The sequence below is a fragment of the Canis lupus genome, chromosome 10 (assembly GCF_003254725.2).
Source record: "Canis lupus dingo isolate Sandy chromosome 10, ASM325472v2, whole genome shotgun sequence".
Classification (NCBI taxonomy): domain Eukaryota; kingdom Metazoa; phylum Chordata; class Mammalia; order Carnivora; family Canidae; genus Canis; species Canis lupus.
In genome coordinates, this window is record NC_064252.1 from 13,442,569 (window position 1) to 13,574,587 (window position 132,019).

At 39.3% G+C, this 132,019-nt stretch overlaps 3 protein-coding genes and 1 pseudogene across 3 annotated transcripts; 3 read left to right on the forward strand and 1 right to left on the reverse strand.

The window, feature by feature from the left end:
- Nucleotides 1–3,397: 3,397 nt before the first annotated feature.
- ZFC3H1 (zinc finger C3H1-type containing) lies at nucleotides 3,398–60,816 on the reverse strand. Its single transcript, XM_025476590.3, has 35 exons — nucleotides 60,064–60,816; nucleotides 53,738–54,154; nucleotides 45,756–45,820; nucleotides 41,977–42,175; nucleotides 41,514–41,737; nucleotides 39,642–39,765; nucleotides 37,150–37,247; nucleotides 35,513–35,722; nucleotides 35,160–35,324; nucleotides 33,698–33,835; nucleotides 32,542–32,663; nucleotides 31,834–31,983; nucleotides 28,805–28,979; nucleotides 28,422–28,553; nucleotides 27,304–27,846; nucleotides 27,109–27,218; nucleotides 25,782–25,913; nucleotides 25,554–25,675; nucleotides 24,489–24,590; nucleotides 24,031–24,150; nucleotides 22,310–22,493; nucleotides 20,607–20,793; nucleotides 17,723–17,911; nucleotides 16,861–17,098; nucleotides 13,891–13,996; nucleotides 13,606–13,804; nucleotides 12,948–13,042; nucleotides 9,119–9,229; nucleotides 8,753–8,857; nucleotides 8,465–8,630; nucleotides 7,303–7,403; nucleotides 5,411–5,512; nucleotides 4,726–4,765; nucleotides 4,417–4,479; nucleotides 3,398–4,287 (listed from the first exon to the last, which is right to left on the reverse strand). Exons 1-35 carry the CDS (start codon nucleotides 60,674–60,676, stop codon nucleotides 4,150–4,152), a joined length of 5,985 nt encoding a protein of 1,994 aa, XP_025332375.3. The 5' UTR covers nucleotides 60,677–60,816; the 3' UTR covers nucleotides 3,398–4,149.
- LOC112677849 (60S ribosomal protein L36-like) lies at nucleotides 43,657–44,742 on the forward strand (annotated as a pseudogene).
- Nucleotides 60,817–60,966: 150 nt separating the features above from the next.
- On the forward strand, nucleotides 60,967–74,999 carry THAP2 (THAP domain containing 2). Its single transcript, XM_025476589.3, is given in 4 exon segments — nucleotides 60,967–61,469; nucleotides 69,522–69,717; nucleotides 71,626–71,881; nucleotides 71,884–74,999. Coding segments are annotated over 4 exon segments (654 nt in total). The 5' UTR covers nucleotides 60,967–61,398; the 3' UTR covers nucleotides 72,015–74,999.
- A 2,853-nt stretch (nucleotides 75,000–77,852) lies between these two features.
- Nucleotides 77,853–99,290, forward strand: TMEM19 (transmembrane protein 19). The gene is made up of 6 exons (XM_025476588.3): nucleotides 77,853–78,218; nucleotides 79,443–79,556; nucleotides 92,334–92,471; nucleotides 92,855–93,109; nucleotides 93,614–93,823; nucleotides 95,165–99,290. Exons 1-6 carry the CDS (start codon nucleotides 78,089–78,091, stop codon nucleotides 95,326–95,328), a joined length of 1,011 nt encoding a protein of 336 aa, XP_025332373.1. The 5' UTR covers nucleotides 77,853–78,088; the 3' UTR covers nucleotides 95,329–99,290.
- The last annotated feature ends 32,729 nt before the right edge of the window (nucleotides 99,291–132,019 follow it).

Consider the following 132,019-nt stretch of genomic DNA (forward strand, 5'->3'; position numbering starts at 1 on the left):
GGACTTCCTGGTGGTAAATGGAACACAGCCCTAAGAAAATAAAACTTTTTTCAGGGGCACCTGGGTGGTTGAGTGTCTGTCTTTGGCTCAGGGCCTGACCTCGGGGTCCTGGGATCAAGTCACACATCAGGCTCCCTGCATGGAACCTGCTTCTCCCTCTGTCTGTATCTCTCATGAATAAATAAATCTTAAAAAAACAAAACAAAACTTTTTTCCAGCTCAGCTCTATCACCTACATTCAGTATCACAGATTGGAAAGACAAAGATAGACCCAATTGCAAAACTGTGAGGTTGAACAACAAAAGAAAGTCAAGAATGTTCCTTGGAAGTTGGCCTTTTCTTGAACAGTTCTTATTCCAAAATGCTCTGTATAATCGCTATTAATTTGTACTGAGGGGCAATGCTACATCTGCAGGCATGATACCCAAACCTAAAAGGTTACTGAAACTGTATTTCCCCATTCTTCCCTCACACTAATGTCAACGCACAGATATGAAAGCAGACTAAGGAAATTAGGACTTATCTGAGAACACACGACAGCTTTAAGCAAGAATTAAGCTTTGTATTATAGCCACATGCTCCTACTTTTCCAACAACCTTGAAAAATAAATATCTGAACTACAATCTTCAATAAAATCTCTCTACATTTGTTGTCAGTCTTAATCACCTCTTGCTTGTCCGCTTAGTGCCTTTAGCTCTTAGATGTTGCACCTGGAGATTCCTGCCTGCTTTATGATGGAGGTTTATATGCCCCTTTAATTGAAAGCAAACCGCCTTAGATAATCCAGTGACAAGTTACAAGGTCCACTTTCCGTTAAAAGGCAAATAGAAATATTAGGCTGTTCTCTAAAATGGAGAAAAACACATAAAAATAACCCCGCAATCTGCCACACCACTTCCTTTACCAGAGATAAAGCCCCGAAGCCTAAAATGCCCCTTTTGTATTTCCCCCGCGGTGGGAGCAGGGGAGAGCGAACAACTGCAGTTCTCAGGGACTAAGCTTTCCTCGCTGTTTGCTGTTTGCCGCTTCTCTGCCCAAAGACTTCAAGTCGTACAGCAGGTTAAATACCGTATTTATACTACCACAGTAACTTTATCAACTTTAATCCCAAGTTTTAATATTCTATGTTAAAAGCATTTAATTAAAAAACGGGTAAAAATATGGAAGGATGATCAAAACGCATACATACTCCTTACTTGTAAGCAGTGCGTTTTTGTTTTTTTTTTTGAGGTTAAAGTGGATTTGTAAAATGACAGGAAGAAGGGGTGACATAAGACAGTATCTTAAAGGTAATTTGTCAAAGAGCTTCTTCATTTTATTTACTTAAAATACTTTTTTTTTAAGTAAACCCCACCCACAATGTGGGGCTTGAACTTATAAACAAAAGATCAAGAGTTGCATGCTCTACTGACTGCTGAGCCAGCTGGGCATCCCAAGCTTCTTTATTTTATTTTAAGATTCTATTTATTTATTCATGAGAGACACAGAGAGAGAGGCAGAGACACAGGCAGAGGGAGCAGGCCCCATGCAGGGAGCCCCAAAGTGGGACTCGATCTGGGGACCCCAGGGTCACGCCCTGAGCCGAAGGCAGACGCTCAACCGCTAAGCCCCCCAGGCATCCCAAGCTTCTTGATTTTAAATAGCAGTATGACAACTGATCAAAGAGGAAAAGAGCTGCGTAACACACGCTAGGTCTTCTGCCTGCATGACTAAGCACAATACGTGATGGGGACCCCTGGAGTTGTTAATGTATAGCCTGCATGGCTGGACCTTGGAGTTGATGCACCAAAGCATTTTCTTCTTTTTTTTTTTTTTCTTCAGGGAGAGGGTATAGGGGGTGGGGGTCAGAGGGAGAGAATCTTAAGAATCTTAAGCAGGCTCTATGTCTAGTGTGAATGAAGCCTGATGCAGGGCTTGATCTCATGACCCTGAGATGATAACCTAAGCCAAAATCAAGAGTCAGACGCTCACCTGACTGAGCCACCCAGGTGCCCCAAAAGTATTCTTTTTTTTTTTTTTTTTTTTTTTTTTTTTTTAAAGAGAGAGAGAGAGAGACCACAAGCAGGGGGAAGTAACAGAGGGAGAGAGAAAAGCAGACTCCCTGCTGAGAGGGAGCCCGAAGTGGGGCTTGATCTCAGGACTCGGAGATCTTGACCTGAGACAAAGGCAGACACTTAACCAACTGAGCCACCCGGGCACCCCCAAAGTATTCTTTTTTAAAAAAGATTTAAAAGGTACTGCTGGGGCAGCCCGGGTGGCTCAGCAGTTTAGCGCCGCCTTCAGCCCAGGGCGTGATCCTGGAGATCCGGGATGGAGTCCCACATCAGGCTCCCTGCATGGAGCCTGCTTCTCCCTCCGCCTGTGTCTCTCTCTCATGAATAAATCTTTTTTTAAAAAAATTAATTAAATAAAAGGTACTGCTGATGAATTGTTAATTCAACAAATGTCAAGTTTAAGAATACACAAAAGTTCAAAATGTAGCACTGTCTCAAAAAAAAAAATCTATTGAGACATTTCAGTTAACAAAACCGTTATACTATGAGGGAATAGACTGAAAGAATTTTTTCTAAGGACCTAACATGGTGTTCAAAAAACAGCAGGAAAACCTTTAAGGTTAAACAGTTAAATGCATACAATGGAAGAATATGATCTTCCTCCCATATTTCTTTGATTTAAGGGAAAATCAATTAGCTTCTTTTTGATTTAATGAAAGACACTAGACAAGTAGGTTTCATTCTTTACATCACCAACAGCACTTGCTAGCCAAATATGCACCATCCAGTGCGCACACAGTGGGGCCTCAAAACATGGTTTTGTTTTGACTAAGAATTACATGAATGTACAGATGTACAAATGTGCCTACTACTTCAAGGGGGCTGCTGTTCTGCCTCCAACAGTTAGATTAAATTGTGGCTATAAAACCAGATTTGTGAAACTGTGTCTGTGTGATTAACCAATTTTCTACCAGGTGCAAATAACCGACTACAGACCGGGAAAAAAAACTGCAAGGTCTTCTTTATATTTGGTCATACTGATATTCAACATAAGCATGGCACTAAGCAAACTACAGTTGGGAGATACTTTCTAAACATCGGGTCGTCAGAATGAGGAATTTAATGGTAATGCAAACCTATGTGTTCGCTGCCTTGAAAACAAAAGAAAATCTACCTTGTGGTAAATTAAAAAAATCACTGGAAATTTTTTTATGGGAAAGCAGGTTAGGCTACAGTTACAGTGAAAAATCCGTATCTCCTACTTCAACCCTTTCCCACCACAGTGTGAAAAGTGAATAAAGACAGCAACATTTTTTAAAAAGTTAACTTATATTAAAAATATTTTGTTTATAAACAATTTTAATACTACAAAGTAGTATTTCAGTACAAAGCAGTTCAAATATTAACTGTTCTTTAAACTGTTAAACTTTATTATAAATTAAAATTTCTTTACAAAAAAATTGCACATAATATTTGACCACTCTTAGGTTCTGATGCACTGGCATTTGCAATAGTTTCTTTAATCTTCAAGTTAAACAGTCTCGGCAAGGAGTCCAGAACGTAGAAAGGGCAATAAACAACCCTGTTAGAGCATTCAAGTGCAACTAGCAGACTTGTGGCCATGGCAGTTACACTTTCCTTAAGGTGGACTGCTTAAGTTTTAAATCCTGAAATGAAGAATCTCAAAAGGTTTAAAGAAGAAGAACTAAAAGGGACTGCCTGCTTTTTACTGTAAACACAGCCCTGGAAATTAAATCCCAAACAAGAATCTCTCAGGCATCAGAGAGTGTCAAGTGAATCAGGAATAGCACAACATAAAGAAAGGGGGGGGGAGGGGAGTAAAAAATAAAAACAAAAACAAAGCAAAATTAAAATAAATGTCAGTCACTTTGAGGAACTATACTTACGTACATGATGTTATGAGAATCTGGCAGGGCCCAGAAGTAGGCCAAACAGGAAGTTCATTTATCCAACCGAAGAGGGTCATGTTCATTGCTTCCGGTTTTGAGGATAGATATTGTAGGGGACTTGATATGATCAGTAATGCTTGTCTGCCTTACGCAGACCTTAGCCAGGGATCAGCCTAATCTTGAAGGATCATTCAAATAATTTTGGCAATTATTATAAGGACTTAGAACTGACTGCACCCAGTGTTCAGTGATTCTTGCTTTCTGTTTTGTAACTGTTTAAATTTAAGAGCTCATTTAGGCTGACTCCAATCTCTTGGCACTTGGAAACTAGTTTTCTCAGGTTATCAGTTTTACCTCCTTCTGATGCTTCAAACAAGAGTTGCTGTAAAAGACAGGGAAGCACAGAAGTAAGACTTAGCTAGATTTTGAGCATCACCACATCAATGGATATGGCACATGCAGAAAATTTATAGGAAAACTTCAAGATGAAATAAAAGATAAAAAGCATTACATCTTTCCACAGTGATGCACAAAGAGGTAACTTCTGTAAGGCTCTCTGATATAAACGGTGGACCTATAAGATAGATATATACACAATTCCATCAGGAAACATGATGAAAAACACCTTCATAATCCTAGTTATTTCACTGGGACCTCATCATATACAAAATGGTTACATTGGGTTTTCAAGTTTCCCAACGTTTAGAGCTCTTAGCACGTGAATGTTTAGGTTTTAATCCTTTTAAACTGAGGACACAACAAAAGGGGCCGAACAGCTTAAAAACAAAGTGACCCATCTGATAAGTCAATCATAGCTTACCTCTCTCTGTCCCTTTAGAACAATCTCAGCAGCAATGGCTCTAAGGGAAAAAAAAGGAATATAGAAAAGGGAAAAGAAAAATTTATATATTTTTGAACGAGATGAGACACTACCACTGGCAGAAAGCTGACTGTGGGAATGAATCTGAGTACAAAACTTCCTGAAAGTAACAGGCTAAACTTCCAAGGAGGGTAACCTATAGTGAAAAGAAAAATTCAACAATTTTTATCAACTTTACAAGAATTAAGCAGACCAGTGTTTTGAACATAAATAACGTTCGTTAAAAATACTCGTAATTATAGTAGAAACACCTGGCACTAATAATACCTTTAAAAGAAAGACGACACCAGACTATAATACGGGGAAACCCCACGTTTAAAAAAAGATGGTCTTAAAATGTGTGTAACAGATTTGTTTTATAGCAGTACTGTTATTTAAATGTTCTGCTTCAAAAAAAAAAAAAAAAAATAGAACTCCATCTACTTTGCTTTTAGAAGCAATGGTTAATAAGAACTCCCTTACTCTCCGTAGAAAACCTCAGCAAGTGCCAAAATAAATCTAAATTAGAGCAGAGATCTGTCCAGGAAAAAAAAAAAAAAGATGTCATTTCAGATTTACCTGTCTGGAGCAAACCTTACAAATAAAAGCAATAGCTATAAAAACATGTACATGATTGCTGCATTACATTTTCCAGGTGGCCAGGCATGTTGGAATATTATATGTAAACATCTTGGCTTGAAGTTTCAGAATCTGAACATTGCTTTCTTCCCATTCATGTTGAAGTAGCCTGCAAAGTACATTCAGGAAAATGAACAAAAGCATTGCAAGTGTAGGGAACCCCAAATGTGCTCTATGAGCAGAATATTTGATGAGGTATAATTTTTGATTAGTTATAATCCCTCAAGGCTACTCAGCAAGTAACTATAGAATGTCTCTTACAAAAATTGCCCTGGAACAGGAATAGGCAAACTAGCAAGATGCCCAGTCAAGACCCCTACCATATTCAACAAACAAAATAGGCCTACGTAGTCCTAATAAAGCACTCACTCCACATGCTCCCTCCTCAAAATTTTTGAAAATGACTTGATATATTAATGTAATTTCCTTGTATTTTTTTAATTAAAGAGTAAATATAAATATGAATGTTTATTGGATTAAAATCTAAGTACAGTGACTAATTATTAAGTTCTCTATTTGGGGGAGGGGGGATAACTACAAGGAAATAACTACCAAAACAAGTGGAGCTTTAACCATTAAAACCAACAATTACCCTATCTGTATTCCTAGAAGCCTGTCCTAATAGAAACTAGTCAAAATATAACATTTTCTATTTTTCATGTTTTACCAAAGATAATGCTTTATTTTTTTTAAAAAAAGATTTTATTATATATACATATGAACAGGGTGAGGGGCGGGGGGACAGAAGTAGCAGGGAGTCAGACGAGGCACTCGATCCCACCACCCTGGGATCATGAACTGAGCCAAAGGTAGACACTTAACTAGACTGAGCCACCCAGGTGCCCCAAAGGTGATGTTTTATAATAGAAATTTCTGTATTAGTTTCCGTAGACTGGGACGCTTACTAAGAACTTTTATTATGAAACACTATTTTTGTCATAGCCTTAGGCCTTTACATTTTTTTCAATCTCATACCATTTTCCCACATACATGGTTAAGTGGAATATAAATAAACATAATATTTGGTATTTTAGGTACCTTATTGATCCACAAAACAAACTTAGAAACATAAGACAACTGATGCAGTGGGAGTGACTGCACACGAAGAAGCCAAAATATTACCATGGAGGGTACCATTCTGAATTAAAATGCACAATTCTTGGGGGTGAGAATAAGTTTACTCTGTTAGAGCAGGGAAACTACAAAGAAATGCTCAGAAATCTCCCTCTCATTCAAGGTATAAAATCCCTAGATAAATGTTTCTCAAATGTGATTTGAGGGCTCCAGCTCAGGAATCTGCATTTTATTTAGTATTTATTTTTAAAGTACTTATTTTAGTACTTATTTTTAAAGTAGGCTCTATGCCCAACTCACAACCCTGAGGATCAAGAGTCACATGCTCTACTGACTGAGCCAGCCAGGTGCCCCCAGGAATCTACATTTTAAATAAGCATCCCAGGAGACTCTGATGCATGCTATTACCTGAAAGCAACTGACCTATATGAAAACAAGTCATAGTAACCAAAATATATATAGTTGGCTGCTATCTCTGTTAACACTTTACAAACCTTTTAAGTAATATTCCTTTGCTGTGTAAAACATGCTTCTTGCTACTAATGCATGTGCTGAGGACAGATGGCATGTGCTGAGGGAACACAGATGAATTTTACTTGAATTGTATGCCTCTTATAACCTGTAGTTTTCTAAAGTGACCAGATTTTTACACTGACTTTTACATGAATAGCTGTATATTGCTTAACAATTCTGAAATTAAAGTAGTATGTATCAATGAGAAAATACTAAAGAAAAGACTATTCTTATCAAGTTTTTAAGAATAATTTTATATGAAGAGCTATATACTATTAAGCTGAGACCAAAAATAATTTTATTTTTTCTTACCTCAGTGCAAGTCCAGAATTAGTTGGCATAATTGAGCAAAACCGTTCCAAGGTTTTGGAATGCTGAGTCTTTGGAACACAGCTCAAATAAAAGAAAATAACCTGTAAAGGTTGAGGGGGGAAAATGAATGCAACAAAATGTGAAATCCAATTACCTATGTGTTTTAATGAGAAAACCAAAATGGTCTTTAAGACATGAATGTATAAATTATAATAATGTATGATGCTGTGAGTTACAGTTCCTACCATTAATTATATTAGTGACTTTCCAAATATGAATTAGGAAATATGATCTAGTGATGACAGCCATGGACTGAGAACACTGACAAGAAGCCAGGAGTCCGGGTTTACATTCCTGAGTCTACCTTTACTTGCTGTATAGCTGGGCAAGTCATAGGACTAATAATACCTGCCACATCTTGCTCATGGAATGCCCGTGTGTAAATGACTTAATGTCCATAAAGTGGTTTGAGATCCTGGGATAAAGAATGGCATAGAAGTACAAAGCATAATAATTGGTTATCCCGATTAGCAACAAAACCATCCCACCAAAAAATAAAATACATATATGTTTTAGTCTACATGGAGCTTTAATAGGAGCTTTTAGACTACATTGTACTGAATGAAAGGAGTCTCTGAAAAATAAACTAAAACAAACCTCTGCTTCCTTTCCTATAAGAAAATAACCTTATAAATATATTAGTCATTCTACTATTAAAATTCTAAACAGCATGTAATTTCAGCATTTTTATGCTCTACTTATAGCTAATATTCAATTGACAAATAGTAACTAAAAACAGTAGGTACACTGTATATTATGGTATTTTTCATTCAGTAAAATTTCCAACTAATCAAGCAAACATTACAGGTATCATTTTAATTACTTCTTTTAATCTTTCTTCTTTAATATGTATTAAACCTTAACATCTCTTCAATGTTAGATTTTCTTAAATATAACAATCAATATGCACATTTTATCTTAAAGGGCTCTGTTCCTAGATTTAAGACATAAGAAGGAAACATGGTCAAGAATAACAGTAAATGCTAGGAAAGTGATCCTAAGAAAAGCTCTACTGACATCAAACAAGAGATTTGCTGTCATTTTTTTAAGCCCCCTTCTTTTATACAAATAGCTAAAGAAAAAAAAGTTTTTAAGTTCTTACCCTATTATGAAATTCATAGTTGGACCAGTAATCAGCACTGCTAAAAGGAATGGGGTATCGGGCAGGGACTGTAACCAAACATCTATTCACTAAATCAGTAAAAAATTTGAATTCTTGGACTTTGTTTCTGGATCCAGCAGCTCTATTATTGGCAAAGACAAGATAACTGCCAAAAGAAAAATATTATAATTAAGGCAGTGTTTCTCTCACTGAGAAAACTGATCACCCCTTTCCCCACCATATCCCCTTATTCCAAATCCCATTCTTATTAAGATGAACTAAACTTACTCCATCCAAATCTTCTGCACTATATCAGATCTCATGGCCACCCCTAATGCTGCCTCATATGCCTCCACTGTCTCTTTAATACTTGATTGAAGAGGATGACAAAGGCTGTTTAAAAAATGAAGGAAAACATTGTATGTCTACAACTCAATTAGATTAGGTAAAGGAATGAAAAAGTATTATTTTAAACATTACAGATATTATTACAATGGAATCCTTCTTTTGATGTTTCTTCTTTAATAATGTATAAACCTTAGCATCCCTTCAATTTTGCTTCAATGACTTTAACACCAAATTAATTTTAATACAGTGTAATTCAGTAATAACAAAGGCAAGTCTAATATGCAATATTTCTCTCTAATGTCTCACCAGTAAATCAGCCATAAATAAGGAACTTGGTAGTTAAACATCTCATCATCAAAATTCCCTTTACATAAACGGGCTGGAATGTCAAGTGGTCCTGGGATATTTAAAAGATACCTGAAAAAAATAAGAAACCAACAAACCTCTGTTTGAAATTATGCCTATGCACACATGGATTACTAATACTCACGAAACCAAACCAAATCAAAACAAAACAAAAACACTTCTGCTTCAACTTAACTCTCTTTGAAGTATTTTTGTAGTCTTGAAACTTTATTTTCACATGTATACCATACTGGTTTGGTCACATCTCTAGAATTTACATAGTCTATTTTATACCCACATGAGTAACTCCTCTTTAAAATGAATTTATTCTAGCCCCCAAATTAATCATCTAATTAAATCTAATGAAAAACAGGACAAATGGGATTACCATGTCTCTAAAATCCTCCCACAAAATCTATACTTGTAAAGAAAAAAAATTCTTTTTTAAGAATTACAAAACTTGACATCTGAAAACAGTCTCTTTCTCATATACATACATACAAATAATGTACTATTGCAGGTTTCATTTTAGATAGGATATCATAGTGTATTCTGTAACAAATGGTCCATAAGGCACTGGTCAAAAGAGGTCTGAGGTCTGTGAGCAAATAAGACTGGGAAATACTGAAATTTACAGCCCTCTCTTAAAAAGCCACATTAGGATATTTAATAGGATATTAAAGGCTGTACTGAAGTCAATCAGTGAAGAATCTATTTGACTCACTAATTGAGGTTTCTCCCCCAATATATCTGAATCTGTGTGTACAACATTTACTAACATCTGCAGGGACAGTGTGTTTAAAGGAAACACACTGATCTCTTGGATCTAAAAATTATTTCAAGGAATTAGGTTTTAATGGATTAGAGAAGCTGTATGGTAGCAGAGGGCAGGAGGAACCATAAGCAAGAGAAGAAATGGGACATCTAGAAGTCAGGTTATCACCTTGCAGACTTGGCTATAACTAGCTATAGTACCATGAGATAATCACTTAACTTCTAAAGATGTTAGATTTGTCAACTGAAAGCTGATGTAAGAAGAGATCCCTTCAAATGTAATCTGTGTGAGACTCCATCCCTAGGTTAACTTCAGTAAAATGAAATCCCCAAGTTAACTTTTGTGGCTATGTACTAATCTTCAAATGGACTTGAAATGCATGAAAATTACCTTACCTAGTTCTTTCTTAAAAAAAAAAAAAAAATTTTTTTTATTTGAGAGAGAGTGGGAGGGGGGTGAGGGGGAGACAGCAGAGGGAAAAGGAGAGCAGCAGACTCCCCGCTGAGCACGGAGACCAATGCAGAGCCTGATCTCACAACCCTGAGAACATGAAGTGAGCTGAAATGAAGAGCCAGATGCTCAGCCACCTGAGCCCCCACACATGCCCTCTGTCTTTATAGTAAATGTTACATAGAAAGGGAAATGACAAGATCCAACTCTAGGTAAATATTATAATATATAGGATATTCTAAGCATTTTGCTTTACAGTTTCTACTCGTAAAGTGGAAAAAAAATATTGAACCTAGCAAGAGCACTGACTTATCCCATTGATGATCTGGCTACATTTATAAATTTAAATTCTCTCACCTACTGCCATTTTCCTAATAATTGACTTTAAAAAGATTTCTTAAATTAACAGAAAATGTATACTCTGTGTAAATAAGGTCTTCAGTTTAAATAAACTAAACACAAGATACTCTTTTCTTGTAACTCTTGGTATACTGTGAATTATGACTATTCCCATGGAAAATTTAAAAAAGCAAGGGGACTTAGTAAACACTGGGAAGATTATTTAGAGGCAGCCCATTTCAAAATGTTTATCGACAGTCTGCTTCATTAAAGCTGACATCAAGAAGATCTGAAGATCTTTGGTTAGCTACCACTAGAAACTGGCAACTAAACCAAGTACCTCCATGCCCAAGGGAAGACCAGAGCCAGCAAATCTGTAAAAAGTTCAGTTTAGGGTCTGTCCTACGCACAAATTTGAGACATTAAAAAACTCTAACTTAAACATGGACAAAGCGGGGATCCCCGGGTGGCTCAGCGGTTTAGCGCCTGCCTTTGGCCCAGGGTGCGATCCTGAAGTCCCGGGATTGAGTCCCGTATCGGGCTCCCTGCATGGAGCCTGCTTCTCCCTCCTCCTGTGTCTCTGCCTCTCTCTCTCTCTCTTTCTCTATGTCTATCATGAATAAATAAATCTTTAAAAAAAAAAAAAAAAGCATGGGAAAGCTGAACAATCTCTAAGTTCCTTATAGAATAGTTTAATTCTTCTCCATTAATTTGTATTTTAAATAATTCTTTTATAACTGTAAGGTATTATTCTAGATGTAACAGCAGAAAGAATTTCAGAAACTACTAAAATCACTATGTCAATAAACTGGTTACCATAAAGCAGACATACAGACTCAAGTCTAGGAAAGAATAGTGACCCCAACTTTTGCCAAATCTCAAATAAGACTGGAATGTTCACAAAATATTCTAGGGTAGACAGACCACCAAATTAACAAAACATGGGTTACTTTTTAAAAATATGGTTTTTAAAAAATATGTTTTTATATAATACTGCTACAGCTACACTGTAGGATAGGCAGAGAGCACCTAAGAAAAATATATGTAAGCATTAGACTTGCATATGTAAAACCAAAATCTTATCTGTGCTATTGTCTACAACAAAAAAATTTTAGGAGATTTTCACCTTACAGACCTTCCTTCCTTTCTTAAAATGTTTTTACTTTTTTAAGAATATTTAATTAATTTATTTGAGAGAGAAAGGGAGTGAGCGAGAGAGCGAACACAAGTTGGGGAGGAGTAGAGGGAGAAGCAGTAGGGAACCCGAAGCGGGGCTCAATCCTGGAACTCTGGGATCCGGACCGGAGCTGAAAGCAGATGCTTAACTGAATGAGCCACCCAGGTATCTTAGGCCTTCCTTCTCTCAGTTCTTCATAACAAAAAATAAAAGTATTTTCCTTTCATGCTGTTTTACTTGGGATCAGGAGATTATACCTACTTTTGTAAATTAGGTTTTATTAGAATACAGCCGTGCTCATTCATTTACATGTTGTCTATGACTACTTTTTCCCTAAAACAGCACAGGTGACGAGTAGTGATAGACCACATGACTTGCAAGCCTAAAACATTTACTATATGGCCCTTAAGTGAAAGTTTGCTGATCCCTAGAGAGAGATGAGGAGGAAGGAGGGAAGACAGGCCGGCCCCGCCCCTCCACCTCGCCAGGCCAAAATAATTCCTTATGATTTCCTGCAGCCTCTTGCAGTAAATACAGAGCTCTACATAAGTTACTGAGAAAGTGATGCTTGAGAAAAGACTTTAAAAACTTTTCACTCTGTACTTCAGAGGTTAGAGCAGTTCTCTTTAGACTTAAAGTAAAAGGTTTATTATTTATATCCATTTGAGATCACCAATCAAATAAATTAAAATTCATTTTTTCAAAACGTATGAGAATTATCTGAGGCAATCTCAGATAGTATTAAGTACTATAGTTGCTATAGTATTAAGTGCTAAGTTAACAATAACAATGAATTAAAAGCAAAATGAGTCACTATTAATATAAACCTTCCTTTGTTAGTCTTTCATCCAAAGAATGCAAAGTATATTACATCTTTTCTGTTTTTATTCAATTCTACTGCCCTCATAACAGTTATGTAAAAGTATTCAAGGATTTTTTTCAATTAGTCTAAAATGTAATTAACCCACAAAAAAAAAAAAAATCTGTCAACTTTCCACTAAATTATATTATCTTTTTCTTCTATAAAATCAAGGGTTCAACAAACTTACCGAAACAGATCCAAGTTATTATACTTCTCAAACCCAGGTTTAAAGAAGGATGCGATAAATTTCCCCAAAAATGGAAGAAGATTATCTCCTTGATTCTATTTTTAAAAGAGGAAGGAAGGATACACATTAGACTTAGAATGTTTAATTACATCTGTCAAGGAAGGAAAAAAAGCCCTTAACCGCCCCCACCGATTACATTAAGTTTTTTGAGTAGGTGGGGGTAGAGATAACTTCTATATTCTGATCTCCAATTAAATGCAACCAACCATTAAACAGCTTAACACCCAATATACCACGACTACCAACTGTCCAAAAAACTTCTATTGCATGTTTAGCACCGGTACTAAGTGTGTTGGGGGCTCTAAATCTGATTAAGACATGGTCCTTGCCCTCAAAGAGTCCTTAGTATAGTATATAAAGCAGCAAGAAACAAAACTACAAAGCAATATAATAAGTGCAATGATAGAACTATGCAGAGTATTTCTAGCAAAGAGAAAGAATACCTAACACAGTTTGCAAAGGGAAAAAGACCAGGAAAAGCTTCCTGGAGAGGCTGATCCCTAAAACATCTTAAAGAATAAGAAAATGTAAAAAAAAGTAAAAAAGAAAATGTGAAACACAAAAACACCTTTAAGAATTATGAGGCTTTTTTTCTTACTTGTAAGATGAAGAATTTGCACATATGATAAAAAACCTCTGCGTTCTGAGGATTTTTTTCAAATGCAGTAAGCCATACTCCCCTGGCTTTGTCATGCTGATCTGTTTGCAAATATAAAGCAACAAGGGCTTCCAACAATTGGCAGTTCATGGGACATGTTTCCAATAAACGTTTACAAAGCTCCACTGCAGCCTCATACCTTAATAAGAAAAAAACATGTCTAAACATATGAAAAAAATCAATTTTTAACACAAGGATAACTGCTGGTTGTCAATCAAGTTTTACCTCTCCAGAAGCTGGTGCAGAGCAATCATGTTTGTGTAAAGTGGAACACAGACCTCTACTCTCTCCTCAACCGTAAGGTTCTCATCTGTGCAAGCTTTCACGGCATCTATCCAAAAATATCACAGTAACAGAAATCAAACATAAAATGAATGGATTGTTATTTAAATTCTGAGAGGGATACCATCGAAACACAGCAGCTTACTCTTTTGTTGGACCATCGTCTTATCCTTTACTGAAATCCTGGCTTATTACTACCTAAAGGAGGTATTTTCAGATATCTCCAAACTCCATAAAACTCAATCTCTTACCTTCATATTCCTGGTAATAAAACAATTCGTTAGATACGAGCTCTCGCACATCTCAATGTTTTCACTTTAAAAACTATGTCTGCATTTATCTAAATTCCTTAAAACTGATCTAAAAAAAAAAAATCAAAGAACGAATTATCTTTTTTTTTAAATTATCTTTTCATCTTTCTTGACCCAATTCAACAGGCCCTGCTGCTCTCTGTTCTACAACCATTTAAATGTCTCCCCCTACACCAGATCCTTTCTTTACTCCTTCAAAACAGGTCTTTTCCCCTTGTAGTCCCCACTCTGTGTCTCAGAGAGTGGGTCACTGTTTCACTTTGCACAGCTGTCACCCATTTCCTCCTTGCTCAGTGGTAGCAAGAGATCCCGGATTTACAGTTTATAAGTGAATGTCATTCCGAAAATGCACTTCTGAAGTTCATTTATAAAAATCATCTAAATAAACATAAAAGCCGATCTCTCCATTTGTTTTATTTGATTAGCATTTGATAATGTTCTTCTTTTCAATTTCTTCTTTATTTACATGTCTTCTTGGTCTCATTCATGGACTATTCTTTCACTCCTTACTGCTATACTCTTTTTTTTTTTTTTTAAGATTTTATTTATTTATTCATGAGACAGGGGGGGGGGGGGCAGAGACACAGGCAGAGGGAGAAGCAGGCTCCATGCAGGGAGCCCTATGTGGGACTCAATCCCAGGTCTCCAGGATCACACCCCAGGCTGAAGGCAGCGCTTAACTGCTGAGCCACCCAGGCTGCCCCTGCTATACTTTTTTTTTTTTTTTAATTTTTATTTATTTATGATAGTCACAGAGAGAGAGAGGGAGAGAGAGAGGCAGAGACATAGGCAGAGAGAGAAGCAGGCTCCATGCACCGGGAGCCCGATGTGGGATTCAATCCCGGGTCTCCAGGATCACACCCTGGGCCAAAGGCAGGCACCAAACCACTGCGCCATCCAGGGAATCCCCCCTGCTATACTCTTAAATGTCCCATTTCCTCAGAGAAAATATCTCACTCCTTCAACTATGAAATAATTTACAGCAAAAGCACATTACAAACTGTAAAGCACTACAATAGCTCCTATGTTAATAACTTTCAAATCTATTTTTCTATCCATAATCATTCATTTAAGGTCCACTTCCTTATTTCCGTCTGCCAACAAGCATCTCCACTTGGACCACCAATTAATTACTCTTTTTTCAAAAAAGATTTTATTTATTTATTCGTGAGAGGCACAGAGAGACGCAGAGACACAGGCAGAGGGAGAAGCAGGCTCCATGCAGGGAGCCCAATATGGGGCTCAATCCCAGGACCCTAGGATCATGCCCTGGGCTGAAGGCAGGTGCTTAACCGCTGAGCCCCCCAAGTGTCCCACCAATTACCTACCATTCACAAATACTATTCCTACTACCAAAATCAGTCTTCCCAAATTTACCTGTTTTTAATCAATACATTTTCAATCATCTTGGACTATTTCTTCTCTTCTTCCCTGACATTTAATCTGTCCCCCACATCTCTATGTGAGTTCAAATGTTGCTAATTAATATTCCCTCTTTCCCAGGTTACTTTTTTTGTGCTTCACTTTTGGCCATCAGCTTCTCGTTATTTTTGTACCTTTGGGATCATTCCTCTGCAGCACATGCTTCCTTTCTTCAAGAACCACTGTCATCAACTCTACCACACTTACAAAGTACTTGAAAATGTGATATTATTCCACTTACCGAGCTTAATTCCTACTATTCTACAACATAAACCCTCGCTTTGATAAGGATCCTCCCTTCAAATCCATTGTTGCACCAATTGCTAGGTTGCTTTTTGTTTACTTAGCTCCCTTAACAGGAATATCCTCCTTTTCCTTCCTTTCTTCGCTGGTTTATTCAATAAATATTTAGTAAGTACTTAGTAAGCTGCCAGACATTATATGTCCTTGGGAAATACAGAGATAAGACAAGGGTCACATCTTTGAGGAAGCCAACTATGTCACATCAGAGTCAAGCTTCAAAGTCCAGCTCCAAGTCCTAATTCTTCTATGAAGACTTCTTTCATCATGCCAACCTACAATAATCTCTTTGCTTTGGGTTTATGACCTGTACAGTATAATTCTATAAATCACAGACCTTTGTCTCTTCTGTAAGCACAGAATTTAGACTACATACCAATACACAGTTACATGGCCTCATACATTTAATAATTATATCAAATGCATAGATTTTATCTTCTGATTATGCTATATACTTCCTACCAGGAGGAAATAGGCTTTTATATCTTACTGTTTTCCATAGTTACCTGAAAAAATACTCTCTTCTTTCACCTTGATGGACTACTTTAAAAAAATTACCTGGTTCTCTAATTCAGTCAACTCAATAAACCTATATAATCTCTATTATCTACATATTTAGCTGATCTCTTTTGCTATAATCAGAAAAATTATGTAATGTAGTTCCTGGCTTTCATATACGCCAAAGGTCTATCTTACGCGATTCAATTCCTAACCATCTTTTTTTTTTCAATGCGTAATCTTCTAAGCATTAATATAACAAAGTGTGAAACTATACATACATATTTGTGAAACATATACATACAAATTTGTTCCTATTAATTATGAAGACTTATAAAGGGATAAGCTGACGTTCTATATAACTTATAAACATTTATCTTACCTTCAAAAACTGCTAGTAACATGTCAGGATTAGTCTTTACATCTTGAACTGCTTGCCATGGCATTACAAATGATTCTGTGTTAACAATTCTTGAAGGATTGGCATTAGACGGATCATAAAATTTTGAAGGGAGGACGTTGAACTCAATAAGATGTATGTAGGCCAGCCATGCCAAACATCGATCGCCTGTTTTAAGGTATTCAGCTACTATTCCACCATTAGCTGATTTCAAAGCATTCTAGGTAAAATGAAAAAAATTATCTGTGTTTTTTAAAATAATAACTCCTATTCCTATTAAGATTCAAATGTAAAGGCAAAGAAGTATACAAGTGTCATATTTCTTTGGAGTAGTTCTTAAATACCTAAGTCAAAATATTGATAGTCACCAATTTTTTTTAATGAAAATAAAGCAAGATGTTAATACCAGATTTTTACTGTGCTAAGGTTTATAATTTATGAAAAAAGATTCAATTTATTTGTACATTTTAAGTGTCTTGACATTCAAGGTCTAGTAAGATAAAAAGAAAACTAAACAACAAAGAAACCCCACCATACCCATAGAGGAGATTTTCACTATGGACTAATTTCTTTCCTCCTTATTGTCTGAATATTGAAGTTTTATTCTGATAGGTACACAGCATACATTATTTTCATTTAAACCTCATTAGCACTCTTAAAAAGGCATTATCCCCATTAAGCAAATGAGGCAACAGTCATAACTTTACACAACTTACTGGTAAGTGGCAAAACCAGGATTCAAATCTAAAGTCTGTGTTCTTATGAAATAATGCTAACCTATAATGTTTTAGACCTTTAAAAAATTCTCTATAAAGTATAACTAAAAGCTGTAATAAATGTTTACCTGTAAAACTGCAAGTGCACTCTGGCATCTTCCAGTAAATATGTGCAGCTGAACTCTAAACAAGAGAGCCTCTAAGAGCTGAAAGGACAGAACATCTGATGCTTCCTGCTTGGCTGCTCCCATGAGGAACTCCACCATCCTTTCACATACATAATCCTTTTCTTCAAATGTGCTTTCTAGGTGCAGAAACTACCCAGAGAGGTTTCATATAATTACATTTTGTAAAACAAAACAAAACTGTAAAGCTACAGATTTTCTACATTTCATAAGATGTTATATTAAATCTTCAATTTCTGCAAAATGGATTAATTATAAATATATATAAACCCATCTTCCTGGGGCATCTGTCTGGCTCAGTCAGTAGACCTTGCAACTCCTCATCTTAGGATCCTGAGTTCAAACCCCACGTTGGGCACAGAGCTCACTTAAAATAAAACAAGAAAAAAACAGAACAGCACCCCCCAACTTCCAGTATTATAATCTAGATTTCCCTTTCTACAAGTTGCAAAGTGGAATCAAATGAAAACTAAAACAATACAGATGTACTCTTAGAATCACCACTGAATTAACTTCATCTCTCCTTTCCTTGAATCAACAAGTAAATGGCAGTAAGACCATGATAGATTACAAAAGTTCAAGCATTTGACAAAATACAGCATCCATTCCTGATCAAAACTCTTCAGAGCGTAGGGATAGAGGGAACATTCCTCGACATCTTAAAAGCCATCCACGAAAAGCCCACAGCAAATATCATTCTCAATGGGGAAGCACTGGGAGCCTTTCCCCTAAGATCAGGAACAAGACAGGGATGTCCACTCTCACCACTCCTATTCAACATAGTACTGGAAGTCCTAGCCTCAGCAATCAGACAACAAAAAGACATTAAAGGCATTCAAATTGGCAAAGAAGAAGTCAAACTCTCCCTCTTCGCCGATGACATGATACTCTACATAGAAAACCCAAAAGCCTCCACCCCAAGATTGCTAGAACTCATACAGCAATTTGGCAGCATGGCAGGATACAAAATCAATGCCCAGAAATCAATGGCATTTCTATACACTGAGACTGAAGAAAGAGAAATTAAGGAGTCAATCCCATTTACAATTGCACCCAAAAGCATAAGATACCTAGGAATAAACCTAACCAAAGAGGTAAAGGACCTATACCCTAAAAACTATAGAACACTTCTGAAAGAAATTGAGGAAGACACAAAGAGATGGAAAAATATTCCATGCTCATGGATTGGCAGAATTAATATTGTGAAAATGTCAATGTTACCCAGGGCAATTTACACGTTTAATGCAATCCCTATCAAAATACCATGGACTTTCTTCAGAGAGTTAGAACAAATTATTTTAAGATTTGTGTGGAATCAGAAAAGACCCCGAATAGCCAGGGAAATTTTAAAAAAGAAAACCATATCTGGGGGCATCACAATGCCAGATTTCAGGTTGTACTACAAAGCTGTGGTCATCAAGACAGTGTGGTACTGGCACAAAAACAGACACATAGATCAATGAACAGAATAGAGAACCCAGAAGTAGACCCTGAACTTTATGGTCAACTAATATTCGATAAAGGAGGAAAGACTATCTGAGGGGGGCACTTGACGGGATGAGCACTGGGTGTTATTCTGTATGTTGGCAAATTGAACACCAATAAAAAATAAATTTATTATTAAAAGAAAAAGTTTACAAAAGTTCAGGTCTTTGGTTACGTACAATGTGCTAAAGGTTTATGACTGTATACAAATTTTGAGAACAGGCATTCATTATCATACATATGTGGCGAAATAATTAAAAAGAAATTAAGAGGCCCTTTAAAGACCAAATAACTCTAAGGAAAAATATCACACCCTATAAAAATCTTATGATGATCAGTAGCATTAACTTTGGCACAAGACTCCAGGTCAAAAATCAAGCATCTTTCACTTCAGTACCTGAGTTAGGAGTAAGAGTGGCCAAGTTCATTCAGTAAGGAATACCATGTCATCCAGATGGATCTGTTCTGAATTTCAGTTAGCAAGTAAGTGACAGATCTGACAGTAACAGATTGCAAAATCTTATGACTGCTGAATCCAGCTGGCAAAAGTTCAGATATTAATGAATATTTTACAAGTGGATTCATTATAATTTTAAGCATGGGTAGGAAACATCTCATTGACTCAGAAAATAAAGAAACCATTTTCTCACTAAATCTTTGTATCTTGGCAAAGTTCAATATTACCATGAATTATAGATTAAGATTATTTTCGTAAGTAATGAGGATAATACAAATATCAAAATGTTTCTTGGCATTCATGAAAATGTTACATAAATAGAAGAAATTTTTTAAAATTGTTTTTCAGGTGCTTTGCAAAAAAAAAAAATTTTTTTTTTTTCACATAACTTTTGCCTAAAGTAAAACTGCCTATGAATAGCTAAGTGTAAATGTTTTAAAATGTGTGTATTTTGGGCAGCCCAGGTGGCTCAGCGGTTTAGCGCCACCTTCAGCCCAGGGCGTGATCCTGGAGACCCAGGATGGAGTCCCACATCAGGCTCCCTACATGAAGCCTGTTTCTCCCTCTGCCTGTCTATTTTTCTCATGAATAAATAAATAAAATATTAAGAAAAAAAAGTGTATATTTTTTCCTTACTGATTTAGTAAACAACAAGAAAATTTACTTCTTCACTAAATATTTTCCTCTTGTTTATTCTAAATTTAAACCTGACCCAGGAGTGGTTCTGAGGTTATGGGACAATAAAAAGTTATAATATCTACATGCAGATAAAGCATATTACTTTATTAAGCTACATATTAATTTTTAAGATGATCCAAAGAATTATCAACACACAGATACACACACACAGACACACACAGAGAACTATTATCTTTTTCTACTCACAGTCCAAAAACTCTGATAATCAGGAGCATATTCAACAGCTGTTTCACACATTTCCTGCACTTCTTCCTTGGTTCCTCTTTTGGAGAACAATCTGAGGTAATGGCACCAAATTTCTGGATTGTCTTTATTGTTTTCCAAAGCTCGAGCCAGAACATTTAAAGCAGAATCCAAGGACTCTGAACATAGCCTACGTGTTTAAAAGAAACAAGAAGTTGTTTTTTTTTTTAAATGCTTCAAAATACTCTTAAATCAGGCTCATCTAATGAGTCCATTTTAAAGTTCCAGGAACCTACTGAGAAGTTAGAATCACCTAAGAGAGTTACATTAGGATTTTAAATCACACCAGTCCAAAAAAGGTCCTAATTTCCCACAGACCTAACGATTCCTTTTTAAGTTGATATTCAGGGAGTATTTACCAGATAAAAATACAATGTTATAAAACCCCTATATTATCAACTTGAAATGTACTTTATGTCCATATTCAGCAATACCTTTTATGAGTTACAGTCTTCTGGGAATGGGAAAACAATTCCCCCTCAAGGCCAGCTACTGTCAGCACAAAATATCAAAGCTTTCAATGTAACAGTTCTTTTCAAAGGTCAAAGGCTTGCTATCTCTTGAAGAAGATAACTGTCTCTCATGATTCTATTCATAAAATAATGTACAGTTCTTTTGGCCTTCACTCAGTAAATGAGTCAGAAAAGAAAACACTGTAACTTATCCCATTAACATGGAGATGACACACAAGGCAAGTTAAATAAGCACCGTATTCAGGTATGTGTGATATATTAGCACTCTAATGCTGCCTTACTGAAAAAGCTTTTATGTCAAGTTGTTAGACGGACATTAATAGCTTTCTTAAAAAATTAAATTATAATGATTTAAAATTATAATAATAAAAGACCATTCCTGCTAATACTATCAAAAAGTAGGAATTAGAAAATACAATAGGTTAGTGAGAAAAATCACTTATTTACCTTATACAAAGACACATAACACCACCCATAGAAAAAATGTCAATTCATCAGAATTTAGGTGTTCCTATAGAAGCTTTAAATCTCTACATAAAAATTAACATAAAATTTAACTTGTTCTATTGTACCAACATAATTTTAAGACTATCACTACTGGGGATGCCTGGGTGGCAAAGTTGGTTGCACAGCTGACTCGGCTTTAGCTGAGGTCATGATCTTGGGGTTGTGAAAACAAGTCCTGCATGGCGCTCTGTGCTCAGTGCAGAGTCTGCTTGGGACTCTTTCTTTCTCTGCTCCTCTCCCAGGTGTACTAGTACATGCACAATTTCCCCCTCTACCTTTAAGAACAAATAAATCTTAAAAAAAAAAAAAAAAATGGTTCCTATCACCACATGCCTTAAAAACAATCAATCCTTATACCACTCAGAATTTACTGTATTAACTAATCCTACTCTGAAAAAAGAGCCTACCAACTAGAGTTAAAAACTGGGGCTAATTTATTACCTACACTGAGCCATGAACAGAACTCAAGATCTTATCTTGAAGTTTTTCTAATGGCTTTTATTTTTTTTCTCTCATAGCTTTTAAACAATAGAGTGCTTTTGGCTTTGTCAAAAACAAGACTTCATTGATACCATGATGGAAATATGATTACCATAGATGAAATAAACTTCAAACACAAAAATATAAATGTGCAACAGTTGACACAAAGATTAGAAGTGGACCTACCCATCATTCTGATTCAAGTACTTGTACGCAAGCTTGAGCCAAAGTTGTACATGAGAAGGATTTTCAAGCACACTTGCTTCTAAATTAGCAATGTCATCAGTTTCATTTGTAAAGTATCTGACGTCATCTGGGGTGACAACCGTATCTAAAGCCGGAACATTTATCCGGTTCTCTGGCTGGAAGGCTGGAAGGAAAAGTATCATGAGCTTTACACTTTCTCTTATCCACAGACCAAGAAAACAATTGGCCTCATCTTTAAAATAGTCTAAAAATCTAAAGATTCAAAATATATGCAGTAGCTCACTTTAAGGTAGAATGTCATATAATTTACAAACCAGGGGGATCCGTGGGTGGCTCGGGGATCCCTGGGTGGCTCAGCAGTTTAGCGCCTGCCTTTGACCCAGAGCGTGATCCTGGAGTCCCAGGATCAAGTCCCGCATCAGGCTCCTGGCATGGAGCCTGCTTCTCCCTCTGCCTGTGTCTGCCCCTCTAGATCTATCATGAATAAATAAATAAATAAAACCTTAAAAAAAAAATTTTACAAACCAGAACACTTCTAAAAGTGAAAGGGGTGTTATTAAAAACTACACCAGGATTAATAGGTATAAACTAGGATTCTGCTGGGCAAACCAGAAGTATGATCTCTACTTTAAAGGTAAGTGGCATAACTTGATAATTCACATTCACTAAATAGTAAAAAAAAAAAAAAAAGTTATTAATTATGAAGGTAATTTATCCTACATTTAGAGAAAAAGTACATTAGCGTAAATAAGCACATGAGAGCATGTACCTATTAGATATCTGCTAATCCACAAGTAGTAAACAAATTATGTAAACTTTAATAAGAATGCAAACTTAGTATGTGCTTGACAATATAGCACTTCTTCATATTTGCTTTTTTCATTCATTTATTTATTCTTTGTGTGAGCCTACTGCATGTAAGAAAGCACAGGCTCGAAAGCTAAACAAAATACTACACCTGCCCACAAGGACACAGACCAGGCAGTAGGCAATCCCACACAATGAAGAACTGTATTAAATGCTAAATGGCATCACTGTTCTAAAAAAATAAAATATAAAATAAAATAAAATAAAAAAATAAAATAAAATAAAATAAAATAAATAAATAAATAAAATAAATAAATAAAATAAAATAAAATAAAATAAAATAAAATAAAATAAAATAAAATAAAATAAAATAAAATAAAATAAAATAAAATAAAATAAAATAAAATAAAATAAAAAAGGGGATGCCTGGGTGGCTCAGTGGTTGAGCATCTGCCTTCAGCTCAGTGCATGACCTGGGGTCCTGGGATCAAGTCCCATATCGGGCTCCCTGCAGAAAGCCTGCTTCTCCTTCTGCCTGTGTCTCTGCCTCTCTCTGTGTGTCTCTCATGAATAAATAAATAATCCTAAAAAAAAAAAAATAGAAGAGGGATCCCTGGGTGGCACAGCGGTTTAGCGCCTGCCTTTGGCCCAGGGCGCGATCCTGGAGACCCGGGATCGAATCCCATGTCGGGCTCCCGGTGCATGGAGCCTGCTTCTCCCTCTGCCTATGTCTCTGCCTCTCTCTCAATCTCTCTGTGACCATCATAAAAAAAAAAAAAAAAAAATAGAAGAAACAAAAAGCCGAGCTACTAGATACACCAAACATAAGTAAAGTGTTAGAAAAAGATGGAACATCAGAATTTAATGATTCAGGGTCTTAAATTACTTCTTACCATACTTAATTGGTCCTGTAGACTGTTCCTCATCACTACTGAAGCTATTCTCTGAAACAGGTTTCCTCCAAAATTTTGGCTTCCACTTTCTTTTATCTTTGTAGGTTGTAAATGGTGGTGCTAAAGTAGACAGGAGAAGATTATTAGTTGATATAACTTGTTTTTTATAGTTTTAAAGGCTACCCAAACAGTATTCAGAAAGAGCTAAAATTATTGTTAGTCAGAAATGACATACATATGTATTTTCTACCCTAGAAAAAGATGTTTGTTCTACCCTATAAACATGTTACATACATATATACATATACATATGTATTTTAGAGAACATAATGCCATCCATATATATTTTGGAAAAATTTGCTCTCATAAACTACAAGGTCCTTGTGTGTGCATGTGTGTGTGTGTGTGTGTATGAGAGAGAGAGAGAGAGAGAGAGAGAGAGAGAGAGAGATACTCACTATGGCCTTTACTTTCATTGATATTGCTAACAAGGAGAACAGCCATCTGGTCCATTGACATTCGATCTTTATTTATTCCAAAAAGTTTCTCAACATATTTTTCTGAAATTAGAGGAATGTTATCCTCACTTACAAAAAGTATAAAAAACATGGATTACAGAGACAAGATTAATTGAAGAGTATATAGTGAAGAGTAATTTAAAAATTAAAAGAAAACATACATTACTAGTCAAAAACACATATGCCTCCTGGAAGGCAAGGCCTCCATTACCTTAACTACTATAGCAAATCTTACATCATGCACCCAAATTGGGTTCCAAAAACAAAGTATTTCTTGAAACAAACTATAAACAAGTGAAAATTAAAGTCCCAAACTGAGAATGATTACATAGATTCAGTGACTTTATAATTACCCTGTGTTGTGGTTAACACTAAGTTTAATAATCACCAATTCATTTACTTCCAAAACACTTGCAGTAAGGTTTAATATTTAGCAATAAATCTGGAGACAATCTTAATAATGTTTATTCACAATGTTTGACATTAATCTATGCTTCCTACAATATCAAAGTGTATAAAGCCCTTTTTATTTCTTTGTAGAATTTGAAACCACATTCATCTTAATTTCTAATCCTCCTCTATTTTTAAAATAATAAATAAAAACAGGTCTGTCTTAAAATCATTAATAAAATTGCTATACAAATATGTTAACATATTCTTCTAAATAAATTGAACCTATAGATAAGCTCTGTCCAAAGCACTTCCCGCAATGATGGAATGTGTGCAATATCCTATCGGTAGGTACTTAACACCAATGAGCTATTGAGCTCAAAAGTAGCTATCAAACACTTGAAATGTGGCTACTGCAACTCAGGAAGAAATTTTAATTAATTTATACTTGAATAGGAGGATATGGCTAATGACTACAATATTAGAGCAAATCTGGATAAAATGCTATAGGTGAATGTGAATTACTGCAACTAAAGACATCAACAACTGAACATAACATTTTTTAATTGCCTTTATTCAAATTTTCACTTGGGGGAACAAGAGGTCTTTAAATACCTGCTGCAGCAGCAATTTCTTCATCAGTGCTTGTCTCTGAACAACCAATCAGAGACAGATTATACGACAGAATGTCCTGGAACAGCTGCTTTCGGCTAAGTGTGTAATCCTGTGTATGCTGCCTAAAATAAAATGACAACACAGAAAAGATAATCACGTATATATCAAAGCCAAATAACCAAGGTTGCCTTTTAGATCATAAAATATTCACAAATAAAAACTACTCACCATTGACAATCATCATCATTACATGTTCCTGTTAAATCAAAACGGCAGAAACACTGATCCGGTTCAATCATGTTACTGTATGATACTGAGCTTAAGGGAAGTTTTTCCTTGGTTCGATAGTATGGACTAAATCTAAGGAGACAAAAGGAGGGGGTACATTATACTCCATACACATTCCCCAGAAAATGAAGAAATTTTTCATTTTTCTCAATTAAAATTTCTATACTTTGAGCTATTATCTACTAACTTAGAGCCAAAATGAACTCTAAAAAAACAGAATATCAACTGGTAGGGACAACTATTTTTATACCTAGAACACAAAAAGATCTAAAACATAAAACAACAAAAAGCCCTGTATTTTAAAAGTAGTGTTTTCCAGGCTGCCTGGGTGGCTCAGTTGGTTGAGTTCGACTCTAGATCTTGGCTCAGGTCATGATCTTAGGGTCCTGAGATCAAGCCCTGAAGCAGGCTCTGTGCTCAGCAGGGAGTCTGTCTGAGATTCTCTCCCTCTGCACCTCCTCATGCTCAAATAAAATCTTTAAAAGTACTGTTTTCTTATCATATAATAAAATGGTATATAACATTCATATTCCTTGCACATGTTACCAGGCAACAAAAAAACTAGGGGAAGAGTCTACACCACCTGATAGGTGCTTTATTATGATAATTAAATCCTACCCACTTAACAGTCTCACAACTTCTGGAAGTCTTTTTAAAGAGACAACCCCCACAAAGTTAATCATCTGAGAATGTCTAAATCAATTTTATGAAAGCTGGCCAATGCATTCCTTAGAGTAACAGTAAACTTCTTTTTAAAATTTAAAAATCCTCATTTGATTCTAGTTATTTTTCCTAAAATCCCTAACAGACAGTAATCCAGTTTCTCCACAATTCTCCCAGTAACTTGGTAAGAATAAACCCAGTATGAGCTAAACCTTCCTGATATGGTTCAAATCTGACAATAAGGCTATTTTATTTTCCCTAAATGACCAAGTTCATTTTTAGTCACCATGACACAATTATTTTTTTCATTATTTCATTATCATAAAATATCCAAGATTATACTGTCATTAAGATCAAGGAGCAGGGATCCCTGGGTGGCGCAGCGGTTTGGCGCCTGCCTTTGGCCCAGGGCGCGATCCTGGAGACCCGGGATTGAATCCCACATCAGGCTCCTGGTGCATGGAGCCTGCTTCTCCCTCTGCCTGTGTCTCTGCCTCTCTCTCTCTCTCTGTAACTATCATAAATAAATAAAAAAAAAAAAAAAAAAAAAAAAAGATCAAGGAGCAGTCCTGAAATTCCAGCTCATTGAATGTTTCTTTTATACCTGTAGGACTTAAAAACTAGAAGAGGACTATGGTAGGGTCTAAAAGGACACGGCTTCACTTCTGTTGTTTTACTCTGTGCTGTCACAAAATCCACATCCACAGAAATCTCCTACGAAAGAAAAAAGCCATTACATAAACCAAATAAGGCTAAAATGAATCCTAGATTTTATAAAGCATATGAAATGTTCAGTTACCTGACCATGTAAAGCCTTTTCTGTAATGCCTGTAGTGGTTTTTAAAATCAACTGTTTTAAGCTATCAGCTTTTGAATATAATTTCTGTAATTCACCAATTTTTAACCCCAGAAAAAGTTCTGGTTTTTCCACTGTATTCTTAGTAGGTTTGTTTATGCATTCTTTGTTAGGTGTATCAGTGTGCTTAAGGTTAGGTTTAGTAAAAGAATTAGACTCTAAAAATGATCTTCTTCGTTCCCTGTTTGAACCAGACAAAATCTCATCATCAACATCATTTTCCTCAGTGTCCAGACTTAATTTATCTTGAGTCAGATCGTGAAGCGACGGTTGAGGTAAAGAAAATTCAGGTTCCTCTTCCACAACTGGAGCAATATTCTGTTGTTCCTTTGCTTTAAGGGCCCGTGCTTCTTTTAGTTTCTGAATTTTCAGGGCATATTCATATTCTAGCTTTTGTAATCGTCTTTTTTCCATAGCAATCAGTTCTGCTGAATGCTTTCTGGGACTTGATATTGGAGAATTGTCCAGTCTCATCATTTTGTTTGGCTGGGGGAAGAAAGTGATAGACATATTTTACATGGCTATGATTTCATAAACAATTTTTGGTAAGATAAATGTGTTATCCCTACAACATAAGGCCAACATTATAAAACTAAATCACTGATGAGAGTAAAATATAAAAAGTCCCCAAAAGTTATGCCAGTTAATCTGGCATAATCTATGGAAAACAAAAAACAGGGATCCCTGGGTGGCGCAGCGGTTTGGCGCCTGCCTTGGGCCCAGGGCGCGATCCTGGAGACCCGGGATCGAATCCCACGTCGGGCTTCCGATGCATGGAGCCTGCTTCTCTCTCTGCCTGTGTCTCTGCCCCTCTCTCTCTCTCTCTGTGACTATCATGAATAAATAAATAAAATCTTTAAAAAAAAAAAAAAAAAAAAAAAAACAAGAGTCAAAACAGTAACTATAAAATAAGACTTTCAAAATGTGGATGTCATTTAAAAACAAAGCTTTAATCTTTCTGAATATGCAGATAAAAAGTTATTTTATATATATCTTACCCTCAAAATTATCATGAAAACTTTCCCCTTTCCAAAAAGAAAATATTCCTACAAACAACTTACTCCAAGGCGATCTTGTTCCAGTTTACGTTTTCCTATTTCTTTACTGGCCACTGCCTTTGCCCGAGCAAGCTCTTCTCCATACTTTAGAGTCAAAGCTTTCTTAATGGTAACACGTTGTTGAACTTTGTGAATCTGAAAATACAGGATAATTCTGGAAATATAAATGTAAACCTTAGGAGAGGAAATACCTTCTTTAACACAGCAGCTTTAGGGTATTCACCTGAAAATAAAAATATTCCAGTATCATGTCACAATGGAAAACAATACAAAGGTTCTATATTTTGATGGTTGTGATTTATGCTTTTGTTTGACAAAAAATTTGGCCCACAAAAATGTGCAGTAAACATGAGACTACAATAGCTTAATTTAAAAAAGAACATTACTTGTTCCTGAAGCTTCTTTAAAAACATTCTGTTGACACTGAGAATTTTCTCTGTTGCCTGAAGCTGTTCTGTAAGTTTTGTAATCTTTGTTTCAGCATTTCGAACGGATTCTTTCTTCTTAGCTTCTTGCTGTACGAGATTCTTTAAAACAGATTCATCTTTCATCAAGAGAATCCTAATTGGGAAATAATAAAATTCATATGTTTTTAAACTAGTGGACTAACACCATCAGAATAAAATATTTACAAAGCAGTAGCTCATTTTACAAAATATACTGCAGTGGGTTAAGAATCCGACTCTTGATTTCAAGCTGTGAGGTGGTAAGACTGAGCCCCCACAACCAACTCTGTGCAAGGTGGGGAGTCTGCCTAAGACTCTCTCTACCTCTCCTCCTCCCACCTGCAGTGCATGCACGCTCTCAAATAAATAAATCTTAAAAAATATGTGTATTGCTAACACACAGATAAGAATTAAAAGGATAATTGGGCAGCCCTGGTGGTTCAGCGGTTTAGCGCCACCTTCGGCCTGGGGTATGATCCTGGAGACCCGGGGTCCAGTCCCACATCGGGCTCCTGCATGGAGCCTGCTTCTCCCTCCGCCTGTGTCTCTGCCCCTCTCTCTCTCTCTCTCTGTGTCTCATGAATAAATAAATAAAATCTTTAAAAAAAAAAAAATTCTAAATCTTAAAAAAAAGAATTAAAAGGATGATTACTTTCATATTCACTAATCACAGAGGTATTCAAATATATTATTACATTTTATGAAAGGAACTATAAGGGGGATCCCTGGGTGGCGCAGCGGTTTGGCGCCTGCCTTTGGCCCAGGGCGCGATCCTGGAGACCCGGGATCGAATCCCATGTCGGGCTCCCGGTGCTTGGAGCCTGTTTCTCCCTCTGCCTGTGTCTCTGCCTCTCTCTCTGTGTGACTATCATAAATAAATAAAAGTTAAAAAAAAAAAAATGAAAGGAACTATAGGTCTGAACAATGTGAATTACAGTTAAAAAACTACTACTAGTAGATGTGACTGAATCTGACCCTATATAACCCCTGAAAGATGAAGACTTAAGACAAAAACTGCTTTAACATCATTTATAATACTCTTAATACATAAACAAATAAGCATCTAATAAGCATAATTAAAAGCACACTTACAAATCTCTAACTCATAAAGCAAGAAAAAGGAAGTCTGCATTTTTAAACAATATACAGATGTAAAGTTTGGAACTGAGAATAAAAACAGGACAAAAAATAAATGTATGGATATAAATTTTCATTTTCTCAACTACTGAATATTATAGTTAAAAATATTAAGTATCTTTCCCAGGAGATACTATATTTCAACAGTTACGAAAATTGACATCTAGAAAGAATCATACAGAGAATATGTGATAGAATGGAGAATAGAAAGATTAAAGAATTTTTTAAAACCTTTTCACTTTTTATTAGCTATTAAATAAATGGAACCTAAATGAATTTATTTCAATCTCCTTTAAAACATACAAAATACCATTTCTTATTCATAATTTTTTTTTTCTTATTCATAATTTAAGAGATCTATGGTCACCACAGCATTTTATTTATGGAGCACATTTTTCAGATCTCTAATATCAGTAATGTCTTAAGCATTACTGTATATCACAGTTTGACCAGGAGCAGGTTTTCTTTCTTAGTGCATAAGATAATGGCATGCTTTAGAAGTAATAAAATATGGTAGTTAGCACGAAGACAAATATTCAAAGTTGAAGATGTTTATAAACACTATTTTAAAATGTATTTCATTTTGTTCAGAATACTTAATCTCCAATGTCTTGTTCAGAAATGGAGAACAGAACATACTTTTGTTTACTTATAAAAAATTTACATAGTCATTAACTCCTTGAAGGATCTATGGTGCCTTACCAAAATACTCCAAGTTACATTGTTTTTTCATGATTTAAAAAAGATAAGGTGGTTGTAAATTTCTACCTTTTTCCTTTCATTATGTAACTATGGGTGGGTGAACTTTTGAAACTTGCTTTAAAAACCATTAAATTATTTACACATTGTTAATGATTTTTAACATTAAGAGTTAATTCCTCACTAAGATCAATTTTTACAATCAAGCTTGGAGTTTATGAATTAGTTATTAAAAACAGAATAAGGAATGTCTTACCATTCTTGAATAGAACCTCCCTGTTACATGTGTAAACTTACAGGGGGACTAAGAACAAAATTCATTAAATGCTGATGTTAACTAAAGCCATTTTGTTCTTCATCAACTAATGATTTCAAGGTGTATGGAATGAAAAAGATGTATAGCCATATCGAATATAATCATTTCTATCAAACATATGCTAATGGTCCTCATCACACACCAAAAAATTTGTAACCATATATATGGGGATAGATGTTACAAAACTTACTGTAGTGACCATTCCCTAATATACACGTATACCAAACCATTATGGTGTACATCTGAAACTAATATATGTCCATTAAACCTCAATAAAATAATTTAACTTGCCTAAATATGCTAATGAATTCTATGATTCATTATGTTCATCCTGTGAGGTTATACATTTTCAAAATTCTGAAACACCAAACAACACATTGATTTCACAAAACATGTAAGTTTAGGATCATAAATTAATATTCACACACTTATAACATTTATAATAATGCCGTATTTGACTATGTGTCTTACTCATCAGACTGGGTAATGACTATTTACAACAATCAAGCCCACCTTTAACAACATATGGTTCCAATGAAGGTATTTCAAAAAGATATCAAAGTTTTAAAAAAAAATCCAAAACAAGTAATTTCATAAATGTTTTTAGCAGTGACTAAGCCATGTATATATCTGCAGGGAAACAAATCTTTCAAATCTTGATATTTCTAAACATTAATACTATTACTTTATGTAAATGTGTAATTCAACAAAATGACAGCCACTCCAGTATACTTGTTGACATACACCACAAAAATATATTATTCCAATATATAACATTTAAAAATATGCCAATATTTAATGAGATAAAGAGGCTCACCTATGTTTTTTAAGTTTTGCTTCTGCATCTGTAACCTGCTTAGTAACCATCGCTATTCGGCCAATTCCATCAATTTCCACATCAGAGTTTGCTGGGGATGACGAACTTGTCTTCAGCTGATCTGATTTAATCAAACGCTGTTTCTCTCGACTAAAATAATAAAAGTAGATGAATTATACCAAAGCATAAACTAAAATTATTTATCCTTAAACATCTATTCTATTTCATAAAATAAAAATATTAGTCATATTGGCTAATAACGATGATGATCAATAACCATGACAAAGATGCCATTCAAAGCTGAAAGTCTGCATGGTATAGAGTTGTCAAATCACTATGTTGTACACCTAAAACTGGTACAACACTGTGTGTCAACTACATTTTAATTTAAAAAGAGAAGAATATTGCTGATTCTACTAAGTATTTTTTCAGCTTTACTAAGGTAAAAGTGACAAAATTATTTAAAGTATAAAAAAGTTCATAGTAGTAGTAGTTCTCCTTTATTACAACTTTCATCTTTTTCCAAGCTGTTTATATCTCAGTGTGCCACTGTATTCAAGTCTATAAATGATCACCTGTGAGTTATCTTGGATAAAATCAGCATCACTCATGACAAAAAATTGTGTAAAGACTAAGTACTGAAATAGCACATACTTTTAAAGTTAATTACCACTTAATGGTAAATGGTAAGTGGTAAATGCCACTTACTTGGCAATTTCTTCCTTTAACAATCTATACTCAATCTTCTTTTCTTCAGGCAAGGCTTCAGGTGTCCTCATGGGATCGTTTTCTTTTTCAGATTTTGGGGGTACTTTTGGTTTTGAAGCTTGCTAGAAAACAGTTGAAGTCCACCAGATCAACCGCTTTTAATAATCCCACACTAAGATTTGCACTTTACATTGTAACCCACTGTACATTTACATATTTAGAAATAGAGGAGTAATTCATAATTATTTCCTACTTCTTTTAACAAGGCAGCCTACTCTACTAACCACAACTTAATTGTAAGACCTAGTAAGCCCTACAGTTTTAAAATAATTGAACTAAATCATAGTAACCAACATATGTAATAATAAGAATGAGGGTAAAAGTTGTACTTAGATTATAAATTTAATAAAAACTGTCATCTGGGCAGCCCGGGTGGCTCAACGGTTTAGCGCCACCTTGAGCCCAGGGCCTGATCCTGGAGTCCCCTGTCAGGCTCCCTGCAGGAAGCCTGCTTCTCCTTCTGCCTGTGTCTCTGCCTCTCTCTGTATGTCTCTCATAAATAAATAAATAAAATCTTTAAAAAAAGAAAACAAGGGATCCCTGGGTGGCGCAGCGGTTTGGCGCCTGCCTTTGGACCAGGGCGCGATCCTGGAGACCCAGGATCGAATCCCACGTCGGGCTCCCGGTGCATGGAGCCTGCTTCTCCCTCTGCCTGTATCTCTGCCTCTCTCTCTCTCTGTGTGTGACTATCATAAATAAATTTTAAAAAATTAAAAAACAAAAAAAAAAAAAAAAAACAGTCTTCTGGTAATACGATACAATTTTAAATCAGTAAGTTTCCTTCTGGTTATATGATACAATTTCAAATCAGTAAGTTTCCTTAGTACAGAGACAATTATCCACTCAAGTTTTGCTATTTTGAAAAAAGGATTAGTCAATTAGTCAATTTAAAAAAAATTAAGTGGGTTTTTAATAGTTAAATCTAACTAAATTTATACATTCTTCATTATATAAAATCCTAGATAACACAAATAATTAAAATATTTCTACAATTCAATATATTAGAAATCTAGACCTCTAAGGTCTAATTTTCAGGAAAATAAAAACTTTAATGATTACTAAGACATCATCTTTCATCTTTCATTATTGCACTTACCTCAGCAGTTCTTCTTGCTTCTTTAATCATAGACTCCAATCCACCAAAAACACTATTTGTTGACTTGGAAGCCTCTCCATCAGACTCACTGTCATCTGAATCATTCAGTGTTACAACCACTGATTTATGCTTTGGAAGCTGCAAAGATAACATGTTACTTTTGATGACCAAAGTATTCATTTCTTGACTTTACCCCAACTAAAGTGGCCTTGGATAAGTCTTGAATTTCAATTCTTAAAAATAATGAATTCCAAGTAGATAGTCTATGGTTTCTTATGGTTATGTTGCATAACTAGCTTTGTTCCATTTCACCAAGACTGGTTATTTGTCGGCCACAAAAAATATTCTCTATTTTCAGATATGGAAATATCTTTCTAGATACTAGTATGATCACCTGTCTCATTAAGTTTTATTTTCTCGGGATCCCTGGGTGGCGCAGCGGTTTGGCGCCTGCCTTTGGCCCAGGGCGCGATCCTGGAGACCCGGGATCGAATCCCACATCGGGCCCCCGGTGCATGGAGCCTGCTTCTCCCTCTGCCTGTGTCTCTGCCTCTCTCTCTCTCTCTCTCTGTGACTATCATGAATAAATAAATAAAAATCTTTAAAAAAAAAAAAAAAAAAAAAAGTTTTATTTTCTCCAACTTTCTTTCTTTTTTTTCTTTATTTTGGAGATGGGGAGGGACAGAGGCTGAGGGAAAAAGAATCTTGAGCAGGGGCTCAATCCCACGACCCTGAGCCAAAACCAAGAGTCAGATGCTTTAACCGACCGAGCCATCCAAGTGCCCCATTTTCTCCAACTTTCTATATAAAGAACCATAATGCCACCTAAATTAATAACTCTTTACAACCAAAAAATTAATAATTCTACATAGTTATTGACAAAACTTTTTGGCTTTTGTGGTTATACAGAGAGAGTAAGTGGCCAAAATTGGTTTACCTAACAGAGGCAAGATTTCCACTTGGCTTTACTTCGTTATTTTATTTCAAAGCCATTGGAAACAAGGTAAAAAGAAACTGTCATTTCAAGTTCTTTAATGGACATCAGTAAATATCATAAATGAATTCGGTCATTATGGTACAGTCATTAACTGGAAAAAATATGAGCAGAACATAAATTAAGATGGGAGAAATAAAAAATACACATACAATTTGCTAAAAGCAACTCTAGAACAAAAAAATCTAAATGGACCAATTTATATAGAAAAAATAAAGTGAAAAAAAATGGCAGAGGAAATGATGAAAATAATCCTTCCCCCCCCAAAATTATCACTGAACTATACTAGTTTTCAAGTGAAGAAGCCACTCCCATTTCACTATTAATAAAAAATAATAAATTTTTACTTATATGTGATTATATGTACATATATAAATAAACTAGGAGTTAGGGAGTAAGACAGCACAATTTCATAAAAATTTCTCATAAACTATTAACAGTAGGATTCAATACTTTGCTTGTTCTTACCGAGATGACAGTTCGTGGAAGACGAGGTCCTCTGTGAAACTTTGGATTCTGTATCCTAGGCTGAGATACTGTATTAATACTGACTATTGATAGATTGCTTCTTGGCACAGGCTGTGAATTGTTCAGAACTGGAGGTGAAGGTGGGTCACTATTACTGGATGTTTCCTGAATAAGGAAAAGAGAAGTATGAAATATTTTTAAACAAAAAGAAAGTTCTGTCATCTTGAAAAATCTCGAGTAAATCAGTTTCAGACTTATCACTACTTTACTGAAACGCCCAGTGAATTCCAGAGAAAAGCAAAGCTAAAACAAGAGTCAAGAGCACCACCTAGAGGTTCAAGCACCTAAATTACCTCTGGCTTAAAAGCTCTTTTATTTGCAAGAGATTTAAGTAGCTCTTCTCGAAGCAGCATTTCTTCCTCCTCTTCTTCATCTGCAAAAGGTGGTTTTGGAGGCTGTTCTGGATCTTCAGGTGGGAGAGGTGGTAAAGGTGGTAGAGGAGGTAGAGGTTCAAGAGAAACACACAAGCCTTCCACATAAGGCTGGCTCAAAGGTGGCATAGACTAGTTATTTTTAAAAGAGAAGAAATAACAATTACAATGAAAATTTTACAAATTCCAAATATTTATCTCTGGAGCAACAATAAATTTAAACAGATAAACTTTAGGTTATTACTTTAGTTGTAAGCATAAGTGAACAAAGTGTCCTATACATCTTTAAACTAAACCAAATTCAATATTCAACCATGAAAAACGTGTAATTTTTGGAATAAAAAAATCAACAATATTTGAAACATTTAATTTGTGAACTTCCAGGTAATTAACTATATACACTTCTCCATTCCCTTTATTTTCATTCAGCATTCCAAAAGACAGAAATCAAATTTTATGGGGTCTTTCCTCTAGATACTACCTGAAAACAAGTGAAGATACTGAAAACCAAGAACACAGGTTATTTAAGTAAAAAACAAAAATTAGGCATGTACTATTCTTACATCTAAGAATAGTACCGAGTATCTCAATAACTGTGTCAAGAAAATTCTCTTAAATCCCTGCACAGTGGCTTCTTAGAAATTATTTATAAAGAAAACTAAATTTATACAAATCTCTGAGTTTGGATATATTTTTGTTTCAAAGACCTTCCAGTATTTCCCTCGGCATTTAATTCATCCATTCTCCATTTCCCAAAAGGAAACATTTCAAGGAAGAAGAAAAAAGTTTTCTCTCAGTCTGCTCTAAAATATCCCTCTCCAAAAAATAAAAAATAAAATAAAATATCTCTCTGACTTTAGGCTTCCTAAGAGGACATCCACCCAAAAACTGTGAAATGGCAAAGTTCTCGCTAACCTACTGAGAGCTCCAACTTGATCTGTAGATTCTTTCAATCTAGAAATAACTTTAGAACTTTTCTTTAGGATTCCCCTACTTCCTTTTTTCTTTTCCTTTTTTTTTTTTTTTAATGAGGGACTGGCAGTTCTTTTAAAAGGAAGGGTAGGTGGGGGAAAAGAAATTAACTTCTATATACAATGCTCTTCCTTTGCTGAAATTTCAAATTAAAAATAACTGTATTCATCAAAAGAGGAGAAAGGAGAGAGTTTATTTCTAGAAGTATCCTAAAGCACTTAAACCCCAACTGCCAAAGAAGATAATCCCAAACAGTAGATAATCTTACTCCGTTTTGAAATAAATTTTTGGAATAGCTACTAGCTGAGAAGGAAAAAAGGAAACATGCTAATAAGTATTGAAAGGAAGTACACAGGAGATTAAAAATTAGCTATGGAAAACATCTACCAAATGGACAGCCTGCCAATACATAATTAACTATTTATTCTGTAGGTTTCATAGTTATTAATTCTGGTGAACAATTCTAAATTAAGATCTCTTCAAATATGAACTACTTTTAGTTACATGTCAGTTTTTCAAAAAAAAAATTAGAAAAGACACAAAACAACGGAATAATTTTCTTAAAAATCACATCAATTCTCACTTACAGAAACCTGAGGTGGTGGAGGCAGAGAAATAGATGGTGCTGGAGAAAAATACCCCAGTGAACATTCAGAGAAGAATGGTGGTTGCACCGGTGAAGGGGCTGTAAAACAATTTTTTGTTAGAGGAGTTTACAAACAAATATACTTTTTTTTTTTTTAACAAATATACTTTGAAAGGAATAAACTAAGATTATGATATGCTTGAAGAAATATAAATACATCTAAGTAGATGTGCAAATTAATATCTTTAACCCCCATGAGACCTTTCCACCAATTCAGTATTGTCCCTTATCATCATAAAGTCAGCCTTCCAACCTAAGTTGACAATTAGTGTCTTAAAACTCTCTCCTTCTGTTCCACTTTTCACCTAATAATGGAAACAGGAAACAGTGCAGGAAAGACAATAGAGCAGGTAACAGGCAATAGAGCAGGAAAGATAAGAAACATACTTTTTCTTTTTTACAAACATATTTTTTAAGGAATAACAAAATAAAAAATTCCCCTGAATCTACTGAACTATCCTAACCAAAAAACAAGTAATGTGGTAACTTCATTCTTCCCTTTGTGTGGAATGAAAAAATGAGCTATTTAAATTGTATAGACAGCAAACAGGAGTAGGAATGAAAAGAACCACCTTCTTAATGTATTAAGAAGTTAAATGGGGATCCCTGGGTGGCGCAGCGGTTTAGCGCCTGCCTTTGGCCCAGGGCACGATCCTGGAGACCCGGGATCGAATCCCACATCAGGCTCCCTGCATGGAGCCTGCTTCTCCCTCTGCCTGTGTCTCTGCCTCTCTCCCTCTCTCTCTCTCTTTCTCTCTCTCTCTCTGTGACTATCATGAATAAATAAATAAAATCTTTAAAAAAAAAAAGTTAAATGTATACTTTGTCACATTTAATAATTCTGAAATAGAATCAATGCATTTTTCTTCCTTTCCATTTTTCTTCCCTTCCCTGCTACTAGCAGATAAAAATAATTGTGCATTTTATCTTCAGTGGTTTCTTAGTGAAATATGGCAGATTCAGACTACTCTTGCTACCCAATAAACTATATATAAACTCAGGGAAAAAACTTAGTATATATAATAACTACTTTTTATCCCAGCTGTATCACAAGTCAATATGGCTATTACCCATATGATTTATATAGTTAACCTGTACCCAAAATATACCATTTGAAAATACATCAGCCTTTAGAATATTTTACTTCTTAAAAATAAATACCTGTAGTGAATACAGCAAAAAGCTAGAATTTGACAAAGCTGAGTGAAGAGTACATTCTCTATTAATTTTTTACAAAATTCTTTTCAAAGTATAGTTCGTAAAGTTATTTCATAGAAGTATAAAGTATTAATATTGCCAGTACTTGGGAATTTAATAAATTATCTTAACAAACCCAGAAATAAGAAAACTTAATACTGATCAAAGAGAATTAAATTTTGAAGTCAGAACATAATATGAAATAATCAAACACAGCCTAAAAACAATAACCAAAAAATAAGCACTTTTGGTAAACATACCCAAATCATATAGATTTTTCTTTGTCTCTATCTACACACACTCAAGTAAGATTCCAGTGTTGATGTGTTTTGACAATGTGACCACAGGGAGAAGTACACTGATCACACAATCTTTCAAGTAAGTATTCCAGTTCCTAGAATGCCAACTGCATTCAGTTATCTGCCCATCTTGTGTTTTAATTAGTGAGAAAATATGTCTCCCACAGAATCACCCCTGAATATCAACTAAAGTCTCCAGCCCTCAAGAATAGTCACATCTTAGAGTATGCAATCTAAATCCCTGATCAGTTCTAACCAGCCTCTCCTAAGCCACTAGTAATACCACTTACCATCTCCAAATTCCTACAAAGTAACATCACTGGAAGGAGAAAGGAAGCCCAAAAACGATAAAGATTTTTATGACTAAAGCAGAAATTATGATATAAAGGTAACTTAAGAGATCAAAAGTTTACTGTGGTTATTTTTATTTAAAAGCGCTGCTCTAGGGAAGCCCGGGTGGCTCAGCGGTTTAGTAACGCCTTCAGCCCAGGGAGTGATCCTGGAGACCCGGGATCAAGTCCCACGGCAGGCTCCCTGTATGGAGCCTGCTTCTCCGTTTGCCTGGATCTCTGCCTCTCTCTCTGTCTCTCTCATAAATAAATAAATAAAATCTTTAAAAATAAAAATAATAATAATAATAAAAGCACTCTCTCATCTTTCCCACAATCCTCATTTTTTAGATCAAATAGTTAATAGCACAGTTTAAACACTGTCTTTTTATTTAAATGCTATCTAGAAAGAAAAATCTGAAAAAAAAAAAAGTTAACAAACGTGAGGTTTGCTCTCAAAGTACACCATTAAACATTTATGGTTACACAATTCACCAGCAAAAGTCACTTTCATTACACATTTCTTTCAAGGTCTTGGTTGGTTTTATGATCATTTTCCATTTATGAAAATTTGTGAATATGAGAATGTTTTAAGCTTTGGCTCATACCTGGAGAATTGGTTTCACTATCTGTATCCATAGCAACTTCTTCATAGTTATCATATTGATAAATACCTCCTCCACTATCAGTAGGTTGCTTATCTAAGGATCGTCTTAGGTCAGGATCTGAAGACTAAGAACACAAGATTTTTTTCAATTTCAAAGCATTTTCTGTCTTAGTCTATTGTTAGGCTACAAATTATGAAACAAATGACAGTGATCTAAAGAACAGTATCAAAAATCATATTCCTCTATAAATTTGATGACACCAAGTTTTTGAACACTTATGGACTCTCCCTGTATGAGAAACTAGATGAATAAATTCAAGTTTTAGGTCATCAAAAGACTGTATTTTAGGGGCACCTGGGTGGCTTAGTTGGTTGAGTGTCCAACTCTTGGTTTTGGCTTAGGTCATGATATCCTGGTTGTGGGAGAGAGCCATTGCATTGGGCTCTGTGCTCTGCAGAGTTGGCATCAGATTCTCTCTCTCCCACACTCATTTTCTCTCTCTTTCTCTTAATCTTTTTTTTTAAAAAAAGGACTATATTTTAGAGCATTCTGAAAAAATCCAGTAACATCTTAGTTATGAACACACTGATGACAGCTGAAAATTAGAAACTCTTAAGTAATGGGCTTATGTGGTTTTCTTTTTTTTTTTTTCTTTTTTTTTTAAGATTTTATTTATTTATGATAGACATAGAGAGAGAGAGAGAGGCAGAGACAGAGGCAGAGGGAGAGGCAGGCTCCATGCCGGGAACCCAACATGGGACTTGATCCCAGGTCTCCAGGATTGCGCCCTGGGCCAAAGGCAGGCGCTAAACCACTGAGCCACTCAGGGATCCCCTTATGTGGTTTTCATTTTGTATTTCTTACAATGTTTCACTCACAAAGACAGTTCATAACTAAAAACTAACAAAACCTACCCAGATTGACAAAAGAGTTATGTGAAAACAAATATGGTACTTTTCTCTTAAAAAATATTCTATCAAGGGACACCTGGGTGGCTCAGTGGTTGAGTGTCTGCCTTTGGCTCAGAGCGTGATTCTGGGATCCTGGATGAGTCCTGCACTGGGTTCCCCGTAGGGAGCCTACTTCTCCCTCTGTCTGTGTCTCTGCCTTTCTCTGCCTCTCTCATGAATAAATAAATAAAATCTTAAAAAAAAAAAAAAGTCTATCAAGGTACGTTTTAGAAGTTCAAAGTATATTTATAAATTCCTTGCTTAAGCAAACCTAACTCTTGACTCTCTACAATTAAAGAGCTCTTACTTAACATCCCTGTCTTCTTCAATAGTTCATTCACAAGTATAATTTCAAATATACCACTAAATTAATATTAAATCTCCAGTTTACTGCCTGACACCATCCATAAAAAATAATGACAATCATTATCAATGACTTTACTTAGTAAAGGTTCACAAATGCTAAGTAACTAAAGTAGCCACAGAACCAAGGCTATTAGGATTCAACATTCTTTAAAATAATCCATACCAATTGGTCATGATACACTTTCAATTCTGCAAAACTAAACAAATGTTTAAAAAAAACTAAACGAAATTCTGCCTATAATATGCTTAGGGTATGGCCATTTTTAGTATAAATCCTCACAAGTTAGTAATCCTACTTTCTTCTAAATAGAGAAAGATAAAAAAATCAAAAGCAGACTTTGCTAACCATAATTTTTGGCTTTCATTTCTTCTATTTCTAATATCCACAACTATAGGAAACTCATTCTCAAATTAAAACCAACCTTCCCTTCTCTCCCAAAGTTATAACAAGTTCTATCAAACACAAGAACTCTATACTTTTTCTTAGCTGACTGAATTTATGAAGTAGGACAATAAGGACCCTTAAATTTGAATAATATTTTGATTTTATCTTTACCTTACTTCTTGATCTCCTCTTTCCACCAACCAATTTCATGAATCGATTGTACTGCTCTTCCTGATTTGAGAGATCTCGAATTTTTCTGATTTCTTCTTCTCTTTTCCTTCTCTCTTCTTCTTCAGCTTGTTTCCGCTGATCCTCTTCTTTCTGTCTTTCCTGTTCTTTTTGTTGTTGTAGCTTCTTCCATGCCTTTGTTTGCTGCTTCCTTAATGCTTGTTTAGCTTTAAATAAAAATACAGAAACATCAGTATCCATTAGAGTTAGAATTTTCTAGATAAAACAAGAACTTTATAATTTATTTTCATTAACTATATAGCTGCTCATCCAAGTTCTGTTTATATAGAACTGTGTCCCCCATTCAGGGACCTATAATTCCCTAAACTCAAACTTTTCTGAATTAAAATCTTAAAACTATATTGATATATGAAGTCAGTTAAAATAATTTAACAGAAATGATCACCTGTAGTGCTAACTTTTTTGGCCGAATGTGTTTTTGTACTGGTTTTAACTTTTTGTTGTACACTTTTCGTTTTAGTCAACTTTTCTTTGCTTTCTTTCATCACCTGCTGTTCTTTTTGTTGCCATTTTTTACTGGCTGACTGAAGAGCCAAAAGACGAAGTTGTAGTTCAGACAGTTCCTCTTCATCTTCACCAAGTTTCTTTAAAAAAAAAAAAAAAAGTTGCAATTGTTTAGTTCTATTATTTGACCTTAAACATTTCACCAACCCAAACCTTTCCCAAGATCAGAATTTAGCATTAGTTGTAAAGCAAATATTTAAAAGGCAATTTAAGTCAAGCAGGGAACCTAAACTACTTACCACATCCCTACACCCTAATCCAGTCTCTATTATATACAGACAGAAAATCAATCTGTGGAAGGGGTGTGTGTGTGCAAGCTGAAGGGTTAGAGGGGGTGAGTATAACTGATGGAAAAGGATGATACAAAAAAGGAAAATTAAGGGTCAGAGATCAGCATTTAACTGAGTTTCCCAAATAAGAAAGTAAAAATCTTTGTTTTTTTAAATTTTATTTATTTGAGAGAGAGAGAGAGAGAGAGCGCACAAATAGGAGGCAGTGAGAGAGAAACAGGCTCCCTGCCAAGCAGGGGATCCAACATGGAGCTTGATCCCAGGACCCTGGGTATCATGACCTGAGCTGAAGGCAGACATTTACCCGCCTGAGCCAGCCAGTTGCCCCAGAAAATAAAAATCTGATGACAGTGAATCCAAGAAGAAATGGAAGCAGGAGAGGTCAAAAATGAAGAATGAAGCAGTTCCATAGTCATGTGATTTACCAGTCTTACAAGTAATACACAGAACAGGTACACTGAATGTCAAGACTGAAATTTGTGAACTTTAAAAAAAAATACACATTTTATAATTCTTTAAATGAGATTTACTTATATTTGAATATTACTTGTTCTAAAACTACAGATACTTACCTGAATATTTAAAATATTTTGAGGGGCACTTGGGTGGCTCAGCAGTTGAGGGTCTGCTTTTGGCTGGGGTTGTGATCCCCAGGTCCTGGGACCAAGTCCCACATCAGGCTCCCTGTAGGGAACCTGCTTCTCCCTCTGCCTATGTCTCTGCCTCTCTCTGTGTCTCCCATGAATAAATAAATAAAACCTTTTTATAAATAATTTATATATATATAAATATATATAATACATATTTTGAACACCCAAGACTTTTCTTTAGGGATGCTATAACAGAAAAATAGGTTAAGAGCAAATATTTGAAAGCTTTTTTCCAATTGAAATATTAATTTTTTCACTCTACCTTTTTAAAGATAATTTTAAAAATCTATTCTCTACATTTCAGTTAAAATTAGTTGAAAATGTGAGGCAAACTAACAAGCAAAGATTCTCAAATGGAGTAGATGGATTTGGTGGAGAGAAACATATTGGGACTCCTCTGGCCTCTCCATTCTTTGAAATTAAATGCAAAACTATCTATGTTTTTCCTTTATGTGTATGTATAAAGAAGGAGTGAAGCAAAAAATATTAAAACTCAAAAAAGGTTAAGGCCCACTTACCTAATAACTTCTACTTAGAGGTGAATTATAATCACATTTTGTCTATCTCTGATTAAACTATTTAACTCCTAAGCATAAAGAAAATATTGGGTCCCTCCTACTGGTTTCATTTTACTATGAACTATTTATTATAAATGTATAACTGAATTGTCTCTATGCATTTCAGTACTTCAGTTTATCCAAGCCAGGATATAGATACCCTTTCCACTGTTAGGAAATACACTGTTACAAATGAGTTGAAAAATTAACCTTTTTTTTTTTAACTCTAAGTCACTTAAACATACCAAATTCTACTGCTTGGTCCTGACAGTCTAGAGCTGGGCTATCCAGTGTGGTGGCCATGAGCCCCATGTGGCTACTTAAATTTAAATTAACTAAAACTGAATAAGAAATTTCGTTCTTCAGCCACACTAATCACATTTCTAGTGCTTTAAAGCCACAAGTGGGGATCCCTGGGTGGCGCCTGCCTTTGGCTCAGGGCGCGATCCTGGAGACCCGGGATCGAATCCCACATCGGGCTCCTGGTGCATGGAGCCTGCTTCTCCCTCTGCCTGTGTCTCTGCCTCTCTCTCTCTCTCTCTCTCTCTCTGTCTATCATAAATAAATAAAGAAAAAAAATTTTAAAAATAAATAAATAAATAAAGCCACAAGTGATTAATAGCTACCATATTGGAAAATGCGAATAAATAACATTTCCATTATTGTAGAAAATTTTATTGGATAGTGCTGATCTAGAGTGTTTAAAATGAAGCTATCGTCACTTAAAAGTCTCTGATTACTTTCTGCAACTACTCCTTTTGGAATAAAACATAAAAGTTACTGATTCTGGCCTTCCGCCACTGGAGCATCGAGCAGCAGCAGCCGTCTGCAGCCATGGCTCTGCGCTACCCCATGGCCGTGGGCCTCAACAAGGGCCACAAGGTGACGAAGAACGTGAGCAAGCCGAGGCACAGCCGCCGCCACGGGCGCCTCACCAAGCACACCAAGTTTATGCGGGACATAATCCGGGTGGTGTGTGGCTTCGCCCGGTACGAGAGGCAAGCCATGGAGCTGCTCAAGGTGTCCAAGGACAAGCGCGCCCTCAAGTTCATCAAGAAGTGGGTCGGGATGCACATCCGCCAAGAGGAAGAGAGAGGAGCTGAGCAACGTGCTGGCGGCCATGAGGAAAGTGGCCGCCAAGAAGGACTGACCCCCTCCCTACCCCTGTAATAATAAAGCCTTCTCGGGGAAGAAAAAAAAAAAAGGTTACTGATTCTGTCATACAATTGTATGTTAACTTAAAGCAGCGACTTGGTCAGCCAAGAGCACTGAACTTCATTTAACTCCTTGCTCTGACACTTACTTACTTTAGGCGAGTCACTTAATCTACCCATATGAATCTTACATCATCTGGAAAACAGATAATGTCAGCTTAATTTATAAGGTTATTGTTGAGGATATTTAAAAAACACATACACATGCACATGCGTATGTATACATATGTATCTATTACATTATCAGTCTTAAATTCAGGATCATCTCTTTCCTAAAGCTTCTAGACTCCTTGCATCATTTTAATTTACTCATAAAAACTAACTGAAATCTTCAGAGAAGGAACTGAAGATATTTCAGATCTCTAATTCAACAAAGAAAAGGCTTGGGCTATTGAGAGCTCTTACATATTAAACGCAGTGCTTGGTGCTTCTGTACATTATCCTGCTGAACTTCACCACAATCCAGAGAACAGATGACACTGAACTCATTTTGTAGAAAAGAAAATAGAGGCAAGCAAAGGCAAAAAGCTTACACAAGATCACTGAGCTAGTAAGAGGAAGCTAGACCTGAATAGTAGTAGGTCGAGATCTAACTCCAAGGATTTCCCCCACGCGGGATAATCCCCCTAAAGCAGGAAAACAAAATCTCTGGGTAAAAATTAAAAGTTTCAAAAAACTAACAAACCAAAAGATCATCTGTGGATATGTATAAATAAAAACAAAACAAAACACTTCAATTACCAATTTAACTGAACCCAATGCAAAGATACTCCAGGACATCTCTCCAGATTTTACCTTTAAGGCTTATGTCCAAATGGAGGTAATGATGAAAGAAATGATGTAAAGAAAATAAGTGGAAACAAGAAGAATCTTCTTTCAAAAGAACAGAGCAATGCGGTATAAGAATCAGTCTTAGAGAGACACCCAATTCCAAAAAACAGTATCTTACCTTTTCAGAGAGAATGTCTGAGGCACTAATTCTTCTTGTTAAATTTTGTTCTTTATCTTCTAACCCTTTAAAATAAAACAGCATATTTTGAATACTAACACCAATTTAAAATAAAATGCTGTATATTTAGTAGTACTTATTTTAAGGGGTCTCTCATTTTCACAATCTCTGAACAAAAAGAGAAGAATGCTGTTAGAATGAAAATCTGACCAAACTTTTCATATTAGCCTCATTTCTGAAAGTTATAACGCAAAATGATTCAAAATATTAAGTTAAAACTGTATTTTGATAAAATGACTTATGAACTGAAAGTAATCATTCCATTAACAGAACTTACATTAAGCTGGCAGTACCTTATGAGCACAACATTATCTTAAAAACAAGTACGAACCACAAATTTCAAACTATAAATCTAACTTTACACAAAGTTTATAAAACCAGGTAATTGTTTAGTTCATCAACTATGTAGTTTGGCATTGTCCTACCACTGTTATGGGTCTCTACAATAAAATTATTTCATTTTTGACTCAATACTTCCAAGATGAAAATTGGTTTTGTGCAGTCATGTAGTGTTTTTATAATTATTATCTGGAATTCTAAACTGAGCTAAAGACAATCATCAGGATATAGATGGTAGTTAAAACCATATAATTAAGAACACCCCTGGAGAATGCAACACAGAGGACATCAACAGTTAAGAAATTTCAAAGGAAAACTATTTTTTTAAAAAAAGAAGAAAATCAGAAATTATAAAAAATTCCAGATATGTATAGTATTACCAAAACCCCAAAATTTCAAGTTTATGAAGAAACACATTACTGAATATAGTAGTTATGTCTACGCCCTATAGAATATTCTCAACATTGCGGCCTAACAGATCCTTTGAGAACATAAAACAAATTTTATCAGTCTTTGATCGAGCTCTCATAGCAATTTCATTCAGAGTAAAAAACAAAGGTTTTTTTTTTTTTTTTTTAATTTTATTTATTTGACAGAAAGAGAGCACAAGTAGGGAAGAGGGTCAGAGGGAGAAGCAGACTCTGTGCGCTAGGCAGGAAGCCCGATGTAGGGCTCAATCCCAGAACCCTGGGATCATGACCTGAGCCTAAGGCAGACGCTTAACCAACTGAGCCACCCAGGTGTCTCCACAACAAAGTTCTTATAAACCTCCACATGATCTATCCCAACCTATCACCTCTGACCTCTTCTCTCCTACTATTCAGCACCCCCACTCTCCTTTCTTTAGTGGCACAGGCCTCCTCCCTTTTATTCTCCAAATATGCCAGGTATCCTTCTGCCTTAACAGTAGTTATTTTAGTTCGCAGATTCTCAAACTTTACCAGGTACTAGAATCAACAAGAAGGCTTGTTAAATTTACAATGTTGGGCCCCATTTCCAGAGTTTCCAATTCAGTGTATCTAGGATAGGCCCTAGGCATTTGCATTTCTATCAAGTTCCTAGGTAATGCTGGTCCAAGGACCAAAGTTAGAAAATCATTGCTCTAGCTCTTTATTATCTGCCTAGAAAGCTCTTCCTTCAGATATTCACTTGGCTATTCCCTCACTGTCTTCAAAGACTTTAAATCTCACCTTCAAATTCAGGCCTCCCCTGATCACTTATTAATACTGCAACCCACAGTTACTATCCCCCTACTTAACCCTGCTATAATTTTTCCATAACTGTTATTTACTCATCATATTTATTTTTCCCCCTTCTAAAACACAAATCCATGAAGGCATAAATGACTGTCTATTTTGTTCATGGATATACTGCCAAGAACCTGGAATAAAGTGCTCAATTTCTGAATGAATGGAAGAATGAAATAAAAAATGATGGAAAATTAAAATTAATTTTGCAATTCCATCAAAATAACTCTGCCCTGATTAGTTTCAGTAAGGAATAGAAAAGCAGATTGCACTGGATTAAAAGGGAATGAGAGGTAAAGTGGAGAGAGTCAGCACAGGCTAGCCTTTCAAGAAGTCTGGATGAAAAGACAGGGGAGGAGAGAGTGATTACATTTTGGGAGGAAAACCCAAATATATTTATACCAAGAACCCCTTAAGAGAAAAGTGGTTAAAGATGAATCAAAGCAAACAACAGATGGAGTAAGGTCCCAAAGAAGATAGAAGTTAAGAGCCAGGAACACAGGTTAAAACAAGGTGGCCATAAACAAAAATGAAATGAAGTGAAAATCAATAAGGATGTAAGTTTACGATCAGAAAGTGAAAAGCATCTCCCTCTGCCTCTCCCTCTGTGTCTCCCATGAATAAATGAATAAAATCTTAAAAAAAAAAGAAAGTGAAAAGTTGAAACTTGAGTGAGATAACCTGAATAAAGTTGAACAAGGAATAAAGTTGAGTAAGAGGCAAATAAATAAATAAATAAAGGTTTAGGTTTAGAAGAGTTGTTGAAAGAAATGGAAAAGCAGCTGATCACCAACAACTTAAAAGCTTAATGGCAGAGCTGAGTCTTCCTCAAGGCTGAGGGCAGGGCTGCAGTGGGGGAGAGAGGATGCATATGAAGAAACTAATCAATACAATTTATTCAGATAAATTTTAGCTTTTTTTGGTTTTCCTCCAATTTCTCTTCCACACTGCTGCAAGTTACTTTTCTAAAACATACACCTGATAACATCATTTTCCTGTTTAAAAATATTTGCTGGCCCACCTGACGTTTAAAAAAATCTAAATTCCTTAGCCAAGACATTCAAGGCCCTCTGTAACCTGATTTCAACCTACCCTTTTATAAATTTATATGCAACTGTTCCCAGAAACATACCATTAATCCCACACTGCACTCATTTTAGATCAAACTCCATTATTCTTTAAAAGTTCTCTATGCTTTATCTGATCATTTGGTTCCTTCTTACTTCCCAAGTCAGAAAGACTCATTTTTTGAGACACATATCAAACATTTCCACTACTATGAAAACCTTCTAAACCCAGGTGGACATATTTGATCCTTCCCTGTATTACTGCAGGCTTTCATACATAACTCTTACTACACTCTGTGATAGTTACCTGCATGTATATATTTTTTTATCCTACGGAGTTATACTTTTCAAAACTGCCTGCCTGGAATCATTGTGCTAAAGTCTACTCAGGTGCCTGGCTGTGGCAAATGCAAAAGCAAACCCTCTCTTGGAAGTCCCATCTTTGTCCCAGGCCTCAAAAAATTACCACCAAAAAAATAAATAAGTAAAAAGAAACAAAAGTGAGCACTTTAAAAAACAAAAAGGAAAGAAGAGAAAAAGAAGAAAAAAAATCACTAAACTGTCAAGAAGAGGTACCAAAAATGGGAACCAGAAATGAGACCCATAAAAACGTCAGATATTAGAAATTAGCAAAGGAAAAAACAAACCAGAGCAAACCTATGGTTAACACACTTAAATAAAGATAAATTTGAAAAAAATAAGCAAAAAAATCTAAAAAGACCAAAGTAAGTTTAAAAATAAAATAAAAATGAAATAATAAAATAAAAACTGTAACTGACATTTAAAAGTCAATAGGTGAGTTTATTAAGGCAAATCAGACAAAGCTAAAGAGAGAATCCAGGAACTGAGAGACACATCAGAAGAAATTTTCCAGAATGTAGCACAGATTTACAAAGAGATGGAAACTTAAAAGAAATTAGAGAAATGGAAGATAAAGTGGGATCATTTGATTTAACAGATATACAAACTTCCAAAAAAGAAAGAGAATGGGAAAATATTTTAAGATAATGACAATTTTTCAGAATCAATGAAAACAAGAAGCACAAATCCCAAGCTGAATAAAAATAGCAATCAATTCATTATAGTTAAACTCCAGAATATTAAAGACAAAAAAAAAAAAAAAAAAAACGGTTTTTAAGGCAAGCAGAGAAAGATAAATTACCTTCAAATTAGAAACTATTAAGACTGATGGCTGACTTTTCAAAATCAATAATGGAAGCCAGAAAGTATCTTCAATATGTTGAGGATGTAATTAGCCAATCTAGAATTCCAAACCTAGAAAATTATCTTTAAAAAAGGGCAAAGAGGGGATGCCTGGGGAGAGGGGGGGGGGGTGTCAGCTGTTGAGAGTCTGCCTTCAGCTCAGGGCGTGACTCAGGGTGTGACTCAGGGTGTGACTCAGGGCGTGACTCAGGGCATGATTCCTGGGATCTGGGATCAAGTCCCACATTGGGCTCCCGGCAAGGAGCCTGCTTCTCCTTCCGCCTGTGTCTGTCTCTCTCTGTGTCTCTCATAAATAAATAAACAAATCTTTTAAAGGGGGGGGGGGGCAAAGAGTAATAAGTTTCCTATCCAGCAGACACATCCAAATTCTAAAAAATGTATATCGAGCATAAATGATTCTAGACAAAGAGTGAGCTAAGAAAGTGTTAAATATATGAGCAAAGCTTGGCAAATACTGGCTTTTTGTATGTGGAGAGGGTAAAGACCTTGATTAATTTTAAACATTGATAAGAATTCATGTTACAATTCCTAGAGGAACCAATATGAGACAAGAAACTTAATATCTAACTTCCAAACTTGTAAAAGGGAAAAAAATTGTATTGGGGGAAAAAAAAAACAAAAAGAGTCAAGAAAAAAAGAACAAAAAACCAAATATCAGTAATCATGAAAAATGCAAATGGACTATGTATTCTAGTAAAGGACAAAGACTGTCGACTAAGTTACAAAAGAAATCCAGTTCTTCCCAAGAACTGGGAAGCCCCGGTGGCTCAGCGGTTTAGCACCACCTGCAGCCCAGAGCATGATCCTGGAGACTCTGGATCGAGTCCCACGTCAGGCTCTCTGTATGATGCCTGCTTCTCCCTCTGCCTGTGTCTCTGCCTCTATGAATAAATAAAATCCTAAAAAAAAAAAAAAAAAAAGAAATCCAGTTCTATTCTAGGTACAATTGACATTTGAGGCATGAGAATATGGAAAGACTGAAAGAATAGAAAATGATATACAGGGATCCCTGGGTGGCGCAGCGGTTTAGTGCCTGCCTTTGGCCCAGGGCGCGATCCTGGAGACCCGGGATCGAATCCCACATCGGGCTCTCGGTGCATGGAGCCTGCTTCTCCCTCTGCCTATGTCTCTGCCTCTCTCTCTCTCTCTCTCTGTGTGACTATCATAAATAAATAAAAATTAAAAAAAAAATAAAAAAAAAAGAAAATGATATACAAGGTATATATACTTATCAAAAGAAAGGAAGTGTGACTATTAGCATAAAAGAAGTCTTTCAGGCGGAGCCATTACTAGAGATAAAGAAGGCTACTACATAATAAAGAGAATAAGGAGTCAATTTCTCAGCCTCAAGGTATTTGAAACAAAAACCATAAATCCACCACCACAGTGGCTGATTTTAACAAATCTCTCAATAACTAATCAAGCAGATCAAAAAATGAAGGAAGATGTGAACATAAAAAGCTTGATCCATACATTCCTTTCAAGCACACACGAAACAGTTATTAAAAAAATCACATACAATAAAGCAAGTCTCTACAAATAAATATGACAGTACCTACATTTTCATTCTTTCTTTAATATCTTATTCTGGGGCCCCTGGGTGGCTCAGTGGTTGAGCATCTGCCTTTGGCTCACTGGTGATCCTGAAGTCCTGGGATCGACTCCCGATTCAGGCTCCCTACAGGGAGTCTGCATCTCCCTGTGCCTATGTCTCTGCCTCTCTCATGAAATAAAATATTTAAAATACAATAATAGGGCAGCCCTGGTGGCGCAGCGGTTTAGCGCTGCCTGCAGCCTGGGGCGTGATCCTGGAGACCCCGGATCAGTCCCACGTCGGGCTCCCTGCATGGAGCCTGCTTCTCCCTCTACCTGTGTCTCTGCCTCTCTCTCTCTCTCTGTGTGTGTGTATCTCTATGAATAAATAAATGAAATCTTAAAAAAAAAAACAATAATATCTCATTCTGACAATATCTTATTCTGACAATATCTCATTCTGACAATATTAGGAATCAGTAACAAAAAATATTAAGAACCTTCATGTTTGCAAGTTAAGAAACACACTTCCAAATAGCCTATAAAGGTCAAAGAAAAACAAAAACTAGAAAATATTTAGAAATAAGTGGGAAAAAATTATATATCAAAAAGAGCTAAAGTAGAAATTTCATTACCTAAATTGATCTCAATAGAAGATCTGAAAACTAGTAAGTTTTAAAAACTATGGACTTATTTCTTGGGAAATTTAAAAACTTATAAATGCTACAAGTAATAGAAAAGTGAGACACTTTTTTTTTTTAGATTTTACTTTTTTGAGAGAGAAAAAGAGAGGGGGGAGGGGCAGAGGGAGTGGGAGAAGCAGGTCCTGACCTGCGCTGAAGGCAGATGCTTAACTGAATGAGCCACCCAGGCAACCCCCAAAAATGAGATTCTTAGGCACAATTTTTTATAAACTTTACAACTTACAGGAAATGGCGACATTACCTAAACCGCCTTAAACAGAAACAGAAAGCATGAACAATCAACAGTATAAAACCTTCCCTCAAAAGATTCCATTCAGGCCCAGATACTTCTACCAAATACCTACCAGACAACCTAGAAACAATTCAATCTTAATTTAGTCCTGAGAATAAAGAAGGAACCACTTCTCAACTCAATTTGAGCATATCATAACCTTATACTAGAACTTGGCAGGGAAAAAGAAAGGGAAAAAATTATAGGCTATAAAGTTCTAAATAAAACATTAGTAAATCATTATTTACGAAGACTTTTTAATTGCCCAAACTGGAAGAACCCAAATATCCCTCAAATGGAAATGGATAAACTGTACCATTATCCTACAAAGGCACATTCAGCAACAAGAATGAAATAATCATATACACAAACACATTGATGAATCTCAAACACACTATGCCACTTAACTGAAAGAAGCTAGATGCAAAAGGCAATATACTGCATGATTCCACTTATATGACATTCTGGAGAGAGCCGAACTATAGAAAACGGTAGTTACCTGCTGGACTGAAAGTTGGGGGAGGAGCATGAGAGACTGTGAGAGTTGAGGAGAAACTGTTTTGTATCTTATTTTTTTGTTTGTTTGTTTAGTTTTGTATCTTAATTGTGGTGCCTGGCAATGGTTACCCAACTGCCTGCATTTGTCAAAACTTAAAGAGCTATACCCTAAAAAGGGTAAATTTTACTGCATATTAAGTTATTCCTTCATAAAAAGACCAAAAAGGAAAAAATTAACAAATCAAATCCATGATGTACAAAAATGACATATCATGAACTGGCTGGATTTATCCCAAATATTAAAGAGTGGTTTAACACTATAAAATTAATTAATATAATCCATTACACTAATAAAGGAGAAAAATGTTCTTCTCAATAATGAAGGAAAAAGTGTTATAAACTTCAACATCCATTCATGCTGACAACTCAAACAAGGAATTGGGGGAAAAAAACTTTTTACCCAATATAGGAAACCTCCAAAAGAAGCTAACATCATGTTAAAAACAAACATCCAAAAGTACTCCTTAAGTTAGGAAACAGAGATGTCCACTGATAGACTTATGTTAAAAATTGCATTACAAGTCCCAACCAGGGGCAGCCCCGGTGGCTCAGCGGTTTAGCGCCACCTTCAGCCTGGGGTGTGATCCTGGAGACCCGGGATCGAGTCCCACCATCAGGCTCCCTGCATGGAGCCTGCTTCTCCCTCTGCCTGTGTCTCTGCCTCTCTCTCTCTCTCTCTCTGTCTCTTATGAATAAATAAATAAAATCTTTTAAAATTAAAAAAAAAAAAAAAATAAGTCCCAACCAGCAGATAAGGCCAAAAAAGAAAGGTCAGAATGAGGGGGGGAGAGGGGAAAAAAAAGGTCAGAATGAAACTAAACCTATCATTATTGAATAATATGCCTATGTAGAGAGTGCAAAAAGAATTCACAGAGAAATATTAAAATCATGTCAATGAAGCGCACCACCAAAAAAAACAGTTACCCCACAGCGAATGAAGAATCATCTTAGTGCTAATTGAAAATCTTAATTCCATTACCTTGACTAGGTTCAGTAGTGTCAGATTTCAGGGAGAGCTGTTTTGTTCCATCTTTAACTTTTTTCAACCGGTTCTTATCCCCTGGTAAAGTCAATTTTTGCCTGAGTGGTTTCAATTCAAATGCCTGAAAAGTTTTGACCTGTGTTTTTTCCTCGGGAGCTACTTCTTTACTTGGGTCCTTTGTAATACTGACGTTATCAGTGCTTGTTTGGTCCTCAAAGTTCAAAGTTTTAGGATCTTCCTGCACATTCTCTTCTTTGCTACTCAAAGCTAGTTTTTCATCCTTATTGATGCATTCTAGTTCCAACTGTATTTGCTTATACTTCAAAAGTAAGTCTTCAAAAGTTTCTTCCCCACAGTTTTCACTTTTTGACGAATAATTTTGTTTTCTTGATGGAGATCTTCCAAAACTTTTGGCTGAACAGCACATTAAGGAAACCAGTTTCCAAAATTTTTCCAGTAAGTTTAACAAAAACACGTTGTTATAAATTGTCTCCCCTTTAACTTTTCAAAAAAAAAGGTGAATTAGTATTTTAAATTACATTTAACATATGTGCTAATGCCCACTTTCATAATGTGCCCATGTTTCAAATTTAACCAGTAACCATACAAAATAGTCCATTTAGAAAATCACTGGTGTCAGTTATTTTCCCCACAGTACCTCTAGGTATCCCACCTACTTAGGTTATATCAGCATGCCTTCTGTAGTAATCAGAAAAGCCACAATAAGCTGGATGTTAAAGATTCCTTTCTGAAGGAAGAGAGGAGAAACCAAATAGTTTGTCACAGATGTGGATAATTTACACTTCCGATAGGAGGAAACATTTCTTCTTTTTAATTAGTTTCTAACCATGTCTCAGATTAAAAACAAACAAACAAACAAAAAAAACCAAGGAGATAAAGAACACTGACAACTACTAGTTAAAACTAGTTTATAAACAGGAAGCATTTTCTTAAAAATCTAATACATAACAATCTTACTATCTAACATCTGCACAACTAAGACAAGGAAGACAATTATGTTACAAAAAGAATAAAACCTTCTATAGTATTCAAAATGTATCTTATAAACTCATTTGTCTCTGAAGATAAGAATAACTCTACCAAAAAAATTTTTTCCTAACACAGTGATACATAGAACATGTAAATGGCTTGGAAATGGCTACAAAATTCCAAACTATAATTTTTACTCAAAATAATTCACACAGGTAAAAAGTGTTACACCCCACTTCTCCAGCCTAGAAATTAACAAGATTTAAAGACAAGCACTTTAAGGGGGTTTTAATACAGTATGTCATTTACAGATCATTTCAACTGGCTAGGATGTAACACTATAGTCCCCTAAAGATGGAAACTGTAATGTTTAACAACTTACAGGAGAATCAATCTCCACGTATTTTTAAATTTCCCTAATGACCAATACAAGAATGAAAATCACCACCAATTTTTTTTTTTACTACCAATAATTTTAGAAACTAAACCAGCATTACAACTCAAAATCTGAACTGTTTTAGTAAATCTTTGGTTTTGTGATCTAAGCTCTTCAGACCCAAGGTTCTTGAAATACTAGTTTCTCATAACCTGTCTTCTTCTTTGACCAATCTGCCATAAGCTGGCTGAGTTGGTTTATCCATCATGTTTTCAAACTTTATTTTACCTGGCCTCTCTGCAGCTTTGGACACTGCAAACCACTCTTCTTGGCTTCCCTAACTACACTGTCCTGATTTCCCTACCTTCTTTTCCCCTCTATGTCTTCGTGACCTAACTCCTGCAATAATGGTGCTTTCCAGTAAGCTCTATTTAGCATCTTTCACTTTTCCTTTTGAACATTCTAATGCACTACTGTATGTATACGTAATACAAGAGAGAAGGTCTGGCTTCATGATAAATATTTGGGGTTTTATCTTCCACAAGCCAGCCCCTATTCTGTTGCTGGACTAATCTTTCTAGAACACAAATCTGATCAGATCTGTCCCCTTGTTTAAATCTCATTAAGAACGGAGTTCAAAGGACACCTGGGTGGCTCAGTGGCTGAGTGTCTGCCTTTGGCTAAGGTCGTGATCCCAGGGTCCTGGGATGGAGTCCCACATCAGGCTCCTGGTGAGGCACCAGCTTCCCCCTCTACCTATGTCTCTGCCTCTGTGTGTCTCTCATGAATAAATACATAAAATTTTTTTTAAAAAGAGTTCAAAATACTTACAATGGTATATAAAGCCTTCATGATCTGACCTGTACTTCCTTTCCAATCTTACAATTTCCTTGTTCATCACAACGTACACATCGTTTTGTAGTTAGGTTTCTCTGTTCTTCAAACTGACCCCAATTCAAAACTGAAATGTCACCTATGTGAACCCAGAACGTTACTTGCTTCCTCTCCCACCATTATATACTCTTTGTACATATTCTCGAATTATCTGCAGCTACACCTTACTTTTCAATGGAGCCATCTAAAGATAAAACTGAAAAAATAAAGACAAAACTGAAGACCTTGGAAAGATTTGTAGAGGGAAAAGATTCAATACACTAACAACAGGAAAATGAGGAAAAGCAATTGAGTTACAACTATAATCTCTGTCAAGGCTAAATGAAATCTCCTATTTCTGTCTAATACAGGACAAAGATGACACCAACACTGAAAAGATTTAATTTTAAACTAGTTAAGATGCAATTTTTAACCGAAATGTTTTATAAAAAAAAGAACTGCTTTTCAACTGTAGGTGAAAATGAAATGACTTTCTACTGATGAGAGACACTGGCCTAATTATGTTAGCTCTCATCAGATTAGAAAGTTTAAAACAGCAGTCATCCAAAGGAAACATGCTAAGCGGGACTGATGAAATGTCTATCATTAAGAAAAATTTTAAATGAATGAAACTGAAAATAAGTGCCACATTAGAATCTGCTTATTATATTTCATTAAAGCTGCACCTACCATGCCTTGATCATTACATAAAAATGTTAAAAAACAAAACAAAACAAAACACTTGTACTCCTGCTACTTCACTTCTAGATGATGAAAATGAGCCACAGTACATTCCCTATTCTTTCTTTATCCTTTTTTTTTTTTTTTTTTGGAAACTCTACCCCCAACATGAGGCTTGAACTTACAATCTCAAGATCAAAGGTCACATGCTCTACTGACTGAGCCAGCCAGGTGCCCCAACACCCTAAGTCTTTTTTATTTTTTATTTTTATTTTTTTTTTATTTATTTATTCATGATAGTCACAGAGAGAGAGAGAGAGAGAGAGAGAGAGAGAGAGAGAGAGGCAGAGACACAGGCCGAGGCAGAAGCAGGCTCCATGCACCGGGAGCCCGACGTGGGATTCGATCCCGGGTCTCCAGGATCGCGCCCTGGGCCAAAGGCAGGCGCCAAACCGCTGCGCCACCCAGGGATCCCCCTAAGTCTTTTTGAATGTAATTATTTATAAAATAAAAATGTCATTACTCTAAGTGCACAGTGGATATATGAATAAACCTGAATATAATCTTGGTATTAAGGAACCTGAATGAATAAAATTTTGTATTACAAAGTTTGTTCACATTATATAAAAGTAGCTGAACACTATGTTTTCCTTCACAAAATCTTACAAAGAATACCACCTCTAGGATGGATTAATGATACTTCACGAGGAAAACAATGAGCAGAAGATCAAAACAAGCATCCTTTTCCTTAAGTGCAGCATCTGTGAAAAGAAAAACAGCAATACAGCTCATTTCTGCTAAATTACTACAGAAATCAGACTTGATATATTCCTGTAATTTTTTCCACACTGTATGCTTGTTTCTAATAAAAACATATAAGCTAAATAATAAAGGTATAAATTATATAAATAAAGGCCAAAGTGGTATTGAAAGATTGGACAGAAAAAAGGCAAGGGCAGGAGCTGGGCAAGCCCCCTCATCACCACCTTCTCTAACACAGTTTAAATGAAGAAAAAGCTCTGTGCCCCCACAGTACTTTTTACACATCTCAATAAGAACTTTTTACATTAAAACTCTATTTATTCACATCGGTCTCTCCAACACAAATTCTAAGTTTCCTCTTTTGCATTCTTAAAAAACACACATGTAGGGCAGCCCAGGTGGCGCAGCAGTTTGGTGCCACCTGCGGCCTGGGGTGTGATCCTGGAGACCTGGGATCAAGTCCCGCATCGGGCTCCCTACATGGAGCCTGCTTCTCCCTCTGCCTGTGTCTCTGCCTCTCTCTCTATGTCTCTCATGAATAAATAAAAATAAAAAATAAAAAATAAAAAAAAACACACATGTATGTGCTTTAACAGCCTGTTTTTAGATTCAGAATCAACAACTAACAAAAACTTCCTTAAAAAGTTATCTTGGGGGCAGCCTGGGTGGCTCAGTGGTTTAGCGCCGCCTTCGGCCCAGGGCATGATCCTGGGGACCCGGGATGGAGTCCTATGGTGGGCTCCCTGCATGGGGCCTGCTTCTCTGCCTGTCTCTGCCTTTCTCCTTGTGTCTCTCATGAATAAATATATAAAATCTTTAAAAAAAAAAAAGTTATCTTGGGCACAGTTTTTCTTTCCTTTTTTTTGAAAGAACATCTTCTATCTTTTTTAAAAGTCAAATCCTTCTATGATTTTCTTTGAAACAATCCTAGGTGCTCCTCGCCTAACTTGTGGTTGCAGAATCAAGTGTTTTCAGGGCCTTAGCCCCAGAAGCTGCTGTGTACCTAGATTCTTATTTCTTGCCCCTTTACATGCTGACATCTGGGAAAGACCATTTGATCTTGAGAATTCTACAAAAACACCCTTGAGGGTCTTCCAAACAAACGTCATCACGTGTAAGTTTCATATAGAATGCGTTAAAAAAAAAAAAAATCATTGTACCGTAGCAACTACAACCGGTGATCACTGCAGGTGGCAAATCATCTTTATGCAGTCATCACGAAGACCTAGTTCTACAAACCCATCATAAGCTAGCAAACCTTCAGGTGGCTGACGCCCCAATATAAACCTTCAGTAAGCTCAAGAATCTTAAAGATAATGGGATCTGAGGGAACAACAAATCAGGTATTTTGCTATTTTCCACCTCCCCATAATCTCCACCGTCTCACACGCACACCGCATGGCGTTCAATACGCTAAAATCAGAACACTGTCTTTCTCTCTCTAACCTACATGGGTCAGCGCTGGGTCATAGAAGGTCCCAAAACTTTCGTGTATGTGCTGCCGGGGCGGGCACAAAAGCACAGAATGCCCCACAACGAAACATAGGAAGAGGAGTCGTCGTTTTAACAGAGAGTCGCTTGAATGCACCACCTGTGACTTGGACTTGCACGCAACCCCCCCCCCCGCCCCCACTTAAAAAAAAAAAAAAAAAAAGGCCGCGTGTGTAAGAACAGGCCGAGAAGAACCTTAAAGGGCGGAACCGTGCAGGATGGAACCTCACAATTTTCCACGTCAAGGTTCGATACGGTGCAAGCAACCGGATCAGGCCCTAAACTGTGCATCCCTTTTTATTTATTTATTTATTTATTTATTTTAATTCCCTCCTCCTCCCTGTAGCACTCGTAAGTCAACCTGGCACGCAGACAAAAGTTCCCGCCGCAGCGAGGGAGGGCGCATCAACCTGAGCTCAGGGCACCAGGGCTGCGGACCGACTAGGAGGAAATCTCGTTTCAGACTTCCCGGGGATCACTTTCGCCGGTTTGGCCCCCGAAGCGTGATACGTTAGCTTGCTTAATTAATTAATTAAAATAAAATAAAATAAAATAAAATAAAATAAAATAAAATAAAATAAAATAAAATAAAATAAAAGCAAATCCAGAGACACAATCCACTGCGCCGCGCGGCGACCCACCGAGGAGCCACCTGCTTGCTGGGAAGCGCAGGGATGGACAGAGGGACGGACAGAGGGATGGACCCAGGGACAAATGCAGGGACGGAGCCAGGAAGGGTCCCAGGGACGCACCCAGGGACGCACGCAGGGACGGACGCAGGGAGGACCCGGGTAAGGACCCAGGGCAGGACGCAGGGACGGACCCAGTGAGGGACGGAGGGACGGACCCAGGGATGGACGGAGGAACAGACAGAGGGATGGACCCAAGGACAAATGCAGAGACGGACGGAGGGATGGACCCGGGGAGGGGCCCAGGGACGGACGGACGGACGCAAGGAGGGACCCAGGGAGGGACGGAGGGACAGACGGGGGAATGGACCCAGGGACGGATGCAGGGAGGGGCCCAGGGGCGCACTCAGGGACGGACGGAGGAACGGACGGAGGGACGGACGCAGGGAGGGACCCAGGGAGGGACCCAAGGAGGGAGGGACGCAGGGCCACCGGGGCGCGGACGGGCAGGTGAAGGATACAGCTCTTCCGAGGCGGCGAGGGCTCCCGCCAGCTCTGGCCGCCGCCGAACCCCGAGCCCGCCGCTCCGGCCGCGGCGGGCCGGCCGCCGGGCTTGCCTCCCCGCTCGCCGCCGCCGCGGCCCCGGCTCCAGCGGCTGCCGCCGCGGTACGGCCTGCCCCGGAAGCGGAGCCGGTCCAGCGCGATGTGGCTGCGCTCCCAGAAGGACGGCCGCGGGCTGCCCTCCGACAGCGGCCCGGGCGGCAGGCGGGCGGGCGGCGGGTGCGAGCGGAACGGCTCCTTGGGCCGGTAGCCGGCGTGTCCCCGGAGGTGGCCCCGCTCCGCCGCGTGGCGCGGGCGGCAGAGGCTCCGCAGCTGCTGCTGGGACGACGACGACGACGAGCCGCCGCCGGACGCGCCGCCGCGGGCCGCAGGGGGAGGCCTCCGCCGCGCGTAGGGCAGCAGCCCCCCGGCCCCGCCGCCGCCCCCGCCGCCCCCGCCGCTGCTGCTGCTGCTGCTCCGGCTCCGCGCGTCGCTGTGGTTGTCGTCGTCGCTGATCTCCCCGTCCTCCAGCTCGCCCTCCTCCTTGGGCGACAGGCCGCTGGGCGCCGGCGCCGGAACCTCGGCGGCCGCCATCCGCGCCGCCGCCCCGCCCGACAGCGCCCTCCGCCGCCTCGGCTCCCCGCCTCGAACGCCGGCCTCCCGCGGCGGCTGCTCGCTCCGCCGACGCGCTCCGCTCCCCGCCTGCCCCGCACCCCGGCGCCTCTCGCCGGGCCGCCGCGGCCCGCGTCCCCTCGCCCAGCGCCCCCCGGCTCTTCCGCCTCGCGAGAAAGGGGGCTCTGCCCGGGGCTCGGCCCGCGACGTCACTTCCGGCGGCGCGCAGGAAGCCGGCCGCGCAGCTCCCGCGTCGTCTCGCGGGACGCCGCGGTGGTCGCCGGGATGTGTAGTCCCGCCTTGCGGGGCGAGCCTCCGGGGCAGGGAGAGGGGGGTTCGGGTTTTCGGGTTTTCGGGTTTGTGCTTCCCGCGCAGCGCTCGCGCCCCGCCCGGGCTCGCCGCTGACGTGGACGGCCCGGGAGGCTCCTGAGTGATGCGGGGAGCGTTGTAATGGCCGCGAGCGCCTCGACCGAGGGGGCGCAGTGATCCCGCTCCGTTTTAGGGGGGCCCCTTAAGGGGGAGGCTAACGAAGGCGAGCGCGGCTCCGGGGCCGTCTGCTGCGCGGGCTCCAGGCCGCCGTGCTACTAGAGACCCCGGGGAGGCTGACCCCCCCCGCCCGCACCTGCAGCTGCACCTGCACCCGCACCCGCACCCGCACCCGCACCTCCGCCAGCGCCGCAGGACCGGATGACGGCGACGGGGACATGCCGACCAACTGCGCCGCGGCGGGCTGCGCCACTACCTACGACAAGCACATTAACATCAGCTTCCACAGGTAAGCGCGGCGCGGGTTAGGGACGCGGGCCCTCAGGTGCAGGGTCGCCGCTGCGGGCGCAGCCGGGGCCCAGCTGCCGACCCCACCGCCGGGCTCGTGCCCAGGAAGCAGCACTTCTGTCCTTTGCGCTGCCCTTCCCCGCCTCTGTCCCCCCCACCCTTCCCCTTTTTCTTTTTTTCTTCTTCTTCCTTTTTTTTTTTTTTTGGTCCTTTTTCTCCCCGCCCTCCGGGAAAGATTAACTCACTTTGAAAGGGAAATCCGAGTCCCGCCCGGTGCTTACTCCCTGGGGGAAAAGTAAAAGGAGCATCCCGTGATTTCGTGCTCCGCGATGCATGGGCCTGGGTCTGCACGGGAATGGTGCCTTCCAAGCAAGCGAAACCTCCTGCTGCCGTCCAGATCGGGAAGCCAGGGGCGCCCCCTCCACCCCCGGGGCAGCACCTGCGTGACCCCGGGTCGCGCGGTCGAGTCCCCATCGGGCTCCCTGCAGGGAGCCTGCTGCTCCTCGGCCTGGGTCTCTGCCCCTCTCTCTGTGTCTCTCAGGAATAAATAAAATTAAAAACAAACAAAAACAAAAAAAACGGGAAGCGATCACTAGCCAGGTTGGCGTGGGAAGCATTTAGGTGCCTACCAGCCCCGCGCAGGTGGGTGAGCGCAGAACTGAGCTGTCAGTGCGGAGCCCGGCTTTCCTCCTCACTACGGTGCTGACCTTAGGTGTGGCTCCTCCATGGCTGCAGGAGCAATCCAGTCTTTCCTTCTGTCTAACCGGAGCCCTTGAGAACATTTTGAAGGCTGTGTGAAATACAGTAAGTACTCCATAAATGCTTACTTTCTCGGCAAGTGCCTGCAGAAAAGCAGCCTTGAAAAAAAAAAAGTTCTGTGCCAATAGTTCCGATTTATTATTTTTTTAAGATTTTATTTATTCATGAGAGACACAGAGAGAGAGGGCCAGAGACACACACAGGCAGAGGGAGAAGCAGGGAGCCGGACGCGGGACTCGATCCCAGGACCTCGGGGTCACGCTCTGGGCCCAAGGCAGATGCTCAACCACTGAGCCACATGGGTGCCCCTATGTTTTATGTTTTTATTTTTTATTTATTATTATTATTAAAGATTTGATTGATTGATTGATTGATTAATGAGAGACAGAGAGAGAGGCAGACAGAGAAGCAGGCTCCATGCAGGGAGCCCGACCTGGGACTCGATCCCGGAACCCCAGGATCACACCCTGGGCCCAAGGCAGATGCTCAACCACTGAGCCACCCGGGTGCCCCTATGTTTTATGTTTTTATTTATTATTTATTATTATTATTATTAAAGATTGTATTGATTGATTGATGAGAGACACAGAGAGAGAGAGGCAGAGACACAGGCAGATGGAGAAGCAGGCTCCATGCAGGGAGCCCGACCTGGGACTCGATCCCGGGACCCCAGGATCACACCCTGGGCCCAAGGCAGATGCTCAGCCACTGAGCCACCCAGGTGCCCCTATGTTTTATGTTTTTATTATTTATTATTATTATTAAAGATTTTATTGATTGATTGATGAGAGGCAGGGACCCAGGCAGAGGGAGAAGCAGGCTCCATGCAGGGAGCCCGACCTGGGACTCGATCCCAGGACCCCGAGGTCACGACTCGAACCAAAGGCAGCCACTCCACCGCTGAGCCACCCGGGCATCCCCAATAGTTCTGATTTTATGTATCTCACAACTTAGTACGATCTTAGAATATCCTTGACCCTTTCCTTACCTAATTATCACTAAATGCTCTCTTACTAAAAACTGCTACTTTGGGCAGCCCTGGTGGCACAGCAGTTTAGCGCCGCCTGCAGCCGGGGGTGTGATCCTGGAGACCTAGGATCCATACCCACATGGGGCTTCCTGCAAGGAGCCTGCTTCTCCCCCTACCTGTGTCTCTGCATATCTCTCTCTCTCTCTCTCTGAATAAATAAATAAATAAATCTTTAAAAATAGTAATAAAATAAAATAACTGCTACTTAAAAAAAAGTCCTTGTGATGTTTCTGTTTTTCAGATATTTCATGGGAATGTAGCACTTCATTCATTCATCGAACGTGTACAGGATTCTTGTGCCTGACATTGTGCTAGCAATCCAGAAAGTTCTTTTTTTTTTAAGTTTTATTTGTTAGAGCTGGTGTGAGTGGATGGAGGGGCAGAGAGAGAGGGAGATAGCAGTCTCCCAGCCAAGCAGGGACCCCCCCCCCCGGGGGGGGGGTGCTGCATCTCCTGATCCTGAGATTGTGTGACCTGAGTTACAATTAGGAGTCCAGGGCTTCACCTACAGAGCCCGGCTGGCACCTCCCCCACCCCCAGAAAGTTCTTATACTCCTTTAGTTTAGTAGGTAGTGAGAAAAACATAAATAATTATAGTTAAGTGCCGCAGAAGAGACACTCAGGGATGTCTAACTTAGCCTTGTAAAGTCAAAGAACACTTCTTAAAGGATGTGAAATTTCAGATGATAACCAAAGGATGACGTAGATTTAGTCCTGTATGCTACCTTACAGATTTTCTCTTTTATTCAGTGAGCATTCGAGAAGACCTGAGGGTTTCTTAAAAGAATAGCATGATGAGATTTGCATGTTAAGAAGCCCTCTGGCTGCAGTGTGGACAATTTACAGTGTTAAAGTGCTGGTCAAGGATCATCAAGAGAAGAATTTGATTAGAAACGAGCTTATTCAACCTTAATTCGCCCACTCTTTCTTTCACAGGGAATTCTCATACAGTATCAACTGAGCTACACAAGGTACTTCAATGCAGGCACAACCAGCACTAGATTAGAAGAGGTGAGAGTTGAGAAGAAAGAGGAACTTGCAGGAAAACAAGGGAGAGTCCACCAGTAACCTAGGCCAGTAACTACTGACAGAAGGGGAAAGAAGTAGATAGACTTAAGAAATGTGTGAGTAGGAGGCGCCTGGGTGGCTCAGTGGGTTGAGTACCTGCCCTCAGTTCAGGTCATAATCTTGGGGCCCTGGGATGGAGCCCCACGCCGGGCTCCCTGTTTAGTGGAGAGTCTGCTTCTCTGCTTCTCCCTCTCCTTCTGTTCTACCCCCCCTCCATGTGCACTCTCTTTGTCTGAAATAAAATCTTAAAAAAAAAAAAAAGAGTAGAAACCACTGTATTTGGTAATTTGATGTGGAAGATGAGGGAGAGGGAGGAGTCCGAGGCACCCATCATCTTGAATGTTTGAGAGATACACAGTGATACAGTAACATGCATATTTGATGATTTGTCTTCTATGAAATTAATGTGTTCATGGAAATTCAGATCTTAACATTATATAATAAATTACATTCCTATTTCGTAAATACAATGTTTCACCAACTTCTTTCCTAGGGTGTTGATAGGTTTATCCCAGTGTACAACTTAGGTTGCCTATGCTCATTGTCCTGTTTTTCTTATCTGTTAGCCCACTCCAGTCTAAGTCCCCCCAACAGTCTCCTGAAACTGCTCTTGCTAAGATAAGTTATCGCTCTTGTATTTCTTTTTCATGGCATGTCTTCATTTCCTCCTTGAAATACTCTACTTTTGAATTATTTGATACTGATTTTGTGATTTTCATCTGGGACACCTTCAGTTTTCTCGGCCAGCCCCTTCCTTTCTCTGCCCCCTGACCTAGGTCTTTCCACTCTTATCAAAATGATTTCAACTGTTCCTGTGGACTCAGTTAACCCGTCGAAGCCTTGGAAATCAACATCTCCAGTCCAATCTTTCTAATGAGTTCCAGACTTATATAGGCCAAGTGTCTCGGTATATCCCTGGTCTCTCTTCAGTTCCTCGGGTTCAATATGTCAGAACTGTACTAATGAGCTTGCTCTTCCCCTAAAACTACACCAAGTCCCATACTCCCTTTCTCAGTAAACGAAAACACCGTCCACCCCGAAAGTGAGAGGATATCCTCCCTTGACTTCTCCCCATTCCCTCTTGATTGGATTGTTACAATAGCCTCTTACCTGGTTCACTGCTTCCATTCACGCACTCCTGACCTCTCTTCTATAATCAATGGTGTGTTGCTAAAGGTTTAACAACAGGATCGGGATCTCCAGGGAAAGGGGAAAGCACTGATTTGTGGTGTTTGCCCAATTCCCATGGCTGGTTTCAAGCTACCAATATGAAATCACTGATCACAGAGTTGGGAAGAAATGTGCAGTACCACTCTGTTCTATAGCATTTATATCACACAGTTATAACAGACACAAACAATTTTAAGAATAGAGGCAATAGTAAAGTAATAAAGAAATTATGGGTTTCAGTGTTTACTACCTTTGTTCTTCATTTAATTGCAAACTTATGTAATTTTTAATAATGGCTATATTTAATAGCCAGCTAAAACATTTTAGGTTAATAATTACCCTCTAAATTAGGCCTTTTAATGGCCTACCAATGCTATTTTGGATATGACTTCAAAATTACTCTTAACTTAGAAGGCTCTCCAGCATCATTTCATGTCATAACACTACACTACTCCTACCCTACTTTCCCTATCTAACTCCTACTCTCTTAAAGCCTCCTGACTAGGGTATCCCTGGGTGGCTCAGCGGTTTAGCGCCTGCCTTGGGCCCAGGGTGTGATCCTGGAGTCCCAGGATCAGGTCCCACGTCAGGCTCCTGGCATGGAGCCTGCTTCTCCCTCTGCATGTATCTCTGCCTCTCTCTCTCTCTCTCTCTCTCTATGCCTATCGTGAATAAATAAACAAAATCTAAAAAAAAAAAAGCCTCCTGACTAGATTAGCTCTTACTGTTTTATGGCTCCATGCCACCCTGTACTTACCCCTTTATTACGCTCATGAACTTGTAATTACTTTTATTAATAAATAGCTTTTATTTAGTATTTACTGTGTACTGCGCACTGGGCAAAACATTTACTCACATTTTCTCATTTAATCCCTGGAACCATAGTAAGTACCATTATTACTTCACTGTATAGGTGATAAAACTGAAGCCTAAAAAGGCTCAAGAATTTGTCTGGTGTCACTCAGGTATCGCACTGAAGAAACCAGGATTTGCACCTCGATTTGACGCCAGAGACAACATTCTCAGCCACTCCTTTTTCCTGCGTAAAGCCATTTGATTTCTACCCTTCCCATTACAATATACCCTCACATAAAGGGTAGATACCATAAAGGTTAGGTCGGTTTTGTCTACCACTATGTCCTCAGTGCCTACGACAGTCTTGGAATATAAAAGGCATTCAGCTATTATTAAAGACTCAAGCAAAGTAGCATTATTTAAAACACTGGCTTTTCCAAAACATCTAATGTTTCTGAAAGTTTGGTTCTATTACTGGTAGACAAGAATATATCCAGCAGTTACCACCATGTTAATTTTTTAGTATTTACAACAGGATTTATTATGACTTAAAGTAAGCTTATGGGCTATATCTCCTACCCTTCAAAAATGCTGAGAAAAATCCAGACACATGAAAATAAGGTTAATGCTGTATATAAATATTGTCCAAAATCAAATATAAAATTGCTGATTATTTTTATTTTTCTATTTCAACACAGATAACTAAACATTATTTAGTAATGATGAATAATCCCCTTGGTTTGTTCATTCTTTGATTCACTGAGAAAGTTCATGGAGTGCTTACTTAACCGGATATAATGAAAAGCATAGCTCCAACCATGAGATACTTACGATATAGGAGTGGAAGTAGAAAAGTAAACCATTAGAATACAAATGATATTCTATATGATATATAAGAACATCTAACCCAGTCCATGAAAAATTTCCTTAGGAATGTGGGATTCCTAAATTGAATCTTAAGGAAGGAAAACTAACCCAAGTTAAAGTTCAATTAGGCATCAGGTTTCATAATCAGGGAGCTAGTTGGCTTTTTTTTTTTTTAAGGCTTTATTTATTTATTCATGAGAGACACACAGAGAGAGAGGCAGAGACACAGGCAGAGGGAGAAGCAGGCTCCATGCAGGGAACCCGACGTGGGACTCAATCATGGGTCTCCAGGATCACACCCTGAGCCAAAGGCAGATGCTCAACCACTGAGCCACCCAGGCATCCCAGGGAGCTAGTTTTAAAAAGAGCTAGAGACGCTTAGCTGGCTCAATTGGTAGAGCATGTGACTCGATCTCGGGGTCTTGAGTTCAAGCCCCATGTTGGGTGTGGAGCCTATTAAAAAAAAAAAAAAAGTCTTCTACAAAGAGCTAAAAAATTTAAAGGCTGAAAAATAATATCTGAAAACCACTCTTCATACATCTGAAGAATATTATAGCAATGATAATACAATGATACTTATTTGTTCTGCATCTTTATTGAGGCCCAAACAAGAAATGTGCTTGTAAACTAAAGTTTGACTTTTACCTGAGGCTATAGGAAACATTTCCAAACCCTTAAGTATTGGAACAGAAATCTTTGAAATGAGAATACATTATTAGTAACAGGTGAGGGCTAGGTAGAGTAGATAAATCCTCCATCACAGGTTTCTTTCTTTCTTTCTTTCTTTCTTTCTTTCTTTCTTTCTTTCTTTCTTTCTTTCTTTTTTTTACTATCACAGGTTTCTAATGAAATTTCTAGAAGCCTACATACATGAAAACATGAACTGTAAAGTGACATACAAATGTTAATATTTTCGGATTAGGGTATGTCTGGGTGGGGTGGGAGGGACAGGAGGTGGGGGTGGGAGGGTTCTTACCAGTTAGTCTGGGTTTTCGTCTGCCTGAGTCCCTCACTGCTGGTGATTTGAGCAAACCTACTATATCTGATCGAGCCAAAGTTGTTGCTACCTAGGAAAGCTTCACTTGGGGGTTTCTGAGCCACATGATCTTTTAACATCATTTTAATGGTTCTTTTTAAACACGAGTCAGTTCATAATTAATACTTAAAGGATAAAGTAGTCAAACTAAAGAGCTCAACTCAAACTTAATACATATAAATTTTGATTGTCATGTTCTCAAGTTAGCACAGTTTACCACTAGAATTTTGGGGCAGTCTCATATTTTTCTCCTTGACGGGTGTACACTGGTACATACATATCAGTATATTTTGTATTTAAAATAACCATGAAAGGAATGACATTCCTGCTGGGCTTGTCAGCAGCATTTTACTTTTAGTAATAATCATGCTTCCTACTGTACTATAGCTTAAGAGTCCACTTTTTATTTTTTATTTTTATTTTTTTAATTTTTTTATTTATTTATGGTAGTCAGAGAGAGAGAGAGAGAGAGAGAGAGAGAGGCAGAGACATAGGCAGAGGGAGAAGCAGGCTCCATGCACCAGGAGCCCGACGTGGGATTCGATTCCGGGTCTCCAGGATCATGCCCTGGGCCAAAGGCAGGCGCTAAACCGCTGCGCCACCCAGGGATCCCAGAGTCCACTTTTTAAAAATATGTGCAGTTTACATGGAAGTAATACAGTGAATTGTTAGTTTATATTGTTTTACATCAGTTACGCCAACATTTGTGGAGCCCCTACTGTTTGCAAGGCATTGTGCTAAGTGTTAAAGATAAATAGATGATATAATGATCAATATGTCCTCAAGAAACTTATAATCTACTTTTATTTCACTGGAAATTTGTTAAAATGGAAAAATTACAAAAGAATGCGTTAAGTGTGTGACAGTGAAGGAACACAGAGGAAGGAATATCAGAATCTGTCTAGGCTTTCCCTGATAAAATTTAATCTGTAGATATTTGATTTGTCCTGACCATGTACATATGTCAGCAGCAAGCTGATCACAGCATTGTGAATAATGCTTATAATGGTTCTACATAACCTTGATTTATATAAGTATAGTTTATTTTTACTGCCAATGTTAAGAACTAAGTTGGGAAGAAAGGTCATTTTAAAGGCCTGAAAAATAAAAGCACTCCAGTCAGTTTTTCATTAGTTGTTTTGCAACTTGTAAAAGATAGCATGAATTGGTTTTTGTTCCAGTGTCTGGATATTAAAATTTTGTATATAAGTGGAAGATGCTTTAAATCATCATCCATCTTAAAATTTAAAATTCCTTTTAACCATTACAACCAGAAGTGTGATTGTTGGAAGTTGAATTGCCTTTTTTTTTTTTTCTTTTTTTAAAAGGTTTCCTTTGGATCCTAAGAGAAGAAAAGAATGGATTCGTCTGCTTAGGCGCAAAAATTTTGTGCCAGGAAAACACACTTTTCTTTGTTCAAAGCACTTTGAAGCCTCCTGTTTTGACTTAACAGGACAAACTCGACGACTTAAAATGGATGCTGTTCCAACCATTTTTGATTTCTGTACCCATTTAAAGTCTATGGTAGGTAACATTACTTTTCTTTTACCCATTTTTACCATTTTTGGTACCCATTCTTTTTTCTTTACAAAGTAGAACAATTCAGAATATAATGAAGTTCATATATAATGATATGCCTCAAGAAAGTCACAAAACTTCCTCTTGTGCAGTAAAGGTGCAGGCTGCAGTTATTGCTCAGGTCTCCTGACTCCAATATTCTTTCCCCAATCCAAACTACTTTTACTGTATTGGAATTTTACATTACTTCCAGTTATTATCAATAATTGAATCAATGGTAAAACAGAAATCCTAAGTAAAGAAACCTCCAGCATCATTCTGCTCTGATGTTTAAGATAACATTCAAAATGGGTGTGAAGAGCTTTAAGAATACCACTCCCCAAAGAATCCCAGAGTTATACCAGAGAGTGTAAGTTCAGAAGAAGGCATCACAGAAAACTTCATTGAGCTCAGGCATTTAGGCTGGAGTTTGGGCTTGGACTTTGGAACGTAGGAGAAGATTCTTAACCTTGCACAGGACAATTACGGTAACATGATGAGAACAAAAGCCAATGGGTTGAGGGATAAGTAGAAAACAATTAAGTGTTAGGTAAGTGATATGTAAAAGGAAGGACAGAATTAAGGTATATGATGAATGTATTAAAACAATATTTCATCTAGTTGGGGAAAATCTGATCAGAGAGGAAAAGGTATTTGTCCACAAATGAATTTCTGTGTTAATAAATGTTTGTTGAATCAATAAAAGATACAAACTTATGAAGTTATAACCTAATCTGGGAACTTAAAGTGATTTAATAGTTGTGGGAATATAAATCAAGACGGTGAGTGGCAAAATGGGGTGAGATCCTAAATTGTAAGTTTGCCATGTAAAGATTTTTTTGTCTTTAGATAATGAGGCAAAGGGGAATCTAGCCAGTTAGAGAAACATCAAATCTGTCAGAAAAATTATTTTGGTAGCAGAATATGAATGAGGTTCAGAATGAGTGGACATCATTAAAGAATTTTTTAGTGGGATGCCCGGGTGGCTCTGCGGTTGAGCATCTGCCTTAGGTTCAGGGCACGATCCCAGGGTCCTGGGATCAAGTCCCACGTCGGGCTCCCCACAGGGAGTCTGCTTCTCTCTCTGCCTGTGTCTCTGCCTCTCTCTCTCTGTGTCTCATGAATAAATAAATAAAATCTTTAAAAAAAAAAAGAATTTTTTAGTATATTCAAGCCATATGTGATTATAGGCTTGGTGTAGGCCATAGCCTTAAGGATGATGGAGAGAAAGGATTGATGATAGAGATATTTTAAAAGTAGAATTAATTGAACTCGATGACCAATTGAGTAAAAGAAATAAAGGAAAAAAGAGTCCTTAGATTTGGGTAGAAAGTTCCTAGGCAGATTTTAAATCCTTGAATGGAAGATATAACTATGAACATTTAGTAAATCTACTCAGAAGCTTATTACTTGGGAATAATTTTTTTATTAAGTAGAACCTCAGTTTTGAAATATCAAATTGAAAGAATAGTATTTACTTAAAAAAGAGAGAAATCAGTACCACAGAAAAACCAGAACCAGATGTTTACATACATTATATTGGTCTTAGAAATTTCAAAATATTTTTAAAGTCTCCACAAAATCATACTCAGTAACTTGAAAGAGACCTTGGAAGTCCATTGTCTATTTTCAAACAATGTTTGTATCCCTCTGGAGAGAAAAGACAAAAAGAAATAAGGTGGCTGGAGTTAATTTAACAAGTTGAGAAACTTAAATCCACAATTACATGTGACGGGCAGGTGATGTTGCCAGTAAAACTTTTAAAATCAGTTTTTACAAGAGGAGTTTAATTACTTTTATACAAAACTAGGAAAAATTTACTTATTTGTGATATTTCATAATTTATGTTCAACCCTCTAATTTTATTTGGCTTAGAAACTCAAGTCAAGGAATCTTTTGAAGAAAAACAACAATTGTACCCCAAAAGGACCATCTAATTTAAAACCAAACATTAGTAGTCAGCAAGTACTACTTGAACACAGTTATGCTTTTAGGAATCCTATGGAGGCAAAAAAGAGGATAATTAAACTGGAAAAGGAAATAGCAAGCTTAAGAAAGAAAATGAAAACTTGCTTACAAAAAGAACGCAGAGCAACACGAAGATGGATCAAAGCCACGTGCTTGGTGAAGAATCTGAAGCAAATAACATATTACCTAAGGGCACATCAGAACACATTTTACCAACTGCCTTAAGCAGTCTTCCTTTGGAAGATTTCAAGATTCTTGAACAAAATCCACAAGATAAAACATTACCAATTCTATAAAACAGTCATTTAAGATTAATTGGTCTACAAGGAACTTGAGGCCCATCCTTCATTCTATTCAAAGGTAAAGATATTTAAGGAAATTATGCCAAATTGGATATTTAATAAAGTTTTACTTAAAGTAACATTATATAATTTATGAAGACTTGATTATAAAAAAAAATGGAAACTTTCTATGAAACTTTTATTTGAAAAAGAATGGAAGTGCCTTACTTAAGAATTACGTACTGAAAAATTTTGCTAAGAAATTGTATGTTTGCAAGGTGTTTTTTTGTCTTTTAAAATTAAAGAACTGTGATATGTTTAATTTAAATTGGAAAAAAATTGTTTTTCCTGTACCAGTGTTGGGATATTACATTCTAAATAGGATGCTAAGTAGGAGTTAACCAACATTAAATATGACTTTAAAACTGCTGGGCTTTGTATTAATTGAATCATTATTGGCACTGGATTTGGAAATTTTATAGGAAAAAATTCTGAGGTATAAGGCAAATTCTGTTATTTAGTTAAACTTTCTGTATCTACTCACCAATAAAAGTGAGTTAATCATGGCTTCCCTCATGAAAATATTGGCTTTTAAAATAGATTGTAAAAAAAATAAAATAAAATAGATTGTAAAATATTTTGAAAATAATATTTTGGGGATCCCTGGGTGGCGCAGCAGTTTGGCGCCTGCCTTTGGCCCAGGGCGCGATCCTGGAGACCCAGGATCGAATCCCACATCAGGCTCCCGGTGCATGGAGCCTGCTTCTCCCTCTGCCTATGTCTCTGCCTCTCTCTCTCTCTCTCTCTGTGACTATCAGAAAGAAGAAAGAAAGAAAGAAAGAAAGAAAGAAAGAAAGAAAGAAAGAAAGAAAGAAAGAAAGAAAGAAAGAAACCCTTGTGGATAGGTGATTTAAAAAAAAAAAAAAAGAAAATAATATTTTGAAAGTGAAGTACTCTTGCATCATCCAAGCAAGGTAAGGCCTCAAGAACCTCAGACTAGTGAAAATAGGTAGCCGATTATACATCGTGAAATACTCTAGACATTGTGATCTAGCTTTTACCTTAAATAAAACGATAAATTCATATTATTTTTTTTCCTCATAATAAAAATATTTCATTTTCAGTTCCAAAGATGTTACATTAATTAGGCAACATGATACAAAGTTCTGTTAGGAATACCCCCTTGCCCGCATATATGTTGATACCAAAACTCTTACACTGTTTTTTCCCCATAAGCCCTCATTAGGTTTAATCACAGAAAGGTACTTACCATATTATATCTTCACAACTTAGATGGAATCAATCTATTGTACATATCAGCTTGCTTTTATCTCCCTTTTTAGCGAGTCTAATAGAGCAACTGTACTGCAGAAGGGAAGTGAAATGTATTTTCTATATAAATACATGTGTCTGAAAAGCTATGCAAATGCTAATTATTTTACAAAATAGAACTATGATAGTTTCCACTTGAACTAATTAAGCGGTTCACCATAATTCACCACATAAATTTTTGATTTTAATAAGAATCCTTCCCTTCAAATGTGATTTTTGGGAAAATCACATTAAATTTATTAATGTGTAATCAAGTTATTCAATCTTAGTTCAGGCTTCTGACACTACTATATGAAAGTAGCATGCATCTACCTAACCAAAATTGCTCTAAAGTTCTTCCTTTAAGGTAATAGCTATCTTATTTTATAAAGAAATTTGGCGGTTTTATCAGGGTGAAAGTTTTGTTTTTGATAGTATTTGCTTGGATCCTAGCAATAGTCTCCTTCCAGCATTAGCACTCTTTCTTTTAATAAGGATTGCCTCCCAACCAACTAGATTTCACAAAGGCAAGGATAAGAAAAGTCTGTATTATTATCATCAGGCACTTACAACAAATATTTATGAAAATCCTTTTGTGAATATTGTAAACCTTGTTAGTCATTTTATTTTAAATATTGGACATAACTCCTTGGAATTGTCATTTTGTTTTTTTTCTACTATGGTTTCAAATATCTCTTCACTTACTGACCATAACGTTATACCTCAAAATAAGTTGGGCTAATAATCATTTAAACATAAACTGTTTTCCAACAATAAACTCTCATGTAGTTCATCACCCCTCTCCAATATAAAACAAAATACTAATTAATGAAGGTCAGTTCCTATCTACAATAGTATCTTGGTGTCTTAAGGTAACATTTTAAAAATTACCCCAAAATCCCATAAAATACAAGCTTTTGACAAAGTTAACTTAGACTTCATTATTATTTGAGACTACTGAATAAATTACCACTCAGTAATTTTAAAGTAAATTTTTTTGGTGTTTTCTCCATGTCATTGTCAGGTTACTGTCCTGATAACATGCTTTAAATTCTCCCTGCATCAAATTGTTTCATTAACATACAGATACTTGTCTACCTTAAAACTAGGTTCATTCATAGAGAAAAACCTAAATCTTTTTAAATCCTGTTTTCAGTAGTTGATAAACTTATCATTTTGACTGTCTACCATCTGCTCTTTTTCATCTGCTGGACCCAACACATATCCTCTGTTCATTCTCTGTTGTTATTCATTCTATGCCTGCCAGGAACTAACCTCTACAAAGAACCAGCAAAAGGCTAATGACTTTATATAAAGATGACATGATTATCTGCCCTTAAATTCCTTAAGAGTCTACTGAGAGAAAAAAAAATATCTTTGTAATACAATATGATAAATGTCATAAACAAAATATATGTGAAGTGCTTTGGTAAATGCTGTTGAGTTAGAATTTAATAAGTATAAACATTTTAGACCTTTTTCCCAAAAAACTTATCCCTTGAAACAAAACAGATTTTTCTTATGACTTACCAAATGAGATAGAAAGACATCAGTATGGACTTGAATTAAATAGTGTTTTCATGAATTGTAAATTTTTCCCCTTGAAAATGAACACTGAACAAATTAGTTGTTAATGGTATCTTTGTTAACAGGAAAACGTAACTGAATAAAATACTGTGTCAAACCCAAGTACCCAGATTTATTTGACATTTGATGTTTTTATAAAATAACGATCTACTAACAGATTTTTACAAATAATTCAGCTCAGAGTCTTAAAGTTAACAAAGCCCTATGGTATGCATTAGCTCTCTTGTCCTTTACAAATATTCTGTGGTGGGTGGCATTATCTCCAATATACAGATGAAGAAATCCTTGTTAATGTTATTTATTTACTTAGACGTTTAATGTGTGCTTATTGGCACAAGGAATAGAAATGCCAGCAGTCCAGGAAGTTAAATCCTAAATTGAACAATGGTGTTCAGCCTTCAAATCCTCTGCTCTGCCCTCCACGTTTTAGCCCCCTATCCAAAATATCAATCATGCTATTAAAGTAGGATGTCCTGTGTCTCAAAAAACTAAAATAAAAAATTTTTACATGTGTATATACTTAAGATAGTCTGTGAAGTCAGTATAGAACTTTTCTAGGTAAACTTTATAATGTTTGTATTTTATCTCATTTCTCAATATTAGAATACGGGTACATTTTAATTTTGGTATAATTGAGAAAATAGCTCATCTTTATGCCAGAATGTAGTTTTATTTAGGTATTTAGACAGTTGGAAAATTTCTAAAATTGATGATTTTATAATGTATGTTAAACAATTACATATTGTATTCTGAGTATGTTGATATTAAACATTTTTTTACAAGGAAATTACTGTCATTCCTATTATTTTACAAAAATGTACATGAATATCTCTGGGGAAATCTTTCCCCTAAATGGACCCCCTAAAATACTTCTGTAGAAGTCCTTGCCCCTAGATTGAAGCAAATTGTAAACAAAATAAAGATATGTAAAGCCTAGAAGAGGAATTTTAATTTTTGTTGCTCAAATTATATCCAAGCATACATTATAGTTTATTTGCACTGTTTTTTTTTTTAATCTTTTGGGTTTTTTAAAAGATTTTATTTATTTGAGAGAGAGAGAGCAGGACCTTAACAGGAGAGGGGGAGCAGAGGGAGAGGGCCAAGCAGAGGACACAGGGCTGGATCCCAGGACCCTGAACTTATGACCTGAACCGAAATCAAGAGTTGGACCACTCCCTGAGCCACCCACGTGCCCCTGCACTGGCCTATACTGGTCATGCAAACCTAAACCAGACATATGAAGGGCTATAAAAATTCTCATAAACACCAACATCAGACAAGGTTGCCCTGTGACTGATGAAATGATGGGGAAGAAAAAGCAAGATCAATCCATAATTTTGTCCAAGAGACAAAAAGAAGGTCATTAGGCAAGCCACAAAAATAATATTTTTTAGTCTGTGAATAATTCTATCCCGTTATCTGGTGTGACTGATACCGGCCAGCTTGCTGTGAGAATCCAATTCTTTACCTGTAGTGAACACGGTGAGACAAAAACAAAGTGCGCACAAAATTTCTGCAGGAAGACTGTATTTACATGTAGTGAAATAAGGACACTATTTAGTTCTTCTTCACAGATTTGGTTCTTAACCAGCTAATGAGGGACGCCTGGGTGGCTCAGTGGTTTAGAGCCTGCCTTCAGCCCAGGCCGTGATCCTGGAGACCCGGGATGGAGTCCCGCATCAGACTCCCCACATGGAGCCTGCTTCTCCCTCTGCCTCTCTCTCTGTGTGTCTCATGAATAAATAAATAAGATCTTAAAAAAAAAAATCAGCTAATTAGATGTCTTATTGAGGAAAGGATGTTAAGTTGTTTTGGCATGTTATTTAAATGTGGAAGCATGTGTTTTTAAAAAGTAGTGGTAAAAAAAAAACGAATTACTTTTCAAAGTAGAAGTGCTCTGGGCTAGAACACATTTGAGTAACTGGATCGGAAACTCCTTTTCCTCTTTACATGGTCAGCATCAACTGAAAAAGTTCAGATATGCTGTATTTATCCATTTTAACCCGGGCACACAAGTTCATTTACAATAAAATGCGAAATAAGCCACCGATTCATACGTCATGTTAACGAGATGTTCTGCTGAAAGCGTGAGGGGTGCAGGAACAGATTTGCACAAGTTGAACCCCGTGGCCGGAGTGGGTCGGGCCTCATGGTCGCAGGTGCAGCAGCCGCAGCAGCCAGCACGTTGTAGGAACTCAACGCTGTGCTGGTTTGAAGCAGTTTTCTCAGGGGTAAAATCGCTCCTTCCGCACAACATACCCCCCTTGCCCTAAAACGTCCACGTTTAGGGGCCCCCGGTGAAGCCTCGGACTCTTGATTTCAGGTCCGGTCGTGACGTCATCAGGATGCTGGGAGGGAGCCCCACCTGGGACTCCAGGCTCGCGGGGGACTCCCTGCCGCTCTGCCCGGGCCTGTGCTCTCTATAAATAAATAAGCCTTGGGGAAAAAAAAAAAAAAATCCAGGGCAGCCCGGGGGGCCCAGCGGTTTAGCGCCGCCTTGGCCCAGGGTGTGACCCCGGGGTCCTGGGATCGAGTCCCTGCATGGACCCCACTTCTCCCTCTGCCTGTGTCTCTGCCTCTCTCTCTCTCTCTGAGTCTCTCATGAATAAATAAAAATCTTTGGGGGAGAGTAAAAAAACATTGCATGGCATGAACTCTTTTAAGATAAAAAAAGTACTCCATTATGCACGACGTGGACTCTACAGGGTCTAAATCCATCTGCGTTCCTTTTCTTCTATTTCCACCCTGGTGGTGAAGCCCTTCCGTGTCCGCCCGGACCCAGGGCTCCCGGGGCTCCCCTGCTCCCGCCCCGACCCGGGGGGCTCCCCCGGCACCTCCTCCGAGTGCCCCCGCGTGCCCCCGCCCCGCCCCGCCCTCCAGCGCTCACGTGAGCGGCGCGGCGTCCTGGGCGTCCCGGGCGCTTGCGCAGGAGCGGCGCGGGCGGGGCGGGGCGGGGCGGCGCGGGCGGGGCGGCCGCGGGGTGTGGGCGCTCGGCCGCTGGGGCCCGTGGACGCTCTCCCGCCTCCGAGGCGGCGCGCCAACCCCGGGGCCGCGGGGCGCAGGCGCAGGTGACGGCCGAGCCCCCGCCCGCAGCCGCCTCCCCCCGCGGGCGATGCGGGCCTGGCCTTGGCGCCCCCGCGAGCCCCGGGCCGGCGACCCCGCCCGGTGAGTCGGCCCCGGGCCCCGAGCCCATGTCGGACGCCGCCGGCCGCGCGCGCACGCGGTGCCTGAGGATGATCGCCCACGTCGCGCTGCTGAGCCTCGCGCTCTGCATCTCCCTGGCCTTCTGGGTCGTGTCTTTGACCGCCAGCACCTACTACGGTGAGCAGCGGGGCCCCGGGCGCCCCGGGCTGCGGCGGGGCTGGGGGCCGGGCCGTGACCCCGGGTCGCGGGATGCGGCCCCGCGGGGCTCGGCGGTGCGGCGCCGCCTCCCCTCACCCCAGGGCGTGACCCCGGGCCCCGGATCGGTCGCCTTCCCCCGCCCCCACCGCACCCCCAGCCTGTGCTCCCTCTCTAATAAGTAAAATCAAACAAAAGAGCCTTTCATAAATGCTGCTTCTGGTAATACTAGTTAAACCTGTTTCAAAGGACATTTTTAGGGACACCTGGGTGGCTCACGGTGGAGCACCTGCCTTCGGCCTAGCGCGTGACCCCAGGTCCTAGGATCCGTCCCACGTCGGGCTCCCTGCAGGGAGCCTGCTTCTCCCTCTGCCTGGGTCTCTGCCTCTCTCTCTGTGTCTCATGAATAAGTAAATAAAATCTTTTAAAAAAATAAAAATAAAAAAGGGATCCCTGGGTCGCTCAGCGGTTTAGCACCTGCCTTCAGCCCAGGGCGTGATCCTGGAGACCCGGGATCGAGTCCCACTTAGGGCTCCCTGCATGGAGCCTGCTTCTCCCTCTGCCTGTGTCTTTGCCTCTCTCTCTCTCTCTCTCTCTGTCCCTCATGAATAAATAAAATCTTTAAAAAGAAAATAAATAAAATTTAAAAATAAATAAAGCAGAAGCCAAGGTTCTGGATTTTTATGTGAAATCTCCTAACCTTTAAGTATTGATTCCCGATGGTTTGAAAACATCACGCTTAGCCAAACAGAAGAAAACCTCTGTGGGGTGGATGCAGCCTTTGGAAAGCTCAGTTCCTAATTTGTTGAGTGCAGGTGCGTAGCCTGTAAGAGTGATACTTCAAAAAAATAAAATCTCTCTGAAAGACAGAAAGAATGATAACTGGATCCTAGTAAGAAAGTAGTTTGCTCTGTACAACTCTTGCGATTTAATACGTGCCTCTTCCCAAACAATGGGGAGCTACAGATTCATCTCCAATCTCCAGATACGTAGGAAACATTGAAACTTGGACGGAACCTACGTGGTCATTCCCCAGAAGGATTGTCTCTTTGGTAAACATGCAAGTCTCAACATAGCCCTTTTGCTTTGGTGACTTTGTCTCAGCTTCCCTGCTTACCATAGTGTCTTAATCGGGAACGCAGTTATCAAGGCTTACAGCCAAGACTCACCTGTGTGGGCTTCACACAATTTGTTCTAATTTTTTAGGCAATTTACAGCCTATTTCTCCTTGGCGTTGGCTGTTCTCTGTCGTCGTTCCTGTTTTGATCGTCTCCAATGGCTTTAAAAAGAAAAGTCTAGACCACAGTGGGGCCTTAGGAGGTATGTTTCTCTTTTGAATGTTTCTATAATAAGTGTTTGCTTCTATAATTTACACTCATGTTTTCTAAATTCTGAATATATAAGATCATAAACCCGGTTATGTATGTTAGACAACAATAAAGTTATTTACTGCTCAGCATTCCTGTTGTGTCAAAATTTCAGATACTGATACTCACTGCAGTGTACAGATTTAACCTTGTTATTGATACAAGTAGATTAATAGGATACATTTTTTTGAGTTCCTTGATTATTCTGTTCTTTTAGTTATATTATCTGCAGCAGAAACATGGGCACGCTCCTGTTAGGTGTACAGTAGAGAAGCTGTTGGAAAGAGTCACTCTTGAAAATTGCTATTAGAAGCCTCCAGCAAAGTGGTCCAAGCTAAATATCCTAGATTTATTTTTCAGAAGTGAGTTAGAAATAGGCCAAGTTTTTTTTATTTTAGGACATATTTATTTATTAAAAGATTTTATTTATTTATTCATGAGAGAGAGAGGCAGAGACACAGGCAGAGGGAGAAGCAGGCTCCATGCAGGGCGCCCGACTTGGGACTCGATCCCGGGTCTCCAGGATCAGGCCCTGGGCTGAGGGTGGCGCTAAACCGCTGAGCCACCCGGGCTGCCCAGGACATATTTATTGAGCGCTCTGCTAGAGACTAGGGTTGTGGCTGTGAATAAGGACAAGGCTTCAAGTTCTTACGGAACTTTTATTCTTTAGAACAGCTAGGTAATAAAATACATAAAACTTGATATATAATGATAATAGTTCATGAGAAAAATTAAGATAATAAAGTGTGTGTGTTGGGGGATACAGGTGTTCTTTTGTAGATAGGGTCAAGCATAACCCTTTTCTCTAAGGAGGTAGTTTGACCCAAGACCTGAAGAAGCCAGCAATGAGAAGGTCTGAGAGAAGCGTGTTCCAGGCTAACAGAATAACATGTGCAAGGACCCTGACCTACACCCTGGCCTGTTCAGGTGTGAGAATAAGGCTCATTTTGACTGGAAGATAGTTAATGAATGAATGAATGAAAAGAAAGAAAAGAAAGAAACTAGAGAAAAAAATAAAGATGTAGGCAAGGACCAGGTAATAGGGGGCTTAAGCGGGACACAGTTAAGGTGTTTTTTTTTTTTTAAGATTTACTACTTTAGGGCAGCCCAGTTGGCTCAGCGGTTTAGCACCGCCTTCAGTCCAGGGCCTGATCCTGGAGACCTAGGATCGAGTCCCACATTGGGCTCCCTGCATGGAGCCTGCTTCTCCCTCTGCCTTTGTCTCTGCCTCTCTCTGTGTGTGTCTCTCATGAATAAATAAATAAAATCTTTAAAAATATATATATATATTAACTTCTTTATTTTGTTTTTTTTTTTTTTTTTTTTTTTTTTTTTTTAAATTTTTATTTATTTATGATAGAGAGAGAGAGAGAGAGGCAGAGACACAGTCAGAGGGAGAAGCAGGCTCCATGCACCGGGAGCCCAATGTGGGACTCGATCCCGGGTCTCCAGGATCGCGCCCTGGGCCAAAGGCAGGCGCCAAACCGCTGCGCCACCCAGGGATCCCAACTTCTTTATTTTGGAGAGCAGAGAGTGCATTGGTTTGGGGGAGAGCTCATGCCAAGGGGGCGGAGGGAAGGTAAGAATCCCAAGCTGACTCCCCGCTAAGTGAAGACCTTAACGCAGGGCTGGATCCCAGGACCCTGAGATCATGACCTGAGGGAAACCATGGCATCTTTACTTGCAATTGGTACCCTCCAAGGCCTTGGGAAGAGCCCTAGCAGTGTGCTCTCGTGGTCCTGTGGTTTTGTAAACTTTACAAAGGTGGACATAATTTTGTATTCTTTTTTAAAATTTTTTTATTTTTTTTAATTTATAAGCTTCAGGCCCTTTGAAGCCTTGACCTACCTCTTACAGGTTGCAGTAAGAATAAAATCAGGTTATCACTATACAGTTATTAGCTCAGGGGCACCTGGGTGGCTCAGTGGATTGGATGCCGACTCTTCATTTCAGCTCAGGTCATATTCTCAGGGTCCTGGGATTGAGCCCTGAATTGGGCTTCCCGCAGAGTCTGCTTGTCTCTGTCCCTCTGCTCCCCCACCCCACACTTGGCGCTCTCCCTCTCTCTCTCTCTCTCTCTCTCAAATAAATAAATAAGATCTTACAAAACTTCTTAGCTCAGAGCACAGACATAGCCAACATTTATTGGGTGCTTGTTACTATTATGTACAGTTCTTCAGAAACATGCTAATTCTCTTCATAATTGAGAAACATCTTTCAAGGTCTTTTTTTCCTTCTGCGGCGTAGTTGAGAATTGCAGTTAACCGACATATTGACATTCTTACATCTTATCTTACCATATAATGGATACTAGGAATGGTTATGATTTATCTACTTAGCAAATGTTCATGCTGTGCATACTGTGTACCAGGCACTGCTGTTAGCACTTTGAAAGTATTCGCTCATTTAGAGCAAATAATTTGAACCATCTCTATTTGAATATGATTATACAGAGTTATGCTTTATAAAAAAAATAGCCTTTCTCCGGGCACCTGGGTGGCTCAGTTGGTTATGCGTCTGCCTTTGGCTCAGGTTGAGGTCTCTGAGTCCTGGGCTGGAGCCCCTGGCCCTCGGGCTCCCTGCCAGCAGGGAATCTGCATCTCCCTCCCTCTCCACCCCTCCCCCCTGCTTGTAGGTTCGCTCTCTTTCAAATAAATTAATAAATAAATAAATAAATAAATAAATAAATAAATAAATAAATAAAATATGTTTATTTTTTAATGTCCTTTCTCGGGTAGTCTTGCCTTGGTTTTTATTGTTCTTGACCCGTAGAAAGAAGGGTCCAGTCCTTCTTGAAATTCTGTCTTTCTGTGGTTGCCGTGTTGTATATTGCCCTGCTTCTCTTCCTTTCCTGATCTCTACTTTTCTTTTTTAAAGACTTTAGTTATTTGAGACACTGAGCAAGCAAATGAGAGAAAGAGCACAGGCAGGGGGAGGGGGAGTGGGAGAGGGAAAAGCAGACGCCCTGCTGAGCTGCCCTCCACACCACTCCGGGGCTGGGCCTAGGGACTCCCAGATCCTGACCTGAGCCAGGGGCAGCTGCAGGCCTGCGTAACCCCTGAGCTACCCCAGGACACCCCAGGACTCCGCCACTTCAGTCTCTTTCCTGCCACCATTTCCTTTGCTGCCTTCTAGCCCTCTCCGCCTCTCCTGGCTAGCTTGATGTAGAATGAGAAGGTATGTATTTTGAATCCTGGGACTGCCACTTGCTGTCTCTGTGAACTCTACCACATTTCCTGACTCCTTGGATCCTGAGTTCCCTTCACCCCTTATGAAATAGTTCTTAGGGCTTATTGGTGAGGGTCCAACAGGATAATGTATGGGACATCTTTTTACACTGTAAGGCTTTATATAAACATTCGCCGTTAGTGACTTAATCTGCTTTCACCATGTTATAAACTCTTTGAAGACAGGGAGTGCATCTTCCGCTTCTGTGTCCCATGCTTTGAATAAGTGCTCAGGAAATATATGTATATTGATCATTTCATTCCATGAATATTGGTATCTTTTATTGAGAGCGTTTTTTTCGCCCCTTAAGGACAAAAAACTGTGATGCTAACTCATATTATACACAGTCCTTGGGAGTACTTCCTGTAGTAGGACTACAAATTACGTAAGCTCTCAGCATTGTACTTTTCCATCCGTACAATGAGAGGGAATGATTTTATCTACAGCATTGACCTACTGTGAAGAGTTTCCATGTGAAAAGTTTAGCATAGTACCTGGCACCCGGAAGCATTTTATGAATGTTACTGTTACTGTTCACCTCCCATGACTGCTGTTCACAGTCCTGGGCGTCTCACCGTGTTTTGCTGTGTCGTGCCTTCAGGTGCTTGGGGTTGGGGAGAGTTTCCAAACTTCCTCAGGATGCGGGTGTTCAAGGAGCCCCCCGTGACACAGGAACACGTACCTTAGTGTTGATAGAAGGGACAGGGCTTGAGGCAGTGCTTAGATGGGCGCTGAAGTGAAAGTCTCTGGTGTCTTTGAGAGATTATTTCTAGAATAAGGAGAATCACATGGGGGGATATATGGAAAAGTGATTATAAACCGTAAAGCACTGTGTAGATGATTTGCTCCAAGGAGGTGTCATACAGTCTTTCATTGTGTTCTTTGAACTCACTATCTGCCATCAGATTTTTGACTTGACAAATTTAAATATAATTCCACTTACGAAGACTCTTAGTGGCTTACCATTTTTTTCTTTCATTCATTCATCCATCCATCCATCCATCCATTCAGCAAATGTATAGTTAGGGTCTCCTGTATGCCACACACTGTTCTGGGCACTTAGGATTTCGTAGTAAACAAAATGGATAAAAATCCCACCATCAGAGAGCTTACGGGTTAGTTAGGGGACAGAGATGATAAAAGAGATGGGTTTGAGGCATTTAATCCCTATAAATAAATGCTGTAAGTGTAGTGAAAATGCACGCAAACGGAGAATTATCTAGAAAGCCCAGTGGTTGTGCTTCATTCTCACAAGAGTGGCCTTACCTCTTTTGGGTCACCATAGTTAGATCTGGTGTTCAGTCTTTCTGAAATAGAAGCCTTGTTTTGTCAGGAACCCAGTTGACGAAGACCTAAGAAAACCAGTTTATGTTGTCACAGGCACTGGTTTAGGCGTCAGAATGCCACTTTGTCCATCTGATAAAATAGAGACTAGTCATGCTGCCTGGCTGGCTGTCAGTAGAGTGTGATTCTTGATCTCAGGGTCGTGAGTTCAAGCCCCACATTGGGCTTAGGGGGCGTACTTTAATAATAATGATAATAATGAAGTATATCTTTTAAATATATTTATAGAACTAGTCCATTGCATGCTCTGTTGAAGTCAGGCCATATTAGAAGTCAGCTTATAACTATAAAGTTTTTTTGGTGAGTACTGAGTCTGGGAAATAGTCAATATGTTGCTGGCAGGCCAGGTCTAGGATCTGGAGGGGTCCCACAGGACTAGCCAGCAGAGTCCCTGGCTGCAGGATAGAAATCAAAGGTGAGCCAGCAGGAGGTGAAAGCAGAATTTATTGAAGATGTAGAAAGAGTGCTGTTACAGTGTCTGGGAGACTCAAGAAAAGAGAGTCACATCTTTGTTCGGGGCCAGAGGTTTTTACTGAGGTCTGTGGTCCATCGTGTGTTAGAACAAAGGTGAGGGCCTAGGTGTTATTCCTTGGAGTCGGGAGTCTTGGCATAGATGTCAGATGCCAGGTGGTCTAGAATATGCATGTGATGGCTTCCTCGGGTCATTCTCACCTTGTCCTTCCTTAGAAGTTATCAAGTCCAGAGAAATCCTTGACTCCTGTCCCTTACAAAGAGGACATACACTGTTTGCATTATGAGGCACGTATAAGGTGGGAGTTTAGGTCCTAGCAAGAATAGAGGAGAAGGAGCAGAAGCAGATGTTTATGGAGTCCTTCAGTTTCCTGTGTCACATACTGCCAGTCCTGAGGTCAAAGGGTCCCATCTCTTGTACAGGATTCAACAAGTTATGCCAACTTCTGGTTCTTTGGCCATCATGTTCTGTATTTTGGGTTAATGACCCTTGTGTTGATTCCCACAGCCTTGCTGTAGGTAGATTACCTGTGATAACACTTGATTCGATTTGAACTTACTAAATTTTAAAATTCTAGTCCTGCCTTTCCCTTTTCTGATTCTCAGGGTTATTATGCCTAGGTCACCTTAGTTGAAATTTATGGTATAACTCTACACCTGCTATTAGAGACATTTGTAGACTGTGTTTTACTTCCGCATATGGCTCTGTTAAGTTCAGAATTTACCTATTTAAAACTCAGGAGACAGCCATAATTCTTGAATCTTGAAGTGCTTTGAGAGCACCCTGTTGTGCATATCAGCTCTTACCAGTGACCATTAGACTCCAGAGGGAGATGGAATAGATAGGAACTCGAGATAGCAGTTACTAATTTAAGAGTTGAGAGATAGCAAGAAGTTGCAAAAAAATAACCAAGATATTTTTAGCCTACATGAAAAATATCATTCTTTCACAGTACATTGACTTCAGTTTACTTTCTCATTCTGAACCTGTCGTCAACAGGAACACTGATCACTTCACGTGGTATTTTAAGGCAGCTGAAGTAAAAAGGATGTAGATGATTTGCAGCATTTCAGTGTAGGGTGTTTTAGGGCCATCCTACCCTGTGTTTGTTTAAAGACAGTGGAACAAATTGTTGACAGTGACTATCTGTAGAGAAGGGATGAGAGGATGGGGGTGCACAGACACATTTTGATTTTTACTATGTATACTTCATGTTTGTGGCTTTCCCCTCCAGTAGTCACGTGCTACTCTTGTAATACTTTAAAACCAATTGAAAAGAAGTGATCATTGGGTAACAAATCATATTTATCATTAATGTTGTTACAATAATAGTATTGAATTACAAAAATAGTGTTGCTGAGGTTTTACTATCGGAGCTGCTATTATTACCAGTGATATTAGTAAACATTTATGAAAGGCTTCCAAGATCTGGCTAATATAATGTACTGTAAAAATTATCTCATTTTGCTTTTCACAGCAAACCAGCGAGGTAGGAATTGTTGTTAATCTAATTTCACCAATAAGAAATTGAGGCTTTTTTCTTTTTGAAGATTTTATTTGTTTATTTGAGAGAGAAAGGAAGAGCAAGAGAGCGAGCGTGAGTGGAGGTAGGGGCAGAGGAAGAGGGAGAGGGAGAAGCAGGCCCTCCTTGAGCACAGCCCAACGCAGGGCTCAGTTCCAGGATCCCATGTTTGCCACCTGAGCAGAAGGTGGATGCTTAACCCACCGAGCCCCCCAAGTGAACCAAGAAATTGAGGTTTACGATTAGGTAACGTTTAGTCAAACTGCTATAAATTAAGGAACCAAGATTGAACTCCAGAGCTGAAGCGCTGTATTAGTATTTCATATAGCATTACGCTATTGCTTGCACTTTCAATTAAAATGTGCTAAACTGGGGATCCCTGGGTGGCTCAGCGGTTTAGTGCCTGCCTTTGGCCCAGGGCGTGATCCTGGAGACCTGGGATCTAGTCCTGCGTCAGGCTCCCTGCGTGGAGCCTGCTTCTCCCTCTGCCTGTGTCTCTGCCTCTCTCTCTCTCTCTCTCTCTCTCTCTCTGTGTGTGACTATCATAAATAAATAAAAAAAGAAAAAAAAAAGAAAAAAATAAAAATAAAATAAATAAAAATAAAAATAATAAAATAAAATAAAATAAAATGTGCTAAACCTGAGTAACATCCCAGTATTTTGAGTGTCTCTGGATAGATCAGTCAGTAAATGTATCAGTAGTTGTGGTTCCTGAATGTTGAACTAACCAACAGAAAGAGTTTCTGCAGAAATAGAAATCTGGTCCCCTCTTCTATTATTTAAGAAAATACTATTAAAAAAAAAAAAATTAAGAAAATACTATTTAATGGTTAATACCTGTTTAACTTCGAGCAGCCCTGGTGGCTCAGGGATTTAGCGCCGCCTTCGGCCCAGGGCGTGATCCTGGAGACCCGGGATCGAGTCCCACGTCAGGCTCCCTGCATGGAGTCTGCTTCTCCCTCTGCCTGTGTCTCTACCTTTCTCTCTCTCTGTGTCTCTCATGAATAAATAAATAAAATCTTAAAAAAAAAACCTGTTTAACTTTCTATTAATAATTTTGTTTAATGTTTTAATAAAAATCTTTATAGAAAAAAAAATCTTTATAGAACAAAATTGAATGTTTATCTTAAGAGTTACAGAGACACAAAGAGTTCTTTGTTTTATTTGTTTTAATTTTAACCAGTCTCCACCTTCAGCAGGGGGTTTGAACTCATGACCCTAAGATTAAGAGTTGCATGCTCTACCGACTGAGCCAGCCAGGCACCTGAAGAATGGAAATTGTTAATAAAAGTAAAAAACTAATTTAATAAAGTTAGGGATGGAAGAATTTGTACTTAGAAATACAAGCAAAAAAAAAATAATAATAAGCAGGCAGCCTAGACAGAGCCACACATGATAACAGTGGCTCAGTGTGGTTATCACAGTCTGGGAAATCGGTCCCCAGCCCTAAGGGCCAGATGAATTTTTTTCAGACCTCCCGTACCCTAAACTGCAAATTTAGACTTGAAGCAGCCACAATCAAGAGAGCCTAATTACCAAAGAATGTAAATTTCTTGAGTGCCACTGATCCGAGCGCTCAACAGCAGAGTTAGCATGTTCTCTCCCCAAAAGGAGGACTATAAAATTATTATTTAAAGGGTGCTTATAGGGGTGTCTGGCTGGCCTAATCAGTAGAACATGTGACTCTTGCTCTTGGGGTCATGAGTTCAAGCCCCACATTGGGCGTACAGCTTAACTTTTTTTAAAAATGTGCTCATAAGTTGGAAAGAACACATACAGAATGTGGCCTTTTATGTAAAGAAAATAAGAAACATGGCGTTATATATTCTTTATAAAAAGAAACACGGGAATGATAAACTAAGAAACAATAGATTTGTTATCTACAAAGAATAGAGGGAGAACAGAATAGAGAGAGCAGGGCAAAGGGACCTGGGAGGAAGTGACCCCTCTCTGAGTATGCTGTGTAAGTTTGACTTTTGAGAGCATGCTAATGTTCTGTGTATTTAGGAAATAAAATAGTAAGGATGGGAAAAGGGGAAATCCAAAACTGAACGCAAACTAAAGCAGATGAACCCAATTATATTTTAAATCAGTACTGTGAACACACTGGAGGGAAAAAAGGAAAATTTACAAACATAGCATTTAACTATATTCCTTCGATCTTGGATGAAGGGAAGGGGAGACTTGCAATCCCTTAGGATTAAAGTAATTACTAACCAGAAGCTTAAATTTGTCGTTCTGCTACTTGTTTCTCTAGGTCTTACACTTTTTTGTTCCTCATTTTTTGTATTAATGTCTTCTTTTGTGTTTAATTTTTTTGTAATGAAATTTTTGAATTCTTTTTTCATTTCCTTTTGTGTATAACTATTTTCTTTGTGATTACAATGACAATTAATTTAACATCCTAAAGTTACAATGTTCTAATTTGAATTTCTGCCAGCATAACATTGATAACAAACTCTCTTAATTTCTCTCTTACTTTTTTTTTTTAAGATTTTATTTATTTGAGAGAGAGAGAGAGAGCATGAATGGGAGGGGCAGAGGGAGAAGGAGAGAGAGACTCTCAAGCAGACAACACGCTGAGCGTTGGGCCCGACACAGGGCTTGATCCCAGGACACTGAGACCGTGACCTGACCTAACACCAAGAGTTGGATGCTTAACCAACTGAGCCACACAGGTGCCCCTTTCCTTTACTTTTGAAAAATAGTTTGCTGAATATAAGCTTCTTGTTTGACAGGTTTTTTTTCTTTCCTTTTCACGCTTTGAATATATCACCCCCATGCCTTCTGGCCTCCAAACTTTCTGATAAGAAATCTGTTGATAATCTTTTTGAGGATCCCTCATATGTGATGAGTTGCTTATTACCTCTTTCTGCTTTTGAGATTGTCTTTGTCTTTGAACAGTTTGATTGTCCTGTGTCTCAATGTGACTTTCTTTAAATTCATTCTACTTGGAGTTTGCTAAGCTTCTTTCTTGCATGTTTATATGTATGTCTTTCACCAAACTTGGGGTGTTTTCAGAAAAAAAAAAAAAAAAACTTGGGAAGGTTTCAGCTGTTATTTCTTCAAATAATTTCTCTGCCCCCTTTCCCCTCTCTTTTCTCCTTCTGGGATTCCCACGTGGGTGTTTTCTCCTTGATGGTGTCCTTTATGTCCCTCAGGCTCTGTTCACTTCATTCTTTTTTCTTCCTATTTTCAGACTGATGAGTTCCATTGTTTGTCTTTAAGTTCATTGATTCTTTCTTGTGCTTGCTTATATGTGCCTTTGAATATCTACTGAATTATTTCCAACTCCAGTATTCCCTTTCAGCTTCTCTTTAGGTTTCTCTTTATTAATATTTCCACATTGTTCTCTTGACTTCATGTCTTTAGTTATTTGACCATGTTTAAAAACAGTTGGAAGTCTTTGCTTAGTAGGCCCACCATCTTGCTCTTCTAGTGACAGTCTCCATTGATTTTTTTTTCCCCTTTGAATGGGCCATACTCTCCTGTTTCTCTGTATGCCTTGTGATATTTTTGTTGAAAACTGGATATTTAAATCTAATCATGTCAGAGGCACCTTGATGGCTCAGTGGTTGAGCATCTGCCTGTGGCTTAGGTCATGATCCCAGGATCCTCAGATTGAGTCCCACATCGGGCTCCCCACAGGGAGACTGCTTCTCCCTCTGCCTGTGTCTCTCTCCCTTTCTGCGTCTCTCATGAATAAATAAAATCTTAAAATAAATGAGTAAGTCTAATAATGTGGTAACTCTGGAAATCAGAATTTCCTATGTCCCCAATGTTTGCTCTTTTTGTTTTGTCTTGTTTTTGATTATTGCACCGGTCTCTGTGCCAAGGATCACCCTGAGGAGTAAACCTAAGACCTTCACAGTCTTTTCTGAGCCTACACCTTTCCCTGGGTATGCACTGGGACTTTCTGATTTTCTCTACAAATGCAATTTCTTTTGAATGTCCTAGCCTTTAATGTCTTGCTCTCCAAAGGAGAAAACACAGAAAAATGAGGGGGGGTTGGCATTGAGCCTTTAAATCCTTTGGAACTCCAGTCAGACAAGAAAGGGCTTGCAACAGTGGGGGAGGCGGTGGTGGAGTGCAACAATGGCTGCCAGCCTCTGTGTCTATAGCTCCATAATCAGAAGCAGCAATCGATCAGAGTATAAATCCTGATATTTGGAAACAAAGTCCTTCTTGCCCTGAACTGGCTCCCGTAAGCTGTGTGCAGGCTGCTCCTGCAACTCCTGCCTGCTTGCCGTGGTGCTGGGAGGGTAGATGGGTGGCTGGTGCACCGTTAAGACCTAAAATTGACCAAAATTAACTGCCGTTTCCCTTCCAAGCATTCCCTTAAGGTCATAAGCCTTCAGTAGACTGCAGAGTTTCCAAACAGCTGTGTCAGACAGATGCGCCAGCCCAGGTGTTGTCTAGGTGGGAAGACATTTCCTAGCACTCCCTACTCTTCTGTATTCCCAGAATCCTCAGTCTCATTCATTTTTACAGGATTAACTAACCATTGTGGTAATAGAAACACGGGTACTCTCTTTCTTCAAGCACCAAGTTTTACTCATAAGAACTTTTTCTTTCTTTTTTTTTTTAAGATTTTATTTATTTATTCATGATAGACACTCACAGAGAGAAGAGAGAGGCAGAGACACAGGCAGAGGGAGAAGCAGGCTCCATGCTGGGAGCCCGATGTGGGACTCGATCCTGGGACTCCAGGATCATGCCTGGACCAAAGGCAGGTGCCAAACCACTGAGCCACCCAGGGATCCCTCCTAAGAACATTTTCAAATTTTGCAACAAAGGCTTTTAAGGATTTTCTGAGTAATTGTGGCACGGGAAGGGGGGTGGAGGGTGGAGAGGGTGGGCAGAGAGAGAGGGAGAGAATCCCAAGCAGGCTTCATGCCTAGCACAGAGCCTGACACCTGGGCTCAGCTAATAACCCAGAGATCATGACCTGAGCTACGCAGGTGCCCCTGAGTAATTTAAGAAGCTAATTCCAGTGATGTGCATTTTCTCTATAGGATTACCTAGAGGGGGGCGCCCAGGTGGCTCAGCTGGTTGAGCATCCCACTCCTGAGTTTGGCTCAGGTTGTGACCTCAAGGCCTGTACTAGGCTCCACGCTCAGGGGGGAGTCTGCTTCCATCCTTCTCCTGATGGAACTGTAGGTATTATAAGCCTTCCTTGAAATTGGTCACTCATAGAAAAATGAAGGATGTTCCTTTTCTTCTTTGCCCAAGTAAAAGAAACAAATGAAAAGTCAAAAAAAAATTTAAAATCACATTCACAGAGCAGGCCGGATGGCTCAGCAGTTTGTCACCACCTGTAGCTCAGGGCCTGATCCTGGAGATCCGGGATCGAGTCCCACATCAGGCTCCCTGCATGGAGCCTGCTTCTCCCTCTGCCTGTGTCTCTGCCTCTCTCTCTCTCTCTGTGTCTCTCATGAATAAATAAACAAAATCTTAAAAAAACAAAACAAACAGGGGATTCCTGGGTGACTCAGCGGTTTGGCGCCTGCCTTTGGCCCAGGGTGAGATCCTGGAGTCCCGGGATCAAGTCCCACATCAGGCTCCAGGCATGGAGCCTGCTTCTCCCTCTGCCTGAGTCTCTACCTCTCTCTCTCTCTCTCTCTCTCTCTCTCTCTCTCTCATAAATAAATAAATAAATAAATAAATAAATAAATAAATAAATAAATAAATAAATATTAAAAAAAAAACTTGTGTTAAATTATTTAAAAAAAAATCACATTCACAGAAAATACTCCATTTTTTAATTCCACATAAAATCCAGGATTATTTTCTTAGATTTACATAGTAAAACACAGCTGAGAAACACCATCTCCATTTTCTGACATAGTTTATAAGGCTCAACAAAAGAGCATGTGAAAATTTTGAAAAGTATAAAAAGCTAGCCTTTAGGTAGAAAAAGAAGATCCAGGCTATGGGGGTAAAACGTAAAAATAATTCAGTTAAATCAAATCAACATTTAGTTTACTGTGTGGTAATATCTGAGTTGGTAAAAAATGAAAATGTATTGGAGATGTACATTTCAGGTTATAATGTGAACAATAACTGAAAAAAAATCCCATTCTTTTCTTTCTCCCCATTCTTTTTTTTCACAGCGTTGATGTATGGACTAAGTATAATTTTGTGTATATATGTGTTTCTTTCAGGGCTTGTGGTTGGATTTATCCTAACCATTGCAAATTTCAGCTTTTTTACCTCTTTGCTGATGTTTTTCCTTTCTTCTTCAAAACTCACTAAATGGAAGGGAGAAATAAAGAAGCGTCTGGATTCAGAATACAAAGAAGGTAAACTGAATTATGTTTGACATCACTTAAAATAGTAATCTTTATTTCATCCTAAGACGTTATAAGCTAATAATCGGAACATGTTTAGACTGTTGAAACAGATAAATTTTATATAAGAATAACTAAGTAGTGGCCTAATTTAGCTTATCATCATTTCACCACAATAATAAGTAAAGCAGAATTTTAGAAGCATTAAAATCTATCATTCTAAACAATATAGAAGGTAAGCAAAAGTACCATCCAACTTTTAGTTATTTTTAAAATTTTAGTCATTTTTCTTTCTTTAAACTTTAAAATACGTTCGTGTAATGTAATGTAACTGCATGATTTTCCTTTGAGGAGAAAACATTTCTTGTGTTTTTTATCCATTTGTTCGCGTGTAGGTGGGCAGAGGAATTGGGTTCAGGTGTTCTGCAACGGGGCTGTGCCCACAGAGCTGGCCCTGCTGTACATGATAGAAAATGGCCCCGGGGAGATCCCGATAGATTTTTCCAAGCAGTACACCGCTTCCTGGATGTGTCTGTCTCTCTTGGCTGCACTGGCCTGCTCTGCTGGAGACACCTGGGCTTCAGAAGTGGGCCCGGTTCTGAGCAAAAGCCCGCCGAGGCTAATAACAACCTGGGAAAAAGTTCCAGTTGGTGAGTCTTTAAGTTTCTTTAAAAAACAAAATGCATGGAAAAAAAATCTGATTTATTGTGTTTCTTACTTAAGAGCCTTTTAAGAATTTTAGTCAGTCTCCCTAATTGGAAAACTGCTGTCGGCTGTTAAATTGGTGATAAGAAATAGTATTTACAGAAAATGTTAGCAAGTCCTAGCTAATCTAGAAATGCAAAGACGTATCAGTAGGAGAGGAAAAGGAAGAGAATGAGAGAGTATTTCTTGAGGACCTGTTACGTAGTTAGTGCTTTAACATATACCTCACTTCCGTGTTACTATTATCAACAACTGCTGCTGCTGCTGTTACACTTTTTGTCGTCGTCATCACCTGCCCTTAAGTAGACTATGGCCTTTGGATTATATGAAAGAGAACCTTTTCTTTGAATTAGTCTTGGTAAGAGAGGTTCCAAAATTTTTTGCTTTCCTTGATTTCGTGTGTTTGCTGATTGTTAACTAGATTATTTTCTGTCTGTATTTTTTTTCAGGGACCAATGGAGGGGTTACAGTAGTGGGCCTTGTCTCCAGTCTACTTGGCGGTACCTTTGTGGGCATCACCTACTTCCTCACACAGTTGGTCTTCGTTAATGATTTAGACATTTCTGCTCCCCAGTGGCCAATTATTGCATTTGGGGGTCTGGCTGGATTACTAGGATCAGTTGTGGACTCATATTTAGGAGCTACAATGCAATTTACTGGTAAGACCTTAACTTTATTATTATGAGTTATGGATGTATTAAATGGGAAAGAAATATGGGGGAGAAAACCTTGGCAATGAATACAATCCCAAAGACAGGAACTTGAGAGGCCAGGAATGACAGGATAGAGTCTTTCCTACAATTTTGATTTTTAAGGGTTTTGTATGTGTATATGTGTGTGTGTGTGTGTGTGTGTGTGTGTGTGTGTGTTAAATTAATTGAAAGAGAATTAGTCCCACTGAGCAATGAGTAGAAGCTGTTCAGGAAACACATGCTTTTGCTTTGGGGACTTCACCTAATCCCAGGGAAAGCAGAACATTTGGGATCAGATCATTTTTAATGCTCCACCTTCCGTTTGCTTTCCAAGCCCATTTGAGAGAGAATGATTATATGACTCTGTTCACATACGACCTGTTTCTCTACTGTGACATAATGCTTTCTGTCCCCACTGAATTTTTAGTCCAACTCAAAATATGTGGGAGAGTTGGTTTTCCCCAGAATTTTCTAGGCTTGGCTTCTAAGGCTCTCCTGTCACTTCAGTGTCCTGACATACTGTGGTAGGTGTGTATTTCCTCCGCACTCTGACCAACCGTGTTTCCTCCTTTGATTCACAGTGAAGAGGCTGGGAGTTTGGAGTTTGCCTGTGTACAGTCCTTCCAGTTCTCTTCATGTGCCAAGATAATATACTTGCCCTTCTGCTTTGCTCCCCACCTATCAGAGTGTTCTCTCAGATTCATTTGTCTTATCTAAATACTAAGGAGGAAGCAGTCTGATCTAAGTTCAAGCTAAGGTCACTAATGACACACGCACACACACACACACTCTCCCTATGTTTTTGTTGGTTGGTTGATTTTTGTAGAAGCCTAGGTTTTATTCTAAACTGGGCTCTAACTGGGGAAGTTTCTGATCATGTTGAGTGGGTTGAAAAAATGTTGGCTGTGGGAAAGATGTGTGCCTCCCCTGTGCTGGACCCATGCTGGATCCTGGGTCGCCACTGCCGAGGCTGAAGACTCGACCCTTATTCCCAGGGACCTCGCAGGTTGGTCTTAGAGGCCTAGTATTCTAGTTTCATGCTCTCTCTGCTTTTCATGTCCTTCCTTCTTCCTGTGAAGGAATTCCAGCAGTGTTGGGAGAACAGTATCGAGGTGTACTCAAAAGGACATTTCAAAAAAGTCCATTGTAATCAAGGGTTCCCTATCTCACCATATAATTACCCACTGAAGTCAGTTAATAGGTCCTGAGAGTCTTTCAAAGATTATATTCTTCAGAGGAGAAAAGCTAATCTGTTTTTAAGTCAAGTCATTTGGACTTTGCACTTCACTTGCTGCTTTTCCCCTCCAGGTTTAGACGAAAGCACTGGCATGGTGGTCAACAGCCCAGCGAATGAGGTGAAGTACATAGCGGGGAAACCCATTCTTGATAACAATGCAGTGAACCTGTTTTCTTCGGTCGTTATTGCCCTCTTACTCCCAACTGCTGCTTGGGGTTTCTGGCCCATGGAGTGAACTTTTTTTTTCCTTTACAAAGGTTGAAAACTGTGGTAAAGTCAGCTAAATTTGCAATTCCAAGTTTCATCCTAAGAAGAATAATTGTAATGGCAAAGAGGAAATACCAGCTCTTCCCATATTCCATTGTGATGAAATTCCACATTTTTCCTCTCATTAACTCCTCTGTAACAGCTGACCTCTTTGTAGTGAAAGATATGTGTGCATAGACCTTATTCATATTTTTCTTCTGAATAGGGCTTCTTAAGCAATGAAACTATAATGTCCCTATATATTGCTGAGCTGAAAGTTCCTACGTGGTAAATATAAATTTTGTTTTGTTTAAACCAGTGTAGGGACTAAAAGTATAATGCCACTAGTACCAGTTGCCCAAATTTTAGTTTTGGGTAATTTAAACTGATGTGTGTGGAAGCCTGAATAAATGTAGTCCTGGACTTCTTCCATTACTTGCTATTTCCAGTTGTGAAAAGTGTGGAGTTTAAGTTCTTAGTATGCTACTCCACATTTGTTTTTCCTTCCTCAGGGTTAGAATGAAAATAAAGTATATGTCTTTTTCATATGACCATTAGAATGCACGAAAAAATTATTTTTAAGTAAAAGTGAAAGAGATTTATCTTCTATCTAAAAAAGTGCACCTTACATTTCAGTTGATTTCTGAGCAGAAATTATTCTGAATTCAATATTTGTTAATGTATTTTCTAGCCTTCTTTGAAATTTGTATAGGAATCTGTTTTAATTTGGCATCCTGAATAGTTAGAGTCACTGGAAAACTATTGTAATTAGTTTTTTCGTTTGCTACCTAGAATTCATTGGAAGATGCTATGACTTCTATTCTGAGCTTAAGTTATGCTCCTGTACAATACAGACTCAACTAAAATGAATTCTACTTTTCTGTTTTGTCCTTCACTATAATTTACTACTGTATGCTAAAGGAGTTTGATATGGTATGGATTATTTTGCTGAAAGTATTTAAAAATATTTCTTATGTGGTTTCCATACATCTCCCTCTGAAAGAAAAAGCAAGCAAGCAAGCGAGCAGTTGACACCCTAAACCCAGGCAACAGAGGAGATCTTAATCATTGGTTTTCACCTTTGGGCGTACATTGGAATCACTGAGCATCTTTTCAAAGAAATACTTGTGTCTGGGCTACACTTCCAAGGATTCCAGTTTACCTGTTCTGGGGTAGATAGAGCCTGGGTAGTAGGACTTTTTAAGGGCTTGAGCTTACAACCCTAAGATCAAGAGTTGCATGCTCTCGGACTGAGCTAGCCAAGTACAGGGTGTTTTTAAAAACACTTGCCAAGGCCTCCTCTAGACCAAGTAAATCAGACTATCTGAAGGTAAGGCCCAGCATAGGTTATTTTTAGAAAGCTCTCTAGGAGATTCTAATTTTAGACAGGTTGAGAACTACTAAATCAGAATGTCCTAAAGCACTCTATGTAAAAGAAGCTTCAAAAGAGTGGGGTTTTTCCTTTTTATGCAGACAACTGTTAGCAGCAGCACTGTATGCTGTCTTGATGCATTAATAGCTTCTGGTAATTATGCCGTGTCCTATACATCACTTAACAGATCATTGCTGTGTCAGTTTGTGATGCGGCCTGCTTATTCCTGTAGCTGTCCCAACATGCTTTTTCTCTTTTCCTGGTGAGTCAGCCTCATGACAAACCATGGAATAAAAATATTTATTGCAACTAATTTTGGGTTTGGTAAAATCACCGTATCATTAGCAATTTTGGGAAACACTGCTTGACAAGCCTTCTTCAGAAACCTAGGGCTAATTATGTTTTGGAATCACAACTTTCAGATTTTAGAAAACTATAACAGGAGATACATTTTACTCAGACTTCCGCAAGAGTCTATGGTAGCCCCCATTCTCAAATACGCTGTTTCTATGGAATGTATGAATCGCACCACTACATGTGATGACTGAAGACTATGAAGAGCCTAAGGTCAGGTCAGTTTTGTCACCAAATTTAGGGAGAAACTGTTTTCAGAGCTTTTTTGGATATGAGAATTACAAGCAAAGAATTGTGACTCTTCTTAAACGTAGATGTATTTTATTGTAGCATCCTTTGTAATTGGATATTTAACTAGTTCAATCTGTTCTTCCCCTTTACTGAGTGAAACTAAAATAAACGTCACTTTATTTTTAAAATAAAAACACTTGGGCAGCCCAAGGTGTGATCCTGGAGACCTGGGATCGAGTCCCGCATCGGGCTCCCTGCATGGAGCCTGCTTCTCCCTCTGCCTGTGTGTCTGCCTCTCTCTCTCTCTCTCTATGTCTCTCATGAATAAATAAATAAAATCTTTAAAAAAAAATAAAATAGGGCAGCCCTGGTGGCGCAGCGGTTTAGCACCGCCTGCAACCCAGGGCGTGATCCTGGAGACCCTGGATCGAGTCCCACGTCGGGCTCTCTGCATGGAGCCTGCTTCTCCCTCTGCCTCTCTGTGTCTCTATGAATAAATAAATAAAATCTTTAAAAAAATAAATAAAATAATCTAATCAAATCAAATCACTTTCGGGGAACCTGGTTGGCTCAGTCGGCTAAGCGTCTACCTTCAGCTCAGGTCAGACTGATCTTGGGGTCCTGGGATCAAGCCCTGCACTGGGCTCCCTGCTTGACAGGGAATCTGCTTATCTCACTCTCCCCCAGCCCCTCCCTCCTGCTCATGTTCTCCCTCTCTCTCAAATAAGTAAAATCTATAAAAAATAAAGTAAACCAAAAATAAATAAAGACACTTTTGTCAGGGCGCCTGAGTGGCTCAGTCTCTTAAGCGTCTGCCTTTGGCTCAGGTCATGATCCCAGGGTCCTGGGATCGAGTCCTGCTTTGGGCTCTCTGCTAAGCGGGGAGCCTGTTTCTCCCGCGCTCTCTGCCCCTCCCTCCCGTTCATGTTCTCTCTCTTTCTCTCCCATGTGCACTCTCTTGCTCTCTCTTAAATAAAATCTTTTTAAAAAATAAATAATTATGGGATCCCTGGGTGGCTCAGCGGTTTAGTGCCTGCCTTCAGCCCAGGGCGTGATCCTGGAGACCCAGGATCAAGTCCCATGTCAGGCTCCCTGCATGGAGCCTGCTTCTTCCTCTCCTGTGTCTCTGCCTCTCCCTCTTACTGTGTCTCTCAGGAATAAATAAATAAAATATTTTTAAAAAATTATTAAATAACCATACTTTCATAGAATTCCATGTAACAGTTCATAAAACAGTATGTCCTGCCTACCTAGGCAGCCCAAAGGTGTACATACCATTTCTTAACATACTGTTATGCAGTAGAGGAGAGGAAGGTGTGGGGCTTAAGGCTTTTGAAGCTTTTGAAGGAGACCTGAAGACTTGAAGGAGTAGCATTTGATGATGCATCGGGACGTACCAGAGAACAATGAATTGCTACAATAAGTCACTCCATTCTTTCTCATTACTTGGGTTACGGATGCCTCAGACAAGGTGCAAATATCTTTCTTGTTTCTAACTCCTGTATATGCAGGACGCTGGCTTCAGAAATGCCAGCCTCATCCCAATTAGATAAAGACAGTATGGAGAAAAATCATGCAAGGTGAGCTATCCTAAACTGCCTCCTGCCTATAGTATGGACAGCTGCCCCCAGTTATGCATAGTGGGTACGCTGGAACCCAATCATCTGATGTCCCTGGTGTTTCATCTGCTTTTCTAATGTCATCACAATGAAAAAAAAAAAAAACACATTAGCCATCAAATTTCAGGTGAATTTACAAGCTTTTAAAGATAAAAACACAGTTATGCAGCTAACTTGTTTAGTCTAATGGAGTATCTGTTGCTGTAATTCCAAAAGGTCCTGAATATTTTAAAAAGATATAGGTGTTCAGTATATGTTTGTTAAATACAAGTTGTTTGACTGTAATCAGTGTTTCCATCAAGAGTCACTGAAAGTTGATAATCAGGAACATTTTTATGGAGGAAAATCAAAAATAAACCAGTTTGGCTACCTGAATTTCTGAGCATTGTGATGATTCCAACATTTCTCAATTGTGTGATGCGCTATTAATGGTTTTGGAACTGAGTCAGGAAATGATAGTAAGGGCAAGGATCCTAAATTGTTCTCTCTGCCAAGACCAGACATGTTAACTCTCATTCATCACCGCTTTCAAAATGTATTTTGTATATGTGGCAACTCTTTTTTATGTTTGGATTTTTTTCTTTTTGTTTTTTTTACATTTATTTTTTATTTTTCTTAAGTAATCTCTACGCCCAATGTAAGGCTTGAGCTCACAACCTCAGGATGAAGAGTCTCATACCCCACTGACTGAGCCAGCCATGTGCCCCAGATTTTTCTCCTTTTTTAAATATTTAATTGCTTATGTAACACACTGAATCTATTCTTTTAATTTTTTAAAAAGATTTTTAAATTTATTTTTATGAGAGAAAGAGAACGAGCAGGGGAGGCAAAAAGGGAGAGGGAGAAGCAGACTCCCTGCTCAGTGAGGAGCCAGACGTGGGGCTCGATCCGAAGACCCTGAGATCATGCCAGAGCTGAAGTCAGACACTTAACCAAGTGAGCTACCCAGGTGCCCCTACACTGAATCTGTTCTTTTTAAAATATTAGAATATTACGGCAACCCTGGTGGCCCAGTGGTTTAACACCGCCTTCGGCTCAGGGCGTGACCCCAGGGGCCCCGGATGGAATCCCATGTCCCCATGTCCGGCTCCCTGCAGAGAGCCTGCTTCTCCCTTTGCCTGGGTCTCTGCTCCCCTTTCTCTCTGTCTCTCTCATGAATAAATAAATAAAATCTTTAAAAAAAAGGGGGGGGAGTTGATGTGTTATTTCTATCATTTCTACCATCAAACGTAGTACTTTTATCAATCCAGAAAATACTCAAAATAATCTCTGGAAATTACCCCTCTTCCCCATCTGCCCTTCCCTGTCATTGTTTTAAATGGTAGCCCTTTTCTTTATAAACTTCCTTATTAGCAATCAATTAAAAGGATAAGATGGGAGTTAAGCATAATACAATGAAAAGTAACGGTGAACATTCAAAGCAATACTTCTTATCTTCACTTTTGGATTGTTGCAAAACTTAATATTAGTATCACACATCTCTGTACCTGTGTAGTATATTTTGAGTGTGATTTTTTTTTATTTAGCTGTTTGCATTTGGAAACATACATGGCAAACACAACACCTCTGACAAAATTCTCAACATGTTGTCATAGAATTCTAAAACAAAGAACCTTAAGGAATATTCTCAGCCAAATGGTCAGACTTGAAGCTAAGAAATATGTATATCATCTCGTATGAGTGAGAGCAGTGTTTTCTAACACGTACACCTCCCTCTCCCTCTCTCTCTGCTTGCGTGCTCTCTCTCTCAAATAATTAACTCTTTAGGGACGCCTGGGTGGCTCAGCGGTTGAGCGTCTGCCTTCAGCCCAGGGTGTGATCCCCAGGGTCCTGGGATCCAGTCCCACATCGGGTTCCCAGCAGGGAGCCTGCTTCTCCCTCTGCCTGTGTCTGCCTGTCTCTCTGGGTCTGTCATGAATAAGTAAATAAAATCTTAAAAATAAATAAATCTTTAAAAAAATTTAAAAAAAACTAAATGGTGATACCATATAAGATTACTAGAGAATAAACTCATTGGAACTGGATGTGGTACATTTCTGTTGTGATTGTGTAATGTTGCACCTAATAACTCAATTGTAGTTTTAATAAAATTTGATCCCAAAGTTGATATTTGTAATGGACTAATATATTATTGAACAACATTAATTCCTCGGGATGCCCAGGTAGCTCAGCGGTTGAGCATCTGCCTTAGGCCCAGGGTGTGACCCCCAGGGTCCCGGGATCGAGTCCCCCATTGGGCTCCCTGCATGGAGCCTGCTTCTCCCTCTGCCTGTGTCTCTGCCTCTCTCTCTCTCTCTGTCTCTCATGAAGAAATAAATAAAATCTTTTAAAAAATAAATCCTGAATTTTTTTCCGTACAGTGGGGCACTAAATTGTGTCCAGACACTAACCATTCTCAAGTGTGTTTCCTCCGTGATTAACAAAGCAAGCGTCTCTTGCAGTTACACAGCCTGTACCCAGGCACATATAGAAATATATTTTGAAATAACCTTTTTATTTTGCTTAATTTTAAAGTAATGTATGGTGGACAGAAGGTTAAGGCTGGGGTTAGCTTGTGGGACGCCTTTGTGGGCTCTTAGGAAGTTGCCCGCTGAGCCCCCCTTTCACAGTGCTTACGCCAGCAGATGCACCCCCGGTTCCCTTCCCGCCTCACTATCTGTGGATGCGTACCACCCCAAACTTAGTGGGGTAAAGCACAGACCATTTAGCTGCGTATGGTTCTGTGGTTGGCGATTGGGTTGGGATCAGCTGGGAAATCCTATTCCATGTGTCAGCTGGGCCCACTCAGGGTTGCGGTGGGGGACTAGGCAGGAAGGCCTCGGTTCTAGGATGGGCGCCTGATGCTTACTCTTGGCTGGAAGGGTACGTGACCCCCGTACGTGACCTCCCTGGCCTCCTCCAGCCTGCGTGTCTTTATGCCATGACACAAGTGGTGCAAGAAAGCAAAATGGCAGCTGCAAGTTCTCTTAAGGCCCCTGCCTCCAAAGTCTCATGATGTCATAAGGCCAGTACAGTTCAAGGGGCGGGGAAATGGACTCCACCTCTTCGTGAAGGACAGAGAGAAAGGTGATAGAGAGGCGGGATGCCTCGGGGGCTCCCAGCCGTCCAGCCTCTTTCTGCAGGGACATTCTCATTTCGCAGGTCGCCCTCCTGGATAGGACCAAGCCAACCTCACGCTAAGGTTTCACCGGGTGACCTACATAAGCTCCCTGGGGAAAATCTCTTGCCTTCGCCACCCCTGGAAGCCTGGAAGCGCTGGCCGATTTCAGTGTAGCGGCCTACCTCTGGCTAAAGCATCAAAGAGTGAGTCAGGCGTTTGCTTGCTTTTTGGAATTGCTGGCAGGGCATTCTTAGCTTTCTCAGGCATGAGTCAGGCATCTGTCACCGCCCTGTGGCCAAAGGAACCCCCTGGGTATGCCAGGTGTCCCCTCCCCACGGGATTCACAGCTCAGCCACCACCTACTTTAAAGGAACTCGGCACCACCCTCCTTGCTGAAGCTTTCTCTTCCGACCTTCCTTTACTAACCGTGGTCCCGGGAGCCCAGGAGATGTGCAGAATGTCGTGGAAGGCTGCGTGTGGTATCTCACTTCAGTCTCCTGAGGTCTATCAGCCCAGCGTGTGCAGCAAAACAGCAGTTGGAGTCGTTGCCAAGCTAACACAATGACCTCTCAGCCCCCAGCAGCTCAGCTGACTGAGGAAGGCCTGGCGGGGAACAGTTAGGGGGACTTGAAGAGATGAAGAGAGGAGTACAAGCTTGACAAGTCAACACGCTCCCTTCCAGAAGGGAGCACATCCAAAGACTTGAGTTTTGAAAGGGTATGACCTGATGGGAAAAAAAATGTTCACTGTGACTAGTGAGTAGGTGGAGGACAGTTGTAGGATGCGAAGCCAAAGAGGTAGGTGGGGGTCCCCTGGTGAAGAACTTTAATACTGGCTGTGGGATCTTGGCACTGAAAACAATACCTGGGCAGCCCCGTATTGAGGTTCAGCAGTTCAGTGCTGCCTTCAGCCCAGGGCCTGATCCTGGAGACCCGGGATCGAGTCCCGCGTCGGGCTCCCTGCATGGAGCCTGCTTCTCCCTCTGCTTGTGTCTCTGCCTCTCTCTCTCTCTCTCTGTGTCTCTCATGAATAAGTAAAATCTTTAAAAATAAATAAAAAATAAATGCTTAAAAAAAAGAATTAGATCCCTAAATGGTAGGAGTATGATAAAATGGTATGTATCCACTCAATAAATCCCTTCTTTCCCTTAATTTCCACCCCCACCCACAGCCAAATACCCTTAGCGCCTTCGAGGGAAGAAATAGGAGACCCCACAAGCAGGAGGTGCTTGTAAACGTCCAGATCACCACAGTCCCTGCTCCACTTTTCCCAGGGGCAAGAATGGAAAAACCGACTGCCTTGAGAGCACATGTGGTCTAAACCATCTTAGGGTCGTGCCCGCCGGCCTACTTTCCCAAGAGCTGGATGGGCTTCACCAATTTTTTTTTTAAGATTTTATTTATTTATTCATGAGACACACACACACACACACACACACACACACACAGAAGAGGCAGAGACACAGGCAGAGGGAGAAGCAGACTCCATGTAGGGAGCCCGACGTGGGACTCGATCCCAGGACCCTGGGGTCAGGCCCTGGGCTGAAGGAGGCACTAAACCTCTGAGCCACCCGGGTTGCCCCAGCTTCACCAATTTTTACATAATTAATAAAAACAGGTTAACATGTGCTCCTGGAAGCTCCTCTTACTACCCACCTCCTACCGCCAGATTTTTGTGTCCCTAATCGTAATCAGGGTCACTAACCTGCCCCGGCACAAATGGTCTCATAATCAGCATCATAGAGCAGAAGAAAAGCTAGACTCTCACACAAAGGAATTAGAAACTTTTTACACAAAGCAGCTTGGTTTTAGTTTTCTGACTTACTTGAGAACATTCAAGCACATGCAAAGTAAAGAAGACCGTGGGTCCCGATGGAGCCACCACCCGGCCTCAACAGCGGGGCGCCTCGCGGCCACTCTGGGTGTATCCATACCACCCCTCACTCCCAGGCCTCACGGCATCTGTCAGGGTACTGTGCCTGAGCTAAACATTTCCACACTGACATACACACGGGGATTTATGTTTATTTATTTAAAAGATTTTATTTATTTACTCAGGAGAGACACACACACACAGAGGCAGAGACACAGGCAGAGGGAGGAGAAGCGGGCTCCACGCAAGGAGCCCACGCAGGAATCGATCCCAGGACCCCGGGGTCACCCCCTGAGCCGAAGGCAGATGCTCAACCACTGAGCCACCTAGGCGTCCCACACAAATATTTTTAATTGTACAAATGACAAATGACACGCCCATGTGAAGGGCACCCCTGTCAAGATACAGAATATTTCCATCACCCTAGAGCTTCCCTTGTGTCATTTCCTTTCATCCCCTCCACTTCCCAGAGGTACTAATCACAGACTAGATGAGTTTGGGCTGTTATAGAACACCCTATAAATAGAATACAATATGTGCTCTTGTCCATTGGGCTTTTTTAAAAAAAAATTATAATATCTGAGCTTCATCTAAATGGTTGCACATATAAATCATTTCTTCTCTTTTTTTTTTTAAGATTTATTTATTTATTCATTCAGAGAGAGCGAGAGAGAGGCAGAGACACAGGCAGAGAGAGAAGCAGGCCCCATGCAGGAAGCCCGATGCGGGACTTGATCCCGGGTCTCAGGATCACACCCCAGCCTGCAGGCAGCACTAAACCGCTGTGCCACCCGGGGCTGCCCAAATCATTTCTTCTCATTGCTAAAAAGTATTCTGTTGTATAGTGTCATAAACAACCTCCAAGATGGCTCTTGATTCAATCCCCTTCCATATGGAATAGAGCTCGTCTGTGCTACCAATAGGATTTTTTTAAAAATAATTATTTATTTATTTATGATAGACATAGAGAGAGAGAGAGAGAGAGAGAGAGAGAGGCAGAGACACAGGCAGAGGGAGAAGCAGGCCCCATGCCAGGAGCTCGACGTGGGACTCGATCCCGGGACTCCAGGATCGCGCCCTGGGCCAATGGCAGGCGCTAAACCGCTGCGCCACCCAGGGATCCCCTAGGATTTTGAGGGGCGCCTGGGTCGCACATCGGCTTAAGCATCTGCCTTTCTGCTCAGGTCCTGGGATCGAGTCCTGCTGAGCGGGGAATCTGCTTCTTCCTCTCCCTCTGCCACCCCACCACCCCCCAACCCTGCTCATGCTCATGCTCTATCTCAAATAAATAAAAATCTTAAAATGATTTTTAAGAAATCACCGTGTGTGACTCCCGAAGCTAGGTCATAAAAGATATTACAGTTTCTACCTTGCTTTATTTTGGATCATTCATTCTGGGCAAAGCCAGCCTCCGGGTCATGAAAACACTTATTAAGCCAACAGGGGAGAAGCCCATGTGGGGACAAACTGAGGCCTCCTGTTAACAACCAGCACCATGCGATACAAATCCTCTTGCCAAGTCTTCTACCCGGCACATCCTTGCCTGTGACTTCACGAGCGATTCTAAGTCCGGACCAAGCTCCTGAATTCCTGACCTGTAGACACCGTGCTCAGATGTCCGTCCATCTGTAGTTTTCCTTCCTTGATAATGTCTTTGTCCGATTTGGTATTAAGGTCATGTCGGCCTTCAAGTGTAAGTTAGGAAGTGTTACCTTTGCTTCTATTTTTTATAACATTGTAGAGAACCGGTTTCTTCTGTTCCTTAAATGGTTGGTAAAATTCACCAGTGAAACCATCTGTGCCTGGTGCTTTCTGTCTTGGAAAGTTATTACTAATTCAGTTTCTTTAATAGGTAGCCCTACTCAGATATTTCTTTTTGTGTGAGTTTTACTATCCTGTGTCTTTCAAGGAATTGATTTTCATGTTATCAAATTTGTGGGAATGGTTGTTTGTAATATTCCCCTATCATCCTTTTAGTGTCCATTAGATTGGTAGTGATGAGGGATCCCTGGGTGGCGCAGCGGTTTGGTGCCTGCCTTTGGCCCAGGGCGTGATCCTGGAGACCTGGGATCAAGTCCCACGTTGGGCTCCCGGTGCATGGAGCCTGCTTCTCCCTCTGCCTGTGTCTCTGCCTCTCTCTCTCTGTGTGACTATCATAAATAAATTAAAAAAAAAATTAAAAAAAAAAAAGGTTGGTAGTGATGATATCTCTTTCCTTTCTGATATTAGTAATTTGTATTTTCTCTTTACTCTTTTTAATTTCTGTCCTTTCTTCTTGGTTAGCCGGACTAAAGGTTTTTCAATTTTATTGATCTTTCAAAGAACCAACTTGTTTTGTTAATTTTCTCTTTTTTCTGTTTTCAGTTTCATTGATTTCTGTTCTAATTTTTATTATTTCCTTTCTTCTGCTTTAATTTGCTTTGGATTTGGGATGCCCGGGTGGCTCAGCAGTTGAGCATCTGCCTTTGGCCCAGGGCGTGATCCTGGGGTCCTGGGTTTCAGTCCCATGTCGGGCTCCCTGCATGGAGCCTGCTTCTCCCTCTGCCTGTGTCTCTGCCTCTCTCTTTCTCTCTCTGTCTCTCTGTGTGTGTGTCTCATGAATAAATAATTACTTATCTTAAAAAACAATAATTTGCTTTGGATTTAATTTGTCCTTCTTTTTCTAGCTCTCCTAAATTGAGAGCTCAGACTACTTTTTTTTTTCCCTAAAATGCATTTCAATGCTATAAATTTTCCTCTAACCACTACTTTCACTGCAACCCACAACTCTGGCTGAGTTGTACTTTAATTTTTACGTATGATAAAACATTTTTTTAAAATATTTTATTGGGGCAGCCCAGGTGGCTCAGCGGTTTAGCGCCTGCCTTCAGCCCGGGGCGTGATCCTGGAGACCCGGGATCGAGTCCCACATCAGGCTCCCTGCATGGAGCCTGCTTCTCCCTCTGCCTGTGTCTCTGTCTCTCTCTGTCTCTCATGAATGAATGAATGAATGAATGAATGAATAAATAAATAAATAAATATTTTTTATTATGAAGTAAGTTCTACACCCACTATGGGGCTTGAAATCATGACCCTGAGATCAAGATTTGGAGGCTCTACCAAATGAGTCAGCCAGACGCCCCCAAAATATTTTTAAATTCTTTTTGAGACTTACTCTTTGACTCATGTACAATTTAGAAGTATATTGTTTAATCTCTAAATATGTTGGGATTTTCCAGCAATCTTTGTTATTTCTAGTTTAATTACCTTGTGGTCTAAGGGCAAACTTTGTATGATGTCTATTTTTTTAAATTTGTTATGGTGTGTTTTATGACCCAGAATGTGGTCTATCTTGGCAAATGCTTCGTGTAAACTTGAGAAGAATGTGTATTTAGCTGTTGTTGGATGAAGTGTGCTAAAAATGTTGATTATACTCAGTTGATTGATGGTGCTCTTTGATTCTACTCTATCCTTACTGATTTTTTTGCTTGTTGCATCTGTCAAGTACTGATAGGTATTAAAGTCTCAAACTCTAAGAGCAGATGTATCTCTTTCTCCTTGCAGCTCTCTCAGTTTTTGCCTCACATATCTTGAAGCTCACTAATTCTTCCTTCAGCAAGGTCCAGTCTACTAATGAGCCCATCAAAAGCATTCTTCATTTCTATTGCTATGCTTTTTATTTCTCGCATTTTGTTTTGATTCTTTCTTAGGATATCCAGCTCTTTGCTTACATTACTCATCAGTTTTTCCATATTGTCCACTCTTTTCTTTAGAGCCCTTAGTATATTTACTAGTTATTTTAACTTCCTTGTCTCATAATTCCAAAATCTTTGCCATGTCTGAATCTGGTTCTAATGCTTGCTTTTTCTCTTAAGACTGGTCTTTGTCTGTTAGCAAGCCTTGTAATTTTTTGTTGAAAGCTGGACATGATATACCAGGTATAAACCTTTACTGTGAGGTTTTATGTTTACTGCTAGGAGTTGGGCTATATTTAATGTTTGCTTTGCTTTGGTGTCAGAGGCTAAAATTTCACCTAGGGTCCTTGTTTTTGTCTCCCTTATTGTCTTTCATTATTCCTAGAAGAGGAATTTAAGAATAGAGTTTGAGGATTTCAGTTCTTTTAGCTTTAATCTTCTATTTTTATGCAGGAGCCCTACTGATGAGGTGGCAAAGTGTGGGAGGAGAAGTGTTCTATAATCCCATAATAACGTCTCAGTCTTTTAGTGAGCTTGAGCTGGGTATTTCCTTTCCCCCCAAGTCAAAGGCTAGAGGAGGCTAGAGTTGGGTATTTCCCTTCCCCCAGGTAGGTTAGGCTTTGGTAAAACCCCAGTTAGTTAGGCTCTGGTAATAGGTTTCCTTGAGGGAGAACTCTGTTAAGGAGAACTGAGAGCTCTTTAGCACTTTAAAAATGATTATTTCCCCCTCCCCCTGGAGGAATTTCCCTTTGATCCTTAAAGTGAAAACTTGGTTTAGCTCTTAGAGGTAAAATTCAGGAAGTGTAAGGGCCTTCCTAATCCTGGGCCCCTTAGGAGTTCTTAACTCTCAAACTAGTCTGCAATGAATTTTCCAACAATTTGTTAGTTACGGTTTAAAGTTTTCTTACTAATACTGGCTCCAGTTGCTGGCTTTTGCTCCTGGGCTTCTGCTCCCTGTTACCTGTGATTCTCCATCGGTCTCAGTTTTCAGGGCAGCAGTTTGCCCTGTGACCTCAGTTCTCTACTACGTCTAAGAACAGTTGCTGATTTCAATTTTTTCAGCTTTTTTCTTGTTGTGAGTTTGGAAGTGACAACTTCCAAGCTCTTTACCTGTCAGATAAGAATCAGAAGTCACCAATGTGGATTCAGTGTTAACCATTTATGAAGTGTGTGATAATGAGCCTCATTTTCCCATTATGAATAATAATACCTACTTTGCAAAGTTGAAGAGATTTGGAATTTGCAGGAAAACTACTTAGCATGGTATAGGAATTTAATGAGTGGTTGCTTTATTATTCATTGATGGCAAACTTTTCTGAGGAACTAGGCATATTCCAAATAGTGATCTATTCTGCATGAAGGATTAGCAACCTTTCACTATGATCAAACTAAGTCTTTATTTACTTACTTCTGCTTTCACTGGAAAATTGAAACTCAGTTCAGGTTCAGTTTTCAGTATCTTCTAACATTCATTTTATATTATCATTCAGAAAAGTCATTTTTCTGAATGACGAGTATATTAAAGCTTCGTTCATTTCATACATATAAATTACTTTCTTGATCCTCTTGTTTTATATCTGCAGCAGCAAATCACCTGTACCTGAAAGTTCACCAGACTTAGAAATGGAAAAAATGAGATTGAGTCCTAATCCATCACTAATTCGCTGAATGATTTGGGGCAAGTCATTTACACACTTGAGTATCAGTTTCTTCAAACCACAAACTATGTGAAATAGATAATCAAAAACCCCTTTCAGAACTAAATTTCAATCTCTCTCTCTCTCTCTCTCTCTCTCTCTCTCTCTCTTTTAAAATGTAATCTCTGGCCCAACGTGGCCTCAAATTTATGACCCCAAGATCAAGAGTCACACACTCTTCCAACTGAGTCACCCAGGCACCCATCAATTTCAATCTTCTAATCACTGACCAACATTAACTACTAACACTTTTCATTTATTGATTTATTAAAAATTTATTTATGAGCTCTTGGGTATATTACGCAGTATTAGCCACAAGGCATTAAGATGAAGTAGAAACCTAAAAAAAAAAAGTACAACAAAATAAACATAAAGCTTATAGTCAGGCTAGTTAGGAGTTAGGCATTATGCCAATAAATCACACAAGTAAATAATTATACATTGTGGTAGGTTCTATGAAGGAAACTACAGTGTTGGTGAATAGTGAGCCCTAGAGGGATTGATTTTTTTGGAAGATCAAGAAATATTTTTCCGAGCAAGTGATATTAAGCAATGGCCAGGTAAAGAAAGGGTAGGGAGTCAGAGCATTCCTGGAACAAGAAAGAAATAGAAGAAAAGCCGAGACAGGAAGAGTTTGACACCAGGGTAGCTGGCTAGGCTGGAGCCTAGTGAGCAGTGGGAAATGATGTGAGGAGGCTGGAGAAGGAGGCAGACAGGGACTGCATCCCCAAAGAGCCTTGCCTTGTCAGATTTTGGGTTTTCTCTTCGTGTAATGGAAAATAACTGCAAAATTCTTCCAAAGTTCTTTGAATCTGAGATTTAGCCGCACTCTGTAGACCTCTCTTTAAAATATGCATTCTGGGGACATCTGGGTGGCTCAGCGGTTTAGCACCTGCCTTTGGCCCAGGGCCTGATCCTGGAGACCCCAATTGAGTTCCCCATCGGGCTCCATGCATGGAGCCTGCTTCTCCCTCTGCCTGTGTCTCTGCCTCTCTCTCTGTCTCTCTCATGAATAAATAAATAAACTCTTTAAAAAAAATGCATTCTGGGGACACCTGGGTGGCTCAGCGGTTGAGTGTCTGCCTGCAGCTCAGGTCATGATCCCAGGCCAGGATCTGGGATGAGTCCCACATCGGTCTCCCCGCAGGGAGCCTGCTTCTCCCTCTGCCTGTATCTCTGCCTCTCTCTGTCTCTCATGAATAAATAAAGTCTTAAAAAAAAAGTATTAAAAAAGGTAAAATATGCATTCTGCAGAACAAAAGAACCTGTCTGAAAAAACTTGCTATCTATAATGACTAATATAAGAGTAGATCAACAAGCAAACCGTGAATTTTCTTTGGGATAGTGTCTAAGGCAGTGGTTCTCAGTGTTGGCTACAACGTGAAATCCCCTGGCAAGTTTAAAAACTCCCACTGCTTTGTTCCCCTTTCTGAGAAATTTCATCTAATTAGTTTGGGGTACAGCAAGAGAATTTCTAAAAGCTTTTCAGTGATTCAAATGTGCTGCCCAAATTGAGAACAATGAGGAGGGAAAGCTAGAAAGCTCAAAGTTTTAAGTTTTTATTCCACCACATATGCATACATTTTCAGAAGGGATTTTTTAAAACAGCCAATATGCTTGCCAGGAATTTTTCTCAGTGTTTTACAAAAGTAGACTCTTGTAATCCTCACAATAACTCCACAAGAATACTCTTATTATTTTCCCCACTGGATAAATAAAGAAATTGAAACATAGAGTTTGAATAATTTGCCCAAGGCTGCATCACTAGTAAATAGCAGAGCTGGTATTTGAATTGAGGCAATCTGGCTCCAAAGTCTTCTTTCTTATCTGTTTTGTTATAAGGTCTATTTTTGGAAACAGAAGAGAGGTTGATAACCTGCTTGCTTTCTGCATTGCCAGTACAAGTTTGATAACTGCTTATTAGACTTCATGTCCTCCAAAAAACTAGACCTGATCCCTAGTAAGAAAAAAAGAAAGAAAAAGAAAAGCACCCTTGGGGTGCCTGGCTGGCTCAGTTGGTAGAGCTTGGGACACTTGATCTCAGTGCTATGAGTTCAAGCCCCACATTGGCTATAGAGAAGGGAGGGAGGAGGGGAAGGAGGGAGGGAGGGAGGGAGGGAGGGAGGAAGGAAGGAAGGGAGGAAGGAAGGAAGGAAGGAAGGAAGGAAGGAAGGAAGGAAGGAAGGAAGGAAGGAAGGGAAGAGAAAGAAAAGAGAGAACAAGAGGAGGAGAGAGAGAAAGAAGGAAAAGAAGAGCACCCTATATAAGTAAAACCAGGAAAAAAGTCAAACAAAATAATCTCTCTGCCAAAGAGAACAACTCACACGGTTTTTTAAAACTACTTAATGAAATTCAAGTACAGTAAAATGACTAGATATATTTTTAAAAATCCTCAACTAGACATGTTGGTAGATACATTGAAAAAGCATATATTGACATCAATAAATGCCAAAATGTTATTTGATGAAATGAACAGCCATCTTAGCAAAAAACTCAAAGTATAACAGAAAATAGAAGGAAACTACCTAAATATAACAAAGACCATTTATTTAAAAACAGGTGCACCTGGCTGGCTAAGTTGGTAGAGCATATGACTCTTGATCTCAGGGTTGTGAGTTCAAGCCCCTCACTGGATGTGGAGATTACTTAAAAATGAAATTTAAAAAAACCCTCTAAAAATAGCACAGCTAGTATTCAAAATGGCAAGCTAGGGACGCCTGGGCAGCTCAGTGGTTGAGCGGCTGCCTTTGACTCAGGCTGTGACCCCGGGGTCCTGGGATCGAGTCCCACGTTGGGCCCCTGCATGGAGCCTGCTTCTCCCTCTGCCTATGTCTCTGCCTCTCTGTATCTCTCATGAATAAATAAATAAAATCTTAAAAAAAAAAGGCAAGCTAGGTAAAAAATTAAAATCAGAAACTAGGAATAGAATCACCCTATTTAAGATAAAAATTTTATTTTATTTTATTATTATTTTTTAAATTTTTATTTATTTATGGCACAAGCAGAGGGAGAAGCAGGCTCCATGCACCGGGAGCCCGACGTGGGATTCGATCCCGGGTCTCCAGGATCGCACCCTGGGCCAAAGGCAGGCGCTAAACCGCTGCGCCACCCAGGGATCCCTAAGATACAAATTTTAAAAGAACAGTTTAAATATTCCTTTTCTGCTAATGACATTATATACCTAAGGTATTCAACAAAATACTGGTAGAATTAATAAGAGATTAGTAATGTGGCCATGGATCAAAGGAATATACTAGATTCATTAGGTTTCTCAGTTTCAATTTTCTGGCAACAGGCATCTAGAAATAAAAAAATGAAAAAATAGTCTATATTTTATTCATATAGTGGAAAAACTATAAGATACTTAGGTATAAATTGGTTAAACATATAAAGAGAAATCTATAAAATTTTATTGATAAGCATAACATAAAAACATTAGACTGAAGAAATGGGAAGACACACTATATTCTCAGATGCAAAGTTAGCATAGAAATATTTCTCCCAAAAGTAATATATTATTATTATTATTATTTTTATTTATGATAGTCACAGAGAGAGAGAGAGAGAGAGAGAGAGAGAGAGGCAGAGACATAAGCAGGGGGAGAAGCAGGCTCCCTGCAGGGATCCTAATGTGGGACTTGATCCCTAAACTGGGATCACGTCTTAAGCCAAAGGCAGGTGCTCAACCGCTGAACCACCCAGGTGGCCCAATATATTAATTTTAAAAAATGTTTTAATCTATGCCCAACGTGAGTCTTGAACTCATGACCCCAAGATCAAGAGTCACATGCTGTACCGACTGAGCCAGCCAGGTTCCCCAGTAATATATTAATTAGTTGTAGCCCCAATTATATGTACTATAGAATTGGATAAAATACACCTAACATTTATATGGAAGGTTAAATTCTACAGAAGAGTCAAGAAAATTATGAGAGAAATTAAGTACAGTGAAGCGAGATTTGTCTTATTACATTTTGAGCACTTAATACAAATACTCTATCAAATCAATTTTTTTTAAAAAAGGTCTTTGTTCCTTTATTATAAAAAGACAAAAAGGTCGAAGTATTAGAATAGAGAAAAAAACTGTTTTACATATGTGAATATATGATACTAAATATATTTAATGTATCATATATCATAAATATATGACTCTCCAGATTAACTGGAGAGGATAGATTTTGTGTTAAAAGACATGTAACATTAAATTTACCATCTTAACTATTTTTAAGTATACAGTTCAGTAGTGTGAAGTATGTTCACGTGGTTGGGTAATAGATCTCTGGAACCTCTCAGCTTGAGAAACTGAAACTATACACATTTCCCCTCCTCGAAGCCCTTAACAACCACCTTCCTACTTTGTCTCTGTAATTTTGGCTACTTTAGAAACTCTATATGAGTGGAATCATACAGTCTTTGTCCTTTTTTTTCTTTTAATTATGATTTTTTAAAAAGATTTTTATTTATTCATGAGAGATACACGCAGAGAGAGAGGCAGAGACCCAGGCAGAGGGAGCAACAGGCTCCCTGCAGGGAGCCCAACGTGGGACTCGATCCCAGGACCCCTGGGCCGAAGGCGGGGCTAAACCACTGAGCCACCCAGGCTGCCCGTCTTTGTCCTGCAACTAGCCTATTTAGCATAATGTCTTCAGGTTTTGTCCAGTTGAAGCATGTGACAGGATATCCTTTCTTTAAAGCTGCATAATATCCCGTTGTATGTATGTACTATATCTTTTTTCTTGTCAATGGATACTCAGGTTACTTCCATTTGTGCAAATACCTCTTTGAGATCTGGCCTTGAATTAGTTTGAATATGTACACAGAAGTGGAACTGCTGGATCATATTGTAATTTTTTTATTTTTTTGAGGAAACTGCATCCTGTTTTCCATAATGGTTATGCCAGTTTGCATTCCCACCAACAGTACACAAAGATTATCCTTTTAAAGAGTATTGAAAAAAAAAAAAAGAGTATTGATTGTGTTAAATCTACCTGAGGATCAGCTTGATCCATTTCAGACTTATTATTAAGATTTATTTTTTTTTTTTTTTTTTTCTTTTTTTTTTTTTTAATTTTTTTTTTATTTATTATTTATGATAGTCACAGAGAGAGAGAGAGAGGCAGAGACATAGGCAGAGGGAGAAGCAGGCTCCATGCACCGGGAGCCCGACGTGGGATTCGATCCTGGGTCTCCAGGATCGCGCCCTGGGCCAAAGGCAGGCGCCAAACCGCTGCGCCACCCAGGGATCCCTATTATTAAGATTTATTATGGTAGTTTGGGTCCAGCAAAGACTTTATTCTATTACTTTTATCCCTACTACTACGGCCTGGCTCTTCTGGGGGCTGTACCCAAAGACTGTGTAGGATGAGGTCTCTCTCTACCATGACTGGTGGGAATACAAACTATTCCCTGTCCTGTGGGAACTCCAGGAATTGTCCTGCTTACTCCATTCCTTGGCTATTTCCAAGATTCCTTCCACTTATGTGTATATCAATACTTAGTCATATATTTGAGGGGGCCCCTCTATGTTCTCCAGACGTCTCTCTCTGTGTAGCGCCCTACTCTCCAGGTCTCTGTCTCAGAAGTTCTAGCAGCCTCAATATCCCTGAACTCTGATTTCTGCCTTTCCAACTTTTGGGAGTAATACTCCTTTTAAAAGTTGTACAGTGTTTCGTTAAAGAGTGTCGAACTTCACTCAGGCAGGTAGTTAAGTCACTTTTGGATCAAATTCATCTTTTCAAGGTTTGATTTGAAGTGTTTTAGGTGTGTGTGCATATGCAGTCTTTCTTGTAGAACCAGTTTAGCTCCACCACTAAGGTGGGACCTCTGAGATCTCTCCTTTACTCAATGAGATCTCTGCATCCTGTTTGATGGGTGCTAGAATAATCCCAAAACTAGTGTGAGCTCTAGGAATTCTCTGCATTGGGGCTCCTCTGCAAATGTCCCTTCCTTAGCAGTTGGTCTTTGCCTGGCCTCATGGAGTTCCACCCTTCACGCACACGACTGATTTCAATCTTTCTCTCCTATCCCATCCCACCAATTTTAGCTGTCTTGGCATCCCCAAACTTCAATCTCTATCTTCTCACCTTACTGAGAGACCTTCCTGCATTGTAACCAAAAATTGTCCTCAGGCAAAAAGCCAGGGCAATCCCAGTTCTTACCTAGCTTGTTTCTCCTTCGCCCAAAGATCACAGTCCTGTGCTTCCTGTGTCCATTGGTTTCATTCCCCACCCCCTGCCCCTACTTTTTAGCAGTTCATAGTTAGAGAGGAGGAATGTCAGAGCAACAGAAATCTAGCCTTGACCTAATCATACAGATTCTCTGTAGCAGTCCCTGATATCCTTGAATTTAACAGATACAGCATCTGAAAATGGTTGATAAAAGTGTCTTTGTTCTTGGGCAGCCAGGGTGGCTGAGTGGTTTAGTGCCACCTTCGGCCCACGGCGTGATCCTGGGGTGCTGGGATCTAGTCCTGTATTGGGCTCCCTGCATGGAGCCTGCTTCTCCCTCTGCCTGTGTCTCTGCCTCTCTTTCTCTCTGTGTCTCTCTTTCTGTGTCTCTCATGAATAAATAAATTTTCTTTTTTTTTTTAAAAAGGTCTTTGTTCCTAAATGCAGAGAAAACACATAAGGGTGGAAGCAATAAGGGTGTTATTAATACTGTCAAGTCCCTAGTTCACTAGAGGTTTTTTTTTTTTTAATGAAAACCACACTAGGGGAGTATTATAGGACATAAAGAAGACAAATCTTGTTAATTTCTTGTTACCACAGAGCAGCCTAAGGGATTCCATCAGAAAAGAGAGGAATGGTTGAGTTTTAGCCAAGCTTCACCTCCTTTCTATTCAATCTTGATAAATAATGTGGCTCATAAAAGCTGTGCCTTTGAGAGGTTTTTATGTTTGCTTGCATAAAAATAACAACAAATAATATACTCATTATCAGTAAATGATTTTTAGTGACTCATTAATTTAACAAAATATTTTTAAATGCCTACAATGTTCCAAGCACTATAGTAGGGACTGGGCATTCAAAAATAAGAAGTAAGTCTCTGATGTCAGGGGACTTAAAAGATAGTGAGATGAGCTCCTTAACATTTCATTATGATGTAGCACATGATTGCAATAATAATAATATATATGTTATATATATAATATATATTATATATATAATATATATAGTGGAAGAATTAAGATGGCAGAGGAGTAAGGGAACCCTAGCTTGCCTCATCCCTCAAAAACACCTAAATATCAAATTATTATGAACACACAAGAAATGAATCTGAGGACTGAGAGAGCAAGATTGCATAACTAGAGACTGAAAGAACTACCATATTTGGAAGGTAGGAGCTGTGGAGAGTTGATATGGAGGAGAGAAGAGCTGCAGGTGCTGTGAAGGGGAGGGAGCCCTGATCAGAGAGAGAGAGAGGGCATGCGGGAATTGCACAAGAAAAACTCCTCAAAATCATTGACTAGGAAAAGGAGAGGGGATAAATATCCCAAGTTTTTTTTTTTTTTAAGATTTTAATTAATTAATTAATTAATTTATTTATTTTTAAATTAAAAAAATTTTTAAAGATTTTATTTATTCATTTGAGACACACACAGAGAGAGAGGCAGAGACACAGGCAGAAGGAAAAACAGGGTCCATGCAGGGAACCTGATGTGGGACTCGATCCCGGGTCTCCAGGATCAGGCCCTGGGCTGAAGGCTGCACCAAACCGCTGAGCCACCCGGGCTGCCCAAGATTTTATTTATTTATTCATGAGACACACACACACACACACACACACACACACACACACACACACAGAGGCAGAGACGCAGGCAGAGGGAGGAGCAGGGTCCATGCAGGGAGCCTGACGTGGGACCCGATCCCAGGTCTCCAGGATCAGGCCCTGGGCTGAAGGGGGTGCTAAACCGCTGAGCCACCCAGGCTGCCCTATCCCAAGTTTTTATAACAGTGAAGCGCAGAGTCTAAAGTTCAGAGGTTAACACTGTCACCAGGGTCACACTTAGTGGTGCTCTAGTGGGGAAGGAGGGTGGAGACCTGGGAGCCAGCAGCATGGTCTGGGGATCCCCTGGGTTGCATGGGGAAAAGCAGTTCCCCTGCTTGGAGTGCATTTGGGAGTGGGGGCATGGGGACAAAGGACCCATGGGCACCACTGAGCTGCCCCATTCCCTAGTCAGGAACAAAGACACAGGCTGAGGGCAGCAAACCTCGGTGCCAGCTTTTAGCTGCGCTTTACCATAAACTCCAAACTGCTGCACAGTCACACAACCAATTTCTGGGGCAAGCCAGCACTGGCCACGGTGCAGCAAGACCGTCCCCTGGGGTAGTAGCGCTGGTCCACACCATGTGGATCTCTAAAATGTGGAGTTTTGGAAACCAGCTGCACGCCTGAGATTAAACACAAGAGTACTGTGCCACTGAGCAGGACAGCTTGGATACAGGCAGGGTGAAGGTGAGGATCTGGCAAAAGCTGGGGACACAGATTGTTTGATTGTTTGCTCTTCTGTGAGGGCTTCCTGGAGAACAGTGGGCACAAGCTCCCCACTCCAGGGACAAGAGAGTGGGGAAACACTATTTCCTCCACCCCCATCAGCACTGACGAATCTCAGGGAGCAGAAGAATACCACTCAGTGGAGGCCAGAGCTGCTTACACTAAGCCTCGCAACCCTGGACCCTGCAGGTGCATCTCCATTAGGGCAAGTCCCCCTGAGAATCAGAGGGGCAGGCGTTCCCCAGGAAGACCAGAATAAAACCCCTCCACTCACCAAGCCTACTGACCATAGAGTGCTACAAAGCTTCAGCTCTAGGGGAAATAGGACATAGCTTCATTTTATTTTATTTTTTACTTTATCTTATTATTTATTTATTTATTTATTTATTTATTTATTTAGGGTCTAGCTTCTTCTATTTATTTATTTGTTAAGATTTTATTAATTTATTCAAGAGACACAGAGAGAGAGAGGCTGAGACACAGGCAGAGGGAGAAGTTGGCTCCAGGCAGGGAGCCCGATGCAGAACTTGATCCCAGGACCCCGGGGTCACGACCTGGGCTGAAGGCAGACGCTGAACTGCTGAGCCACCCAGGGATCCCATGATCTAACTTCTTTTATTTATTTATTTTTAAAGATTTTATTTATTTATTCATGAAAGATACAGAGACAGAGAGAGGCAGAGACACAGGCAGAGGGAGAAGCAGGCTCCATGCAGGGAGCCCCTCTAACTTCTTTTAAAAAGCAGACCAAAACATAACTAGGATCTATCTTCATTTCTTTCTTTTTTCTTTGTTTGGTAGGGGATCTCTTCTTAATGTAGCCAATACTCTCAGGCACAGAAATCAGTGACCCAGACATAATGACAAGACAAGAATTCACCCCAACAGAAAGAACAAGAGGAATTCACAGCCAGGGATTTAATATATACAGACACAAGTAAGATGTCTGAAACCAGAATTTAAAACAATAATCATAAGAATACTACCTGGGCTTGCAAAAAGCACTGAAGACAATAGAGAATCCCTTACTTAGAGATAAAAGAACTAGAAACTAGTCAGGCTGAAATAAAAAAAATGCTGTAACAAAGATGCAAAACCAAATGGATACAATGACAAGGAGGACAGACGAATCAGAGGAACAAATCAGTGATACAAGAGATAAAACTATGGAAAATAACAAAGCTGAAAAGAGGGGATCCCTGGGTGGCTCAGCAGTTTAAGCCCAGGACGTGATCCTGGAGTCCTGGGATCGAGTCCTGCGTTGGGCTCCCTGCATGGAGCCTGCTTCTCTCTCTGCCTGTGTCTCTGCCTCTCTCTCTGTGTCTCTCATGAATAAATAAATAAAAATATATTTTTTAAAAAAGCTGAAAGAAAGAAAGAAAGAAAGAAAGAAAGAAAGAAAGAAAGAAAGAAAGAAAGAAAGGTATCAGATCATGAATGTAGACTTAGGGACTCAGCGACTCCTTAAAGTGTAATAACATTTGTATCATAGGAGTCTCAGAAAAAAAGAGAAAGAAAAAGGAGAAGGTTTATTTGAGCAAATTATAACTGAAAAATTCCCTAATCTGGGGGTGGAAACAGACATTGAAATCCAAGAAGCACAGAGAACTCCTATTAAATTCAACCAAAGTTGCGATCACCAAGACATATTCACAAAATACAAAGACAAGGAAAGAATCCTGAAAATAGTAAGGGAAAAAAGTTCTTAATCTACGAGGAAAGACAGATGATGTCTGCAGCAGATCTGTCTACAGAAACTTGACATGCCAGAAGACAGTGGCATATGTTCAATGTGCTGAATGGGAAAAATATGCAGCCAAGAACACTTTATCCAGCAAGACTCTCGTTCAGAATAGGAGAGATAAAGTGCTCCCAGACAAAAACTAAAGGAATTCATGACCACTAAACCAGCCCTCCAAGAAATGCTAAAAGAGACTCTTTGAGTGGGAGAGAAAGACCAAAAGCGATAAAGACTAGAAAGGAATGGAGAACATCACCAGAAACACCAAGTTTACAGGGAACACAATGGCACTAAATTCATCTTTCAATAATCACTCTGAATGTAAATGGACTAATGCTCCAATGAAAAGACACAGGTTATCAGAATGGATTAAAAAACAACAACAACAAAGAACAAGACCCATCTATATACTGTATATAAGAGACTCATTTTTTACCTAAAGACATCTGCAGATTGAAAGTGAGGACGGAGGAACACCTGGGTGGCTCAGCAATTGAGCGTCTGCTTCAGCTCAGGGCGTGATCCTGGAGTCCCAGGATGGAGTCCCACATTGGGGTCCCCACAGGGAGCCTGCTTCTCCCTCGGCCTGTGTCTCTGCCTCTCTCTCTCTGTGTCTCTCATGAATAAATAAATAAATAAATAAATAAATAAATAAATAAATAAATAAATAATTTTTCAAAGATTTTATTTATTTATTCATAGAGACACACCCACATACAGAGAGGCAGAGACACAGGCCGAGGGAGAAGCAGGCCCCATTGCAGGGAGCCTGACATGGGACCCGATTCCGGGTCTCCAGGATCACACTCCAGGCTGCAGGCGGCGCTAAACCACTGCGCCATGGGGACTGCCCAATAAATAAAATCTTAAAAAAAAAAAGAAAGAAAGAAAGTGAGGATGGAAAGCCATCTATCATACTAATGGATAGCAAAAGAGAGCTGGATTAGCTATACTTATATTAGACAAACTAGATTTTAAAACAAAGACTGTAACAAGAGATGATGAAGGGCATCATACCATAATTTAAGAGGTCTATCTATCAAGAAGATCTAATAATTGTAAATGTTTATGCCCCCAATGTGGGAGCACCTAAGTATATAAGTCAATTAATAATAAACATAAAGAAATCCACTGATAATACAGTTGTAGTAGAGCAATAGACACTCCACTTACAGCAACGGACAAATCATCCAAGTAGAAAATCAACAAGAAAACAATGGCTTTGAATGACACACTGGACCAGATGGACTTCACAGATATATTCAGACCATTTCATCTTAACTTACCAAAAACGAAAGGCGAAGGACCCAAATAAATAAAATGAATGAGGGATGGCGCAGTGGTTTAGCGCCTGCCTTTGGCCCAGGGCGTGATCCTGGAGACCCGGGATCGAATCCCACGTCGGGCTCCCGGTGCATGGAGCCTGCTTCTCCTTCTGCCTGTGTCTCTGCCTCTCTCTCTCTCTTTGTGTGACTATCATAAATTAAAAAAAAAAAATGAATGAAATAGGGGAGATCACAAACAACCCCAAAGAAATACAATTATAAGAGACTATTATGAAAAATTATATGCCAACAAACTGGGCAATCTGGAAGAAATGGACAAATTCATAGAAACATACAAACTACCAAAACTGAAACAGGAAAAATAGGAAATTTGAACAAACAACCAGCAAAGAAATTGAATCAGCAATCAAATATTTCCCGACAAACAGAAGTCCAGGGCCAGATGGCTTCCCAGAGGTATTCTACTAGACTTTTTTAAAAAAAGCTTTTATTTATTTATTCACAAGAGACGGAGAGAAGAGAGCGGCAGAGACACAGGCAGAGGGAGAAGTAGGCTCCACGCAAGGAGCCCAACGCGGGACTCGATCCCAGGTCTCCAGGATCATACCCTGGGCCGAAGGCAGCACCAAACCGCTGAGCCACCGGGGCTGCCCTCTACTAGACATTTATTTATTTTATTTATTTATTTTTAAATATATTTTAAAAAGATTTTATTTATTTATTCATGAGAGATACAGAGAGAGAGAGAGGCAGAGACACAGGCAGAGGGAGAAGCAGGCTCCATGCAGGGAGCCTGACGTGGGACCCGCGGGATCCCAGGTCTCCAGGATCACACCCCAGGCTGCAGGCAGCACTAAACCGCTGCACCACCAGGGCTGCCCTCTACTAGACATTTAAAGAAGAATTAATACCTATTCTTCTCAAACTGTTCCAAAAAAACAGAAATAGAAGAAAAACTTCCAAACTCATTCTATGCGGCGTTACCTTGATTCCAAAACCAAAGACTCCATTAAAAAGGAGAATTACAGGTCAACATCCCTGATAAACATGGATGCAAAAAGTTCTGAATGAAATACTAGCAAAACGAATCCAACTGTACACTAAAAGAATTATTTACCACAAATTACTCAAGTGGGATTTACTACTGGGCTGCAGAGGTGGTATCCATCAACATGATACATCACATTCATTAAAGGAATATAACAGTCATATGATCATCTCAATAGATATTTAAAAAGCATTTGACAAAATACAGCATCCTTTCTTGATAAAAACCATCCTCAAAGTAGGCATAGAAGGGAACACACCTCAACATCATGAAGGCCATATATGAAAGACCCACAGCTAATATCATCCTCAATGGGGAAGAAATGAGAGCTTTTCCTTTATGGTCAGGAATAAGATAAGGATGTCGACTCTTACCGTTACTATTTAACATAGTACTGGAAGTCTTAGCCTCAGTAATCAAACAGCAAAAAAAAAAAAAAAAAAAAAAAGGCATCCAGATCAGCAAGGAAGAAGTCAAACTTTCACTATTTCCAGACAGCATAGTACTCTATGTAAAAAACCCAAAAGGCTCCACCAAAAAATTGCAGAACTACTATATCAATTCAGCAAAGTCACAGGATATAAAATCAATGTACAGCTATCTGTTGCATTTCTTTACCAATAATGAAGCAGTAGAAAAAGAAATCAAGGAATTAATCCCATTACAATTGCACCAAAACAATATGATATTCAGGAATAAACCTAACTAAAGAACTAAAAGATCCAAAAAAAAAAAAAAAAGAACTAAAAGATCCATACTTTAAAAATAATAATAATAAAATAAATAAAAGATCCATACTCTGAAAACAACAGAAAACTTACAAAAGAACCGAACTAAAGAACTAAAAGATCTGTACTCTGAAAAGTACAGAACACTGACAAAAGAAAGTGAAGAGGACACAAAGAAATGTGAAAAAAATTCCATGCTCATGAACTGGAAGAACACTGTTAAAATATCTATACTAACTAAAGCAACCTACACATTTAATGCAATCCCTATCAAAATACCACCAGTATTTTTTTTCTTTTTAAAGATTTTATTTATTCATGAGAGACACAGAGAGAGAGAGGCAGAGACACAGGCAGAGGGAGAAGCAGGCTCCATGCAGGGAGCCTGATGTGGGACTCGATCCCTGGACCCCAGAACCACGCCCTGGGCTGAAGGCGGCGCTAAACCACTGAGCCACTCAGGCATCCTGTCCACCAGTATTTTTCACAGAGCTAGAATAAACAATCCTAAAATCCGTATAGAACCACAAAAGACCCCAAATAGCTAAAGCAATCCTGAGAAAGAAATGCAAAGCAGGAGGCATCATAATTCCAGACTTTTAGCTCTAGTGTTCAAGATAGTGTGGTACTCACACAAAAACAGACACACAGATCAATGGAATAGAATAGGGAACCCCGAAACATACCCACAACAATATGGTCATCTCATCTTTGACAAAGCAGGAAATAATATCCAATGGAAAAAAGACAGTGTCTTCTACCAATGATGTTGCAAAAACTGGACAGCAACATACAGAAGAATGAAACTGGACTGCTTTCTTACACCACACACAAAAATAAATTAAAAATAAACGAAAGAACTAAATATGAGATAGGAGAGCACCTGGGTGGCTCAGTGGGTTAAGTGTCTGCCTTTGGCTCAGGTCATGATCTCAGGGTTCTGGGATCAAGTCCCACATTGGGCTCCCTGTTCAGCAGGGAGTCTGCTTCTGTTTCTCCCTCTATCCTTCCCTCCTGTGTTCTCTTTGTCTCACACGCATGTTCATGCTCCCTCTCACATGCATGCTCTCTTTCTTGAATAAATAAAATCTTAAAAAGCAAAAAAATAAAAAAAATAATAAAAAAATTAAAAAAGCAAAAAAATAAATAAGTGTGAGACAGTAAACCATCAAAATCCTAGAGGAGAACACAGGTGACAACCTCTTTGACCTCAACTGTAGAAACGTCTTACTAGACATTGCTGCAGGCAAGGGAAACAAAAGCAAAAATGAACCATTGGGACTTCATCAAGATAAGAAGCTTCTGCACAGTGAAGAAAACAATCAGTAAAACTAAAAGGCAGCCTATGGAATGGGAAAAGATATTTGCAAATGACATATCTGATAAAGAGTTAGTATCCAAAATCTATAAAGAACTTATCAACTCGGGGGATCCCTGGGTTGCTTAGCGGTTTAGCACCTGCCTTCAGCCCATGGCATGAGTCCCGGGATCAAGTCCCACGTCAGGCTCCCTTCATGGAGCCTGCTTCTCCCTCTGCCTGTGTCTCTGCCTCTCTCTCTCTCTCTCCCATGAATAAATAAATAAAATCTTTAAAAAAAGGAACTTATCAACTCAACACCAAAAAATAAATAATCCAATTAAGAAATAGATAGAAGACATAAATAGACGTTTTTGCAAAGATGACATCCAGATGGCTAACAGACGCATCACCAGTCATCATGGAAATTTAAATCAAAACTATGATAAGATACCATCTCATACCTGTCAGAATGGATAAAATTAACAACACAAGAAAAAAATAGATGTTGGTGAGAATGCAGAGAACCCTCTTACACAGTTGGTGACAATGCAAACCAATGCAGCCTGGAGAACAGTATGGAGGTTCCTCAAAAAGATAAAAATAGAACTATCTTATGATCCAGCAATTGCACTACTAGATATTTACCCAGAGGATATAAAAATACAGATTCAAGGGGGTACATGCATCCCAATGTTTATAGCAGCATTATCAACAATAGCCAAACTGTGGAAAGAACCCAAGTGTCCATCAACTGATGAATGGATAAGGAAGATGTGGTGTATATATACAATGGAGTACTACCCAGCCATAAAAAAGAATGAATGGACCTACAGAGTATATTGCTAAGCAAAATAAGTCAGTCAGAGAAAGACAAATACCATATAATTTAACTCATATGTGAAATTCAGGAAACAAAACAAATGAACATGTGGAAAGGGGGAAAAAAAGACAGAGGACAGAGGGGGAGGCAAACCATAAGAAACTCTTCTTTCTTTATTTCTTTTTTAACCGTAAGAGATTCTTAACAATAAAAAAATAAACTGAGGGTTGATGGAAGGAGGTAGGTAGGGGGTGGGGTAAAAGAGTGAACTGGATGTTATATGTAAGTGATGAATCACTAAATTCTATACCTGAAATCAATATTACACTATGTATTAACAACAAAAAGCCCTCAATAATTTTTTAACAAAGAATATATATAAAGCTTATGGAAGCACAGAAAAGAGATACCTAATCCAGTTTAGCTAGGAGTGGCTAATAAAGTCAAATGTAGAAGGAGCTAGACGTATAATTAGGACATATCTACTGGATTTTGCAATATAAAGGTCATTTTTAATTATATCTGAAGAGTGCTATGGAAACAGATGGATGGTTCTTTTTACTAAAAAAGTGAAGACAATGCATGAAGACATCTTACTTATAACATGAATTTGAAATGAAAGATAGAGATCATATAGTGTGAGATTAATATCTGGAACCATATCATTTGCATTTGGAAGTTGGCTCTAATGTTTCTAATGTGATTTAGTCAAGTTACTTAACCTGTCTGTGCCTTGGTTTTTCTTCTCTGTACACTGGGGGTGAAACTAGTAGTACTGACCTCGTAGTGTTGTTACTGGAATTAAACTAGTAAATACGTGGGGATCCCTGGGTAAATACATGTAAATAGAAGTGTGATACATAGAAAGGACTATATAATTGTAGCTATTCCTTTTATTATTAGGTAGGAGAGTTGGAAGTTGAGCAAGAATATACTTGTTGACCTAGTTTTTTTAGTGATCTCAGCAGTCATTTACTGAGAGTACCTATTGTGGGTTTAATTAAGACTAGGAATACCAATTAAAAGCCAAAGTTTGTGAGACCAGATTTAAACAAAACAAAACAAAAACGATATTCAACTATATACTGTTTATAAGGAATCCATACACATAGATTAAAAGTAGAAAGATAGAAAAAGATATACCATGCAAACAATAATAAAAAATATTTTAAAAGAAGGCAGCCCGGGTGGCTCAGCAGTTTAGCACTGCCTTCAGCCCAGGGCGTGGTCCTGGAGAACTGGGATCGAGCCCCATGTCCAGCCCCCTGGATGGAGCCTGCTTCTCCCTCTGCCTGTGTCTCTGCCTCTCTCTCTGTGTCTCTCATGAATAAATAAATAAAATCTTAAAAAAAAAAGTATTTTAAAAGAGGGTTACAACAGCTATATACATATACATACATATATATTTTAAAGATTTTTATTTTTAATTATTCTCTACACCCAACCTGGGGCTCAAACTCAAAATCCCAGATCAAGAGTCGCCTGCTCCACCAACTGAGCCAGCCAGGTGCTCCTACAATAGCTATATTAATATCAGACACAGTAGACTTCAAAACAAAGAATATTAGGAATAGTGAGGGGTATTATATAATCATAAAAGGATTAATTCTCCAAGAAGACTTAACAGTAGTAAATGTATATGCACCTAACAACAGAGATTCAAAATAGATAAAACAAAAACCGATAGAGCTGAACAGAGAAGTTAGACTAATCCACAACTGGAATTAGAGACTTCATCACAGAAGTATTAGATAGAAAATCAATGTAGAGAAGATCTGAATAATTCAATTCACTTGCCCTAATTGACATTTATTAAAAAAACAAACTTGTCCCAATAACAAAAGAATGTATATTCCTTTCAACATGCATAGAATGTTCACTAAGACCAGATTCTTGACCACGAGGTAATTTTTTTTTAAAGATTTATTTATTTATGATAGACATAGAGAGAGAGAGAGGCAGAGACACAGGCAGAGGGAGAAGCAGGCTCCATGCCGGGAGCCCGACGTGGGACCCGCGGGATCCCAGGTCTCCAGGATCACACCCTGGGCCAAAGGCAGGCGCCAAACCGCTGAGCCACCTGGGGATCCCCGACCACGAGATAATTTAAAACAAATTTAAATAAAGATCATACCGTAGATGTTCTCAAACCATAACAATTAAATTATAAATCCAAAGCAGAAAGACATATGGCAAATCCTCAAATATTTGGACATTAAATGGCATTTATAAGTAACTATGAGTTTGATATTGCTGCTGTAACAAGTTGCCACAATCTTCATGGTTTAAAACCAAATAAATTTATTATCTTACATTTCTATAGGTAAGACATATAACATGGGGCCCCATTTGCCTTTTCCAGCTTCCAGGGGCCACCTGCCTACCTTAATTCCCTTCCTATATCTTTTGAGCTGGCAATCCTGGAGCACATCACTCTCCCCTTGTTTTTGTTATCACATCTCCTTTTCTGATTCTGGCTCCCACTCTTAAGGATCATTGTAATTATAGTGGGCCCACCTGGATAATCCAGCATAACCTCACTATTTTAAGGTCAGATGATTAGCAACTTTAATGCTATCTTCAACTTTAATTCCCATTTTTGGTGCAATATAACATATTCATAGATTCCAGTAATTAGGGGCCAGAAGCGGAGGGAGAAGAGGAACATTATTCTGCCTTCCACAATAACTGTTGGGTTAAAAAAGAGGAAGTCTCAAGGGAAATTTATTTATTTTTATTATTATTATTTTTAAAGATTTTATTTATTTATTCAAGAGAAACACACAGAGAGAGGCAGAGACACAAGCAGAGAGAGAAGCAGACTCCATGCAGAGAGCCCGATGCAGGACTTGATCCTGGGTCTCCAGGATCATGCCCTGGGCTCAAGGTGGCACTAAACCACTGAGCCACTCAGCTGCCCCTCAAGGGAAATTTAAAAACAATATATATATATTGAAGAAAAAAATATATTTATATAATTAAAAATTATATATATAATGAAAATACATGTGTTAAAATTAATGGATGCAGCTATTATAAACACTTATAAAAGAATAAAGACCTCAAATCAGTAATCCAAGCTTCCACATTAAGAAACTTAAGAACAAATTAAAATCACACAAGCAAAAAAAATAAAAAAATAAAATCACACAAGCAGAAGGCAGGAAATAACAGAGTAAAAATCAATGAAATTGAGAACTGGAAAATCATTTTTTTTTTTTTTTTTTTTTTTTTTTTTTTTTTTTTTAAAGATTTTATTTATTTATTCATGATAGTCACAGAGAGAGAGAGAGGCAGAGAGACACAGGCAGAGGGAGAAGCAGGCTCCATGCACCGGGAGCCCGACGTGGGATTCGATCCCGGGTCTCCAGGATCGCGCCCTGGGCCAAAGGCAGGCGCTAAACCGCTGCGCCACCCAGGGATCCCAAGAACTGGAAAATCATTGAGAAAAATTAACCAAGTGTGATTCTTAGAAAAAAAATATAAATAAAATTGACAAATCTCTAGAGAGACTGACCAAGAGAAAAAGAGAATACGTAATAACCAATATCAAGAATAAGAGGATGATCAGTACAGACGCACACACACAAAGGCTCATAAGGAAATACTATGAACAACACAAAGTAGGACCAGAAGTAGACTGCGGGAAGTTTGTTAATAGTGATCAAAAGGTAGGGAAGGAAGCTGAAGCCAGCAAAGAAAAGGAACTCACAGGTTGTCCTGAGAATGAATCTGATGACTCTGAATCTACAAAAATTCAGAGAACTTTTTCAGAAGTTTACTTGAAGGTTGGTGTTCTGTGATGATGCTGTGGAAATAGAAAGATATAAGACAATAACGGATGCTGGTAAAAGAAGAGTGTTGTAAATGCTCAATATGGAGTCCAAACCTGGTGGTGATGGAGGGTAGGGGTGAGGGAGCTAGAAGTAGGGGGGATAGATAGAGAGACCAAGAGAAGGCTGAGAGATGGACTCAGGATGGGGGTGAATTGCCCCCATTACAGCTCCCTTGTAAATGTTCTTTATTCAGCATCTGTTCTTTGTCCACCCTCATGGAGTTAGTTTCACCTTTCACACTCAAGATTGGAATTTAGTCTAAATGATTCAAGGGAGGGACATTTATGCAAATAGGGTTGGGGGGTTGACAGCAGATGGAGGCTCAAAGAATAGAGGTTTGTACAAAAGAAAAAAAGATTTATTGGAAATGAAGGCATAAGAGAGCTGGTATTTGGAGGGGTGGTCATTTATTTTACATCTACCATGTTCTAGGCGTTATTCTGGACACAGGATATAATGAATGGTGAGCAAGGCAGACAGATCTTTACTACTGCAGGGCTTCCAGCTTTAATACTGAGAAACAAATATGTAATTGTAATACTTGATGATACATGTAGGAAGTACTTAGAGGGACACCTGGGTAGCTTAGCGGTTGCGCATCTCAGGGCGTGATCCCAGGATCCGGGATGGAGTCCCACATCGGGCTCCTTGCATGGAGTCTGCTTCTCCCTCTGCCTGTGTCTCTGTCTCTCTCTCATTGTCTCTCATGAAGAAATAAATAAAATCTTTAAAAAAAAAAAAAGGAAGAACTTAGAAAGTGCTATAGAGGAATGGTAAGATTTTAAATGACACCTTACCAAGTAGGAGTGTGGCCAATAGGAGAAAACACTCAAGCAAGTGGTACTGAATGCCATAATCCTCAGTATATATGTACTCAGAAACTTCCCATTGGAGCATCCACAGTTACTGAAAAACTCTCCAAAATTGCAAATCTCCCATCTTAAGAGTTCTCAAATTATTTCACCAGGGCAAAACAATTTCTCTCCTAAGAGGCTTTTTCATCACTATACTGGCTTATTTCTCAAGAAACTGGAAAAGTATTAATCAGGCCTAGTTTAAGTGGACAAATCTCTTTGGAATTTCCATCTCCGTATAACTACTGACGTCTAGTTTTAAGAAGTAAGCATGGGGGCCTCACTCAATGAGACTGCTAACATTCTGACCTGAACCTGTTCCGTCATTTAGAAATTGCTGGTATACAGTTCTATTGCCAATCATGTCAAACACACATTTCCATCTGATACAAATTCACACTCTGGTTATTGCAAAAAACAATTTATAAATGTAAATATAAAATCCACAAGTAAACAAAGTGGCTTCATGTCCTCAATTTTTAACTATTAAGATTGTGTATTTTTAGTAGAAACTGGTAAGTTCTGGGCAGCCCGGGGGGGGGGGGTGGGGGTGGGGGGGGGTGGGGGTGGGGGGGCTCAGCAGTTTAGTGTGGCCTTCAGCCCAGGGCGGGGTCCTGGGGAGCCTGCCTCTCTCTCTGCCTGTGACTCTGCCTCTCTCTTTCTCTGTGTCTCTCACGAATAAATAAATAAAATGTTAAAAAAAAAAAAAAAGAAAGAAACTGGTAAGTTCTGAGAGTCTGAAAGTTTGGCTTAAATTCCTTCTTTGACAAAAATATGTAAAGTTTCTAGAGACTTTTTTTTTTTTTTTTGAGACACCTTTAATTAATCTTGTCATCTTAGGGATAAATAACTTTAGAAACTATCCCTTCTTCCCTTCCCCTGGACCATACATCTCTTGGAATATTCTTGTTTTCTGTAACTCAGAAGAAAACCTCCCAGTGGTTTCTTTCTTTTTCACGTGGAGGCACTTGTGAGTTAGTGTTGAGCATGCTCTGGACACCCTGGTGAATGTTCACTGAGCTGCTTGTGCCCCTTTGTGGCCAGCGCTTACAATGACAGCTCAGGACTGCTGGCTGGCCAGAAGCCTCTGACCTGTTCAGATTACATGGTCTCTTCTAATCGCTGGAAAAGAACCTCAGAGAAATGGGAAGAGAGCCAAGTTGAAGCTAGGGGCACACGGGCTGCACAAGAGTAATGGACACTTGAGCAACCACCCGATTCTGATTGAAAGCGGAAGGGGGTGTGGACACCGGGTTGGCATCACTCGTGGCCACTACACATTATTGTAATTGTTTCCGTGTTGCTTCCCACACTAAAATACAAGCCCACGAAGGCAGAGGCCTCTTGCCCGGCACTCCACCAAGGATGCTCAATGACTGAGCAAATAAGGGAACAAATAGGTTTAGCATTTTGGTTTTTTAAAAGATTTATTTATTTATTTAAGCGGGGGGGGGGAGGGGGTAGAGCAGATTTCCTGCTGAGTACGGAGCCCACAGGGGGCTCAATCTTATGAGCCTAGGAGATGAGCTGAACCGAAATCAAGGGTTACTGGCTTAACTGATTGAGTCACCCAGGTGCCCACAAATGGGTTTAATTTGTAGCAAGTTCACAGATGATAACTCTTTTCTTTTTTATTGTTAATTACTCTTATTAGATGCTCAACACGGAAAATGCTTTGATAATTCTATTTAACAAAAACCCATATGTCCAAAAGCATTTCTCAAATCCCAGTATTTTTTTTTAAGATTTTATTCATTTATTCATGAGAGACACAGAGAGAGAGACAGAGACAGAGACACAGGCTGGGGGAGAAGCAGGCTCCATGCAGGGAGCCCTGGGCTGAAGGCCGGTACTAAACCACTGAGCACCCCGGGATCCCCTACTGCTCTCTCTACTTGCAAAGCTCCCCTCCCTTCCGGCTTAGGTTACTCCTAACCAAAGGCAACAATCTCTAGGACAGCTTCTCCAGCAGGCAAAAGCCAGTTGGGTCCTGATGCACCTCTGCAAGACACTCTCAACTGCTTTATCAACATGAAAGCATTCACTGTGCACTGGGGTGTTTCTGTGTTTCCCTGCTAAAATGTAAGATTTAGGGCAGCCCGGTGGCTCAGCGGTGGAGCGTCTGCCTTCCGCCCAGGGTGTGACCCCGGGGTCCTGGGATCCAATCCCCCCATCTGGCTCCCCGCATGGAGCCTGCTTCTCCTTCTGCCTGTGTCTCGGCCTCTCTGTGTGTCTCTCATGGATAAATAAAATCTGTAAAAATAAAATGTAAACTTTAAAAACTTTATTTTTAAGTAATATGTACACCCAACATGGGGCTGGAACCCACAATCCCCAGATCTAGATTTGCGTTTACCAACCCAGCCAGCCGGGTGTCCCTAAAATGTAAGCTCCCCGTAACAGAGACGTTGTATCTTGTTCAGCACAGCGCCTGGCACGTGATGGGCACCCTCTAGTACTTGAATGAATGAATGAATGAATGGACGGACTATGGCTTTGAAGCGGAAAAGTAGTCTGATGAAAACAAATAGGTCTGCTAGACCGGCCCCGGGTGTATCAGGGTGCAAGATTCCAGAAACGCCCCTGCGGTTGCTTGCACGAGTGCATTTCCTAGAAGGAGCGGAGGCGACCAGGCCGGGTTCCTCCAGGTGG

What these genes read in the sequence shown, in the direction of transcription:
- TMEM19 (XM_025476588.3), top strand. Translation starts at nt 78,089, where the DNA reads ATGTCGGACGCCGCCGGCCGCGCGCGCACGCGGTGCCTGAGGATGATC. An exon ending in CCACAGTGGGGCCTTAGGAG is followed by an intron (nt 79,557 to 92,333) that starts GTATGTTTCTCT and finishes TGTTTCTTTCAG; the next exon opens with GGCTTGTGGTTGGATTTATC. An exon ending in AGCTACAATGCAATTTACTG is followed by an intron (nt 93,824 to 95,164) that starts GTAAGACCTTAA and finishes TTTCCCCTCCAG; the next exon opens with GTTTAGACGAAAGCACTGGC.
- ZFC3H1 (XM_025476590.3), bottom strand. Translation starts at nt 60,676, where the DNA reads ATGGCGGCCGCCGAGGTTCCGGCGCCGGCGCCCAGCGGCCTGTCGCCC. An exon ending in GTGCACTTGCAGTTTTACAG is followed by an intron (nt 17,099 to 17,722) that starts GTAAACATTTAT and finishes CATTTTACCTAG; the next exon opens with AATGCTTTGAAATCAGCTAA. An exon ending in GTGCATCACTGTGGAAAGAT is followed by an intron (nt 4,288 to 4,416) that starts GTAATGCTTTTT and finishes TGTCTTTTACAG; the next exon opens with CAACTCTTGTTTGAAGCATC.